Raw genomic sequence first — 144,179 nt, 5'->3', positions numbered from 1 at the left:
AAAACAAACATCCAGAATGTTGTTGTTTAAAGTAGCATTAGTAGGAAAAATTGACAGATCCATTCTGCATGACCTGCAGATTTCATTTGATTTTTCAAGTATCCTGATATTTAACAATGAAATCAAGTTTAAAATTAGTTTTTTGTGAATAGTTAGGGGTAGTTCCTTTAAATTTCTATTACAATAATTCTATAAAAATCTAGTTCACTTACATCAGCTGTCACTATATTTTATACTTGTAACATAAGTATATTTATACTTATATAAATAACTGTTGTAAGGATGGGTAAGACCCGAGCATGTCTGCAATCATTTCTTCCTATTTTAACAAAACCTTACCATCTAAAATTTGAAAATATTTTATTCTTGTGGGCTAAATCCATTTTCCAAGAGCAATTGAGTTTGAAAAAACTGAGAGCCATAGAGCTATTGTTTTTAGCCAAATGACATCTTTCACTATGTATGAGATGGCCATATATAAAATAACTTGTTTATTATCCATGAGAGATTTATTTAAGTGTTATAAATAAGGGTATAGAATTCTAAATGTGGAGTATTAAAATTTGGTTTATGAAACCACCTTCAGACATTTTAGTTAACTAAAAATAGTAAGCAAGAATAAACTGCTAATAAACACCTGAATAATTCTCAAAATCACTTGAACATATACTTCCGTTCAAAAATCTATGTTCTTGTTAAATACTTTTTCAACATTTACTTACCATTAGGCTATGCTTTTAAGCATTACTGAGGCTTCAGCATTGTTTTGCCACATTCCTTCTCCTGGGGCCAGAAGATTTTGCAGTGCCAAAGAACTGCATGGGAAGGATGCCACAACTGGTGTGTCATATCCTCCCCTGTCTTCTCCACACTCACCAGGAAAGCGTGCTTGACTCTATCAGGAGCATTTGCAACCCTAGCCTGGTTGCATGTCAATAGCAATGAAAGCTATTTAAATCAATTATATAAATTATTTAAATAATTAATAATTATTTTCTGATTTTCCATGCAAGGATATCTTGAATGGGAATATCTTGGTATCTTTGAAGAACCTGTTTGCACTTTCTCCACTTCTTTCTGCAGCACTTTGTATTGACAGCAGTATTTCAAAACAGAATCAAGGCCTAACCTTATATTCTGTAGTTTAAATAAGAAAGTAAAGGAAGTGGATTCAATTTGGTCATGATAGTACTCAGAAATATAGGGGAAATACTTTGTTGCTATATTCCTAATTAAATGTTTATGATATGTTTAAACACTGGACCTAGATTGATTATAATCTCTAAGGGGACTTCACAACCATGAAATACACTGGGAAGCTCCATCAACTGCTATTAAATATTTCCAGTGAAACAAAACAGATTCCAACTTTACTTTTCAGGACCACACGTCCAATTGTTACACTTTTTCTTAGTGTATGTTAGGATTCACTTATTCTCCTACACAGCAATGGAGAATATATAGTCAAGGATTTCCTGGGGTAATGCTAGTACAAACTTTCTGTTTGCCACTTGGGAGGGTAAACACCACTAACTAAAACACCCTCTGTCTTCCAGAAAACTGCAGATTTTTATATGTTTTAAACAATGTCTGACCCTGAGCATATTTTTATGAAGCAGTTCAGGGATGAAATCATATCTTATCTGTACTGCGACAAGCTCCTGCCTCTGTTGGTGTGGACACTAATAATAAAATATTTGCTGTTAATAACTGTAATTATTGTACTTATATAAAATGCTACTGCTAGTGTCCATGTCTAAAAAAGGTCACAGTTCAGCTCCCACCAGACAGCAGCCCTGATTAGAAAATCTGTGTCTATAATTTAGTTTAATTGGCTAATGTTTCCTGCTGCTGATACTGCTAACTCATCATTTTTCACAATCACCCAGCTCTTAAGTGTGATCTTAAATCTCATTACAAATCTCTTCAGAAGAGTAAGAAATTCAGGATTGTCACAGATTCCTGGATTATTATTTTTAGCCAAAAAATTGCAAACTGACTTCTCATGTCTAAGATTAGAGCCTTACTGTAAGTTATTGGAATTTTAAGTTACAAGCAACAAAAAGGATAATCACTGCACTTGAGAAATTACTTAAATCCCTTGAAGCCTGTGAAGCTAGGTAGATTAAACATTTTAGTGATTTGGGCCCAGATGCTGAGTTATATTCCTTGAAAATCTTGGTGGTGGTGTTTTGGGTTTTTTTTTTTGGTGTTCGTTTTTGTTTGTTTGTTTGTTTTTGTTTTGTTTTGTTTTGTTCTTTTGTTTTTGTTTTTTACTTAAACAGATCTTCATATTCCTGTCTGTAATAGATTTTATAGGAAAGAGCAGTTGCAAAATATTAAGTTAAAGGGTAAGTTTTTATCTTTTAAAAACAGACATCACTGAGAATTTTCAGAATTAGTATGGACTGTTGGATGCTTCAATAGATATAAGTGACTGGATTCCCCAGAACTAGATATCTATAACAGTTATTCTACAGCACAACAATAAAAACATTTGTGAGAGATTTTTGTGTATGTGTCATTTTCTAAAGAGTAAGTTTTCTATAATTCTCATAGAAATACAGTGTTTTCTGTCTTCTTAACATTTGCAACTCCTTAGTTTCCATCACCGGCAACTCTTTGCTCCCTGCTCTGAGTCATCTGGCTAAAAATACCCCTCTCTCCTATTGCTCTAAAAATACCCCACCTCCTCTTGCTCTTCCTCCTCATCATCTTCCTTCTCCTCCTCTTCACAAGACTTCTGTAACATCTGTCTTGGTGTACTCCATTTCTATCCTGGTTTTGTATTCACACTGAAGTTGAGGTTTACATGTTCTTCCACCTCTCTTAAATTAATTCCTATTCTCAACTGCTGCCCCTATACTTTGCCAATCATCTATTGTTGTCTAAGACAGCCTCAGTGAATCATGACCACATGTCTTCCACCTTCCAGATACTGATTTTTAGGGGTCCCTAAATCACTTGCTCTAACATAGAACACTTTACCAGTGACTCAGAGGAAATTAGCAAGGTAGCTCATTTAGAATTTTCACCATGTCAAAAAAAAAAAACAAAAACAAAAACCAACAACAAAACAAAACAAAAAACTCTGGGATAATATGAAGTAAGAAGCACTGAACTGGAGAAATATGGTAATACTCTATGGGTATTTTGTATGTATGCTTTACTCTTTTCCTGATATATATATAAAAAATACTTGTAATTTTTCCTGCAGGGAGATTATTTTGATGGATTTCCATTATGTTGTAAAGAGACAGTAGTTCGATTCCATGTGCCTTTACAAAATGACTACTCAGGAAACCAACTAACTTATTTCAAAACAAGCTACTTAATTACTGATGCATTTGAAAGTACACTGTATGTATGCATTCCCAATGCACAAATACAAGCATCTGAGCTACTATACGTATTGCACATCACTAAATAGACATAGTAAAATTAAAGAAGTTAACCACAATTTCTTTATTTTACTTTACACTGTAGTTTTGTGAACCTAATTGATTTTTGCAAAGTTGATCATGATATCTTTTCCTATAGTTAATACTTTTATACACACAATAATACTACTTTGAATTATACAGAAGTTGAATTAAATTATAAAATCTGTGCATAATGAAGGGAATATCACTGTTTAGTTATAAAGAAAACATTATCAGATAGATTTACTTTAATAAAAAACAGCTTTTAAACGATTGCAAACTACAGATGTAATTAAACATTAGAAGTATAGACACATCATACAAGATTTAACTGAAAAGTCTGTCTTTAAAAGTAACATTTACTAGACTGCAAACATATCCCAGTATGATGTATCAGTGAAGATCTGGCTGTTTGTAGCAGTGGTATGATATTAAATAATATCCTATTACTGCTATTTTATTTCTAGGCAAGAATAATCTCTAAATAATATTGCAGACAAGATTCTTGACCGTTACATCTTTTGTTTCTACTCATCACATCTCATCACATACGAATTTCTTGTGTAATTATGGTAAAGGTACTGGGTGTGTAAAAAGACAACTCTGATTTAAAAAATACTTTTATAAAATATGTTGGAAATAAAAAAGTGCTATGACAAAAGCAAGGCAAGCATGATGTAACAGTGTAATAAATAAACATCTGCAAAGTATGTTGGTTCTGTAAAGAGGGATTTCAATGTGAATTAATTTTAAGTAGAGACTTTAGACAAGGTATTTCACAAATGTGAAGAGTTCCCAAAAAAAGAGCAGGGAAAAAGAAGGAAAAAAAAAAAGGACCCATCAGAAAAGACAGGAAACACAGTGATTGGAAATTTACCATGCAAAGAACTCCTTTTTTGTTTCTTAAAGTATATAAATAATATTATGGAAATATATCTAAATAAACTTGAAGAGATTAAAATCAAATTTAAATTAATTAATTATCAAAACTGCCTTTTAAATGTACAGAAATTACTACCAAAAAAGCCTGAAAAGTGAACAAATTTTCCAGTTTCCTTTTTTCCCCACGATTTCAAAGAGCAATTTTGCACTTTGACAATTTTACCATGGTGCAATGGAGAGTAGCAGTATCTGATTGAAACTTCTCAGAGCTAGGTTGTTCAGCGAAGCTCTGTATGCCCCATCCTTGGACATGTTCAAAGCCAGGTTGGATGGGGCTTTGAGCAACTTGATCTAGTGGAAGGTGAACCTGCCCATGGCAGGGGGATTGGAACTAGGCAATCTTTTTGGTCTCTTCCAACCAAACCATTCTATGATTCTGTTCTACCAGAACTGAGATTTTAATACAAATAAAGCTTTAACTATCCTGAAGCCTGTGTGCTTCTTACTTCAGAAGTCCTTTAAAACAAATTTAATAGACAACAAATAGTTTTAAAGGAAATAGATGTCAAACTACTTGTAGTTTCTGTGGGAAAATAATTATTTGTACATAGGAACTAATACATTAGAAAAAAGTTTCCAAAAGAGTACATTGGTGCAAACGATGATTGGTGCAGACAGTCAACACAATGTAAGTCAAATTATTTGAGTTAAAAAAAAAAAAAAGTGGACACTTGAGAAAATTTAATTTAAGATAAGCATATATTTAAAATATTGTCATCCATCTACTTTTGATTTTGCTTTATTTCACCTTAGAAAGTATTGACAAGGGTAAGATTGGGGTTTTGCCAATTCATTTGAAGTTAACCACATGGACACAGAAAATGAATATCAAAGAAAATTTATTCAGGTCTGCCTTTGAAATGTTCAGTAATTAAAGTTAAATGGACGTAGGATGTTAGTACCCTCATCAATGTCAAAAATATATTTATCAGTGTCTAGTGACAACAGTCAACTTCCTAAAAAAATATGTAATTTTAAATTATAAGTTGCTATTTGTTCTAAACATGAATCACAGAAAACACCATGGAAATTCACAACTCTTCAAATCTTCTATTCAATCCTCAAACTGATCTCAGCAAAGAATACGTCACACTGTACCTTTTGCAAAACTCCCAGCACACATAAATTTTCTAAAACTCAGTCAAATAAATGGAAATACACTCATGAACTCTGTAGACCCTCAGAAGAGCACTATGAATCATCTTAATGGACATTTCAATAAAGAAAATACATGATGATTTTCAAAGATAACTGATTCATCCTTGATTTTGGTCAGAGTATGGGAGGAAAAGGATGTGAGACCTTATCTTTAAAAATACCTTTCTGATTTTTAGAGAGTTCCCATTTCTCCCTTTTGGAAAGTCAGCTTCTTTCAGCTTTCTCAATTTGATCACCAACAAGTTAAGGCACCAAAATAATTTGTCAGTTGATTGCTAAACTAAAACACTAGTAACTGTATTTACTAGTGATCACAATTCACTAATTTCTGAATTCACTGTTAGTGAATTGTGATCCTTAATCACCAATCAGTTATGTTCTGAAAATATTTTGTAAGAATTCTTGTTTTTACACTGTCCAAATATGACAGGAATGTTTTTGTGCTCAGGCCAATGCATTTTATTTTATTTTGATGAAGTTATATTTCGCTGTGACAGTGGTATAAAAGAGGTTAATACTCTGCAATGACTAAGTCTCCAGGTTGTCTGAGGTGTGTATTCCGGACACTGAGATGACAGTTTTCAGGGAAGATAAAATAGCAGGGGGAGATAGAAATAGATTTCCAGCATGAGGTGGATGTTGCTATGGCTTCAGGCACTCACAGCATGCAAAATGTACAAAGTTACCATCTGTTCTATTGATCTATTGAGGAATAGGATATGATTAGCTTTAATATCTCTTCAATTACCACTCTCCTCACATTTCTAGACTACAGCTTCCCATTATAAATACAAATAATTTTGCTATAGATGATGTTTCACCATGTGCAGCCATGCAATATATGCATAGGCCAATGGAAGTGTACTTCTGGCTCATCAGAAACTGGGGGCTGATGAATACTCAGGATTTTTTTTTTCTCTAAGTTTCTCCAGGGAATATTTTACTTCAGGTTTTTACTTCAGGTGGCTGATTTGTTGAGAGTGAAGTAAGTCACATTGTTGAGAACAGACTTATGAATTACTGTTTCCTTTAAGCAATAAAAAATGTCATGATTTCATTGTACAAATTTAGCAGGATCCCTGAAATAGAATCAGAGACAGTTTATGAAACAGTGTAAGTATGATATAAAGCACTCTGGTTTCTGATTACTAGTTACAGTTCCAGGACAAGGTTTTTTTAACATTACTGAAAACCAGAGTCCAGCACTCTAGAGAGGAACACTTCTGAAAACCAAACAGTTGAGTAACAATTCAGCTTTCTCCAGTGTTTGATAGGTCTATAAGCTGAGGATAACATTCTGCCCTTTAACCTCATGAATTAAGAAGCAACATTACATAACACTGCCACCTGTCATTTGGATGAACATTTCTCCTCGCAGTTCCTGGAGAAAGACGAATCTGGAAAATTTAATTACGGTCTTTTAAACTCTAGCAAAATACAATGACTTTGCAAGCAAGCTTCATCATGAAACAGCCTGGGACTGTACTCTTTATCGCAAGAGAGTGTTACATATCACAGAGTATGCCAGCCAACAGATTTCAGGGCTGAGAAATAATTACAAGGACTAGGCAAACTGAGGGAGAAAAAAGCAGCAAGAGATGTTGAAGGTGAATGCTTTATACCCTTCAGAAAGAGATTTCTTCATCAGACATCCCAATACAGAAACAGCAGTTCTTGTGCCAAGTTCATGAGTCTCGTTGGCATCCTACATGTGGCACAGTACTCATGATAAGCTGAAAACAGGCAGACACATGCAGAGTAGCTAGCTGTATGGAGCAGACAACAAAAATGCTGCCACTACGTATTAGAACAGGTGCTTTTAGGAGACAATTTCCACATGTGTGACCTGAGCGATAATGAGAAAAAGGCATTCCTACATCTCCCAATGATCACAAAGAGCCATTGCATGAAAATACTGGCATTAACACAGAATATTTGTGATTGGAAGGAACATCTGGATGTCATTTGGTCCAATCCTCCTGTTCAAGCAGGGCCACCTAGAGCCTGTTGTTCTGGACCATATTCAGACAGCTTCTGAATATGTCCAAGGTGGGACACTCCACAACACCTTTGGGCAACATGTGTCAGTGTTTGGTGGCCTTCACTGTAAAAAAGTGTTCCCTAATGTTTGGAAGGAAACTCCTGTGTTTCAGTTTGTACCCATTGACTCTTGTCCTGTCCCTAGGCACCTCTGGAAACAGCCTGGATTTGCACCCTCCCTTCAGATAATTATATACATTAATAAGATCCCACTTGAGCCTTCTCTTCCATAAGCCAAATAGTCCCAGCTCGCTCCATCTTTCTTCATAGAGGAGATGCTCCAGTCCATCATCTTTGTGGCTCTTAGTTGGCCAGTTTTCAGTAGCTCTATATCTCCTTTGTGCTGTGAAATGCAGAACTGGACACAGTACTCTAGGTATGGTTTCACCAGTGTTGAATAAAGGGGATCACCTCCCTTGACCTGCTGCCAATACTTTCCCTACAGCATTCCAGGACACCACTGGCCGTCTTCATGGCAAAATCAAATTGCTGGCTCATATTCAACATGATGTCCACCAGGACCCTGAGGGCTTTTTCTCACAAGCTGCTTTTCATCTGGTAACCCCTTGAGGGCTGTCCAACCCAAGGTGCAGGACTTTGCACTTCCCTTTGTTGAGCACCATGAGGTTCCTGACAGTCCATTTCTCCAGCTTGGCAGAGTCCCTTTGAACAGTAGCATGACCATACCAGCCACTCCTCCCAGTTTTGTATCATCAGCAAACTTGCTGAGGGTAGACTGACCTATCACAGAGATCATCTATGAAGATGTTAAATAATATTAAGACCTAGTATTGACTTTTGAGATATACCACTAGTTACTGGCTTCCAACACTTCTCCACTGAACACTACCTTATGGGCCTGGCCATTCAGCCAGTTTTCACCCCACCCCACTGCCTGATTATCCAGCCCATAATCAACAGCTAGTCTGTGAGGATCTTATGGGAGACAGTGTCAAAGGTCTTACTGAAGTCCAGGTATACAACATCCACTGCTCTGCCCTTGTCTACCAGGCCAGTCATTTCATCATAGGTGTTTATCAGGTTGGTCAAGCATGACTTCTCCTTGAATCTATGCTGACTATTCTAGATCACCTTTTCGTGGTTTATGTGCCTGGAAATCATTCCTGTGTTTAGTTGTTCCATCACCTTCCCAGTGACAGAGGTGAAGCTGACTGGCCTGTTATTCCCTGGGTCTTCCTTTCTGCACTTCTGTGGCAGGATGCAACTCCCCCTCTCTCCCCCTCCCTCCTTCAGTATGGAAGGAGTAGGCACATCTCCCTCTCTCTCTGCTGTTTGAGGCTAATGGCTTCTTTTGTTTGGCCCCAAAGCACCCTGGCCAGGGTGGTTAGGAGAAGGGAGTGCCGAGGCTCCAGTGAGCCGCTGGGTGCCTGTGGCCAGTGTGGGGGATGTTTGGAGGCTTCAGGGGCACTCCACAGCCAGTGTGGGGGTGCAGAGAAGCTTCTGGAATGCCTACAGTCAGAGCTGATCAGCCTATAACAAATGGGATTCTCGTCAAGACTCCGCCCATTGTCGCGGGTCTCTCGGAGCACGAGCAAGATGCTGCTGCTGAGAGCCCCCCCAGGATGAAGACTCCACTTGCCGTGCCGCCACGGGTGTGAGTAAAATTCCTCCTCGCAGGATTGCAAGTGTATTTATACTTTATGTGCACATATGCACGTGTAACTTTCCGTGCTCAATATGAGCACGTGCAAAATTAATCCTCGCATAATCGCGGGTGTATTTTCCTCCCGTGCTTCCACATAAGCATGTGTAACTTTCCGTGCACATTTGGACGCCTACTTTCTGTGCTTAATACAAGCACGTGTACTTTCTGTGCACATTTGCACGTGTAACTTTCTGTGCTCAATACGAGCACGTGTATAAATTATTTCCTCGCACAATCGCGAGTGTATTTTCCTCCTGTGCTTCCACATAAGTACATGTAATATTCTGTGCACATTTGCACGTGTATTGACCCTCGCAGAATTGTGAGTGTATTATAAATTTACCCTCGCAGAATCACAAGTGTACACTTCCCATACTCACTACGAGTACGTGTATCTCTTTAAAATAATCCCACACTGTGTACAGGCAAGTGTGTACTTCTCCCGGACTCAGAAATGGCTCTGGCATTGTTTTGAGTGAAGCCACATGCATGCACTCTGTGGACCGCCTGTTGTATTAGTTGCTGCCCCTTAATAATTTTCCTCAACTGATATCCGAACCTGTATTTAAGTCACTTTTGGAGTGCTAAAACCCTGTTTCTCACTGGTTTAATAAAAGTTGTTTTGGACCCTGTTGTCCCTTAAACTAACCTCAGGGTGCCTCCGTGACAACTTCTTGAAGATATGAGTTAGACTTTTTTTCCTCCACTCTTTAGGCACTTCTCCCATTGCCATGACTGATCAAAGATTACCAACAGTGGCCTCTCTATTCCATAAGGCAGCTCCACCAGCACTCATGAGTACATCTCATCATGGACTTACATATGTTCAATTTGCTTAGGTATTCATTGACCTGATCCTTATCCACCAAGGGCATATTTTCCTTTCTGGCAGATTTTCCTTACTCCAGGTTTTCCCTGTGGTCTCTGGGACAGTCTTGCTAGTAAAGACTGACACAAAGAAGACATTCAGTACCTCAGCCTTTCCCATGTCCTGTGTAACTAGGTTCCCCAAATCACTGAGAAATGGGCCCATGTTTTCCCCAGTCTTCCTTTTATTGCCTGTGTACTTGTAGAAGCTCTTCATGTTGCCTTTGATATCCCTGGCCAGATTCAACTCCATTTGGGCCTTAGCTTTCCAGCTTAATCCCTGGTTGCTTGGATAATATTTCTGCATTCCTCCTAGGTTACCCATCTTTGCTTTCACCCCTGAATGCTTCCTTTTTGTGTCTGAGCTTGTCTAAGAGGTCTTTGTTCATCTGTTACATCATCCTGGTATTTTTGCCTGACTTCATCATGTTCATTGAAATGGAACTCTCTTGAGCTTGGAGGAGGTGATCCTTGAACATTAACCAGTTTTGCTGGGCTTCCCTTCCCTCCAGGACCTTACCCCATGGGAGTCTTCTGAGAAGACTTTGACAAAGCCTAAGTCTCCCCTCCTGAAGTTCAAGGTTGTCAGCTTGTTTTTGACCCTCTTTCTTGCCCTAAGGATTCTGAACTCTACCACCTCACAGTCACTGCAGCAAAGGTTGTATTTGGCCTCCACACCGCCAATAAGTTCACTCTTGTTGGTGATCACGGGGTCCAGTGGATGACCTCTCCTCTTGGTCTCCTCTGTCACATGAAAGAGGTTATCCACAACATACTCAAGGAACCTCATGGATTGTTCATGCCTTGCTGTGTTGTCCCTCTAGCAGATACTGGAGTGGTTCAAATCCCTCATGGGGACCAGGGCCTGCAAATGTTCTATCTACCTACAGAAGGCCTCATTCACTAGCTTTTCCTGGTCAGACCGTTTATAGCAGACACCCACTATAATGCCACCTTTATGTGTATGCTCTTTAATACTTACCCACAAACTCTCAGCTTGTTCCTCCCACTGTCTGTATCTTACCCAGACCTGGTATGTGGGGGGTGTGTGTTCGTATTCTCTGACAAACTTCAAGCTAGACTAACTGATGAGCTCGCTAGTCCAAAGACCAGGCCAGGGTATCAAGCAGGTGGAGAGTGAGTGCTGGCAAGCCCAAGCACAGCAGTGAATGTGGTGTGCTTGTGGGATGAATGTGTGAGTGCAATATGTTTGCTAGTGAGCACTGAGCTGGACCAGCCAGCAAACTCCACAAGTAAATGTTTTACCTTTCAGAAATGCACATGTGTATCCTATTGTGGTTTTAATTTGTTGGGATTTTTTGGTGTTTTTTTTGTTTTTTTTTTTTGTTTTTTTGTTTTTTTTTTTAATAGATGCAGACATGCACATATACTGAAATGACGTTTTTCATATATTCACAGAATCTTAGAATTAGAAATTAGACTGTATTTGACTGATGCGGCAGGGTTTTGATAGTAGGGATGGGGGTGTGCTTGCAAGGATGACTTCAGGAGAAGACACCAGATGCTGCCCCCATGCCAGATTGAGCCAGTTCCAGGTGGATTCAGGACAAAACCACTGTTGGGCAAGGCTGCAACAATCAGTAATGTTGGTAGCATCTCTGCGATGAAGTATTTTCAAAAGGGTCTAAAATATGCCACAACAGCAGCTGTTAGAGAGGAGTGACAATATATGAGAGAAACAGCTCTGCAGACACCAAGGTCAGAGAAGAAGGAGTGGGAGAAGGTTTTTCAGGTACTGGAGCAGAGATTCTCCTGCAGGCCATAATGAAGATCACAGTAAGTCAGGTTGTCCTACAGCCCATGTGGGTCTATGGTAGAAAAGATATCCACTTGCAACCCATAGAGGACCCCACAGCAGATCACGTGGACATGACCTGAAGGAAGCTGCAAGCCATGGAGAACCCACGCTGGTGCAAGCTCTTGGCACAAAGTGCAGCCCATGGAGAGGAACACAGACAGGAACAGGTTTTCTCGTAGGATCTATGTCCCCAGGAGGGGCTCATGCTGGAGCAGTCCATTCCTGAATAACACATTATGGAGCAGTCTTGAAGAACCAGGACCTGTGAGAAGGACCCATATTGGAGAAATTTGTGAAAGACCATAGGTGGAACCTCATACTGAAGCAGGGGAAGACTGTGAGGAGGAAAGAGCATCACAGATTAAGTGATATAAACTGTCTGCAATTCCCATTCCCCATCTTCCTGTACCACTTAGGGTGAAGGAGTATCCCGGTTTGAGCTGGGATAGAGTTATTTTTCTTCCTAGTAGCTGGTATACTATTGTGCTTCAGATTTAGAATGAGAATAATATACTGGTGTTTTGGTCATTGCCAAGCCATGTTTATACCAAGTATTTTCCAGGTAGAAGGCTGCAGGTGCACACGAAGTTGGGAGGGGTCAAAACAGAGACTGGCTGAAGGAACATGATATCATGCTCAGTATATATTTTTGGGGAAGGAAAAGGAAATGGGGGACATTTGAAGTGATGGTGTTTGTCTTCCCAAATAACTGTTACGCGTGATGGAGCCTCCCTTTCCTGGAGATGGCTGAACAACTGCCTGATGATGGGAGGCAGTGAATGAAGTCCTTGTTTTGCTTTACTTGCTTGCATGATTTTGCTTTACCTCTTTTAGACTCTCTTTATCCCAACCCATGATTTTTCTCATTTTTCTGACTCTCTCCCAGATCCCACTGCAATGAAGTGAGCAAGAGGTTGTGTGGTACTTAGTTGCCAGCTGGTCATGACAAGAGGTAGTAAGAAAGGCTGAGGCAAGGGTGGTTTTAGATTTTTCTTATTTCTCACAATCCTGTCTATTTAATTTACAATAAATTATTTTTACCAAGTTGTGTCTGGTTTGTCCATGACAGTAATTGCCAAGTTTTCTTCCAGTCTTTGACTTGCCTCGTGATAGTTTAACTGCATTTCATTCTCCTGTCCTGTTGAGGAGGGGGAGTGATAGAGAGACTTAGTGGGTACCTGGTGACCAACCAAGGTCAATCTACCACACCATCATTGCTGAGGCTGGAGGGGACCTCTGGAAATCCCCGGTCCAACCCACCGGTCATTGAAATTGCACCATTCTCTAGATGTGCCAGGTTCTGTGTATCTCCAAGAATGGAGACTCCACAGACTCTCTGGGACATCTTTTCCAGTGCTTGCCCATTGGGGAAAAAAAAAAAAAAAAAAAAAGGCTTTCTTCTGTTTAACTGGAGTTTCCTGTATTTTGGTTCGTGTCCATTGCTTCTTGTCCTGTCACTGCATACCAGTGAGTAGAGTCTGGCTTCTGCTTCTTTCCCTCCTATCACACTTTCTGTTACTTTCCAAGGGAAAAGGAAACAGTCTGTCAAGGAACATGAATATGCTTCCAGGGCTATGTAAATTGAAGAGGTTGCTACTTCTGAGCAGGTGTCTGTCTTTTAAGGATCCATACTTCATGGAGAGTGAGACGTGGCTGAATGAGTTTAGAGAGAAGGGTTGATACGTGGCAAAACTGACTAAGTTGAGATGTAGTTAATGTAATGTTCGACTACATTCTGTTCATCCAGTCAGAAACCTGAAGAAATAAAATGTTCAATGTATTTCTCATCCCTTCTTAGGAACATGCAAGGGGTTCACTGTAGTGGAATGTGAGCACAGAATGAATTTGAGAGCAAAAATATTCCTCTTCTGTTTTTTGCACTGGTTGAAAATACGTGAGAGACACACAAGTACTCTCTTTATTTTTTTGTGTCACTTCCTCTTCACAAACTCCATCACACAGGACATTTCTTTCAGGATATTAATGGCCACAATAACATACCCTTAGCTGATGAGCTTCCATTTCTGGTCTAAATATTTTAGTGACAGGCCACCTGATTCAGAAATGAAACATACTTTCTGTGTCTCTGTATGAATCTCAAATTTTTCAGCTGCTTCCTCACCCATACACAAACTGAAATTAAGCAAAATCTGAACCTCAGTGTTTGTTAGCAGGCAATGGCAGACACCTCAGACTGCACACTGTCTGCAGCACTTCAGCTGTGCAGTGTTTTCCCACTGTTTTCAGTTATCACTTAACAACCTGGTGTGAAAGCCACAGCTCCCAACACAATACTTACTGATGCCAACAGACAAAAAATTCTTTACCGCCCTACTAAAGGAATACATAGTTGCATAAGCATGATACTTCTAGGTGGTACTGCTGCAGCAATGCCCTATGTAAGGTTAATTTTCTCTTCACTTTTTATGAAAATGATAAGAAGAGACACAGTGGTATGAAAAATATTTTAATGAGGTAGTTGTTCTGCCTTCACTGCAACATGAAATTACAAATCTCTGTTTATTATTATTTATCTCAAAAATTCTTACTTTATTGAAAAGCATCGCATAAAACAAGATGAACTATATTAAAGACCAAAAGCTTTAAATTGCACATGAACTATTTAAATCTAGTGCTATGAACTGAAGAGGGAAGCTGAAGAAAGATTTTGAAAGTCTGCCTGAAAATTGTGCCCTTTATACCCACAATCACATAACATAGGAAGAGAAAGAAAACATTAAATGAATAGTACAGGTGCTGAATCTTGAACCTCATGACTACCTGCTTCATAATGGTGTAGCCTGACAGGAGGACCAATAGAGAAAGAGAAAATAACACTGAGTTAGAGGGAGGGGGAAAAAAAAAGTCAAAAAAAAGGAATTAAAATACAAGTGATGAATGCTGATTTTCTAGAGGATTACTATCTTTGAAAACAAACGAGGGCCATTACTACATCAACAGCTTCCAAATCTCTCACTCCATTTCTGATTTAACTCTTGCAGTTCTTTAGCTTCTCTGTTTATTTTCTGGCATACAGCTGGACCTGGACAGAGTTGCACCAGGGCTGCTCTTCTCCTCTCAAAATCTTTTCCATTCCACATCCTTCTGCTTAATAACAGAAAATTCTGCCCAGTTCATGATGGATGACCTGTGCACATTTTCCTCTGAACACTCTGTCACTGTGTCAAGCCTGCTAATAGATCTTGTTTCTTTACATTGGATACTTTAAAGCATATTTGGACTTCTGGTGTCCTATATAAATTGTGTCACCCAACCTGGAAGATAAGGTTTTCTCTTCTGCTTCTGAAGTTCTCCTAAATATTTTTTTTAAAAGTGCTTTGTATTTGTGATTCCTTCACTCACCATACCTTATGTCATTCCCTCTGTTGTTTCTCATTACACACATCAAACTGAACATTTCATCTTGAGGTGAAAGGGCCATCTTTTATACTGCATTGTTCATTTTCATTTGACCTCAATAGAAGTTACTTTGTAAGAGCCTTCAAATCTTTCTCTAATTCATATTTCAACCCCTCTTTTAAAATGACTTCTCACAGTGGAAAGGTCTTCCTCAGTGCTGTAAGACAGTTCATGCTCTTTATAATTATTGTGAATAAACATTCTTCCATTTCTTCTTTTACATCATTTAAATAAAAGCCTAAGGAAAACCATCCTAGAGTATCTACTTTGCTTACACATCTGTATTATCTTTACTACAACAGAGCACAGTCTGGCAGCTACGTCTCACTAAGCAGAAAATTAAATTGGAAGATGACAATGTGGAAATTAAAGGATGATACTAAGAGTTCACCTTTTTTGCTCTGTCCCAGATATTTGACCCTTTGACATTTGGACCTGACACAATCTTACTCTATTGTTCTTTTTGCAGCTTACCAGCACAAGAGTAAATTTATTTTAGCTATAAGTTTCTGACTTTGAATTCTTAATAATTTTCTTTTAAGAATACTTAAGGATTTGGTATCAGGTTATGACAGTCTCAGTTAAAATGCTGAGAGTTATTACTGGACCTTAAATTATGTACAGAAAGCATAACAGAAGTATTTAAAGGGGCTTTAAAAAATGAATAAAGTTTTAAGCTGTCACAACTTCATCCAGTGTCTACTGTACACAGCAGTGAAAGGGAAATTTTTGATACATTTAAATGCCACGTCTAACTCAAGGCGATGGGACAGCCATTGCTTTCTTTCACAAAGAGATGTCCTTCAGTAGCCTGTAACATATTCATTGGAATTTTTCAGCATCTGTTATCAAAACCCTAAAGCTACTGCCAAGCTTAACCCTTAAAGCAAATGCTTTTAGAAAACCCTCTCCTTCACCAAGTCCCCTACACCTCTACGATTTTGGATATTGTTATCTGAAATGCATTTCAACACCTAAACTTTACAATTTAGGGTTTTTTTTCTGAGAACATTCAGTAATATACTGATGAAAATATTCAGATTCTTGAAAAATAATTTTTGTGCTTTGGTTTGATTTGGTTTGGTTTGCACTGCAGATAGTAACTTCAGTTGCTTCAGATATATACCTATATATATATATATTTTGTTTTGGGTTTTTTTTGGCAGGGGGGTGGGACAGGGGTGGTGGGTGTTGTTCCACAGAAGAAACAATTTACTCCCAAAAGATGAAGGTTGGCATGTAGAGCGGATGGCTGTTAGAAAGGAAGCAGCAAATACTGGACTTCAGTGATTCAAATTTAAAGATACTATGGCAACTTATTGCTGTTCTACTAATGAATAGCTTTAATGGCCTTGAGGAAGGTACTGATATTCATGCTTTCCTTTCTACTGAAAAGTGTCAGAAAGAGAAAGCTGAAATGTCAGATGGAAAGAAAGTAGAAAAAGGTAGATAATATAGAAACTGCATGGCAAGTATAAATAATAATAATAATAATAATAATAATAATAATAATAATAATAATAATAATAATAATAATAATAATAAAGACCACAGTAAACAATAAAAAACTTGGTTCCAAACACACTCCTAGAAAATCTGTCAGTGCTACATAGCTGTCAGATTTCTGCTTTGCAAGTTGTTCTATTATTCTGAAAGTATAAGGGAGGAATAGGGAAGAGATGAAGGGGCTTTGTACTGCACTAAGTTTGGGATGGTTTCCCCAGAAAAGATAGATTACTTGACTACCTGCACAAACAAGATATAGAGCTATCATATCTACAAATTTTATGGGTAAATATCCAGGCAACTTAATTTTTTTTCATCATGCATATCAGGGACCCATTCAATACCTACTCAGCTTTTTTTCACCCAGATTTAGAAGAGAAATTGAGTTTCAGTAATTAACACTGTACAGAGAACAAATAAACAGCCCATACAGAAGGCAAAACCTAGACTGTACAAATTAAGGAATTTACATTGTCAGTATATAAAATAGACGTAACATTATATTAAGTCATCCTCAGAGCTGGTATCAGAAGGCAAAACCAATGCCATAGAAATGGAACCACAAAATATGACTGTGCAGTGACATAGCAGTCTCTTCACATATCATACTCATGTACTACAGAAAGAGATTTTCTAAGTCATTTTTTTTTATTTAAAATGTCCTTGATTTATTTTTTGTTGTTTGTTGAGGTTTGTTTTTTTCTTTTGGGAGGGGGCACTTTTCATTTGGTTTTGTTAGTTGATTAGTTGATATAGTTTTGGTGTTTTTTTTGTGTTTTTTTGTTTGTTTGGTGGCTTTTTGTGTGTTTGGTTTTGTTGTTGTTGCTTTCCCAATAATAAATACATTCAGGAAACTGGTCTTCTTTTGCAAATTTTTTGATGTTTGCCTGAAAGGTAGCCTACAAACTGATTTTCATGGCTAAATTGCAATTTGGTTCACTTATTTTTCTTTAAAGAAAGTTTTATCAGATCTCCCATGTTAGTTCCTTATATGCAAAATGTTTATAAGAAAAAGGAATAATAATAAGATCATGAATGTGTGCGATGTGTTCTAAATTTTTAGATCTAAGTTTTTAGACCCTGTCAGAAACAATGGTGTTTTATTGCCTGATATATTAGTTAATTTCTTTACCAACACACAGTGTTACATGAAAATGATGGAAGTGGCAAAAAATCTCTACTTCCTAATTAAGAATCCTAGTCATTTATTTAAATTAAGCCAAAAATAACTAGAGGTTAGTAATGGGATGAATTCTTAACTGCAATTCTTTCCTGCCTCTTGGCACAGACAATATTCATTGTTACACTTTAATTTGCTACTTCAAATTAAATTCTTTGTCTTCAGTCCAGAGCAGTCCTTAAGTTTGCTTAATAATCCTTCTTCTACCCACAGAGATATTTGGCTTACATTAAGAGAAGCCATTATATAATTCACCCTGTGCTCCTTTAGTAACTATTTAGGTGGCTGTCAACATGAACACTCTGTTCTCAACCAGCAAGTAGGTAAAATAAACCATGAGTCAGATTCCCTTTCTGCTTACCATGATGCAAATCAGGAATATATTTGTTGAAATCAGCAAAATTTCTGTAAAAAGAAACACTATAAGAGGAGAATTAGCCTGATATTTATCTAGTAGTATCAATGTAATTTTTACACACAGGACTAATTATAATTTAGAAAAAAAAAGTTCTTCCATGGTTTCAATGGCATGACTTTTCAGAGGAATGTCTTAAATACATCTGTTCAAGACAAAAACTATGCTTTAGCCATTACATGTGTGAATAGTGCATGGTATGATAGAGCTGTGTTCTCATCTGGAACCTCCAGTAGTACATTAGTAGGTTTGCCAACAATAGGCTCAGTCTAATCTATCAAGAATAGAAGAAAAAGTACCTTCCAACCCCTCAGGAGAGCTTTACCATCACAAAAGTCTTGAAACAGCCATTTAATAGGCACTTGGAAAAGTTTTCAAATAGTCAGAAATGCTTTTAAAACTTTGGGGAAAACAAAACAAAACAAAACAAAACAACTTCCACAGTTTTTTTGTGGACTTAATTTCAGGGAACAAAATTAACAGAAGCTAATTTTGTATGTGTTTTCACAGTTCCATTAGAGGATATTAATCAATTGGAATGTTTCCATGTTTTAACTAAGAAACTGTTTATGCCAATATTATTCCACATGTTGGATCAGGGAAAAAAAGAATTGAGAAATCAGTGCATTAGACTGCCTTGCCTTGAAGCAATTGGATTTGATTAATTGTCTCAGCACTACTGATGAAAACAAATGCCTGTTAGGAGCTCAGTAACCTAAACAAGAGTGGTATATGAAGGATTTTGTCAGACTATAGACAGATGCCAGAACTAATGCCATTAGGGAAAAAGGGTTACATTCACTTTTTGTGCTTAATCTAGATTTGATAGCAAATCATTAACATTCAGGACTACCTATCTCTTGACATATAAGACAAATAGTGGAGATGCTTTATTTGTTTGCTCAAGCTTTACTGTATGGTTACTTGGGCACATTTTTTCTACTAAAAGGGGGATGGCCAGGAAGCACAAACTAATGTTTGCCTTACTCCAGCTTAATGCAAAGAAATATCTGGTATTGTAGGAAGGAGAGAAATCCCTTCCCTCTTATCAACTGAACATAAACAGAAAAAAAAAACTCTGGAGAAAAACAGCACTCAGATGTCTCATAGAAGTACATGGTATTCTGGCAGCAAGAATCTGAGGTACTTGTCAAGATATGAGAGAGAAAAAAAAAAAAGGTAAGTTTCCTAGGGACGAGGGACACAGAAGGGACTGGGTAGGTATCAGCCAGGAAAATACAAAAAAAGATGAAAAAATGCATAGCAGAACCAGAGGGAAGGACAAGTCCTGCAAGAATAGAGCAGTGACTTGTTTCAAGCTCCTGTTCAGGTTTTTTCAAGGCAGCACTTAATAGTTTGCTCTCTTTCAAATTTATTCTATTTTGATTCAGTATTAAATCATTCAAATAAAGCAGAGATTTAGAAACCCAGGCCTTTCCTCTGACATATTCACTTCAAAAAGGCAAAAAAAAAAAAAACAAGAGGAAGATCAGCTCCACCATGAAGATCACAGGTTCTCATTACAGAGTAGATCAGCAAGGATTTTATAACAAAACAGAGTCATCAACTTAAAAACTGGTAAAGCATGGCAGAGATGTCTTCATATTTCTGCATCACTACAGACTTCTTTTGTATCTAAGGACAGATCACAACGCTTCTATGTGCTTTAGGCCTACATTTCTCAAAAAACAACATGTAGCAGTTTCTCCATTGCAGAAGTTTGCCTTTGTAAGAGTTTGTGCATATTGCAGTAGTCATGACCACATTTATATCATAAAATGGGCAGGGGAAGAGAGATTCAGCTGAAGCTAAAGAAGATGGGTGGGCCCGAGAAGGACAAACAGGAAAATGTACACTGACTAAAAGGCCATAGACTTTTGAAAGTTATCTTCTCTGTCACTTGATGATTAAGTATTGGCAAATAGCTTCAGGCTGAAAACTTATAAAAGTGTAATTTTTCATAGGAAACAGGTTGATTTTACAAATCACTGAGATAAGCTATTTTAATCAGAAATGGTGTGAACAACACAAATATGACTATTCTCCTGAGTGCTATCACATCCCACTCGTTAGTACAGACTCTGCCAAAATAAGATGTTTTAATGGACTGAAAAATAATAAGTCCACATTAAGTTTTCTATAAGAAATTAAGTCTCTGACTGTCCCTTGGGAGCTTCTTTGTTTCAAGCACTTAGCTGACAGAATTTCCCTCAGTGTTCATTGCCTTTCATGTACAGTCAGCTCTTATTATTATTCACTACTTGTATTATTGCAGAGCCAAGATTTCCAGTCATAGACAAGGACCTCATAAAACTAAGCATTACACAAGCATTACCAAAAAGATGATCTCTTCCCCAAAGAGTTTCCATTCTAAACATAAAACATCAGACTAGAAACAAGGCATCTGTCTAAACAGTTAGTTTGCAGACAATTTTAGCTCATTCTGAGAGGATTCTACCGAGAAGCTGCAGGTAAGTGGTGGACAGAAGAAAAAAAAGGAAGAGCAAGAAGACAGCATTAGTATCCTCTGGGAATTGTTAAAATTCTTCCAGCTCTGCCATTTTGGCAGTCATTAATAAAGATAATTTTAATGTGTACAATTAGAAGGTGAATATTCCAGGTGTTGGAAAATCTTTTGTGTGCTTAAAATGGACCTTTTATAATGGTTATTAAAGAAACATGTCAGGTATAGTAAAATTGAAGACTACTTCAAAAAAAAAAAAAGGCACAGACACTCATTCACATCAACACTGAAAAAAATAACCTGTGCTCCATAGACATTGAACCATAGAGGGGTCATCCCCACAGAGGGATGTGTCACAGAGAGACTGATAGACTCTGCAGCCAGCAGGGTGTAACTGGATTGCAAGAGAATGGAGGGTGCTAATAAGTATCTGTACCGGGGCCAAGGGAAATGTCAAGAGTAAGGAAGGAAATATACACATGGTCTTTTCCTTTAGGTATTTCTGTCTCTGATGCTATTTATTTTTCAGCAAAACAAAATATGTGTTACTGCATGTCATCACCAGCATAATCTCCAAAGGGAAAATCACACAGGTAGGTGGTCCTTCTGGATAAAGACATTAATCAGCCTGATTCTAAGTTGGTTTACAGCTAATCATTCAACCTTCTTTTCAGTCTTTGAATGGAGGGGGATGGGACTACTGGAAGGGCATTTTAAAGCAGCAGCCTATCTTTGGAACTCTTTAGTAAAAATAAATAAATAAGTAAATAAATGCTGATGCGACTCTGCACAGCAATTCTTACAGGCAACTGTAACATATTAGCAGTAAAATTTCATATACTGATACAGACTCCCTAATGAGACACATGTCTGAGGTTCAGGACTGGCACCATAGAGAATATATGCCTACTGAAGCAAAGAAAGATATCACAATATGTCTAAAGTAGGAAGCATATAATTGCCAGCATCCAACTTAGGAAGCCAGAACTTCTGAGTTCTGATTTCTGTAAGCCAAATATTAATTACCTGTATTAAATACTCTCATCACTGTTCATCACCACTTTAACTCATACACTTTGTTTTGTGAAACTGTCTACCAGTTCTTCAGGTACCATATTATGTCCCTCAACCCCATTTCCCTGGAAAAAAAAATGCTACAACAACAACAACAAAATCTATTACTTTGTATAAATTGATGAAAGTCACTGCAAGATTTTGGTACAGTTCCATACTGTGATGGTGATATCATCTGCTTCTTGGATTTCTTTTCCACAGATCTTTGGCACAAAACACAATTTAGACTGTCTTTCTGTAAAGCTAGGAGAATAACTGAACTTAAATTTGAAAAATAAAATCCAAACGTGATGTTCCCAGATGGGTCCATATGGGCTTGGATGAAACACTGATTATTCTGGTTATTGTCAATCTTTTAATAATTAAATTTTCTATTTGAAAAGCAAGGGAAATGTTAACAACCTTCCTTTGGAAAGAACAGTTGAAATAAAAACAGAGAAAATGCAAATTGCAATGTACCTCAACATCACACAAAGAATACACAGGGAGGACAGCATACCTACCGTGCCTACCTACCATTCAGAAACAGTTCTTTCATATTTATTTTCCCTACATATTGTAACGACAAAAAATATTGACAGGAGCATTTGTGTGGGGAACATATTTTAAATAAATCCTAGAAATTCTCAAAGGCAAAAAAAGTCTTTATCTGGGAAAGCGAACACTGCTCCAGAAAACGGAATGTTAGATTTACACCCATATATCTGTGGAGCAAAATAATACTGTGTAATTCATGTAGCATATCAGAAGGACCTAGTAAGACTGAATGCTATACACAAAAAAAATAATTGTTCAATAAATGGCTCACAGCATGCAAACCTAGAATTATTCACAGAGATATTTTTTGCTTACGATTTGCTCATGGGCTTGTTGTTCACTGAAAGACAGAGTTTAATTTGTCAATTATTCACTTAACACTAGTTCCTCAGGTGGCCATTGTTATTTGTGTAATGAGTGTAATGCTATTAGTCAGATATGAGTAAGAGGCTATTGTTTTGAAATCTTCCCAGTGGAAAAGAAAATAACAGGCTATTTCTTTTGAAGGAGATAACTTAGAACTATGTTATTTTCTGGAAAATGTTATTACACAGTACAATTTAAAATCAGCAAAACTATTTGAAAATATAGAACCTTTAAAGCTATACATTGCAAACAAACTTACTGCACTGAACTAAAGAATGTTACATAAATCTACCAATAGATAGTGCAAAACATCTGCTATGCAAATACTCACAAGTCACACATTTTCTCCTTTTGCTTTCCAGAAAACAGAAAAAACAAAATCAAAAAACACATTGTATCATGCTACTTCGATAAACATCTCTTAGCATAGTTACAAAAACATACTATTTGTCCAACAAATGATTTATTGTGTATGATCTGAGCCTTTTATAGGCAATTTACTATGTTGTTTATGTGATTTTAGTACACCATCTAAGATGTAAACAGAGCATCTACATTAGTATTCTGTTTTGAAGTCAATAATCCTCATTACCTGTCTTTGGAATACATCACATAGAGAGACTATAGTTTGCAAATCCAATACCCTTTTTATTAAAGGAAATTGGGAGATACACTGCATCTGCTAATGAAAATTCAGAATACGGTATCAGTCTAGAACCAGTGAGAAGTAAAATCATCAAGACACAAATGCTATAGATGTCATATTCTCAGTGTCAGCCTGCTTTGCACTACAGTTTTACTCATATTTGCAATGTGTTACTTGCTAGTGTAGGCATACCCAGAGACGCTTTCTTTTTTATGAGTCGTAACCTAAAAGAAATTTACATTAAGAAATGACAGCTACATTGTGTTGCATCAAGTTGTTATAATGCCTTATTTCTTTATCTCCAGAAACTAATCTAATTTGGCATAGACGCAGCACTCAAAGATTTAACTCAGTAAAGCAGGGTTGTTGGCACCCAAAGACAGAAGATTAAAGGAACTGATCGGTGTTACTCTCCAGACAGACAAACTACAGATTTTGGGCTGGGAGCATTTTTGGATGTACGGGTTGTGTAGGAATCATCCAGGGGTAATGTGACTGAATGGGAACAAAAATTATACATATTTTATTTCATTTTCATGAGTGTCTGAGTTCATGAACAGAGATATTGTTCTGAAAATGAGACAAGGACTCAGTATTTCTGAATTTGGTGAGCTGCTTACTATTAGGAAACTTTTAGATGTCAAAGATACATTGGGGTCATATGGAAGTAAGAATTTTCTTTATTTTAAAACTCTCTTAACAAATCTGTTACTAAATCTTTGTGTTCTCTCTCCGTCTCTTTTAGTGCATGGATATAAGGAGGTATACGTATTTTCAATCATTTTTATTAAGGTAGTATAGGTAAACACTGCAGTATTTCTGGAAGCAATGGCCAACTCTTCTATTTATCAGTTGTAGCTTTCAATGTGCTAATCACGTTAATGTAATTTCTATGTTGTGATTACTCAATACTTTCTCCTGTAGAGGTAGACACTCCACATACCCAAATATGTTGACAATGTAAAGAGATTGGGCAAAAAGTGTTTGGATGGGTTCCACTACTGTCTTTCGATGTACAGCTTCAAACGAAGTGAAGAAAGGGCTGCAGCTTTCAAGTCAGTAACTATGTGATGTAGGTGAAACGCTACATACAGTTTAATAAGTATTTATAGCACTTCATCAGCTCTGCCTAACTTTTTTTTTACTTCTTTCTCTCTTTCTTTTCAGGTGTTATTTGTTAATTCTGAAACATTTTTCTGTTTTAATAGACCACTTAAATATTCTTCAAAAAAGGATTATTGTGAGCAGATATGCTGTGAGTCAATGATAGCATGCCTGACCTGTAGTACTGTATCATAGGCCTTTACTTTCTAATGCACAAGGAAATTTGGTTACCATGGCTATAATTACCATAATTTTACAGTTATTAATTTTCTCTGTAGCATTCATTTCCATAATCTACAATTTGAAACAAAAACATCATCTTCATTCTGTTGCTGGCAAGAACAAAATTATTATGAATGTCCTAAATGTCACTTTTTTTCCATTTTCACTGAATCCCTCCAAACAATTTCCTTCTTATTAAAATTCAAACAGCTGTGAAATGGCCAGACAGCAAGAAGATAAAAGCAAATATGAAACGACCTTCTTCCATGCTGAACAAATAGAATATTACAAATAGGCTTTCCAGTTGAAATTACACAAAGCAAATTAAGAAATACCTAAGGCTATAATTTACTAAAAAAATGTTTCCTAAATTTCTGACAGTTTCATTTAACTGACTAATTAAATTTGCTTATAGGCATTTCAGTGAAGCAGTCTTATAACTACACTATCATTTGGAAAGAAAATGTACATGACTTTTCTGGGGAAACATGTTTGCTATCATCTACATTTCTCATTGAACGTTTGAGTAGTTTGAAATGGTGATACTTTACTGAATCAAATGAGCTTTAGTTAAAGGTGATTTTAAAAATACACATGCTAACAGTCATACCAGACAAAATAACAAAATGCATGTTGCCAAGGAAAGTGAGTGTTCCGTATTTTAAATTCTCCTGTGGACATATATTTTTTAGGACTAGTAAAAAACAAGGAGCAGATTGTTGGCCTAATGCTCACTGATATGAATCAACGTTTCCACTGAAATCAATACAATATCACGCAACTTAAATTGCTAACATGCATTATAATTAAAATATATAACCACAGTTTATTGTTTCTCTAAATTAAATGCTTAAAAGATTTTAAAGTGTACATCTATTCATATGAAATAATTTGATTTATATGATAAGTAGCTTTCAGGAATTCCGTAAACAAAAAAGCTTTCAACCCAACAGACACAGTTCAGATTAAAAATGCTTTTTTTGTGTGCATTGCCCCACATACATACACACAAGAAGGAAAATAATTACTAGAACAAACAATAAAATTTATTTTTCCCTTCCACATTTGAGAATAAATAAAATAGAACACCTTAATCATTGCACAAAAATTCGTTAAAAAACTTCCAAGCAGTTTTGCAGGCATGTAATCTACAGGTGAATCAGGGAAACTGTACCGTGAAACAGCCTACAATCTTGTATAATTATAACACAGGAGAAATCCTGGATAATGGTCAAAACATTGAATTTTTATTTTTATTTCTCAAGAAAGAGTTTAGTATCTTGCCATATAAAATAGAAACCACCTGACGAAGTCAAATAATTACTTTCTTTCATTATACCTAACTGTGTTTTACCTTTCAGAAAAAGGCACTTAAAGAGACAAAGTCTAGAGCTGCAATTATGTGATTATTTTACAAAATGGTAGTTCCTTATAGACAATGGTTGAATTAGAATTTCTGTGTATAAGCAGTTCACAATAGACTGGAACAAAAAACAAATTACATTATTATATGTGTGATAAAGGTATAACATTTTTTTTTCTCTCTACACCAAAATGAAGTTATAAGAATTAAAATAACATACATTTATATTCCTAGATATGGTGTGCTTTGCAGGAAAAAAAAACAGCAAACATAATTTGTCTGTCAGGTGAGTTAATCAACTGATTCAAGCAAGATTTCTTTGCAGGAAAAGTCTTTTAAATCCATTAACTTGAACTAAGGAAGGTAAAATGGACAAAGTTTATTTAACTCACTAGGTCCGTGACTATGTCGAAATCATTTGGTTTCCATGATTAATGCTCCAAAATGTTATCCAATCTCCCTTCCCCACTCAAAAATTTGCATACACTATTTTAGTAGCCATGACATGAGAATGCCTCAGCTGAAAGGGACTTACAATAGTCAACTAGTAGTACTGACTGTCCACTTCGGACTGATCAAAAGTTAAAGCATGTTACTAAGGGCATTGTCCAAATGCCTCTTAAAAACTGTCAGGCGTGAGGCACCTCTGTAGGAAGCCTGTTCCAGGTTTTACCACCTTCTCAGGAAATAAATGTTTCCTAATACCAAGTCTAAATCTCCCCTGACACAGCTTTGAATCATTCCCATGCATCCTATCACTGGATTACAGGGAGAAGAGCTCAGGAAGAGCTTCCCCTCCTCAGGAAGCTGTAGAGAGCAATGAGGTCACCTCTCAGTCTCTTTGCCTCCAAACTAGACAAACCCAGTTGAATATGTCATGGGAAGATATATCCTCTGAGGTTGCTCTAGTGATCAATCTGTATGCAAGCTCATAATTCTGAAACCAGATTTTATAAACTCAAGTTTCAGTTCAGAAATGTTCTGCATGTTGATATAAGAGGGGTTTTTTTATGGTTGGCTGGGCTTTTTATGAGGGCGGAGAGGATGGTTAGTTGTTTGGTTTGGTTTGGTTTGGTTTGGTTTGGTTTGGTTTGGTTTGGTTTGGTTTGGTTTGGTTTGGTTTGGTTTGGTTTGGTTTGGTTTGGTTTGGTTGGGCTGGCTTGGATTGGGTTTGGTTGGGTGTTTTACTATGAGTCACACACTCATCATGGCATTGCTGTGCCTCTTCCTGTGTTTTGCACCAGCCCTATGATCACTGACCTAATCAAGATTCCTACCTCCTCAAGGAATAATTCATGTGCCTAATCATCAGTATCCACTGCCCTCAGGCGTGTGAGACATCTGTCTGGCGCTAGCAAGTTAGTATGATATGTTGGTTTAAACATAACCTTCCTTTTATAAGTCATTTTTCTGAGAAAATAGATTTGAAATGTGCTATATAAGAGAAAAAGATAAGCACTTCAAGGTGAATATTCCTACAAGAGGTGGGTGCACTCACAGAGTCCGAAAATTTTGCAAAACTGGAAAAAAAGATTACTAGTGTATACATGATGAAAAAAAAATGGTAAGGGAATAATGTGATGACTCTAGTTCATCCTTTTTTCTGGAAGGTTGCAGAAAAAAGCGAATCACTTTCTTGTCACTGCAACTAGTTATAGAGGAAAAAAAAGTAAAATATGAGGTCATGTAGTATATGAATCCACTGATTTAAACAGATTCTATAGCTATCAACTCTTCAAAAAAAAATTATTACTGCTTTTCAGTATAAAATTGCTTCTGTTGTGCCTTGCCAGGCTGTTGGCCTCCTCATCTCTTGACCCTGAACAACTGAAACAACTTTGAAACAACTTCTTTTAAAATGTCCTGGTTAAGAGAGAAAGAGACAACGACTGAATGAAATCACAGCTTCTCTGGTCTTTATGACAATGTTCAGGATGAAAATCTATGCAGACAAGAAGAAGAATTAGCCTTTGGACAATGCCATGGTCTTAAGAGAATTTTGAAATCTCCCAGAACAGCTAATTGCATGAAGCAGTGATATTGTTATTTCTTACTCCTTACTAGGGACCCTAAGAAATTATGATCAGTCTTGAGGCAAAGTTGGTTGCTGGGCTTATGATGCAGAACATATTTTCCAAAAACAACTGGTATTTGGGCCAGATCTTCATACGCTGCGCAGATACTCTGCTGCTTGATCAGATTCTTGGCAGATCTTGATTTAACAAGGTATCTCTTGCTTTATGATGGTTTCAGTTTCCATTCTCAACTTTTATCTGAATGACTGCTACTTTAAGTTTGATACCCTCTATTTAATGCCTTTTAAAAAAGTCTGTAAACAGAAACAGCAGAACTCCTTTTCTGTATAGAGGGATTATAATTCATACACTTATAAGTAAATATATATAAAGTTCCATATTTTATACACATGTATGTACATACATGCATATAAGCATATTCATGCCCATACTTAAATGTACACAAACATTGTATTCCCATGAACACACAAACAATGCATATCTCAGTTAATACCAAAGAATTGCTGTATCAGTTTGTTTGTTTTTGTTTGTTTGTTTGTTTTGTAGAATTATAGGTAAAATGTGTCTCTTGAAACTGTAAAATATGAGTAACTGACAAGAAGAGAGGAGTAGGGTAACTCACCCAACTATGAGCCTACTCAGGATAGATACAGAATATTAGACCATGTGAAGGATCTCAGATTCTGTCAGTCTCTGGTTTAGGTTATTCTGTTCCACTGCTGTGGAGTCTGATAATGAGAACATCACACAGTGAGGGAAACTGCATTATGAACATCTATTTTATCTACATAATAGTAAAGTGATTATTTTGAAGAAAACTGTAATTAAGAGTACTTTATAAAAATATCAAAGTGATAGTAGGAAGGATACATACTGTGTATATCTCAAGTGAGTCTGGAAAATTATGGTCATTTTAACAGTGAGAAGATCCATATGAATGCAGCTTTTAATACAGTTGTCCTGCTGCTTATACTTTTCTAGTTCATTCAAAAAGAATACCAGTCAGTTGCTAAAGCAGTTCAAAAAGACAAGTGAGCTGTAGCTAAATTGGCAACCGAAAAATGACTTTGAGTCACTTCCATAAAGGTCTGAAACTTCCTTTTAAAATTTAGCCACAAATAGAAGGAAGGAACCAACATAAGGCTGCTGACACAAAGCAGATGAACCACAGGGATAAGTCTGCAATATAGACTTTGATCATAAAACTCCACATAAAGCACATAAAAGTTTCTAAAAGTTGATATCTCAGACCTCTGGCAAACACATAGACCAACTAAAAAAGAAAAAAAAAAAAAAAAAAAAAGTAATTGCCTACAAGTAGTCTGAAAAGACCTAGAAAAGAGTGGAAAAGTGCAATCCAGGTCACAAGCCTCCACCCTGGCATTCATCCCTCATCAATACTTCTGGAGTCACCCAGGACACCAGCACTCACACAGATCTTGTCATGGCTCAAAAGCCACTTGTTACTCAGCTGCATAATCCCTGTAGACTTTAAGAAGACACTTTCCTTGTTGAAGTTCTGTTCCTAAAGTTATTTTCTGATGTAGATAAAACCTTTGCCCAAGGAGTTCCTGGGGATGTTCCTGAGGACACAGTCTACAGCCTGAGTCCTGTTTTGAGGCTACATAAATAATGAGTGCATACAGAGGCAAAAGTACCAAAAGGTACCAGTAAGGAGAGCTTTAAACTAGACTTAGTGGGGGAAGAGGACAGAATTTTGAGTAACAGAGAAGAGTCAGGGGCTGCTGATGCATTAGGCACCAAGAGGGGAACACATGTGAAGTACCTCTGTATTTGATTTACATGGTAAGGTTTTGGTAGCAGGACAGGAGTGTGGCTGCAGAGGTGGTTTTTACGAGAAGGCACCAGGAGCTGCCCCCACGTTAGAGAGAGCCAGCTCCAGCTGGCTCTAAGAAGGACCCTCTGCTGGCCAAAGCTGAGCCAACTGGCAATGTGGTGGTAGAGCCACTGTGATAACATATTATTTTAAATGTAAAAAACACTGCGTATCAGCAGCTGTTAGAGAGGAGTGAGAAAATGTGAGAGAAACAACTATGCAGGCATGAAGGTCAGTGAATAAGAAAGTGCAGGAGCTGCTTCAAGTGTCAAAATACAGATTCACTGTACAGCCCATGGAGGACCATGGTGGAGTAGATATCCACCCTGTAGACTAATGAGGACTCCATGTCAGAGCACATGAATATGTCCTGAAGAAAGCTGCAGCCTGTGGAGAGCCCATGTTGGACCAGGCTCCTGGCAGGAGTTGCAACCTGTGGAGAGGAGTCCATGAAGAAGCAGGTTTTCTGGCAGGAGCTGTGGTCCATTGGGGACCCACATTGAAGCAGTCCATTCCTGAAAGACCGTACCCTCTTCCTGAAAAACTGCAGCATGTGGGAAACATCCACGCTGGACTTTGTTAAGGACTGTGTCTTGTGGGAGGGATACAGCACAGGAGTAGGTGGAAAAGAGTGAAAAGGAAGGAGAGGCAGAGACTGTGCGCTATTAACTAACCATGACATCCATTCCTCAATTGCTTTCTCTGTTTATGGAGGGAAGGATGTAGAAGGACCATGGGTGTAGTTGAGTGTGGGAGGAAGAGACGTGAGGGGAACATGGTTTTAGTTTTGGTTTTATTTGTCATTATCCTACTTTGTTATTAAATGGCAATAAATCAATTTTCCCCAAACCCAGACTGTTTTGCCTGTAACAGTAATTGGTAAGTGATTTCCAAGACTTTACCTTGACCCATGAGCTTTTCCATCTTATTTTTTCCCAGTCTGCAGCTGAGGAGGACTAGAGAGAATCACATGGGGGGCACCTTGTGGCCCCCAAGGTCAACTCACTATAGCTTGAAAGGAATTATGGTGTGTTCCTCTAAAAAATTTGATAGCCCAACTGAAGTGCCTCTACACTGAAGCACGTAGCATGGGTAACAAACAGGAGGAGTTGGAAGCCACTGTGCAGCTAGAAAGCTATGACCTAATTGCTGCCACTGAAACCTGGTAGGACAAATCACTTGACCAGAGCACTGTAGTCAATGGCTATTTCAGAAGGGACAGGCAAGGAAGGAGGGGTTGAGTGGCTGTGCTCTATGTAAAAAAATAGATTGACTGTATAGAGCTGTCTTTGGAAAACAGCAATGCCTAGGTTGAGAGATAATGAGTAAAAATTAGAGACCAAGCTAACAAAGGAAATCTCATGACTGGGGTTTACTACAGGCTGCCTGATAAAGGGGAGGATGTTGATGAAGCATTCATACTTCATAAAGAATCATGCTCACAGGCTCTCATCCTGCTGGGGGACTTCAATCACTCTGGCATCTGCTGAAAGGAGCACAGCAAGCTCTAACCAGTCCAGGAGACTCTTGGAGTGCATTGAGGATAATTTCTTAAACCAAGTGCTAGACAGCCCAACCAGAAGACAAGTGTTACTGTACCTACTGTGTACTAGCACAGAAGAACTAATTAGGGATGGCAAGACTGGTGGCAACTTGGGCTGGAGTGATCATGCCCTAGTGGAATTTGCAGACTTAAGGGATTTGAGCCAGTTGATGAAGAAAGTCAGAATACTTAATTTTAGGAGAATGATCTTTCACTTGTTTAAGGAATTAGCAGATGGGCATCCCTGGAAGACTTCTTACAGAGATAAAGGAACAGAACAGAGCTGGCAGCTCTTCAAGGTCATTTTTCTTAGAGCACAGGAGCTCTCAATTCCCATGGGTAAGAAATAAAGCAAGGAAGGCAGGAGACCGGTGTGGCTTGTAAGAACTTCCTGGTCAAACTAAAGTGTAAGAAAGAAATACACAAGGAGTGGAAGCAGGGACACATACCTTGAGAAAAATATAGGAACACTACCCAGATGTGCAGGGAAGGGATTAGGAAAGTTAAGCCATAGCCAGAGATAAATTTGGTGAGGAATGTGGACAATAATAATGACTTGTATTGGTGCACTGATCAGAAAAGAAAGATTAAAGAAAATGTACCTTCCTGATAAACAAGACAGGAAACAGCTGAAATGGAGAAGGCTGAGGAACTCAACAATTTATTTGTCTCAGTTTTCAAGGGCAATTGCTATTCCTATATCTCCAAGGCCCTGAACTTTAAGGTAAGGTAAGAGACGATCATGTTCAACATCGCCTGAGAAACCTGAACATACAGAAGTCAATGGGACCCAATGAGATACTTCCCATGGTCCTGAGGGACGTGGCAGATGTATTCACTAAGCCAAGTCTCCATCATATTTGTAAACACATGGCAGTCACACTAAGTCCCCAGTGACTGGAGAAAAGAGATTATCAGACAAATTTTTAAAAGAAGTAAATAGGAAGACCTTGGGAATTACTGACCAACCAGCCTCACCTCTGAACCCAGTAAGCTCATCGAACAGATCCTCCTGAAACACATATCAAAACATATGGAAGGCAATGAGATTATTAGAGACAACCAACATGGCTTCTCCAGCGGCACATAGTGCCTGACTAACCTGATTGGACATCTATGACAGACTGCATCACTCAACAAGGTAAAAGCAATATATGTTATCTACCTGGAATTCTGTGAGATCTTTGATACAGTTGCCCACAACATTCTTACCTAGAAATTTTACAGATACAGATTTGATGGACAGAGTATTTGATGGATGAGGAACTGGCCGGATGGCCACATCCAAAGAGTTTTAGTCAAGGTCTATCCAAGTGGAAACCAGAAATGAGAGATGCCTATCAAGGGTCCATACTGGAACCAATACTATTTAACATCTTCATTAAGGATACAGATTGAGTGTACCCTCAAAAACTTTGGAAAAGACACCAAGCTGGGTGATGCAGCTGATGCAATCATGGGAAGGGGTGCCATCCAGAATGGACTGTGGCAGGCTTGACATGTAGGGTCATGTAAAGTTCAGCAAGGCCAATTGCAAGTTCCTGTACCTGCTTGGGGCATCCTCAGTATCAGTACAGACTGGGGGAAGAATGGATTAAAACTGTAGTGCACTGCTGGACATGAGTCACCAATGTGCACTCGCAACCAAGAAAGACAATTGTATCCTGGGCTCCATAAACAGAGGCACAGCCAGCAGGTGAAGTAGGCTAATTCTGCCCCTCTGCTCCACTCATGTGTGACACCACCTGGAGTACTACATCCAGCTCTGAGGTCCCCAATACAAGAAAGGCACAGACCTGTGTGCTGGGTTTGTCTGGCACAGAATTAATTTTCTTCGTGGGAGCTTGTACAAGGTGAGATGTTTTAGTTGTTGCTGAGCAGTGCTTACACAGAGTCAAGGACTTTTCTGCTTCTCACACCACCCCACCAGCAAGGAGGCTGGGATTGCACAAGAAGCTGGAAGGGTAAACAGCTGGGACTGTTCCATATCATATGAAGTCATGCTCAGCATATAAAACTGAGGGAAGAGGAAGGAAGGAAGGAAGGAAGGAAGGAAGGAAGGAAGGAAGGAAGGAAGGAAGGAAGGAAGGAAGGAAGGAAGGAAGGAAGGAAGGAAGGAAGGAAGGAAGGAAGGAAGGAAGGAAGGAAGGAAGGAAGGAAGGAAGGAAGGAAGGAAGGAAGGAAGGAAGGAAGGAAGGAAGGAAGGAAGGAAGGAAGGAAGGAAGGAAGGAAGGAAGGAAGGAAGGAAGGAAGGAAGGAAGGAAGGAAGGAAGGAAGGAAGGAAGGAAGGAAGGAAGGAAGGAAGGAAGGAAGGAAGGAAGGAAGGAAGGAAGGAAGGAAGGAAGGAAGGAAGGAAGGAAGGAAGGAAGGAAGGAAGGAAGGAAGGAAGGAAGGAAAGGAAGGAAGGAAGGAAGGAAGGAAGGAAGGAAGGAAGGAAGGAAGGAAGGAAGGAAGGAAGGAAGGAGGACATTTGGGTCTTTTGTCTTCCCAGGTAACTGTTACATGTGATGGAACCTGTCTTTCCTGGAGATGGCTGAATACCTGCCTGCTTATGGGAAGTAGAGAATGAATCCCTTGTTTCACTTTGCTTGTATGCTTGGCTTCTGCTTTGCCTATTAAACTGCCTTTGTCTCAACCCATGAGTTTTCTCACTTTTACTCTTCCAGTTATCTTCCCTATCCCCGTTGAAGCAGGAGTGAGTAAGTAGCTGCATGGTACTTAGTTGTCAGCTTTGTTTAAACCATGACAAAAGCAAAACTTCATCTTCTTGCTAAGACAGCTGTCTGAGGTCACTGCTAGGCTAATTTTGGTTGTGGACATGAGTGGGGAATTTTCTCACTTTCACCCTTGTGATTCTTTCTCCCATCCCACTGTAGGGAAGTCAGCAAGCAGCTGTGGTGTGATTAGCTGTCAGCCAGGGTTAAACCATGACATCCTTAGAGCTGGTCCAGAGGAGGGCAACAAAAATTATCAGAGAGATGGAACAACTCTCCTATGAAGAAAGGTTGAGAGAGTTTGGGTTGTTCAGCCTCAAGAAAAGAAGGCTCCAGGGCTTGAAGGAAAGATGGAGATATTTTTTTTTGTAAAGGCCTATAGTTACAGGACAAGGGGCATGGTTTTAGATAGGTAGAGGGTAGATTTATATTTTATATAAGGGCAAAATTTTTTACTGTGAGGGTGGTGAGACACTGAAACAGGTTGCCCAGAGAGTTGTGGATGTCTATTGTTAGAAAAGTTCAAGTTCAGGTTGCGTGTGGCTTTGAGCAACCTGGTCCAGTGAAAGATGTTTCTGTCCATGACAGGGTGATTGGACTAGATGAACTTTAAAGATCCCTTCCAATCCAAACCATTATACGATTCTATGATTTTAAGGCTGGCAGTCTTCCACTGGCTAGCCTAAGGCCAACAGATTCTCATGGGGCATCAAAATGAATCATAGAAGAGTTATACAGCACTAGAAACTGTGTAATAACACCTTCAGATGTGGTGTTTGCATGACCAAGGGACAAATAATGACATAGATACATCTGCTTCTGAAGTGGCATTACTCACACTGAGACTAGGCAAGCCTGAGTACTATCAGTAGTTATTAATCAGTCAGAAACTCTACAATGAAGACAAATAGAGGACTTTAGACCAAAATATAAATTAAGATAAAACACTCCAGATTAAATGACAGATACTACCAGTATGTTACATCAATAACTTTTAATTGAATTCACTACAGCTATTTGATCTTTGAGCTAAGCACAGTGATAAAGCCATTGTGATTTTTAATTGAATAGTGTTAGGTTATGCTAAACTTACATATAACTCATAGGCACATTTGGAGACCCATGCTTTTTATATTGAGGAATCAGTCCCTGTGAACTGCTGCTTATACAGCAGCACTAGGTCACTGTGTTATGCAGCAAATATAAGGAACTAATCTGTTCAAATTAGAATTGCAGGAGGGAATTAATAATCAGATATTTCATCTATGAAAATCACACAGCTGCCAGGTCCTAAGTCATAAGAAATGATGAACATTTTTAAGGATGGAATCTAGAATATTAGACCAAATTTTGGTAAGGTCTAATGTAGAACGTTTGGTATTTGTACTGGTATAGCACCTACTTCCACTATTTCCTGTTTACTGCAATTTATAAATATTAACTATTCACTTGCAGTCTTACCCAAGACTAAACTCATTTTATTTGCGCAAACCCAAAGTAATTCAAATATGATAGATATGGCTGTGAGGAGAAAATTTGCCCATTCCAATCAAGGATCACGATAACCTTTTTAGTTAATACACTGCTCTAGTTTTCCTGACACTTTTGAATTGGGAGTCCCAGCTAAAGGATAATTCAGTCCTTCTCCAAACTTGCCAACAGATTTCAGACTATTTGTACATGCCTCGTCATTGTTCATTCTTAAGATGAATGCTGCTGCTTACATTCCCACTGAGATGTTTAGAGATTCTTGTAATGGGTCTCTGCACCAGAGCTATAGTCTTCTCTGAAGTAAAAGTGTGTGAATAATGAAAAATAACCTAATATTCTCTAGAAGTAGGTTGTCTCTGTAAGTAGTAGCCTTGTAAAAACAACACATAAATAAATAAGTTAGTAAAGAACAATAGAAGTATTAAATATTTGCAGAAAAAAATACTAGCAAAATTGGATATAATTGTGCTAAAATGATAAAATTTTCTATTTTAATTACAAAATATTCTTAATATTAACAGGATATTAACAGTTATTGCTGTTTCTTGTCACCCTCACAGTGAAAAAGTGTTTCCTGACATACAGACAGAAATTTCTGTTATTCAGTTTGTTCCCCTTGCCTCTGGCCCTGTTGCTGGGGAAACACTGAAAAGAGCCTGGCACCCTCTTCTTTGCACTCTCCCTTCAGGTTTTTTTACACATTGATGATATCCCCCTTAAGCCTTCACTTATTCAGGCTAAACAACTCAGGTCTCTCAGCCTTTGCTCACATGACAGATGCTCCAGTCCTTTCACCACTTTAGTGCTGAGTAGAGAAGAAGGACAACCTCCCTTGGCCACTGGCAACACTTTTCCTAATACAGCCCAGGGTACTGTTAGCCCTCTTTTCCACAAGGGCACATTGCTGGCTCATGTTCAACATGATGTTCACTAGAACCCCCAGTGCATTCTCTGCAAAGCTGCTTTCCAGCCAGTCAGCCACTAGCATGTACTGGTGCATGGAGATATACCTCCGAAGGTGTGAAATAAACTACCACTAATGCAAAATCAGCATATTGCTGCAATACTTGGCTGGCATGTCTTGGAGAGGTAATCTCATAGAACAGACAATCCAGAGGCCTGTTCCATTGCTTAGAAAATGAAGACTTCAAATCGACCTAAACTTGGAGTATCAATGTTTCTTGCCAAGACTGATTTAGAAGAATATTTTGTTTGCTTTATCTACTTTCTAAAGACCTAAACCCAGCTCATTTTTCCACTTTTACTAATACATTAATCCATTTTAAAATACTGCCCTATATATTGTTACTTGTTTCAAGGCTGAACAAAAGACTTGTCACCATTTTCCAATATCTGGATCACAGAAGAATTATATAAAATTGTTTTATTTTTAATTGAATGCACTGATATTTCCTAGGTAATTATTGTTTCCAATATTTTTCTTACACATCTTTGTCTTCAAATCATTTTTCACTAAGTTCATGCACTGTTCTGCTACTTTCTGAATATGCTTTTTTATACATAATATATTATGCTTATATTCACTCATTTTCGCATTTTAGTTTACCAAGCTTACATTATCTCAGCTTTACATTATCTCAGCTTTGAGTTTGAATGCTTCCTTTGATCTCAGATTCATACTAAAACAGCCAAAAATCACTCCTAGCAGCTTTTCAGATACAAACCCTTTTTAGTCATTTATCAATTTTTATTGCAATGAATGTCAGCATGATTGAAATTTGTTATCAGCAACTGCAATATGTACTTGAACACTTCATGATATGTTGTCAGTACTACAATAGTTCCCATAGTTTCCTCTGACCAGTTGTAACCAACCTTTCTTTGATTTCAGTTGAACTGTCCAGGCTTCAGTAGCTACTCCCTAGTGGAATAAGCTGACAGCACAAATCTAAACAGGAGTTCCTATTGGTTTCTGTCTTATTCGTTACACTGTATGACAAAATGACCAGAAAATAAGGTCATGAAAAATGTGATGTAAGTGTCCTACTGAAATGAACTGAAACTTATATTAAGACATTTGTTTATGCATAGTTTCTGTTTCTTTTTTTTCCATGTTTCTTTTTTTTTGTATTCAGTTTGAGATTTCGTTCTTCTCTTCCTCATGACCATTTGTTGTGGTTTAACCTGAGCTAGCAATACAACCACAGTAGCTGTTCACTCACACCTCTCCCCACACCACAAATAGGGGAGAGAATCGAAAGGGAAGGGAGAAAGTTGGATTGAGATGAAAAAAGTTCAATAAAATAACAAAATACTAACATACTACTAGTAAATATACATACAAAATATAAATAAAAGATATTGGAGGCAATTCCTCACAAACTCTATTCACACCAAGCAGACGGTCCCAGGAAGAAACACCTGGTCCCAAACAGCTGATCCCGGAGAGAGAAAAAAGGAAAAAAGGCAGAAAGACCCAGAGGCCTCTGCAAAATGGCAAAAGGCTGAACTAAATGTCCTGAACAGAACCCCTCTGGCTCCAACAAAAAAGAGTGAAGAAGGTGAAGAAGTGAGAGAGAGTCTGGAAGACCCTGACTCTCCTTAAATATGAAGTACGACTGTAATAGGATGAATACTCCTATTGATCAGTCTGGATGTCAGTCAAGGTCTGCCCCATCCATGTCCCCCTTCCTCAATGCCTCGAACCTGTGGGCAGAGTACTCAGTGTCCTTGGCTCTCAGAGCAGAGCAATTAGAAGCATTAACTCTGTGCTGGGGTATTATCTCTTGTTCTCAAACTAAGTCCAAATAATGACTGTGCTACCTATGAAAAAGAAAGGTTTCTAACTGCATGAAGAAAATTAACTCATTTTCAGTCAAACCAGTACACCATTATTTCCCATTAGCTCTTACAGTTATAAATCAAAAAGGCACGGACAAATTGCAGGTACCTTGGAGTTAGGGAGCAGGAGATACCCAGGTAGATAGATTACAAGCAAACCTGCTAACCACTAATTAAAACAAAATAGATTTATTTCTTTGAGGATTTTGCAGTCAGCTATTTAGCAATTCAAGTAAATGAAACTTATTCCAAGATACTGTCATAATAATATGAACAAGGGGTGAAAAACTAGATATAGCAGTCCAGATATGATCTAATGGATGCCAAGGAAATGAAGCAGTTACTTTGATTGACTTACTCGATATGTTTCTGATCAGTTTGCTCTCCAGCGTTATCTCCATTCCTCCGTGTTGTCTGTGGCCCTCATAGGCAGGTTTGTTCTCATGTGTATCAACCACACCCTAGTTTGTTGTCATCCACAAACTTTGTGAGGAGCACATTGAGTGGGATGGGTTTGAGACAGACCCCTGAGAAATTCCCTGCAACTGATCTCCAGGTAGAATGTGACTCACCAACCACTACACTCTCTACTCAAAAAAATCCACCTTTTCACCCATCTATTTATCCAGCTATTCAAATCATGGTGTTCCATACTGAATATAAGTGTCCAGTGACACACATTGTAAAAAGCTTTGCTATAAGCAGTGTAGACAGTCTTCACTGCTCTCCATTATCTGCAAATCTAGTCATTTTACCACAGAAGGTAGCCCTGCCAGTCAGGATTTGTCCCTTATAAATCCATTCTGACTATTCTCAAAAAATGTTTGTTTGTTTGTTTTCCTGCATGTGCTCAGAACTTATGTCTAAGACAATCAATTTGATAGTTTTACCCAAAGATAAAAGTGAGGCTTCAGTTTATTAAACCATGCTTTTTTACATTTCCCCACTCATGTCCACAACCAAAATTAGCCTAGCAGTGACCTCAGACAGCTGTCTTAGCAAGAAGATGAAGTTTTGCTTTTGTCATGGTTTAAACAAAGCTGACAACTAAGTACCATGCAGCTACTTACTCACTCCTGCTTCAATGGGGATAGGGAAGATAACTGGAAGAGTAAAAGTGAGAAAACTCATGGGTTGAGACAAAGACAGTTTAATAGGCAAAGCAGAAGCCAAGCATACAAGCAAAGTGAAACTTCCCATAAGCAGGCAGGTATTCAGCCATCTCCAGGAAAGACAGGTTCCATCACATGTAACAGTTACCTGGGAAGACAAAAGACCCAAATGTCCCCCTTCTTCCTTCCTTCCTTCTTCTCTCAGTTTTATATGCTGAGCATGACATCATATGGTATGGAATGCTCCTTTGGTCAGTTGGGGGCAGCAGTCCCAGCTGTTTACCCTCCCAACTTCTTGTGCAATCCCAGCCTCCTTGCTGGTGGGGTGGTGTGAGAAGCAGAAAAGTCCTTGACTCTGTGTAAGCACTGCTCAGCAATAACTAAAACATCTCACCTCGTAGAAGCTCCTACAAAGAAAATTAATTCTGTGCCAGACAAACCCAGTACCATTTCTGTATAGAATTGCTTAGTTAGCGTGAGATAGTTTTGAGATTATTTTCTTCTCACATAAAAACAGGATCTGCTACCTTAGAGCTATAAGGCTAAGCACATAATTAATGTTAACTATCATCTCAGAAGAGAAATAAAATCTAGGAAAAAAATCAAAAACAAAAACCAATTAATGAGTTCTTGTTTTACCTCCCCCCTGTTTGTTATGGTGTGGAGGAGAAAGATTCCATGCAGAAATGTTCTCTTTTTAAATATATTTCACTAGGATCAGGTTTTACAGTGTTGAAAGAGGAATTGGTACCTATGCAAAGATTTCCAAAAGTATAGATTTAGTTTTTATATAATATTCTTATCTAACCATATTATTTTAAGTCAGATACAACCACATTTCTATCCTCAGGTAAGCCCCTACTGCCAGCTCATTCAGACCAATTAACAGTAGCACTCAGAACATATTATTATATTGGTATTTTTATTTCTTGTCTAGGACACAGATTCCATTTAATTCTCCTAAAAACTAGTTAAATCTAGTGGAAGAAATAAATCATGTTAATATTAAAACCAATACAAAGCTTTTGTATAAACAAATATTCTTTATTTCCTTGAGTATCCTTAACCCATTAACAAACCTGGAATTCAGGATTTAGGATAAATTTTATTTAGCTGCTCAAGTGATTTTGTCTTTTATCTTAAAATATGCTATATCTCCAAAACCATCACAGCTTATACTGATAATAGTTTATAAATAAACATTGTTATCCATTTGCATTTTGCAATGCTGGTAAAAGACGTATTAGCCTTCATTATTCTGTTCATGAAACTGATGATAATTTCTACATTGTCTTTTTTTAATTGCTTTCCAAGTTCACAGCTCCTCTCCTACATAATAATCTTACATTTACATTGAATTCTTTATCCTGAAAGATACCAAAGCCCTTCAAGAACTGTGAGCTGAATTCTGTCCTCAGTTTTATCCAAACACCCACCAGCTGCAAAGAAATGGAAAATCTCTGAGGAGATAATTTGATAACTTGAATAAAAGAAAATTGATCACTTCAGCAGAAACTACAGAACTAGTTCAAACCGGTAAGAAGTGGATTCCTGTAATTTAATTTTTCTTCTGGGATTGCTCATTTTTTCATAAACAGGTTTCCCTAGGCAGCTGGAAGTTTGTATTAAGTGCAAAGACTGTAGTTATTGAGGACTGATTTCTGTTCTACTTTTACCTCAGTTTTTACTAAATTGCTTTGCCTATGTGCTTATGTTGTATTTTGTGGTTTTGTTTTTGTTTTTTTTTTCTCTAGAGTTTTTCTTAAGCTGGTACGTATGCCCAACAACATCAATCTTCCAGGTAATCTTGAATCTACCAGGTTCAAGGTGGATACATCCTATTAGCCATCATATTGCAAGTTTTTGCCTGATCAGAGCGTTCTGGCAGCTTTCAACAAAAATGTTATTGTGCCCTCTAACAGTACTTTGAGAATCATCCACCATGAATGCTCTAAGCTTCTGTTTCCAAACCCCAGTATTTAAATGCTGTGCATCCTAAATTTTGCATTAAAATAAAGATTCTTTTACCATCCAAATTAAAGATTCTGAACACTTTTTTTTAATAATCAAGTGAATCAGGTAAAATAAAATAAAAATACTAAAAAGTTAAACAAATTTTCAATTTATAGATAGTAAGGAGTCTGGCTAGGAAAGTAAATCAAATGTGTATTTTGGGGGATTTTCACTATACAGATTTCTTATGTCTTTTCTGATGTGTTAGTTTGTAAAACTGTTTCATCAAGGGCTACTTCAAAGGCTTCGTTTCTTCCTACATCTTAGAAACAAATAAGAACTTCTTGCATATGTATTTTCATCTTTATAAGCTAGAATATCTAAGTGTTGAAGATGGTCAAATTAAAGCATATTTAAAACAGTGATGCCCCAAAATTAACGTCAAATGATATTTCTAAAAGCAAAACTTATTTTTCAGTGAATATTTTGCACCAAACTTCTGCACTGATTCTAGACTACTGCTTTCCCACACTTGTAATTCTACCATGTAATAAAAGTTTCAAAAAAGCTTTATAATATATTCATGAAATTCACCCTGTTTCTTAAAATGTTGTGGCTACCTCTAGTCTTGATATATTAGGAGGCTTTTTTTAATCAGTCGCAAAGAGTGCAAAGACACACAGCAAATCAAACAACCAAACAAAATATTTAACCTTTATAAAGATATTTATCTGATTTTTAGACATTTTCTTACTTTCTGTCAGCAATAATTCAGTTACAGACTTTCTGAATATTTTTAAAGAATGTGCTTTACAAAATATTCTGAGAGCTCGTTTAGTCTGATAAAAAAAGATCACAGGTCTCAGAAAACAATGCATTGACAGGTGCATAATGTCAAGGCAAAGCCTTTTACCCACCGAAGATCTGTATAAGCAGCACGAGGGGGAGGATCTTTTGTCTTAATGCAAAAGTTCTAAGAGAAGCAGTGTTTTAATTTCTTACTGTATTAATGGTAGTCTTTCTTTGGGCTCCTCTTTGTGTGTGTGAGATTTCTGCATCTCTTTGACCTTATAAGTAATTTATAACAAACTCTTTTTTTTTTGTCTGCATTTTTCCTTATACTGCAGAATTAGGTCCACAAAATAGGAATCAAAAGAAAAACCACAAGACCAGGATGCTCATTCAAGTTTTGTTGTAAAAGTGACTAGAAAAGTTATTAACAAACATGTTGATAAGTGAGTACAATTATGAACAGACCTTCTAGATATTCTCAAGGTGGCTCAGCATATCATCCATCGCAGGATTTGAGTATCTTCTCTGAGATATATTTAATTCTAGAAGTCCATTCACTTCAATTATTTTCTTAGCATGAGGGATACAAAAATCCTAAAGAATTTTGTTGTATAGGTTGTTACCCATGTTTTTTCTTAGATGACTGAACGACAAATTGTCAGTTTCCAAAGATCTTTAATAAGTATGTATACTGTGAAAGTAGGAACAAAATAGGTTTTCAATGGACAAATTGACATTTGTGTTACTAACCAAATGTCTCACTCATTTCTGAATAGTTCTTTTGATTTTTACAGGAAGGATTCTTATACATTTTTGCATGAGAGTTAATTCTGTACTTGAATGTGCAGCTGCTATTCATCTATCTTGTTTCTAATGCTCAGGAGAGAGGTGCCACAGATCCTCAGCTGTGTAAAACCTTGAGGGTCCACACATGCCAAAAAGAGAAAATGTAATTGCAATTCATATGCGACTGTGAAGTGCTAGTATAAAAGGTCACAGCAAATTGTCATCTATTCCTCAGTAGCTGAAGCCTGGAAGGTGAATCCTCTGTAGAAATATAGAGATGGCTATACCCTAGAACAATAAAAGAAGGACAGGAGACATCACAGTCACTAGGGAAAACATCCCAGAGGTACACAATGGAAGAAGCTGGAGGAACTCTATTATTATCTACCATCATTGGAGAGGTCTTCAGAAACCTCTGAGGCAAACAAAAGAAAAGTCAGCTCAGACACAGATGTCCAACATAGTCATTAATTCATTGTGCAGTGACACAGCCAAAATAATTTATCTGTTAGGGCAGTCCACTATGTATATTTGTGCGAGAGCAAATGGCTGATTGAAATTGCCTATAAACAAAGGGAAACTGTGATGATGATAAACTCCTTTAGACATCTTCCTTTGTTCCCATTCACCTTGTCAGCAGCTTCTTCCACTGCTCTCCTGGAGATATTGAAACCAAACAGGCTAGAAAACCATTTACTTGACAGTTTTGAACTCTGAATACTTGTTACTTCCCTGGATGGAAACCCACAACTCTTAAGGGACCTGGAGTGTCATGAGAGTGTCAGATTTCACATAGAGTTCAGCCTGCTTTTCAGGCTAAGGAATTAGTTCACAGATTACATTTCAAGCAACTGAATTACACACAGTTGAAGAAGACTTAGACTACACATTTGCTTTCACCTTTTGTAATGGAAAATTAGCATGATTGTTTTTAATGGATCAGAGGATGTGTAGGGTACTCTGCTGGAAAAAAAAAAAAAAAAAAGATGGCGAGGGTAAGAAAATACATTAGATTAAATACAAATTATCAAATTTATCTTAATTCTCATGTTTTTGTCCAGTTAATTTAAAACTTGCAAAGACGGAGACAACACAAACTCTCTGGTCTTCTCTGTTCTGCTGCTTGGCTGTCATCTTGGTGATATATATTTTTTTTTAGATTCCAGCCTGAGTCTCTCTTGTTTCAGCTCCTGCACTTTGTTTCTCAGCCTTCCACCATATGCTACTGTGAAAAGCCTGGATAATGTCTCCCCAGTTCCCTCCATGTCAGTACCACAGGGCTTCTGTTAGGTTCCCCTAACATCTCTTCCTCAGGCTGAATGATTCCTGGTCCAGCAGCTCTCTTCACAGGGCAAGGACTGTGGGCCCCAACTGTCTTGCTGCCCACCTCTGAATTCAGTCACATTTATTGATGTATTTCTTGCACTGGACAGCCCAAAATTGCATGTAATAATAGTATTTTATATATGGTGCAATGAGTCCTGAGTAAAGAGGTGTGATTCCCTCCCAAAATAAGGGAGGCAATAAGCTCATATAGCACAGAATGTTGTTGGCCTTCTTTGCTGCCAGGACACTGCAGGCTCATACTCTGTTTGCTATCCACTACATCCTACAAGCCTACTACAGAAGAGCTGTCAGTCAGGCAGTTGGTCCTCAGCCTGTGTTGTTACAAAGGGCTTTATTCCTTCCCAGCTGTATGAGTTTGAGTTTATCTTTTTTGAATATCATTCATTACCTGCCAATCCATACCTCCAGCTTGTCCAGTTCACCCTGGACAGCAGCTCTGCCCTCAAGCTGATATCAGCTATTCTCCCTGGCTGGCGCCTACTGAACACCTTACGTGCAGTGCAAGCATTCCATAAACTTCTCCAGGTTACTGATCAAGATGTTAAGCAGGACTGATCTTTCTGTTATCCCATTTGTTACCAGCATTCAGGTAGAGCCACTACCTGCTGAGTCTAGACACCCAACAAGTTTTGTACCCACCTAGTTATTTTCCCATCCAGACTGTATTATCCTAACTTGGATACAAGAATACTGTGAAAGACAGTATCAAAAGCCTTGATAAAGCTGAAGTAAATGTCATCCATTTCTCTCTTGCTGATCAAGAACCTAGTTATTTTATCACAGAAGGCAATCCTTTGGGTCAAGCATGATTTACCCTTGACAAATCTATGGTGATTTTTCCCTGTCACATTCTCCTTCACATGCATGGAAAAGTGTTTCAATAAGACTCACTCTGATTTTTTCCTGGTATTGAAGTTGGTTGACTAGTCTGTACTTATCCATATTGTTATTTTGGTGCTTTTTGATAAACAGTGTAATATTTGTTTCCCTCCAATAACCACAGGTGTCTTCCAGTTTTCAGCTTTGAAGGATGTTAAAGAGCAGCCCTGTGAGAATATTGCCCATGTCTCTCCGCAATCTTGTATGCAGCCTATCTTGTACCATGGATCTATTATGGATCACGTTCTCCCAAGTAACCGCTGACTCAATCTGCATCTGCTTTCTTCTCCTTGGATCCCTTCACTAGTCTTTGTGAGCAAGACTGAAGCTATGAAGGCACTGAGTACCTCTTTCCTATCTGTACCTACTCTCATTAAATCACTTGTCCCAATCAGCAAAAGGTTCATTTTTTGTTTTTAAATTTTTAATTACTAATTACTGGTATATTCTTGCTATTATTGCTTATCTATGCAGATGACTGTCTGGGAAATTCCTCGGTCACTGAACAACTGAATGACTTAAGAGTGCTCTTTGTTCATCAAGGCATAGACCTGATGTCCAGGTTTACCTTACTTATGAGTACAGAAGAGCTTGATTTTCATAGCTAGATTCCACTTACAAATAAATCCTGTAACTTGTGCCACACTGCAGTCATTCAAATACTGCATAAATATATCTATTATTACAGAAAAAAAAATGTAATTCGTTTACTTCCATTGTACTGTATTTGCTGAAAAATGTCATTTTTATGTGGTGAGACAAGCCACACAATGAAGATTCGCCTTCCAAATTCCTTTGCATTTGAACATGTTGACAATCAAATCCTGACTTGTCTTCAAGGCAATAAAGGAGCAACCTATTAGTAAATGCTATTTTACAATGTCCATTATGTTACTGAACCACGAACTTCCTTAAACATGATAAATACACTTATCACCATTCAGAACTGTGTGCTTGTGCACATGAGATTTTAAGTTCTAATTCAGTCATTTGAATTGTTTGTATGTAAATTGAAGTTTCAGCTCTCTCTTCCATCTGTATACTGAAATACTTGGCTATCGTTTTGTTAGATTTTTTAAAATTTTTATGCAAATTTAAATTATATTATATATATATTAGATAAATAAATTATATGTATGCAAATATAGCTTTCTCATTCTCTCACAAATTTTATAGAATACATGTATTTCTAGACACAGACATGTGACAAGTGTGACAAGTGTAGCAATTGCAACACTGGACTCCAAACTATTATCTTTGGGTAGAATAATCCATAACAAATGAAGACAAAGATAAAGTCATAGGAAACTGAAAGAATGAAAAATGTATTCACATTATGTCACATGCCCAGTATTGTTGGCAGTAAGGCAAGCAAAATATTAGGATACATAATGTATATAAATATGTATTTAAGATTTTATACATAGTCATATGCAGTATAATAACTATGATCATGTATCTAATTGCATAAATTAAAAAGGATTGGAAAATCCTCCTTGCAATAGAATTAGCATAACATTTTTTACTTGTGATATGTTAGAAGTTCTAGTTAATTTTTATTTAGATGATATATTACATAATTACATATTTACCCTTTACATGATTTATTTTCCATGGGAAAATAAAATAAGAATTGCATAAAAAACTGTCTCAACCAGAAAATAAATATGAATTGTTGAACCACAAAGTGACAGGTTGAGCTATACCAGCATCCTAGAGTTTACCATTACCCATTTCTAAAGGAAATAAATAAATAGGTAGGTAGGTAGGTAGGTAGGTAGGTAGGTAGGTAGGTAGGTAGATAGATAGATAGATAGATAGATAGATAGATAGATAGATAGATAGATAGATAGATAGATAGATAGATAGATATAAAACATGAAGTGAGAAAATCTAGAAAGATAGTTCATAATTTTTCTTAGTCAAAAGTAGGACTTTGGCCTAAATCATGAAGTCTTGTTTCCATCTGAAGCTTTAAGGCCAGATTTTAAAACATACCAATATGCCTATTTTTACCACTTGAACTACAAACATTTATGTAATGATGGCAATAAAAAAAACAAGAAAAAGCAGCCTTACACCTGTTCTTTTTAGTCCATATTTTTCTGATCCTCACTAAAGGCACTTGTTCTCTTCACAGCTTATGACAGTGAGTAATTAATTCTCATAATATTTTTAGTGAACAGTATTATTATTGCCTGTATAAAGCTTTTATTTAGGAAAGTTTCACAATTACCTGGTTAGTATGTATTGTGCTGTTGCCTTGTAATGGCTAGATTACAAAAAAAAAACCTGTTCAGCTGTATAAGTTAGATCTCAGTTGCTTAAAGGTATTTTTCCCCTTAGCTAAAACAGGTAAATTTATTATGCAAGAGTAAAATGATAGACTCCAACCCCATTGTCGATGTGAAAATCCAAGTGATTATTGTGTGCAGAAGAGTGATATTAGCAGTAAGACCCTAGTGGCCTGCATGATTTTTACAGCATTATTTCTTTGTGTTATGGTTCCAAATGACATCTGTGCTGTCGCAGATGACCCACCTGTTCAGGTTTGTGGGTGATTTCATCTCATCTCAAGCTTCACTTATCTTCAAGATAGCAGAGAGTGAATGAATTTATTCCAAGGGCAGTGGCACATAACTAAACACTTCTCAAACTCTGAGATTGTTGCTAACATGAAGAGCTCTTAGAAGTTACATAATGAGTCTATAAGAATATCTATAGTTTACAGCATAATATCTGTGCTAATTTGGAAAACAACATGTCAGTAGAAAGCAGACATCTATGACTGGTAAATTAATGGATATCAGGAATGGATTTTATGCACATAACTATTTTTAAAAAGCCACTACTCACTGGAGGCAATGAAGAAATTAACTGATTTGATTTATCAGTTTCTCCTCCTCTGATGTTCAGCTATGTCTCCACAAACTACCATTCTACACACAAATCAACCTTCTTGTGTTGAGTTACTGGAGTCACCTGCAAATTTAGTGATTTATTCTACAACCTTTTTCATTGTCACTAAAATCTAGGGCATTAATGCTTGTGTATTCAGCCCATATTCTAAAATAAGAGTGCACATATCTTCAGTGTAAACTGTTGTATCCCTTTCATAATTCTTGTTAGTTTATACGGTATTTACTTATGAGCCATAGGCTTCCTTATTCTAATTTATTAATCATTGGAAGAATTTTTCCAGTACTAGGACTCGGAGATTAGCTCCTATTTTTTAACAAATCTGCCTTATAAGTTATCCCTCCTTGTAGTTCTTACATCACTGCTAGCACTGCTGGTTCTGTGGTTTTCTTTATATATGAAGGCCAACTTCTTATTCCATCAAAACCACTGGCAAAATTCCTGCTGACTTCAGTGGGAATAGATTTCAATTCTTATCTCTCAGCTGTCAAGTATTAGCTAGCACCTGTAGTGATAAACACCTACTCTTTATTTTTTAACCTTGACAATATAAGCAGGTTAAAAATTTCAAAGTAAAAGCTCCTAGCAATTTATGTTGATGACACCACCATATCACTTTGCTCTGTATTGTAATTGGCTGAAGATTTTTCTTCTTCTTTTTTTTTTTTTCTTTTGCCACACGTTAGATATTCCAGAGTTCTGAAATCAACTGATTGAAGATGAATGTTGCACTTCTTTGAAACTCTAGCAGTGTTATGCAGGTGGAAAACATGGCACCAGGAGTTATGTTGCCCTTTGAGAGTAAGAATTATTTCAGTGGAAGCACCTAATACAGTATAGTCTGGCCCCACATAGTCCTAAGTATGTAAGATTTTCAATATACCCATTATCAACTGAAAACAGTGACATATTTTCTAAATTAAGATCAGATTAAAGAAACCTGCTTCACACAAGTATTCGCTGTCAAACCCAAAGCAATTTAGGAGTAACATACTGTCCTCCACACAAAATCTAATTCTATGTCCAAGTTTCATAACATTAGCACTTGATAAGCAAAAAAAAGTGATGAATATCTGTTAAGGCAGTGACTGACTAGGTGGATAGCAGTGGATGTTGTTTATCTTGATTTAGCAAGGCTTTCAACTCTATCTTCTGAAGTATCCTCATTGACAAGCTGATGAAGTACGTGCTAGATAAATGGACAGTGAGGTGGATTAAAAACTGAATTGCCAGGTAAAAATGGTTGTGATCAAAGGCACAAAGTCCAGCTGGAGGCCAGTCATGAGTGCTGTACCCCAGGGGCTGATACTGAGCCCAAAATAACCTGGGGCATGGAGAGAGTGCACCTCTAGAAAGTTTGCATATAATACAAAACTGGGAGGAGTGACTGATAGTCCAAGGCTGTGCTGTCATTTGAAGGGTTCTGAACAGACTGGTGAAATGGGTTGGAAAAAACTTCATGGAGTTCAGCAAAGAGGAATGCAAAGTTCTCCACCTGGACGGAGGATAATCCAATGAACAAGCACAAGCTGGAAGCTGCCTGGCTGGAAAGTAGTTTTGCAGAAAAAGACCTGTGGGGTTCTGGTAGATGTCAAGCTGACTGTGAGCCAACTACGTGCTCCTGTGACTCTGTGCTTCCCAGTACAAGAGAGACATGGACATAATTGAGTGAGTCCAGCAAACAGCCACAAAAAATGATTAAGGGATTGGAGTATCTGTCATATTAGAAGAGGCTGAGAGATCTCACAGTGTATAGCTTGGAGAAAAGAAGACTCAGAAGGATTTTATTCACATCTAGGAACACCTGATTTAGCATGAGTAGACAAGGCAGAGCCAGACTCTTCTCAGCGGTTCCCAGTGACAGGACAAGAGGCAGTGGATATAAACTGAAATACAATAAATCATCCTGTGTGCCATATTGGGTGTGGGTAAGTTTTTCTAGTGCACAGACAGGCATGAATCAGGCCTAGTTGTACAGAATGACATCTGGTGTAAAGGCAGTTCCAATAGAATGGTTTAAGAATTGCATCATTTTCCTTATTCTGAAGGTGAAGTCAGACTACATAATTATGCAGATTTTCTTTCTCTAATACAAACCAAGGAACGCTACTTAGTTTATTTTTATGTAGTGACAGAAATGTGCCTCATGTAGTCACATCATTTGAATGTTCTATGTTAGATATTTTCCTTTCTGGTGACCATGATGCTTTTTTAATTGCAGGACTCAGTGGTCAGTCACAGAATCACACAAAATGTTAGGGATCGGAAGGGACCTCAAAAGATCATCTAGTTCCATTCCCCCCACCAGAGCAGGAACACCTAGGTGAGGTTACACAGGAAGGTGTCCAAGCAGGTTTTGAATGTCTCCAGAGAAGGAGACTCCACAACTGCCTGGGCAGCCTGTTCCAGTGTTCCGTCACCCTCACTGTGAAGTAGTTTCTTCTGATATTTAATGGAACTTCCTGTGTTCCAGTTTGTATCCATTGCCCCATTGGTTGTCATCCAGAAGAGCCTGGCTCCATCCTCATGACACTCACCCTTTATATAGTTGTAAACATAAATGAGGTCACCCCTCAGTCTCCTCCAAGCTAAAGAGACCCAGCTCCCTCAGCCTTTCCTCATAAGGGAGATGCTCCACTCCCTTTATCATCTTGGTGGCTCTGCACTGGACTCTCTCCAGCAGTTCCCTGTCCTTCTTGAACTGAGGGGCCCAGAACTGGACACAATATTCCAGTTGTGGTCTCACCAGGGCAGAGTAGAGGGGAAGGAGAACCTCTCTCGACCTACTAACCACACCCTTTCTAATATACCCCAGGATGCCATTGGCCTTCCTGGCCACAAGGGCACAGTGCTGGCTCATGGTCATCCTGCTGTCCACCAGGACCCCCAGGTCCCTTTCCCCTACACTGCTCTCTAACAGGTCATTCCCCAGCTTATGCTGGAACCTGGGGTTGTTTGTGCCCAGATGCAAGACTCTACACTTGCCCTTGTTATATTTCATTAAATTTTTCCCCGCCCAACTCTCCAGCCTGTCCAGGTCTCGCTGGATGGCAGCACAGCCTTCTGGCATGCCAGCCACTCCTCCCAGTTTGGTGTCATCAGCAAACTTGCTGACAGTGCACTCTACTCCCTCATCCAAGTCATTGATGAATATATTGAATAGTACTGGTCCAGTATGTGGGAGCTTATAACTCTGACTGCTTCAGGTCAGAGAAGTTTTCATTTGTAATTTCTTACTGCCCTTCTAAAACACTAGAATAGTGTTAAATAACTGAACACTAGTCACACATTCTCTCAGTTTCTTCTGAAAAATCGACTACTCCAAACTAGTGATCTCAATTTGTTCTATTTCCATCCCCACTCCCCACTGTAAGACATCGTCACCACTTGTGAAAGGACTTTAATATAGCTTATGAATGATACTTGAATGGTGACGTGGTTTAAGGAGAAATGTTAGACTTCAGGAGTTTAACTTTTACAGTGTCTCCAGAATGTAAATTTGCTATCATCATAAACAATAGAGGCACATATCTAAAGTGCCAGGTAAAATTTTGTTAATTTTCTAAACGTCTATAATACATACAAGATCAAAAGACTTTCTTGGTAATGGAAACACGAAAAATACATACAATCAATCAATCTCTCTGTCAATCAATCCCTCACCTATGCTTTCTCAAAGGAGCAGTTATACTATTGAATTCCACTGTGTTTCAAACCAGCTTTTTTAGTCCTTTTCTGACAGCAACCTGCTCTACAAAATGTAACTTGTTTGTTTGTTTGTTTTTACAGGGGAAAAGGATAACATAACAGTATTAGGCCTTAAACAAAGCTGAATTAACCACAGTGTTGTTTGTCTTATTCAGTACTTTGGCACTGTTAAAAAGACACTCTGTAGGCAGCCATTGTATAAGGTTTTCTGACTCAGGGCATTTTCCATTTTCCCTGTCATTAGGATGTCTTAGGTTATGCCATTTCTCTATTGATAGCCTCTGCTGACAGTTGCAGTCCAGACCAATGTTTCAAGTAGTCAGTGAAATGGTAGCAGCATGGAGCATGCTACATTTGATTTTCTGAAATGACTAAAGAATAGATTTATATTGAAGAGAAATTTTCAATAGAGTGAAGAAGAATATTGACAAAGTAGCCTTAAATTTCTGCATAGCAATTTTAAAAGAAAGTATAACGACTGAAATCTAAATTTTCAAATTCATTTTAGTTGAGATTTTAATGATGGCTTACCTGACACAGTTTCTACTGGAGTGGCCGTTGAACTAAAAGTATTTCCCAGTTTTTAAAAACATAACAAACAAGTTATTTACAAGACATAATGGCAGACTGCAAAAGTGACTAAAAATTTCAGCCTTGAACAGACATGGAAGAAACTTGTTCATTTTTATCAGTTCAAAACCAAAATGCTTTTCCTGAAATCCTGAGTTTTTGAATGCTAGTTTTTACCAATATTTTTATCTATAGTATATAAAGACCATAATTTCAAATCATGGTCTTTCAATAAAACACTTTCTTAAAGGCCCTTCAACTTCACAAACATAGGGTTGAAGTATCTCCAGCGCTGAAAAACATAGCCATGTGGAAATTGCTCAGATTCTCCCCTTCTTTCAATTTTCCCCCATCCTTTCCTGGAAGGATACCTCCTTGAAAGAAGGATCTAGGATCTAGGATCTACTGCTAGCAAACTCTGTGAAGCCTCTTACTACATCCATGGGAGTTCACTGGTTAAGTTAAAACTAAATAAAACAAGACAAAACAGTAATAATAATAAAAACAACAAAAACCCAAACAAACAAATAAAAAGCCAAAACAAAACAATTAAAAAAACCCACAAACTTTTATGCAGTTCTACAACCGAGGATTCCATGTTGCTATGAAGCTTTAGGAAATAAAGCAAATAAAAGGTGATTTTAAAAGGTTAGGAAGTAATTGTAGTATCTCAGTAGTACTTGAACAGGGTGACATTGTATCTGACCACGAGTTGGCTGTATCATACATACAGATTGGGTCATAGGATTCATTAAAAAAATCTCATTTCTGCACTCTGTGAAGGACCATTTCTGCAGGCCCTCCATTCCTGGTTTTGTTTAGACAAGTGATATGTCAGTGACAAATGATGTATATACAACTCATGTAAGGATATAAATAACAGTCACATAGCACCTTCTTTTTCAGGCAGATTTTTATTTATTTATGTATTTATTGGGTTGGAGGAGCGGCTAAGGAGGTGAAAAAACTGTTTTACCAGCCTAGCACTGTCAAACCATGAGACATGAACTGCAGTCAAACTGTTAAGGCAATAAATGCCCTAAATCTTTCTCCTAAAGCTCTGAAAATCTAAAAAGAAAAACAAGAGCATTAGTATGACCCGAAGTTCATTCTTCAGTGTCATAGGCTAGAAGTAAGTTCTTTGAAGACAAAATAAAATAGAAATCTGTATTTAAACAGAAATGTATCTGATTCCACACAAAGAAAATTCTGCTTGCCAACAGTGAATTTTGCTTTCATAGCCTGTGCAATACTGTTTTGTATTTTATTCTTTTTATATTCATTGGACTTTTAGTCACACGACAAAACATTTTAAAACAGCAACTGTGCGAGCAATAGAACCAGAAAGTTCCTAATTCATCTGGCTATGAAAATAAGCAACAGAATGTCTACGAAACAAATTGACAAATGCTTATGAGATAATTTGACACGACTTAGCTGAACAGCACTGGTAGTGCATTAGCGGAGAAGCAACTCCACTCCTTTTAAGTACACTGTAGTAGTTTGCAGTAACAGCCAATATAATTTCAGTATTCTTCTGTAGGTTTCTGGTTTTGACTGGAGTAATCCTAAAAGCTCCTTATACTTCTTGGTACAACAGAATTAAAAAAAAAAAAAAAAAAAAAGACAAAGAAGACAAAGAACGTCTTTATGAGGCATGACTTTGACTTTGTCTTAAGTGATCTAAAACTGCACACTTCACACTATCTTCAGGGAATAGTTGTACCACTGTATTAAGTGTTTCAGTTTTGCAGATATACATTTAGCACAGAATTTTTTATTTAAAATACTCTTGAAGGTTTAATCTTCTACACATGAACCATCGAAGATCAGGTATAAATAGCTTTCCACTAAAAAGAATACTGAGGTCACCTTATACCAAAAGAACATGACTAACACTTCTTAGTAAGCTTGGAAGACTGACGAGTCACTGAAAGTATGAAGAAGATGGATTTTTTAACTAGTGTGGCCATGATAAGAAGCAACAGGCAAACAAACAAAAAAACACCACCACCACCAAAACTTCTCTATGACCTAGTAAGAATAAAAAATTACTGTTTATACATTCAGCCAAGGTGTGATGAAATAAAAACCTAACTTATAATTAGAGATTTTGTTAATAAAGGCGTTTTCCCTTAAATGTCTTAACTATTTTATCAGTAAGAGGTGCATGATCCTACTGCTGTTTCTCCATCATCTTTTCCTTTTCTTGCAGTATGTTCTGATTATGCAATTTCCAGCAGTCATGCACTAGACATGAACAATAAAGTTGTCTTCCGGTTGTTTTCATTTTCTGTGTGTATTTCTGCTGATGAAACTCATACCTTGGAGTCCTCAAGTTTATATTCTTGGTTGTACAACTTGAAGAATGAATACTGCAAATTTCCAATAACCATTAAGCAGCTGAGCTTAATATTTAGTATAAAACACAAAAAATGCCAGTTTGCTACAGTAATTCACAGTTAAAATAGAATAACATAATATAGTATCTGGCACTACAAATTTTATGGCAGGTAAATGGCAATATTACCAAATATTACTAAACTTGAAGTTAAACAAACAAACAAACAAACAATAACAACAAAATTCCAAACAAACAGAAACTAAAAAGAATAAAACCAAAACAAACCAAAACACAAACCTGAAAACCTGCAGCATTCCCAAACACATAATGGGTTATTCTATTTATAGACTTTTCAAAAACATTGTCTGCATAGTTCTTGTGCATGTCACAAATGCTAATGACCATAGTTTTAAAAATGTCTTCCTATCAGAGAACTATTATGATGAGCTTACAGATGTCTACATTTATAAGTAGTACAGCATGAGAGGAATGGGTTTGTAGACCAAACAGGTGGTGAAGAACATCTGACATTGGTACTAAATGAATTCCTGGGACCATTGCTAGGTGAAGAAAATGAGCCAGTCTGATGCTAGTACAACACTGACATTTCAACACATTTTGAATTCTATGGTCTTTGAGGCAAGCCTGGTGAATTGTATTTGTAAGGAGATATTTCCAGCATTTATTTGAATACACTATTTGCTCTAGTTTTCTGTTAGATGGTCCACTAAGTGCAGCCTTTATCTCAGAGTCTTTTCTGCTCCTGCTCCATGTTGAAATATACTTGTGCACTACCCAGGTAGTGGACAGTCATGTATTTCCTCATGGGAATTATGCCTGTGGCTGGTGAAGAGCAGACCAGCAAAAAGATATCTAAGGTGGTCTGGATGACCCAGAGAATTGATGCTGATTAGAAGTTGAACTGCATTCTGTGCAGTTGAAGTCCCTGTCCAACTCCATTTCACCTAATAATTTCAATCAAATTTATCCAAGAAGTACTTATTTTGTGCACTTTTAAGAGCAAACTACTCCACAATGCAAAGCATAGGATACAAATTGCTGTTTCAAGAATACACACTTGATCTTAACCAAAGCCTTACCGTAAACACCTCCAAAGTGTTTGTGTGCCACAAGGCTGCTGCAGTGCAAGAAATTAAACCTTCATTAGACCTTTGGAGTTTCATTCTAAAGCTTTCACAGTGAAAGCATTTATCCTAGACTGATACTCAGATTGCTTTTGAGTAAGAACCTATGCCATATCCTCCTTTATTCTATAATTTGGGAGTGTAGCATTTTCAGGTATTTTGGTTGCTGCACAGCTTTGTATGCTACCTGTCATTCTGGAATACACAATTCTGTTTAAACCATTAATATTTTTTGTAGGACAAAGTGCATCCACAGACAAAATAAACACAATAAATTCAAATATAAAGGAACTTTTACAATGATTTATGAAAACAGATTAAGGGTTAATTAGATGTTCAAAATTATGTTTACTTTTTGGAATATATAGACAGAAGTAGACAAAGAAAGAAAGGGTATTATTGGAGTTTGGATTATTATGGCCTGGGTAATTAGAGTACAGTAGAGGGAAGCAGAAAAAGATTAGAAGAGTAAAGAGATTGTCTGGGACGTTAAAATTTCTGAGAAATCCTCATCTGTCCTTGGAACATAAGACCAGCACTTATTTTCTGAGCTCAACAAACTGAGTTGCATTTTCACACTGTTAAGAAAAAGCATCAGACGTATGGGAGATGCTATTCAGAAGATGTTTTGCTCCCATTCCTCTTACCTACATGCAGCTCTTGCATTTTATTTTTCCTCAGGGTGAGACTCTGTGGAGCTCAAAAGTGAGGTGAGTAGAGGAAAAACAACAGCCAAACAGCCACAATAATTAGTAAATCATAGTAAATTATCCAGTGTGGCATTTCTGGAAGAGTAAAGGGTCCATTTCTAGGACATATTAGCGCAGTGGAAAGCTAGGTGTCCATCAAGCCCCATCCAGATATCACTAGTCCAGCTAATCACCACTTAGGAACTATTAGGCTTGACAGCATGACCCCTGTCAATCACAGTTGGTACAATGTAGCACTGAAAATGGAGCAGTCACTGAAGATGGTACTATTTCTATCTAACCTGTTTCGGCAGAATGTTTGTGTGCATCAACAGACTGAAATGTCAGAGAGCTGAAGATGATGTGGGTGAATGTGAAAAAGCAGAAATGACTGCAGAGAAAAGGGAAGAAGCCAGAAGAAAAAAATGAGCAAGAAACAAATACAAGAAAGAGCAGAAGATTCAAGATATGTGTCAATGTTGCAGAGAATATTCTTGAAACAACAGACAGGAAGTTTTGCAGCAGGAATGTAGTTCAATTGGGTTGCTGTTTCAGGCAGGGTAAGAATGAATGGAAATCAGATTATTAAATTCTTTATGTCACAAATGCCTTTTAATCAACTGTTATACCATCCAGCACTCTTCATACTAACTAGAGTCTAAATAACACTAAGGAAGAAAAGTGATAGAAGCCCCAAGTCTGAAGAATTTTATATCCTGTGATCAGACACACACTCCACTGAAGCTGTTCATTAACCATACCAATAGAGTTCATAATCCTGAAATACATACTCATACCTTTGTACCACTAACTAAAGTTCTAAACAATATTAATATGAATATTATAGATATTTTGCATGCTCAATGGATATTCCTGTTATAAGTCATTATTACCTGTTTTCAATGACTTTTTGTAAATAATTTAGGTTTGAAGAGTTTAATCCTGCATATGTGTTGCTTTTGTTTTTTGTTTTAATTGAGGGTTAACCTTTTTTATTTTACCTGATGTAAGGAGTTTATTCTGGGTACCTCGGTGCTTAATTCTTATGCACTTATATTTAACACCACCAAGCACAGAATGTGCAATAAGCATTAACAGTAGAAAATTGAGGGAGCAGTTATCTCTAGATATCTGCACAAATGTTATGTTTTGATTTTTCTAAAAGAGAATGAAAATAGGTCCCTGCTCTCTCTAAACCAAAAATATTGTCAACAACTTAGTTATTTTAGGACAGTGAAACATGCCAGAACAGCATGTTTACAGCAAGCAGATTAGCCCAGATTAGCAGATTAGCTTTATTTCTGCTGCTTATTCTTCATATATGCTTTGTTTCACTTCTATTTTCTTTACCCTATTATGATGGTATAACATGCTCAAAAATGTATATGGCAGGTTTTTCAATGACGTTGGTTAGGCAATGATCTTGGTTAGGCAGTCCATACAAAGAAGAAAAAAATCTCTTTAAATACAGTAGTTATGGAAATAGTATTTAGTTCCTTCTTGGTAGAGACAGACTATTGGAAAGATTTTGCAGAAGTAAAGGTCTTTGAATAATGTCATGATAATAGTGAGCTACAACCTTCTGTGATAACATTATCTGGCACAGCCAGAAATGTTACCCAGAACTGGTTTTGTACCTTTAACTACCATGACTACTTTTAATAGCTTACATTAGCTGGCAGATACAGTTTCAGAAAATACACATTCCTAGATGCCTTGTGTAAGACAGAGTGGACTCCACTGCTTGTCAGGTTTGTGTCAAGTGGCAGCACAAACATGGAATCATTGAACCATAGAATAGTTTGGTTTGGAAGGAACCTTTAAAGGTCATCTAGCCCTACCCCGCTGCAATGAGCAGGGATATCTTCAACTACATCAGGTTGGTTGGAGCCCCATACAGACTGATCTTGAATGTTTCAAGAGATAAGGCACCTACCACCTCTTCGGGTAACCTGTTTCAGTGTTTTACCACCTTCATTTGTAAAGGGTTCTTCCTTATATCTTGTCTGAATATACTCCTTTTTAGTTTGAAACAATAATACCCTGTCCTTTTGCTATAGGTCCTACTGAAATGTCTGTCCCCGTCTTTCTCAAAAGCCCCCTTTAAGTACTCAAAGGCTGCAATAATGTCTCCCTGGAGCCTTCTCCAGGCTGAATAACCCCAACTCTCTCAGCCTTTCCTGATAGGAGAGGTGCTTCAGCCCTCTGATAATTTTTGTGGCCTCCTCTGGCCCCTCTCCAACAGGTCCATGTCTATACTGTACTGAGGGCTGCATAACTGGACACAGGACTCCAGGTGGGGTCTCACCAGAGCAGAGCAGAGGGGCAGAATCACCTCCCTTAACCTGCCGGCCATGCATTATCAAGCACTCTCCTAGTTCCAAGCTATAGGAGTTAACATGAAATTGTTTTACAGCCTTGTAGCTATTGTGGCTATTTCGATGCAATCACCCCTTTTTATACTCATATTAGCAGCCAGTGTAAGTTTCCACAGCCCTCAACAACCTAATGTATCCATCAGGAGAAAATATCCCAAAGAACTGTGGAGAGCTCATACACAGTGATTATAGACTCAGACTCATAAAAAGTCTGAATCATTAGGAACAGCGGTCCATTTACATTTAAACGGCAGGTAAACCTCAGACCGTACTGGTGCCCCGTACCGGGGGCACCAGGCAGGCAGAGCAGCCGCCTTTCCTGCCGCGTCGGCCGCACGCTGCGGACGCCCGGGGCGTTTCCCCACGGGAGAACGCGGGGCTGGGGCCGCGCCGGGCAGGGGTCGCGCCGGGCGGGAGTCGCGCCCGCCGCGGGAAGGGCGGGGGCCGCCGGGCCCACCCAGGGCTATCGCAGGAGCAGGAGCGCCACTTGGCGGTCTGTGGGTTCAACGCAGGCCGGGCCGCCGCTGCCGCCCACTCCCTGTCCAGTGCAAGCCGGGCTCGCGGCCGTTACGGCCGTTACAGCCAGCCGTTAGGAAGGAGGGTCCTCCCGCCCGTCTCCCCTCGAGGATGACCAGCGCTTCCCGGGCGGGTTTGCTGTTATTGTTTGGGGTTTTTTCCCTTATTTTTAATTTTTCTTTTTGTTTCACAGCAGCATTACGTCATCCTTTTCTCCACAGGGAAGTCACCTGGAAATAGTATTTAAAGACTCGACCTACTTGACTGAAATTCCTCATTTCTATTCGCTGTGTTCTGCTTTATATAACCAGTGTGTTCGGACACTGAAATATGTCAAATGGGAGAGAGATTTCTGCCTTAAAAATACGACCAGTTTCTGTTGCCACACTCAGCAAACAAAATACATACAACATGCTAAAACAGAACAAGACACAGTTTGAGAGGTCCCTTTGTTCTTTTGAATCCTAAAGGAAAGCTTTTGATAGGAAAAAAAAAAAAAAAAAAAAGAGAAAAAAAAAGAGACCTGCTATCACGAATGTCAATTCACCTTAAGAAGAGAACTGTGCTCCAGCAGTCTCTTATTTTAGTTCTCTAATACAAAAGTGCTTCTGGCTGAGTTAAATTTGGTCCAGCGGTTGAATGTCTTTAAGAAGGTTTCCACTATCATCTTCCCTGCAAAACAGCCAGGAAGGAACCATGATGAACAGAGTGTGAATTGTGGGAGAGAGGTGATGGGTAAAGCAAGATCAGCTCTGTGGGTATTTTACAAGGTTACTTTTTATAAGGCACACATATTTCTGGGCATATAAAAACAAAGTACTAAATACTCCCATTGTTTTGAGGATTCAGTGCAAACAACAATTGATACACATGAATCAAAGGAGCAAATGAACGTAATTTTCTTTCCTTGGAACTAATCCCATTACAGCTGGCATTTTGATATGTGCATTTCTGATGACACAACAGCATTTTTTTATTTCTTCAGGGCTGATTTCTTATGATGTTTACGTCACATTCTAACTCTAATCCTTTTCACTCTGAGAGCAAAATTGTGGGGAGAAAAAAAGCAGTTTCATTTATGTGTAAAGCACTTGCTGCACTGCAACCAAGTCAGTACTTTACAAATTCGATGATACAGTGGACATTTAGTGGCTGTTAAATTTTGACACTACAAAATATCTCTGCTTGCTGATACAACTATGACCTCTGGTCAGTAACTTACAACCTAGGAAATAAATCCCTGAGAGAGAGAGACTAGGGCAGAAGTACTAATTTTACTGTACTACACTGAGCTTCTAAATATAGACTGTACCCTTGCTCACATCAGATAACTGTCCAAGATATGGCTCCTACATACAAGATTTACTGATTCCTAATAGCTTGATCTTATCAGCCTATGTTATTTGTGTAACTCCAAACTTTATTTTATCCTGCAATAAGACCAAAATAAAGATATAAACCTATAAATAAGGATAATGGCATTTTTATAGATTGAAATTTCTGTGAGATTCTGAGAGGAAAAATTAAATGTCTCATGTGGATTCATCTTCATTTGAGTTTGAAAAATTGCCAGAATATTTCAAGCCTTTATCAGGGTAACTGATAAGGTGGCATTTAGGCTCTTGGGCTGAATCAAATTCAGAAACCACAACATTTTCATTCCAAATAAACCCTGCTTATGGCACATCCTAGAAGTTTTAATTTTAGCATCACATTCCTTCGCTTTCTCCAGTTCCATCTGGACTATCTTTCTTATGAGTTACCAGTAGCAAGTTATAGCTGAGAGGTGGAAACTATGTATCTATTAAAAAATTCCAGTGAGGTTTGTCAACAATTAAATATCTTTTAGTAAAAAGGAGTTACACTCCATCTGATTTCCAAGCTTCGTTTGTCCATCTTTTCTTCTCTTTACCCTCCTTCTCCATAGTAACAAGATTTATACTTTAACATCTAATCTGAGAAATATGCAGAGAAAACAACCTGTTTGCTTTGAAAATAACCAGACATAATATTACATAATCCATATGGGAGAAGTGAACTATGCTTCTTACTGTAGCAAATCTGATTTAGCTTTTGTGATGATTTGTTTTCTATTGCAGTTGGCTTTTCAAATTCTCTGCTGAGCTTCCGTGTCATTTTTCTTAATCTGCAGTTTCTTATTGGATCCTTTATGTCCATGCAACTTACAGAACAGTTCTCTCCTCAAGAGTTGTCAACCCAGTGGCATTCAGATGCTTAGTGTTCTGTTGCAAATTAACATGGTTCTCCAAAAGAACGCAACAATGGTGCAAGACCATCTGACTTTGCCAAGTGGAAGCCGAACTGCTTGCTGGTGTAGCTATTCAAACACATTCCTCTTCATGCTGATTAACAGATTGGTTATTTCTGCTATGAATGCACTGCACTAATGTGTTGCAATGAAGGCACTGTAGCAAGATGCTACCTATATACAGTACATTTTTCTTCTATCTGAAAATGTGAGAATTGAGCATAACACTTTTTTTAATTGAGTAACTAAATCAGTCCTTATATCTGTATTCTTGCTCTAAAAATTATGGGTTTACTTCTCAGAATCAATGAACACTAGGCATTTCCACTGGTTATTGCTGAAGCATGGCCGAAGACTGTTTAATTTGCCCATTACCTAACAAAATGCTGCTCAGTAGTCAGGAAGGTTTCATAGGGTATATACAAAAGAAGATAAAGTTTCAATTCCAAGTGAGTGAAAAATCTCTGGAAATAAACAAAACCAAAACGAAACAAACAAAACAACAACAACAGCAACAAAACTTGCAAAACAAAACACCAAAAGCAAACACAACTTTTTAATACTTTTTTTTTTTTTAATGTGCAGCTGATATTACTTTTTTCTCAGTCCTTTCCTCCACAAATTCCTTAGACAAACAGAATCAAGTGTGAACCAGAAAAACAAGCCTAGTCAAAACACACAGAAACACAACAGGTTTTCACTTTTTTTTACTTTTTTTTTCTGTTTTTAGGGAAAAAAAAATACAGCCTGCAAAATATAATAGATCATTGTAAAAGCTGAAACAGATTTAGTACAGTAAGCATCCCTAAAGCCTTCTCCCATATGGATTGGCTAATAATATGTCTTGTTATTTTGAAAGCAAACGGGTTGTTTTCCCTTCATATTGCTCAGATTGGCAGTGAATGTACAAATAGTACTACTATGGAGCTCAGCGGGAAGAAGAGAAAAAGACAAGATGGATATCATTACAGAATGCCTAACATCCTCTTATTATATTTAGCCCAGTGGGAATTCAGTTTTTTAAATTACTTTGCTGTTTTTCAGAATTGGACTTACTGAGAAAATAGACTTTTTTCCAGAACTTTCACTAATCTCAGACCTTAATATATCAATCTTCCATTTTCAAGAATCACAGGACCACCTCTGAAGGTATTTGAGTACTTGAAGGCAAAGTATGTTCTGCAAATATAAAATACTCAACAAATTGTTCTGCATCTTGAGTCCTCTCAAGCAATTGTGTCCTATATCTCTGTGACCTACTGACAAATTTGTCTCATTTTCTTAAAGTTTTTCTTGTCTCTGCAAATTATGTCTATTTTTCCCCTTATGGCAATTCCTCATAGATCTGAATGAATGGGGAATTTCTATATAGTTTTAATTTCTACTTAAGGTTGGAAAGAGCCAGTTAGGTCACTGACTTGAGACTTTGACAACCTCTGGTATCTAGGGAACAGATGTACATGAGGGTCTACATGTATACCTATGTACTGAGGCTACAACACTCTGCTAAAAATTGACACTTTTAACACTGAGGAACAAAAGCTCTTTGTCATCGAGGAAAGGAAAGAAAAAAAAAAAAGGAGCTACTGAAATTGTGAGTTGTAAGAGTCATAGCATTTTCTCTGTGATGCTATTTATTACATCTTTCTCCAGTGGAATTATCATTCAAGTTCCATCTTCATTTATGCCACTGCTTTTAATCCACCTGATGACCTGATACAAGAGTTCCATCATTTTTGCAGTATCTGTTTTATATTCAGTTTTACATGCTGCAGAAGGCATTCTAGTTCTTGTGTTTTATTGGTAAGACTCCTTTCACCACCAGCATTTTAGTTGTGTTTTTCTCTTTTGTTCTGCTGCTTTTAGTTTGTTAGGAGCAGATGTGGGTGATAATTCCCAGTTTTCTGATACTAGTAATCACATGAGTCTTTACTAAGCACTATTAATTCTTGAAGGCAAAAAATGCCGTATCCAATATAAAATGCACTGACCTACGCTCTTTGTGTTGCATAAATAATTGAGGAAAACCGGTGATTGAAATATAGCTTTCCTTTTGGCATATGCAAGCTCTTTCAAATACCCAGATCCCCTTCAAGTTGTGTGCAGGTAGGAGGAACATTGATGTAGCTTTAAGCCTTGTTCCACACCATGCTGCAGAAGGGTTTCAAAACAGGAGTTCATCTTTACTTTTAGAGGATGCCATGCAGTGAACACCCTTAACTTGCAAATGCTCTCTTTTACCTTTTTCTGCTCCTTTGTGGCTCCACATTTATCCAAAGTAGAACACTTGAAAAGTCTTGCTGTGAGAACTGGAAGTAGTTAAAATATTAACTTAAAGTTTTTAGGGCTCATCATATCCTTCATCATATCCTTTTCATATTGTTTGTGCATGTTTAAAACAAAACAAAACAAAACAAACTAACAAACAAACAAACCACCCAGTCAACAGTTTTGTAAAATAAATGAAGTTCATATCCACCAATGAAATCCTAAACTGCTGTATTTCCAAAAATTAGGGAAAGAGAGGGAGAGAGAAATGTCATTTATAATAACCATTGTCTGGTCTAAGCTAATATCATTTACTGTTTCAGCAACTTAGCTGCAGACTGGCTGATTTCTAAAAATGTAGTACAAAAGAAGAGAGAGGGAGAAATAAACCCTTGGCTCAGTAAAACACTCTGCACTGCGGGTTTTGACAGAGCTTAAAAATAAAACTGAGATAAAGTAAACCTGGATTTGAACGTCCTACTTTTATTCAGTTTAGTTTGCACACTGACCCTTTAAACTCTGTCCCAAGCACTATAGCCCTAGGCACAGCCACAAGGCATAACCATTCCCTATAGTGTGACTTCGTCATAGGTTCTCACCTGCTTGCTTAGCCAGTCCCAAAATATCTAGTCATTTTTCTTGCCCCACTTTTGGTATGCTTTCACATAACATAACGAAAAGTAGCTGTTGCTGCTAGCTCTTTGTACATGATGAAATCCATTGCAATAGTGAAAATAAAGAAACTGTGTTGCTTTCCCAACTAAAACTCAGACAAAAAAGTTTTTAAATAAGGTTAATTTCTTCCCCCACCCCCCCAAAAAAAGAAGAAAAGGTTCTGTTTTACAGATGAAAATAATTCCTTAAGTTATTTATAATCCATTGTTGAAGATTGACTGGTGGAGTAGCTCCCTGGTGTTCCAACCAGAAAGATCCCAGGGAGATACCCCCAAAAAGGTGATGGATCTCTTGCGCTGTTGGGCAGAGAGGGGAGACCTGAGAGACCACCTGCCCTGTCACTGTTGGGCAGAGCCAGGGGGCCAAAAAGAGGAGGAGGGTTGGAAGCAAGTTCCAGTTTGCCATTGTGGGCAACCCCACTCTCTACCTGCTTTGCTTCCCCAGGTGCCCCTCCATAATAGGTTTGAGGTCCTGGATCTTGAAGGAGAGGTAGGTGAGGTGTGGTGGAAGGTCTGCCTAGGAGGTCACATAGGAAGATGCACTTGGCACCATACCTCAAGTCTGCCTCTGATAAGAAAGAAAGAAGGGTAATTGTAGTAGGTGATGCCCTTCTGAGAGGGACATAGGGCTCGATGTGCAGAGTTGACCCTCATCATAGGGAAGTATGTAGTCTACCTGGAGCCCAGATCAGTTATGTCACCAGGACACTCCCCAACCTGGTGCACCCAATGGACTACTATCCACTGCTGGTCTTCCAGACAGGTGGGGAGGAAGCTGCATCCCATAGTCTGAAGGGAGTGAAGATTTCAAGGCCTTAGGATGGTTGGTGAAAGAGTCCGGGGTGCAAGTGATTTTCTCTTCCCTCCTTCCATTTTCAGGTGACAACGTGGGATAGAATAGAAGAATTCAGTCCATAAATGATTGGCTACAAGACTGGTGCTACAGGCAGGGCTTTGGATTCTTTGATAATGGCCTGTTTTATAAGACACCAGTCTGGATAGTGATACATGGGAAAGGTTTATCTGACAGAGGCAAAAGGATGCAGGGACAGGAATTAGCAGGGCTCATTTGGAGAGCTTTAAACTAGATTTGAAGGGGGATGGAATTGTAGCTGGGCTTGCACCAGTGGGGCAGTGCTCTAGAATTGATGAAGACTGGGAGGCCTCCCATCCACCTAGGGTGAAATCGGTGTGCTCATTTCTCTCCCTGAAATGCCTGGACACCAATGCATACAGCATGGGGAATAAACAGGAGGAGTTAGAAACCTGTGTTCGGTCAGGTGTTTATGATCTGGTGGCAATTACAGAGACATGGTGGGACAGCTCACATGACTGGAATGTGGTCATGGATGGCTATGTCCTTTTCAGGAAAGACAGGCCAGCCAGGCATGGTGATAGAGTTGCTCTGTACATGAGAGAGCAACTACAATGTGTTTAGTACTCTCCAAGGGTAGATAAGGAGCGAGTTGAGAGTCTGTGGGTGAGAATTAAGGGGCAGGATGGCAGGGATGATACTGTTGTGGGTGTCTGTTACAGGCCACTAAATCAGGATGAGGAAGTTGATGAGGCCTTCTACAGGCAGCTGAAAGCAGCCCTGCACCTACAGGCCCTGGTTGTCTTGGAGGATTTTAACTTCCCTGATGTTTGCTGAAAGGACTACTCAGCCATCCAGCCACAGTGCACAAGTTTCTTCCAGTGCATTGATGATAACTTCCTGATGCAAATGGTGGATGAGTCAACTAGGAGAGAAGCACTGTTGGATCTCATCCTCACTAACAAGGAGGGTCTGGCTGAAACAGTAAAGGTTGAGGGCTGCCTTGGCTCCAGTGACCATGAGATGGTGGAGTTCAGGATCTCATGTGGCAGGAACAGAACACCAAGTAGAATCACAACCCTGGACTTCAGTAGCGCCAACTTTGGCCTTTCCAAACAATTGCTAGGGGAAATCCCGTGGGCAAGGGTACTTCAAGGTAAAGGGGCCCAAGATAGTTGGTTAGTATTCAGGGGCTGCTTCTACCAAGCTCAAGATCAGAGTTTTCTGACACGTAGGAAGTCAAGGAAGAGAGCCAGGAGACCTGCTTGGTTAAACAGGGAACTGCTGGGCAAGCTCAAGTGGAAGAGGAGAGTTTATAGATCATGGAAGGAGGGGCTGGCCACTTGGGAAGAATATAAGGCTGTTGTCAGAAGATGCAGGGAGGCAACTAGGAAAGCTAAGGCCTCCTTAGAATTAAACCTGGTGAGAGAGGTCAAGGAGAACAGAAAGAGCTCCTTCAAATACATGGAAGATAAAACTAGCATTAGAGGAAATATAGGGCTGCTGATGAATGAGGTGGGTGCCATGGTGACAGAAGATGCAGAGAAGGCAGAGTTACTGAATGCCTTCTTTGTCTCTGTCTACTCTGCCAGAGGCTGTCCTGAGGAGCCCCATACCCCTGAGGCCCCAGAGGAAGTCAGGTCAGTGGAGGAGTTTGCCTTGGTTGATGAGGACTGGGTTAGGGACCAGTTAAGCAATGTGGATATCCATAAATCCATGGGTCCACATGGGATGCATCTGCGGGTGCTGAGGGAGCTGGCTGAAGTAATTGCTAGGCCACTCTCCACCATCTTTGCCAAGTCTTGGGAAGTGGGAGAGGTGCTTGAGGACTGGAGGAAAGTAAATGTCACTCCAGTCTTCAAAAAGGGCAAGAAGGAGGACCCAGCTAATTATAGACAAGTCAGCCTCACCTCCATCCCTGGAAAAGTGATGGAACAACTTATCCTTGGTGCCATCTCAAGGCATATCAAGGATAAGAGGGTCATTAGGGGCAGTCAGCATGGCTTCACCAAGGGGAAGTCGTGTTTAACTAACCTCGTAGACTTTTATGAGGACATAACGAGGTGGATAGATGATGGCAAAGCAGTGGATGTGGTCTATCTTGATTTCAGAAAAGCATTTGACACCGTCTCCCACAGCATTCTCACTGCTAAATGGAGGAAGTGTGGTCTGAACGATCAGGTAATGAGGTAGACTGTGAAGTGGTTGAAGAAATAAAGCCAGAGTTGTGGTCAATGGGGCAGAGTCTGCTTGGGGGCCTGTATCTAGTGGAGTGCCTCAAGGGTCAGTACTGGGACCAGTGCTATTCAATATATTCACCAACAACTTGGATGAGGGAATAGAGTGCTGCCATCCAGCGAGACCTGGACAGGCTGGAGAGTTGGGCGGGGAAAAATTTAATTAAATTTAACAAGGGCAAGTGTAGAGTCTTGCATCTGGGCACAAACAACCCCAGGTTCCAGCATAAGTTGGGAAATGACCTATTAGAGAGCAGTGTAGGGGAAAGGGACCTGGGGGTCCTGGTGGACAGCAGGGCGACCATGAGCCAGCACTGTGACCTTGTGGCCAGGAAGGCCAATGGCATCCTGGGGTGTATTAGAAGGGTTAGTAGGTCGAGAGAGGTTCTCCTTCCCCTCTACTCTGCCCTGGTGAGACCACACCTGGAATATTGTGTCCAGTTCTGGGCCCCTCAGTTCAAGAAGGACAGGGAACTGCTGGAGAGAGTCCAGCGCAGAGCCACCAAGATGATAAAGGGAGTGGAGCATCTGCCTTATGAGGAAAGGCTGAGGGAGCTGGGTCTCTTTAGCTTGGAGGAGACTGAGGGGTGACCTCATTTATGTTTACAACTATATAAAGGGTGAGTGTCATGAGGATGGAGCCAGGCTCTTCTGGATGACAACCAATGATAGGACAAGGGGCAATTAATACAAACTGGAACATGGGAGGTTCCATTTAAATATGAGAAGAAACTACTTCACAATGAGGGTGACGGAACACTGGAACAGGCTGCCCAGGGAGGTTGTGGAGTTTCCTTCTCTAGAGACATTCAAAACCCACCTGGACACCTTCCTGTGTAACCTCATCTAGGTGTTCCTGCTCTGGTGGGGCGATGGGACTAGATGATCTTTTGAGGTCCCTTACAATCCCTAACATTCTGTGTGATTCTGTGTGAAGATTGATGCTATGGTAGAAAGATAATTTAAGAACAATTTCAGTCAGAATGTGGATCTGAGTGAATCTTAAATTTCAAACTTTTAACAGTCAGTCAGAATATTTAGCCACTAAATATGTTATTTTCAATCTGACACAAGCCTATTCACTATTACATGAAAGAAAATAAAACTAATGTAAGCCATAAAATCATACAAAATTAGTATTATTTCCTTCTTTATATAGGTCTGTACCTTATTTATAAAAGATATAGGTTTTAATTTTTATAAAGGATCTCATGTTTTCAAATGAAACATAGAATTAATTTAAAAACTTATACTGACCTTCTCAGTTCTGTGCTCTATTTGCAGTATAGATTTATGGATTTTTAAGGCAAATATTGATATCAGTTCCATTTCCAAGTGTCTTAATACACACCAAGCAAAATAATGAATATCTGTTCCTAGGACTCTCATTAAACTGCTGCAATTAAACAAGAAGTCTATTCTCTTGGCTGCCCCAAATATAATAAGCAAGGCCTGCTTAAAAATCTCATAGCCACAAGGTCAGATCTTTTTGTAGAATCATGATGACAATCAACAAAATTGTGGAACTGGTGTTCTTTTCTTAAAATGGACAGTGCTTCTCTGATCATGTCAATTTAAAAACAAACACACACACACACAAATAAATGATGCTATCTGAGAAATTGCTGTGGAAAAATAACAATAGTCATAGCACAAACTATAACATGTACCTACCATTAATTAATACTCTGAGATCAACATCTTCATTGTTATTTACTAAAGCATATGTACTCATTCACCAATCTTTATTGCTTGCTGTCTTCTAATTCTGCAACAGTTCTCAGGACTCCTTAAAGCCATCCATTATCATTCTGTTGGAGTCAACCCTGGATTCTCATTGGAGACCATGCTCCTTCAGATAGGAACCTTGTTGTTATTTTCAAAGTAATAACCACCTGAGCTTGTCAAAAAGTGTTATCAGAGAAATCCCGCCAAAGCCTCATTATTCACTGCACAGAGAGAGCTGAATCCCACAGTTCTGTTCTGCAAGGTTTGTCTGACATCAGAACTTCAGTCTTCAGACTGCAGCAACAACGGCTTACATTACTGCTCATAACATTCTAAGTAAGTTCTGCGAGAGTTTATGCTGACACAAATGACTATTTATTTTAAAAGCAGCATCTTTCCATCGATTGCCTTTCATTTTCATTTTCCTTTTGAGACGTTCTTCCTGCCATGACACTCCCGAAGATGATTCATTACCAAAACTACTACCTAACCACAAGGAAAGAGATAAATGGCTTTCTTTTCCCATTATTTATACTTCAGTGCCACTACATCTCAAACTCCTTTGTTTAATATGCAAGGCATTCATTACTTAAGTAACAACACCTAGAAAGGGGTGATCTTTAATTATCTGACAGGTTTGCCTGGAGTAAGTTCACTGAAATTCAGATGTTTCTCAGGCCTGACCAAAATCTACATATAAATATAGAATATTACAACTCAGGTTCTGTAATACTGTGTTTAAAATACTCTAGAAAATCACACTAGCTTGTTAATACTTGTCAAGTCATTCCTGGGACCTTTTACTTGTTCCATTTTCTTTCACAGAGAAAATAATTGATAAACTAAAAGAGTTTTTTTGATGCAATGTGTACAGATATTGTCTACAGTTTAAAATACATACATCCACCCAAGATGTCCATACTGGCCCAACTCATTGAAAATTACTCTCTCAAGCTCATAAAAAATTATTCGTGTCCTATACTAGTTGCTAACTATGCATGCGTTTTGTTGAAAGTAGTGCCATTGTTGCTATAGAGGGGATATTCCTTTAGTTCTTTCACATTCAGACTTGCAGCTGACATATACAAGAGCAATCTTGGACTGACCTGAAGACAAAGCAAGTGCACAAAAGCAATAGGTGTTTTCAGGACACAGCACTGAGTCATTTCCAGAAGTAAACACTGGCTAGGATTACAAACATACATCATGAATTTGCCCTTGAGAGTTGTAACAAGAGCATAATATAGAAAAACCCTAACTCATGATTTAGCAGTGTCTTACATGGCACCATCACTCTTGCAGCCTTTTTCTTCCCACCTACCTCAGATTCTCAGATTCACGGAGTAACGAAAGGAAATGCTAAATAAGCTAAATACATGAACTCATGTGTCTAAATGTGTATGTGATATTCCAGAGAAAATATTATTTAAAAAAGCAAGGCAAGCAGATGTTCTCAATACATTACTGTGTTTCTTCCCACAGCTGTTCCATCCATCCTTTACTTTCCTCTTCCTGCTGAGTTTCATATCCTCAAGCCACAGCATTGCATTGTCTTAATAATGCCATTATAATGCCTAAATTACTCTTCCAATAACCTTTTCCTTCCTCTCATAGCTTCCTCAAAAGACAATGGAGAACTGGTATACCTTTTCCTACTTGAGAATAGTTATCTTTGCAGCTTAACACAACATTACGCTTTTAATTTGACTAGTTCTAACTCCTAACGATTATGTGAAACAGAACCTGAGTATTGCTAATTACCTCAGAACATTACACTGTAGTCCTGTTGGTACCCTTGAATTTACACTCCCATAGCACTCACCAGTTAATGTGATACTCACGACACTTGAAAGACATTTAGCTCTATGTACATTTTATCTCCCTTTCACCATACTCTTTGCTATTCCCACGCCTTCCTCTCATTAGAATATTTTTTTTTTCTATATTGTATTAGGGTGCTTACAGAATAATTATGTGATCCACTATAAACACTAGAAAATAAAACAGGCTGTAAACTCTATATGCAATTCCAGATCTTATTCTTAGCATATCAAAGAGATGCCCCACATTGGTTACTAGTTCCCCCTGCCCTCCCCTGCCTTGGAATTTATACTATAAGGAAAGACCTATCTTTTTACAGTTTCTATGAATAGTTCATCAGTTCCTGAAGGTCAGTTAAGGTTAGGAGAGGGAGGAGGAGGAAAACTTGTCTTTTAGAAGAATCCTAGGAATTAACCTAGTAGACTTGTAGCAATTTGATGTCTTTGTTTTAGTTTAATTCAGGCTTCAGAGTATTGTATAAACTGAGGTGGGGAGTAAAATGCTGGGTACACTATGGTTTAGCTCAAGAGTTCAGAAATCATAAGGTAAAGTTTATAAACCATTATTATTCTAAAAAAATAAAGCATTGAGGGGAGGGTAAATCCCACTAGCCTTTGAAATAGTGTTTTTTTCACTGTATAAGTAACAGCGAAACAGAAACAGTAACAGTAACATTTTGTTTCATTTTAAATGAAAGAAGACTTCTAAATAATCTTAATGCTCATGTAACAGTTTTGGTTGGTTTTGGTTTTGGTTTTGTTTTTTTCCCCTGGAAAATGACAAATATTTCAAGAATTCACAACACTCAAATCACTTCCTCTATAGCTGTACTCCAGTGACTAACATTGAATGTCAACTACTTTCTGGCTTTAGTTTCCAGGCAGTTCAACTGTGGCTAATTTTACATAGTACAGGAGAAGCATTAAACAATCAAAAAGATGTTATATAGCAGCCAGTTATGATAAAGAAGACCCTGTAGCACAGTTTTGTGTGTTGGAATAAGCTTTGAATACTGATTTCTGTTAATAATAATAACAACAAAAACTAGCAAATAAAAATAAGGGCTTCAGTAGGGCTTTTAGTAATGGAATAATGATATATCTTGGATTTGTGAAGCTACACTGCTTTTCTTAATAAATTCTGGTTTAAATATATTTGTATTGCCTTGTGCTCTGGGTCATCAGTCTTACCTGCTCTGTCCCACCAGTGACAGTTGTGTACTAAAGTCCATCTAAAAACAAAGAGTGTCTGTCAGATTATGTGAATCCATAAAGCTGAAAACACAATAGTACAACTGAAGCGATATTAAGAGTAGTTTTAGCTGTAATAATGCACTGTGCCTACAGTCTTCCAGAGATATGTGAGCACATCAGTGTACTTAGGATGGTTTGTGCTCCTTCAACATGCTGCTTAGAGAAAGAGACTTAACCTAACACTAAATATCCACATGAGAGTTCATGCCACATGTTCCTCTTTTTGTGAAGCCAGGTGTGCTGCAGACATCCTGAATGTCTCTTACCCTTAGTGAAAAGGCCAGCTGTGTATAGTTTGTATCTAGCTAAATTTAAATTTATATAGCTATTTTTCTGTGTCTACTAACTGTCATATTTTCATGGAAAATGGGGAGTTTTCAGATTCTTTTAGAAAGAGTTAGGTTTTCCCCTCCATCATAAAAAAAAAAAAAAAAAAAAAAAAAAAATCCAAACATTTTTATTTCAGCTCTCTTCCCATAAAAAGAACTGTGGCATTTACTGTACTTTTGTGGTCCTAGGCAACAAACTTATGGAGTAAATCCATAATATCTTTATACCTTTACCTTTGCTCCTGATTTTTTTCTATAAAGTGAATTTAACTTTTTAAGTAGTTTTGTATATATGTCAACACTTTAACTGTCTCTTTTTTAGCACTTCAACATTATTTTTTTCACTGTATACCTTGAGTTATGTACTAACAAGGTAGTTTAAGTCAAATTTGAACTAATATTTCTATTTCACCTGCAATTCAGGAAATAGCTTCAAAGCTCGAAAGATGGAGAAGACTTGTAGAACTGGACTACCATGAATAATGCTGTACAAATTCTAGTTTTAGAAATATTCTTCCTAAATTATACCATTATTCAAAGGAGTTCTGAGGCCACAGGAAGGAAAAGTATTGTGAAGTGGAGGAAAAAGTGCATCCATGTTTAGTACAACTGCATGAGCAAGCATTTAACATAAATTTATATATCACCTTTATCATGCTTCTCTTTGTGAAAAGCAGTAACACTGGATAATCTTGATCCCCATCATCAGGTTAGAGGAAGATTAGGGCAATACAATCCACCATCTGAAGCTGTTTCATCACTTCTAGAAAGACCATTTGATTCTATCAAGGTTCAATTGCGAGGTGAAAATAAGCTGTGGCAGATGCTCTCTGTTAATCCCCCCCACGCTCTACCCTCTCTGCAGAGAAAAAAAGTCCTCACTAAGGGAATGTGATGCGAAGGAAAAATGGAGAGAGACTTCAAGTTAGAAAGGTTTTAAAATGCTTTACTAATGCTACTAATAACTAGAGAAAATAATATAAAATATACAAAACCAATCTTGAATATCTCGGGGTAGCAGCTTTGTCCCTCCCTCAGTGGAAGATGGAGTTGGCGTGACTCCAGTGGCTGCAGGGCTGGTACCCATAAGTCCTGGGCTGGACTTCACAGCAAACTGGAAACTGGATTCAGGGATACAGGGCCTCAGGTCCTGGATTGCGGGGACGACAGGCAGTGTCCTCTTCAGATGCCAGCTGTGGTCTAAGAGTGTGAGACCCTCGTGATCTCCCTCTTTTATAGGGTGTATGATGTGGATGGGATGGTCAGTTTTAGTCAACTGTTCTGTCCGCCGCTCCTTGCAAATATGTCCCATTATTGGTTAGCTTTGGTTACCATAGTAATAAATCTAAACATGAGCTTCTTACCGTTCCATTGGTCATCTTATCAGTCCAGAGTGAAGAGTGTCTCAAAAATATGTAGCTGAATTCAGAAAGGTGCAGTTACTTAGAAGGCACTTAGAAGAACTTAGCTGAAAGGAAAATTCACTAAAAGAGAGCTGGTCTTCTTTTTAACAAACCAGGACAGATTCCTTCCCATGTAATTATAGGTTCTTATAGGAAAGTATTAGCACAGGAAAACAAAAAAAAAAGTCATATGGTGCAGCAAAAAAATCCATCAGTCATCTTACTCGTTGACTTTTTCATTCTCCAGCCAATATTCTGTCTCCTTTAAATCCCTAATAACTCCTTAAAGCACTACATAAACTTTTTTTCGGAAATAATTGCAGGCCTTACAACATTTTATTTTACAGGGTTTTTTTTGGGTGAAGGTGAAGTTGCATATTGTACAAGACTGACTAAATAGAGATTCCTTCTTGCACTCTATGAGTATAGATGAGCACCCTAGCAAATAGTGACTGTGGACTGGAGACATATTAGCCTTTCACATTTCTTCTTAGGATACCTATTTTATTTTTTTTTTCTAGGAAATGAGGAGAGAGGCAATTGATAAAGCACAGAGAAAAACACTTCTTGAAGGCTACAGTTTATTAATTAATATTTTGGTAGTAATTCAATAACAATTGTTAGTAGTTGCTGGCATTCTGAGTATCAAAAAGCTTTAACAGAAACAGCACATACAGAATATTAGGAAAAGAGGATAAAGTTATTCACAGATAGGTATTGCTCCTTTCACGGATAGCATGGAGATATAGTGGACCTAGGTTCTTTGGGGATAAGTTATCCCACTTAACACCAGCATGTGTAAACATCTCAATCTACTTCAAAATTTGTTAAAAATCACCTTAAAAGAACCAGTCTTTCATCCAATAGGAAAATGCGTACTTGACCTCTCACTGGTGTATGTGTGTATACAACAGTATCCAGTCAGGCAGAAATCTGGGGCAATGGTAGAGTTCGAACACTCTTATCGGTGTACTTATAGGCCTCTAAGAAAAGTAAACATTTAATTTGCTACAGTGGGATCAGTTATGTAGTAACAGCTAACTTTTAAGTGCCTGTAAGAGATTCTTCTGAGTCAAAGTCCATAACTTCTATAAAGAATGGGCTACCTCGCATCTGTTCAGGATATTTACCACTCAAAAACATCAAATCTACTGTCAGGTATTGTACTGTTGACTTTTCACCTCTACACTCAATCCAGTGCTTTTGAAGTTTGTCCAATTCCTTACTCATCATTATCATATAAACTGTGCACAGGATATTTTTTTCCATTTAAGCTGTACACTTAGCCTATGCACATAGTGTGAACATATCTGGATTTCCAAAGGTATAGTATCCTTATCACAGAAACAAAACAGAACAACAACAACAATCCAAACAAAACCAAAACAACAACAACAAAGTATTCCTGCCTGTCTAATTGAAAAACTTAAATAAAATCTGCTTGGTCATTCTTTTCTAGGAGTGATGGCAAGATATCTGGAAATGGTCTAATGTGGATTAAGAAAAAGAAGGTGATAGGCACTCCTCACTGCTGGCAGCTGCTGATGTATTCTGCACTAAAGAAGTCTAAGGAGTTCTCTAGCATTTTGAAAAGGAGGACCTCAGGTGTCAAGAAGTTTTATTAAAAATCTTGGACAAACTTTTAAGGTTTGAACTCTGGGCTTAATTTCTCTTGTAAACTTCATTGTGAAATCAGCCCTTGATGTTATAAATTATTTTTAAGTTTTTGTTTCATAAAAGAGGAAAAGTTTAGGAGCACCACCCCACATATGGAGCATTACTTTAAACATCACCTCACAATAAACTTTATATCATGTTTAAATATAACCTTAATGACAAATGAGACAATATAGATTGCAGGTAATAATAAAAGCAAAAAATTCAAAACAGTAGCTTAATTTTGAATTCCTTTAGATTCCTGCACATAGGCAGAATTGAAAGCAGTTCTGATGCTTAAACAAGTTCTGCAGCACCTATATTAAAGCAGAAATACAGTATTTCCCTTTAAATGTTATCCACTAGCAAAATGCAATTGACCACAACAGCTGAACTTCAAAGGACCTGATTCTGTTCTATTATGCTTGTCTGCTATGAAGTTTCAGAAGTGGCTGGATAATTTTCAGGTATTCCTCAGAGAAATTTCTTTTCAATATCTTTAATACTAATTCATCTGCGCTCCATCATCTCTTTGTGTGTATGCCTGTTCTCACACATGCAAGCACAAAACACACACACAGCTCAAGTTCCAAGTTGAAGTTTGAGATAAAGTTTCCAAGGTTATTTCTGTTTCCATTAAGAATGCTTATACAATTGTGTTAGTGTACGGGGATATAGCAGAAGATTTGGCGAGGAGGTTAGTTAAATGTAAATATGCTCAAGTGACTTGCACCTGTCTGTAGAAAAAGCACGTGCATCACACTAATTATTTTACTGACCTTGCGTGCTTGTGTGCCTCTGTGTTAGATAACATAGGCCTGTGAGAAACTCTAGACACCTTATCACTATGTCTGAGATTCCTGCTTTGTTCTTAGAAAGAGCGGGAGGCTGTGCCTGCCTGAAGCCTTGAAATACAGGTGAGCTCAGTAGGCCCAGTGATCTTCCAGCAGGGCTGAACTGACCAGTGCCTGTGTCTCTGTTTCTGTCACCTCTGCCTGGGAGCTTAGGTGACTGACTTCGGAGATCTTCCAGTAGAGACGTAACTAAAATAAAACTTGCTCTTTACAAATGCATTTGTGGCCTCTGGCTCTTCTTGTGATGTGCCTGTGTATGTGTACACAGTTAGCAAGTTCAAATGAAAATCAGAAAATGTCAAAGCAGAGTTTTCTACCCAAGGAGAAGGCTTGTTTTCTGGTTCTGTTTTTTAAACCTCATCAATAAACTCCCTGTTCCTTTTGAGTTGCCTAGCTTCAACCTGCACAAAAATATTTTGAAATAGATTTGAAGAAATTTCCACTCCTTTGTCTAAAGATCTGAGAGAACAATATGCCAATTGAGACTTTCACACCCAGTAATCTGAACAAATTCTATAGATTAATTCCAAAAATTAGACTCCTTTTGTAGTCTAAGTAATTTAAATTACATTTAATCATCTTTTCTAAACTGTGTTCTGTGTCTCTGTACTGTCAACTACTTCATCTGCTGTTAAGGACAGTTGTATTACAATAGTCACTGTGAATATATCCACATCGATAACTCCCTTGCCATATTCAAAGGCTCTGAGGATGCTTAAGTAATTAAGGGGCAGGGGCTGATAGTAAAAAAATTGCTGTGTCTATGCTTCTCATCAAACTCAGTGGCATCATACTATGACATTGACTCAGTAGTTTGATTCAAAATAAGAAATCCCTAGTAACATGTCCATATAATTTTCAAAAAATTTTTTTTCCCCTTCTATTTTCCTGTTAGATTACCACAACACCTAGTATTTTTTATTAGAACTAATGAGATCAGGGCTAGAGGCCATGCAGCTGCAAGATGTAGTATGTGCCAATCAATTCATACAATTGTTCAAGTTCAACTTTCTGTTAGGGATTTGAGGTCAGTAACAATGGTAGGAACAGAGGCAGGAACAGGGTAAAAGGGCATCAACTTCTGTGCCTTGTTGGCCTAATACATTTCTTTCAGAAGGAATTTTGCTGTAGAGATAAGCAATTCAAGGTCAAGTCAGTCTTGGAATTTTCTGTCTCCAGAAAAGTAATTCTAGGGAGAAAAGCTCCAGGCATCCAGAAGAAAATCACTTCTGGCTGAATGATTTAAAAGCTTTAAAAGGCTAGAATCTAAAATGCAAGCAAATAGATTTTATTGCGTCTCTTGTATGTTAATAAAGGAAATGGTAGCTCTTTGGGAAAAGCACTAGCAGGAAAAGACTATATAAATTTTATACCTTCTTAAATCATTGATAGAGTATGGCTCGGAAGTCTTTTAATTTGTCATGGATGACCTACTCTGCTGCCTAGGCATTGAAAGTGGGTCTCAGTCACTGGGACAAAGGTTTTTCTGGGTTAGAAGGTGTAAATCCATGTAAATTCATAGAGCCTTCCACACTAATGTAAATCAGGAATTGCCATTGAATAAGAGGCCAAATACCACAGACAGATTTAGAACCAAGAACATAATTTGACCCACCGAGAATGTGACATTTTCAAAATAGTAAAGAACAGTGAAACCGTGGCTTATTCCTTTGATTTAAAACACTCTCTGACATTTAATGTGTCATAGGAATGCCATGACTTTGTCCCGATCAAAAGGAAGTGACTGAGCATACTGAGCCACAGCCAACAGGACATTGCAAACAAGAACTGAGCATGGGTGGTACAGACCAGGGATCAATAAGTGCAAAGAGAACAACACCTGAAACTACTGGAAATGTGTGGTGTGATGTCTTAGTGTGCTGATCTAGCTGATGGCCTGAGACAGCATCTGGCTATGAACTCCTCCAGTACTAGGTATTGGAGTAATATGGGCACATATATGTCTGACACGACCTAGAAGAAGAGGAACCAAGGTACAACCATTAACATGTTGATGCCAAGCTTTTATAATTTCAGAGGGACTTTTACCTTTTTCTTTGTTACATGTGCGGTTCAAAGGTCTAGAGACAGTACGAAATAAGAATGAATGGCACTCTCTTTTCTTTATATAAATGATGGAAAGAAATTGAAGATTTCTAGAGTTAGTAAGTTAGATAAATTTTGCTTTCCTCTCACAATTGGTGTGAAATAATCTGTTGTTAATAAGCGTGTCTACTTTTCCCCAGCATACATGCATAACAGTAAAATTTAAATGAGAATCCTCAACCCCCCAAATGTAGAGAACTCTACCCTGCAGTTCATATTTCCTGGTCATATATCACTTTTCTACAATCCTTTTTCTTGTTCCTTTGCTCCTTTGAACACACTCTGCTCTCAAGGCAGACTATTTTGCTCATGCCCTGTGATGAAACAGATCTAGTCTTTAACATAATGGTTACAGTGCAAATTTCCAGGTTACTAATCAACATTACCGTGATGTAAGAAGATATTTTTAATAATTCACCTTAAGACAACCTATGTTAATCAGATAAACTAGAAGATCCTACTTTGTGCTTCTACACTGTATCTTCACCACAGTTTTACTTGAATTTACACTCTGTTTGACCATCCCTTGTCTTGGCAAATCCATAAGTTCTCATTAACTTACTACAGTATAAGGTGTATCCAGATTTGTGGGATCTCACTGCTGAAGTTTTGTAAGTGAGCTTCAATGTTTTTATGGGCACACAAATCCATGCATTAAATGTCATCACATACAGTATACTGCACATAGCAGGTGATGCATTCAAACATTCATTAATCTTAAGTAACCAGAGGAGATTTTTGATCACTGTTTGCTCAGACAAAACTTCTTAGAACTAATGTGACTATTTTATTTTCAGGCTGTTTTGTTATGAAAATGTGACATGCACTTGGGTTTGTGCCTCTCTGTCTTGCCTAATAAGGCTTGAATTGTACTTAGCAACTTTAATCAAATCTGAAAGAAATTTCTCTTATTTCTCTTAGAAATAATTTACATTAATCCAAATTTGGAAAAAGCCTTCAAGAGAGAGTGGAAGGGTCCTTAACAGGAGACAGGTGAGTTCAGATTAAAGGTTCTTCGTGCCAGCAGTGACGTGGCCAGCCAGCAGCCACTTTCTGATCTACTATCCACACCACACGCTGTCCCTGCCTAGTGTCAGAGGGTGAAAAGCCATGTAGATTATGCTGTCTGGGGAGTTTAGAGGGCAAAAAGTGCAAACCCATTGAAAAGCAGACTTGGTTAGTTTTAATGTTCATAGAAAAAAAAATTTCAATAGAAAAATTTGAGTGTAAAGATGATTTTGTCTCCTGTGCACATTAAGTACTTGGCTTCTGTCGTTCTAACTTGACTGGTTTATTCCTTATTCCATGTAGTTGTTCCTACATGATTGAAGGGAAAAGATAATTGAGATACTACATCTCAGCTCTACAGATCCAAAAGGCTGACTGATATGCTCTCCTCGTTGTGTAGACAGACTCAGGAGAAGTAACAGATAAAGACAGCATAGACTTTCCTGACAACAGAGTGAACCTCAAGCATTAGTATCTCTCCCCTTTGCTATCCTCCCACATATTCCCAAAAGGGAAAGGGCAGAATCCATCTTAGTGAATCGAAAGTGTTTAAAATGGGAATATAGATACAAATCTTTACAGGTAACTATATTTCAACAGTTTGCTGGAGGCAAAGCATACTTTCAATGTTAAGACTGTACATTCACTTTTAAGCTCATGCTTTTTAAACAAACTGCTATTAATGAAACAGATATTTACTTTCCAAAGTATGAAATATGGATCTAAATCAGCTTCATGGTTTAAAAGTCATTTGTATAATTCATAAGTCAGTGACAAACCTAATGAATTAGTCACATAACAGGCACATTAGAGACAGAACTTAAAATTCAGGTGCATGTTTTATTTAAAGCTTGATATGCTATATAAATAAATCATGAAAATGTACTTCTGACTCAAACAGTAAATAATAATGTTAAGAACAGCAGCCCCTAGGAAAAAATGGGGGAGGAAGGGTGACTGAATGACCTTATGCTATTTGGCTTGCACAGGCAAGTCAGAATCATCATTGGCACTTTCAGGGCCTTTTTGCTTTCTGATAGGTTACAGAAGTGATACATCCATTGAGGCTCAACTGTTAATAAAAGATTATTTAGATTTAAGTTTACACTAAGCAGCAAATGCAGTCCTCTCTGTATCAGAAACAAGATGGGAACTCTTATTCCTTAATTATTTGAGTCCTCACAAGAGAATTTCTAATATCTTCCATCAAAACTACTCTGTGGTCCTTTTTTACTTGGCTTATAGCAATCAAAACGGACAGCACTGTAAGTGGCACAAAAATAAAACCTTCATGGTAAGCTCACTTGGTAACAAATTAAAATAAATTACTTTGAATGTGAACAACTTTGGTAAAAGCTGACAGATAGGAGGAGTTTTGAAGTGAAATGAAAAAAGAGATGAAACACATACAGGGGTCGTTTTATTGATTTTATTTTTCAAGGAGATATTTGTAATTCTTATACTTTGGCCATATCTAAACCTCTAATATATTCAAATTTAAAGAAGTAATCAAGTCATATACAGGCAGAATCACCCAGTTACAACTATAAAACAGTGACAACAAAAAAAGATGCATAAATCAAGTTGTTTTGGTTTTGTTTGTTTTGTTTTGTTGTGGTTTGTTTTGTTTTGTTTTTTCTCAACACTACTTTAACTTTCATAGATTGAACACAATCTGGTAGCTTAAACAGCTATCATTTATCTTCTAGAACTAACTCCAGACTCACTTAGTGCCACTTAAAAACAACTATACGACTTTCACAGAATCACAGAATGTTAGGGATTGGAAGGAACCTCAAAAGATCATCTAGTCCAATCACCCTGTCAGAGCAGGAACACCCAGGTGAGGTTACACAGGAAGGTGTCCAGGTGGGTTTTGAATGTCTCCAGAGTAGGAGACTCCACAATCTCACTGGGCAGCCTGTTCCAGTGTTCTGTCACCCTCACTGAGAAGAAGTTTCTTCTCATATTTAAGTGGAACCTCCTATGTTCCCATTTGCACCCATTGCCCCTTATCATTTGTTATCACCGAGAAGAGCCTGGCTCCATCTTCGTCACATTCACCCTTCATATATTTATAAACATTAATGAGGTCACCCCTCAGTCTCCTCTTCTCCAAACTAAAGAGCCCCAATTCCCTCAGCCTTTCTTCATAAGGGAGATGCTCCACTCCACCATCTTTATTGCCCTGTGCTAGACTCTCTCCAGCAGTTTCCTGTCCTTCTTGAACTGAGGGGCCCAGAACTGGACACAATATTCCAGATGTTGTCTTACCAGGGCAGAGCAGAGGGGAAGGAGAACCTCTCTCGACCTACTAACCACCCCTTTTCTAATACACCCCAGGATGCCATTGGCCTTCTTGGCCACAAGGCCAAGGTGCTTTTTACTTTGGTAAAAAGGAATGCCCAAGCTCACTGACAATAAGCAACAGCTGAAATGTGCTAAAAAAGTATGTGTCTGTTAGGTACATGTATGCCTATTCTGCATCTGCTCCTAGATGAATCAAAGCCCTATCCAGACCTCCTGGGAACCAAGTGGCTCTTTGTACATGAATATTCCTTGGAAGTAGAGAGTGAATCCATATCTGCAGAGAAATAATTAGTTGGTAGATTCATGAGCTTAGAAAGAATAGCCACAAGTGCTTGTTATGTGCTCTACTAGGTGATATTGACACAATCTAGACAAATTCGTATGAGTTATAATTTCACTTAAAAGAAAAAAAATATCTGATGCACAAGATGTGTTAGTTGGTCATTGGTGGTAGGGCTTTCTGTTGCTTTCAAAAAAGAAACACCATCAAATTCTATGCTCTCTGAAGTCATTAAACATCAGTTCTAACACCTCATGAATTTAATCTGTGATTCTGAATGTCCCTGCTTCACATATGTGATGTCTCAAAAAATTATCTGCACTTCTAATCTGAAATTTTTGCCTCTTTTCCTTCCCTTATCATGGTATAATTTGTTGTTATCCCAATTCAGAAATGCTGGCTCTCAGCTCCTCCTCACAGCCCATAAAACTTGTCCATTAGCAGTTCAGAGGTCCACTTGTATCCTTATCTTTTAATCCTCTTTAGACCACTTTCCTGATTTACAGCACATGCTGGAGATGAACTTTATTTTTAGTTCTCACAAGCCTGTGAAGATCACATGTGAAACAACTTTATATGCACTCAGGTTGAAGATGAAGGGAGGAAGACGGAACACAAAGATCAGGGAGATGTAAAGGCATTAGATAATAGCTGCCTTCTACTTGTAATCCATGTGAAACCCTTTGCCCTCACTTCACCAGGGTTCTTAACCTTTTGCTGAAGGGGAAGCATGATGTCCTTACATTCAGGAGGAGAACAAGTCCCTTGTTACATATAGTAAGAAAGACTGGCAGCCCTCAGTGATTGTGAGGAAGAACAAAAGTGAAGGGCAACCAATCTGAAGGGAAAGGACTAGGTTAGTTTTCAGAACTGCTGCCTTTTTCTTGGAGACACATGAAGAGGTCTGAAAAATGTAGACAAAAAATCTGTAAAGTAAACAGGTCTGAATTTATGCCTGTATTTATAGATGACTTACTGATAGTATCACATGACAGGGCCATAGATGCTTTCCCTTTAAAGTATTTAGTCTCTGCAAATGGTAGATAATTTCTCTGTTCAAAAAAATTCTGTGAGGGTAAACTGAGTCAAACTTTCTGGGTTCATATTTCTGTTACCATGGAGCCCAAATGCTGTGAGAATTAAACATGGATATGAAACAATCAGTACAAATAATAACAATAGTAGTTAGATTTTTGTTGTTATTGTATAATAATTGTAACAGCTTAAGTGCTAATTACACGAAAGTACATAATTCTAACTTAAAATCCTCAAAAGATACAAAATTGAAGGTTTTTGCACTTTTTTTTAATTAATTCATTGGTTCTCATCATAAGAGTACCCCATGTCCCTGAAAGAAGAAAAGGAAACAGTTTTTAAGACTACTACCTATAGAAAAAAAACCTCCAAGGATGGAAATCAGCTTAAAAGTTTCTGCACCTCAAGAAATGTACTTTGCTAAAAATACACTGGTAAGGACAACACATGACCACATGGAAAAAAAAAAAAGTGCTACGGTAGCTGTATAGTTATAATAGTTATAATAAACTCAGCTCAAGAAGCAATATATATTTATACTAATTTCAGAAATTTCTTTTGTGATGCTTCAATTGTATATAAAATATTCTTTAGGGAAACAAATTCTTAAGGGACACCAAAGCTACATGAATAATCTGAAACAAAGACTAGAAGTGAACACATAAAGATCCTTAGCATTGAAACTGAGTAAGAAACATTGGGCTTGGATCACCTCAGGGACAAGCCTTTTTCAGTTAACAAGATGCTTAGGCCCTTAGATCTTCTGGAGGGCTCACCAAGCCACATCTGTGTCTTCATATGTCTTGACAGAACCTGCATGAGCTATACATGATAATGAATAGCTGATTATACATATGTTGCATAAGACCTGTCTGGTAAATCACAAATCATCTACTCAAAATAATGTGTTCATATGTCCGTCTGCTTCACCAGTAGTCTGGCCACTTTATTTTCTAAACTCCTCTTAGAATTCTGATCTCCAAGCAATTAGACCTAAAAGACTGGGGAGGCAAGTCTCAAAATAAAAGTAAATGGGCCCAAACTGAAATGGAATTATGTTTAAACATAGGTTATGTGTAACTGGTAGTTGTTTTGCTAGTGGGTGAGGGGCTGCAGTGGTGACATATGCAGAAAAAGGTCTGAAAATGCCCTGAGCCAGTCAGAGACAGTTACAGATAGCTCTTCTATGGACAACACCAACCCACCACACACCCGACTGTACCTGTTAGAGCAGCGCATGGTGCCACTGTAAAAATATTTTTAAGGAAGGTCAATAATTTCTAGAGAAGGTAATGTGCAATAGAAAACACCGAGGCAGGACTGACGCTTGAGCAGGGGAAACAGGAAATCAACAGAGATGCCAGGGTAGGAAGGACAACATAACAGGGGAGAGGTGCAGAAGGAAAGATGTTAAGGTGAAAAAAGAAAGTAAAGTAAGAGTCTTCTGAGCAAGGCTGGAGGAGCAGCCTGAGCAGTCAGGAGAAAACTTAGGCTCAAGTAGGGACTAGAGTATGGATTCCTGAGAAGGACTAGACCAAAGATACACCTGAAGAGGGACTAGAACAAAGAGATGGCTGAGCAGGGGCTAGAGCACAGAGACACCCAAGCAGGGGCAAAGCAAAGAGACAGACAAGCAGAGCTAGTGCCAGAAGATGACTGAGCAGAGGAATGGCTACAGAAATGTAACTTCATTATTACCTAGAGGCGTAGTAGTGGTACGTGTTATTTGCTTCAGCTTATCAAGCACTACTGGATCTGAATGAAGTTTCTGTGGTAGAAAGAAAAGTTAGAAACTGAAATGGGTTGTTTCTAGTCACTGTTGTCATCTCTAGTGTCCTAGAGATCGTTGGGAGCACAAAAGTTCCATGAGACTTTGAAGACGAAAACAACAGTAACACCCAGGGAGGCTAAGGCAATGAAAGTGTACCATATTAAAACTAACTTGGCAAATGGGCAAGTTCATTGAGAAGAATTGTACTAGTGGAGAGAATCTTAAGGCTGGACCTGACTAAAAGATAGGACTATTGCTGAAAGTAATTATGTTGGATATAGAGCTCACCATCCTGAGTTCTTTTTTAAAGGGGCTACTCTCCTATTTCTTTCCTAGTTGCATTCCATGACTCGACACAGTTCTTAAGTTATCCTAGTAATTTTATTTGTAAGCATAAAGAAATGTTTGCCCAGATTAAGTTTGACTGACTATCTATTTCCCTTTGTTCCACAGCTTGATTGTAAAATGCAAACTAATAAGGAAAAAAATGGGTTTGGGACCATATCTTGTCTTTGACACCTTGCCTCAGACAGTCTAACAAATACCCCTTTCTCCATTCTGCTGTCTAACTGTTCACTCGAAACTCAAGGAAAGAAAATTAACTGATTTAAAAATCTGCTCTGTGGTTTTACAGAGCCAGGCTGCTGGTAAATAATTTACAATAATTTCAGAGAAAAGTTAAGTCTAGTGAGATTAACCACTAGAATCGTAAAACACCATACCCATATCTCACTACTTCTTTGTAACTTTCAATGATTTGCAGCATAAGCCTTGATAATTTTTATCTTCCAATTAATTTAAAATAAAATGTAAGCAATTCTAGGAACAACTTCGCACAATTCTCTAAATAATGGCTGAATAAAACATACATAAAATGTGTGCCGAATCCATAGATTTAGGATTTCAATGACTGTTTCATTAGCTGTTTATTACTATTGAGACAGTATTTACAGTTTTATTCTAGTTTTGACTATATACCAGTGAAAGAGTTCCACACAATTTCTCATGGTGTGTAACAGTCTTAAATTACTCTGTAGTTCTTGTTTATTTTTTTTTATTAACAAGTAATTTATTAGATAACAGAAGTCTCTTGTCACTATCTTAATTTATTTGTATTACTATTTGGTTTACAATAATCAGCTTAGACCAGTATACAATTCATGTTCTGAAACTCAGGAAGCATTTCTAAAGCCTTTAAGCGTAGTACTGCTGAAAAAAACAAGGCACAGCTGAAAATGTCTGCAAAGATTAATCTCTCTATGAGCTTTCAAATCAATAGTATAGATTTCAAGTTAAGGCTTTATTTATCCCTGTTATTTCATTTAGTAAAGATCTACCAATAATCTAGTAGAAAGACATAAACATATAGGGGTAATAATATTAAGAAACTATTTTTTTCTTCCTAATATAAAGTCCTCTCTAGCACCCTAGAGAGGACCTGTCCTTCAAGTCGGGGAATTTTTCAGCAGAAAAGTCATATTTGGTTTAGATGCCTTAAACAGTCACATAGTCAAATGCTTTTTTATGTTGTAGATGTTGTTACTTTTATTAAAGTTATACTTTCAGTTATAATTAGTACAGGAAAATTGTTTTTTCTGTGCAAATGAGCTGTTTTGTTGATATGAACAGCAACCATAGTCCATTACACTGTTAGAATCACAGAATCACAAAATGGTTTGTGTTGGAAGGGACCTTCATCTATTCCAACTCCCCTGTCATGGCAAGGACATCTTTCACTAGACCAGGTTGCTCAAAGTCCCATCCAACCTGGCCTTAAACATCTCCAATAGTGAGGCATCCACAACAACTCTGGGCAATGTGTTCCAGTGTCTCACCACTCTTAACGAAAATAGTCTTCCTTATATCCAACCTAAATCTACCCTCTTTCAGCTAAAAAATATTGTTCTTTGTTCGGTCACTATAGACCTTTGTACAAACCCTCCCTCCATCTTTCTTATAGGCCCCCTTTATATACTGAAAGGCCACAATAAGGTCCCCCCAGGGCCTTCTCCAGGCTGAATGAGTCCAACTTCATAGGTGGGGTGTTCTAGACCTCTGATCATTTTTGTTCCCCTTCTCTGGACCTGTTCTGTGAGGTCCATCTCTTTCCTGTATTGAGGTCTCCAGAACTGGATGAAGTACTCTAGGCAGAACCTCACAAGAGCAGAGCAGAAAGAAAGAACCATATCCTTCAACCTGCCATGTTTCTTTTTATGCAGCCCAGGAAACAATTGGCTTTCTGGCCTCCAAGCACACATTGCCAGATCGTATCAAATTTTTCATCCACAAGCATCCCCGGTTCCTTCTTTGCAGATATTGAGGAATGCCTGATAGGTTGCTCAGTGAAGATATGGATGCCCCAGCCCCTGGAGTGTTCAAAGTCAGGTATGATGAAGCTTTGAGCAATCTAACCTAATGGAAAATGTCCCTGCCAATGGCAGGGGAGTTTGGAACCAATGGTATTTAAATGTCACTTCCAACCCAAACCATTCCATGATTCTATGGTTTCCCTAACACAGGTGCAGGACCTTGGACTTGGCCTTGTTGAACCTCATGAGGTTCCCTTGTGCCACTTCTCAGGCTTGTCCAAGTCCCTGTCAAGCCTGTCAAGGTCCCATGACTCATGTACTGTAGCATACTTTTCTTCCTTTGATGCACAGATAGAAAATATATTGTCAGATACAAAAAGTCCTCTGAAGTAATTAATCAGTTGTACAGATTATAATGTCATAACGCTCTTTTCATCTAGCCTGACCTTTTGTGTAACATGTGGTTTAGGTGCTTTTCACATAAATTCTTATTTGAACTGAAGTTTTGTTTTTATGTGAATGTCTTACTTTAAAAATTACTTATGGACAGTGCGTGTCACGAATCATGCAAGTCATTCTGCTGCTTAACAATGCTGATTAAAATGTGTTTTATGAATGGAGTAATTTGTGTAAATTTAGCTTAAATTAAATTTACTAGGTTAACAAATTCTCTAATATAATATTTCTGTTCATGTTAGTAATTACAGAATTTACTTACTTCCATATTGTCACTTTATGTGATTCTTACTCATTCGGTGGTTCTACTCATATCTGTTTTCTAACTCTTTAATTTTTTATTCTGAGTCCTTATAAATTTTCTTCAATAATTATGGCCATCACACCTGGAACCAATATACCCAAGTACAGTCCCGCCATTTCAAAACAGCAAGATAAGAGAATTAACCTACATGTCCCAACACTTTTTCTTATATAGCAAGTGTTACAGTACTTTTTTTGGCACAGTAGGCATTTCTGGTCAGACTTTACTTACTTACTTCCTAGTCTTTCAGAGTTACAACTTCCCAAGATGAAACTCTCCACTCTAAAACAATCGTCTATGTTCCTCAGTCATAGATGCAAATCTTTCATTTAGCTGTGCTTTATATGTTTGTACATTGACTTGACTTGTTAATTTTCCCCCTTTTTCCTGGCAAACTTGAGCCATTTATAAACACTAATAATGATGATTGAGCATACTCTTGTGTGTCAGTGATAAAAATGTTAAGCAGTGAAAGGCCAGAATAGAGGCATAGGATTCCAGTGGAAATGTGGCTGCCTGATCATGTCTGTCCATTGGACTTCACATGTAAAATCTGTAAAATAACCTGACCTCGTCTGGAATATTTTTCACTGTGCTATTGCATGATAATAATAGGTCATAACATGAACAAATATAGGAAAACTAAGGAAAATAATTCATTTTCTCAGGTGCTGATACAAAATATGGTTAAACTAGTTACTTAGATGACATAATTTACAGCCAGTACAGTTGAGTTGAACTATAATAGTGTAATGGCAAAAGTCTTACAGTTTCCCACTATGCTAACAGAAATAATCTCTTCAAACCAAGCAATGACAATCAAGTTAGTGCTCTAGAAGGTAATAAATATAATCATCACCATGAAGCAGATTAATTCACAAGACTTTTATTTCTTGCATCTTTTTTTGCGTTTAGTTAATATAGATTTTTTAAAGTTTTCTTTGAAACTTATCATACTTGAAAAGTATACCCAAAATAACTTTATAAATGGGATTTTAAGTATTTATTGACTTTTATAATATGACAGAACAAATATGACACTTTAAACAAAAAACCTATGAAGCTCTCAATATTCTATTTGTAGATGCAGTTATTTTCATAATTCAGAGTCACATTAAATTGCATTTTGATATTTGATACATGTTGTAAGTTTTATCTGATTCAGAAAAGATTTTTTTCTCTGTATCTTAAGGTACTAAATTTGCAATCACCATTAATCCCAGTACTTCAGATATAAAATACTTGAAGTATACCTCTTCAATCAATCAGCTTATGGCAGGGTACTGCATATACATGAAACAGATTTCCTGGTGTCCTGTAATCAGGTACAGACATAGTAATGCACAGAATATTTTTGCCTGAGTACGGCAATTATTTTTACCTGTTCAGTTTGAGATCTACATGGATAGGAATGTAAGTGGCTAATAGTATTTATGTGGCTGATTTTCTGTTTTGTCAGAGCAAAAGGTAATTTTTTCATCATTCTTTATGTCACAGGGCATCTTAGTAATGAAGGACCTATTTATAAACTGATAGCATCCAAAATAAGCTTTGAAATTAGTAATGAAAACTTCTTTTTGGCTATGAATAAAATTTTCTATTCTCTTTTTGTGTTAAAAACCAAGACTCCACTTAATTATATAATCTAGTTCACCTCTATATTCCCCTGGCTTTGCATTATGTAAATTACACAAATGTTAATCTTAAGTAATTGAATTATGACTAAGGCTCTATCAGCCAAGAATAACTTAACAGATAATATTTTTGTGCCCAGAGTGCAAGGAAAGATAAAAGGAGATATTTTTCTTCCCTTAAATGAAAAAGGAAAGTATTTAATCCTTTGCTCTCCTTGGCACGATGGCACTTTTTTTCACTTTTACTTTGTAGGATGTTTTCAAGGGCAAAGAAGTTAGACTGTGCTTTCAGGAGGAATATAGCACTCCAAGTACTCCAAATAACATTATTACTGTGTCACACATCCAGACTGCACAAGTACCATTCACTCACCTGAACTATATCAGATTGTATACCAAGACCACCTTCTCAATAGTTCATATGCAGTAATCACATATTTCAAAAATTCATGGAAGTCAGTGAGATCTAGAGATTTGGATAAGCCCCTGTATGGAGATTGGCCACTGAAATTGTGCAGTTCACTTAGCAGTTGTGTTTAGTGTTGTCAAATAGTTAAAGGTAATTAGCATACTGTTTCAAACATAGTATAAAAAACGTAGTATAAGGCTTAAACGAAGAAGAAAGAAACAAACTGGAAGTTATTCTACAATTTCAAGGCACTTGCAATGTTTTTCATTTACATGACCAGTGGCTAAAAGGCAGTTATTGAGGAATTAAATGGTTATTTGCATACTACTGTTAAGTAGTGTAAATTTCCCTAATATTATTTACAGTGGTTTGGGGTTTTGGTTGCAGGGCTTGGGTTTGGTTTGGTTTCATGTGTTTTGGTTTTTTTTTGTACTAAGCTGTGAATAGTGTATTATTCACTGGTGTTACATGCACTTCAAAGGTGTTTGCCCAATATATATAGACACATGAATCCATACATATATGAACTTGAAATTTGCCACTGATTTCAGGTTATAGATTCTCTGTAAGGGAAGCAAGGTCTACATTAAAATAAATCAGCCCACTGAAAAACTAAGAGTATTCTGACATCTAGTTTTTGTGTGTATAACAGCTGATCATCTGTTCTAGTAAGAAAGGCTGGATAGCTAATGGAGTGGGAATCCCAGGACATAACAGGCCAGGAAGAAAACTCTTTAAAAAGTAATGCTCTGAGTATAACTTTATTTCTCACCTCCAGAGATGGTTTGTACCAGAGGGCAGACCTGACATTTTAGTCACAAACAACCTTTCTCAGGAGATTAGATTGTATTCAATAAAGGACACAGCTTAAATTTTTTAAAGACACTTTTACTTCATAGTAAACCCTGATAAAGGTCATCGGTGTTTGAACAGCTACACCCACTTGCACATGAATTACATGGAGATAAAGCAATAGACATTATGAGTCAGGTCTTCTTGTAGTGTCCATAATTCTTAAAAGCAAAGATATGTGGCAGAAGCCTGTAAGCTAGAGGCAGAGTACTAAGTAAATATAAAATCACATGGAATGGCTTAACTAAGTATATTAGCACAGGAATATATAGAATATTGTTTTGAGAGCTGTTCTGATTTTATTTTAGTTTACTTTAGTAATTCCATTTTCTCCATAATACTACTAGAACAATAGCTGATGGCTATCAGACAGTAAAAAAAAAAATCTTTTTCAAACAATTTATGTGTCTAAATTAAATCTCTGAACTGCTAGTACCGGTTTCTGAGCATTGATACTGCAATGTATCTTTTACACAAAATTCATCAACAGAAAAACTTCTGGCATTTTCTCTGTATGCTATTCACATCACACTAAGATTTAATTTTGTGTCCCAGAATAAAGATGAGAGATACCATGCTGGTTATTTATTGTGAACACATATGTCTGTATAATCTCTGATATCTTCCATGCATTAGCTGTTAACTTGATTTCCAATTTTCAATCTAACAGGAAACTACAAATGTATTGTGTATTGTCTGTGCCTTTATTTCTATAACTTCATACATCTTCTACCCTCCCAGCAGACTCCAAAGGTTGAAGTCATCACCAACACTCTGTGATTACTCTTTGGAACACATGTGTATATATACATGATCTATATTTTAAACAAACAAACAAAAAAAACAATACCCCCCCCCCGAAAAAAAAAAAACCAACAACAACAACAACACAAACAAAAAACAACAACAACAAAAACCACAACACAACAGCCAACCAAACAAAAAATACAAAATTCAAGATTTTCTGTGTTCATGAGAGGGAAGTGTATTTAGGACAGAAATTGATTTATCTGTTGGGAATTCTGCCTTGTTATTTTTGAATTTGTTTCTCAGCAAAATCCTAGATGTGCAGTAGTGTATGACAAAAAGTGGACTATCACTTACTGGAATTGCTCAGTTTTGTTTAAAATTAAATTGATGTGTGTATAGTGGATCTTACCATTTGACTTTTTAAAATGTTTGTAAAAGGAAAGTGAAAATTCCCACTTATCTGTCTGTAGCCTTCAACATGATCTCATCATGAAATCTCATTATCTCATTGATATTCTGGAAAGAAAGGCAAAATAAAATGTGTCACAGCTATACTATTGGTATGATCCTAAAGATTAAAAACAATTTTTTACTGACTACTTTCGTAATGACAGAGAATACACATAGGCACTTATACACATCCTGTTTCCAGTAAAGGTATCTCTAACAAGGAACTGTAGATCCCATGAGAATTTAATTTTTCATTTAATTGCTAACGTTTTATGTTAGGTATTTTGATTCATGTGATAAACACATTTTGGAAACTAATTTTTCATTTTAATCTAAAGCTCTGTTTAACAAGAGAGAGAGAATTAAACAGCTGTACATTGCTAACTAATGGAAGAGCATGACATAAACAAAACCAAGCCTTATTTGGAAAGGAATATAGCATTGCCTCTACAACAGTAATTTAAGAACAAAATCAGCTGTTTCACAGACCAGCATTGTATGTAAACAAACATAATATGACTGAAGAAAAATGCCAAATCTAGTCCTCAATACAGAACTAACGTTTCATTAAAAGTCTTCAAACAACAGAATCTATCTTTGAAGAAGTTAATATTTACCCTATACCATCACATACATGTATGTGTCTGGGCATCATACAAATATGAAGAAATGCATCACTTTAGAACCCATATGAAGTGGATATACATTATCACCTGATTCCTTTCTTAAGCAAAGAACTATAAAATTATTTTACCATATGGACTAGACTGACTGTCATAGAAAAAGAAGGTGCTGAATCTCAGTCAACATTCTTAGGCAAAATTTTCTTCTTTCTTCATTAACTTTTTATGTTTTTACAAAAGGCCATCAAAATCCTCCAAAAGAAGGCATAAAATATTTAACTTTGAAATCTATATAATCCATAAACTATTTTGTGGGAGATAAAATAGTATTCTAAAAGAATGAAAAAACTCTATGTACAGTCAGCCTGATGCACAATCTTTTCTATTACTTAGTGACTTAAGTGATGAGAAGACTCCAGTTCTGACCCACTACACATTTAATGCCAAATAAATATTCACATATTTTGATATTTGATTACAGTTTATTAAAGATATACTGATTAATCTTACACCATAGCTCTAACTGTAGATATGACGATAAGGACTCCAGTGACAAAAACAGGACAGCTACTAACACTTCATCAACAGGAGGCATAATCACAATTATTCACCATGCCTTCCACTGTAAAACATCATTTAAAGCACAGGGATTTTTGTTCATGCAGATGGAAGTGGAGAGGATTTTGGAGAAATCAGAAAGCAAAAGAAGTTTAAATACAGCAAAAAGACTCTGAGAAGATGTCAGAAAACATCTTGGCCTGTGAAGAATCTCTGTTATAATGTCAAAATGTAAACGTATATCTGCAGACACACATGCATATATATGCCTGTATGACCTGAAAATTCCAGGCAAGTCTAGTGCTCAAGGATCTTTGTCGTTTGTCTGATTACATAAAGTTTAACTTGGTTTTGAGAACTGGGTTCCTAATTACAAAAATGGAGGAGATGTAAATATTGCTAAGTGGTCCTCCATGCCAGACAAGGTAAGTTACAGTAGTGAAGGTGTTGTTAAAATAGAGTTTGGTCATTTCCCTGAGGCTGCATGGTTCTTTTAACTGAACTTCCAGATTTCTCAAACCCTAAGTACACTGATGGACTTACACAAGGCTGGCAGGTAGAAGAAGAACAAGTGAGTAGCTGATTGATTGGTATTAGAAAATAGTCTGTGGTCCAGTATCTTTATACCAGAAGTTATCATTTGACTGATGGATTTCTGGCCTACACTGAGACACCCCTAAGTAACTTCAAGCCAAAAACATAAGGAAGAAGTACTGGTTGACTTGTCCAAATTCATCCTGGAGAGAAATTACTCCAAAACTTAAGAGGAACAAAGAGAATGACCTGAGCAAGAGAGCAAACTGGAAGATGTTCCATCAAAACCAGCAAGTTTGTAAAGACAGATGGAACAGAGGAAAGTGAATGGCTGATCATCTTCAACATTTAGGTCTTGAAAACATGGTATGATTGCAATGCTTGGCAACATCTTTGAATTGTGAAAAGGCTAGGGCTGTACTGTGCTTTGTTCAAAACTGACAGTTGTGGAAGTGCTCTCCCCTGACTCCAGTTTGAAAGTCTAAGAGAAATGGGACTTCAAAGACAGCTGTAGATCCCAATTAATTAACTAGTTAATTAATTGAAAGGGAAACATGAGTGATACTATCCAAAATAGGATGTTGTCTATCAGGGTTTTTCTTTCAAAGACAGTAGTCATTTGGCAGTACCTTGGTTCTTTAATGTTTTTCTTCAGGTATATTCATATAGTAATTATTTTTTTAAAAAGCATTTTGACACTTCACCTATGAAGTGTCAAATCTCTTATAAGGTGTCACAAGGTGTGCACAGAGAAGGAGAAATATTTCAATTCACTAGTCACTTTTGAAAATTTTAAAATTAATCCCCTCATTTTAACATTATAGTTTTATCTAGCCAAACAACAAGCCATGAACAACAGGCTTGTTTTAGGTTCTCTATTCTTTGGAAAAGAGAGAGGTGTCTTTAGAGGATATTTCAGAATACTGCAGACTGAAACAGAGAGAATGCCAGTTTATTGTCAATAGTGCTACTAAGTCAACAGCATGCCTACTGTCTAGACTGTAGCTGTAGTAGATTTCTGATGGATTTAAGAGTTAGGATGTTAGAGAACGCTGAAAGAACAAATAGGAATTTCTAGGCTACATTTAAGAAAGACCTCCCATTTTATTTCTCTTCTACTTTTAGGCAAGAGATCTAACTTTCACTGCATGCTAAAACAAAAGAAATATCTCTTATTGTAGCCTTTTGGAACAAGAAACTAAATTCAGCCTTTGATCATGTTCTTCCAACTGACATTTAGAAGATGCCTTTGGCATTGTCAGTTAACTTTTCCAGCAGGAAGCATGTAGTGAAATCAAAAGATAGGAATTATCTGATCTGTATTTTACAGATAGGTTTTTCATCTTCAGTGGGAGCAGAGAAAAGATCAAGGAAAATGATAAATCTGGCTGTGCAGGTCACCATTTCTGCATTTGCAGTCCATCTCTATGACCACCCACAGCTTAAGTGTGCCCTTCTTACAGTTCCTTTCAAGTCTACAGCTAGAATCCATTAGCTTTTCTGCTTATTGATGAGCAAAAGAAGTCCTGGCTTCCCATGTTAAGATCGTCAGTGAAAAACAGTTTTCCTAAAGACCTCTGTGTTATTCTTCCTAGCTTCCTTAAAAGACTTGCTCAGCAGTGTTTGCTTCAACCATGGCAGAAAGATCTCAAATGGAGAAGAGAGCATGCAATAATCCCTTCAGGGAGAAGTTCCTCCTCTATAATTTTCCCACTGAGCTCCTGACAGAGGTTTGCCCCTCTGCAGGTCTGATAGGCACAAGACTCCTTAGAGAGCTTATGACCTAATTTCCATCCTTTCCCTCCTTTTAAGGCTATTTTGTCAGTCATTCCATCTCAACTCTCTATATAGTAGCTTGAATGCCTTTCATACTACAACTTTTTTCCAGATATTTGACAAAAAAATCATTTCCCTGTATGGCAATATATCTGGTACAGCTGTCAATCAAATTATTTGTATATAAAGCAGCATAATAAAGGTGTTTTTTTATTTTATTTGACTTTGCTTGTATTTTGGATCGTGTGGCGTGCTTTGTTGATATCATGTATTTTTAAACATCTCGTGTTTCATTACCTATGCTGACAGTCACTAATGCATAGGAATTATAAACCACTTAAATTCAAGTTAATTTTTTGAATCAATTTTGTATCAATGTTCCTAATGTAAGATGATGGCATTAGTAATTTTCTCTGCTCTATTATCTTTCAAAAAACATCTATTAAGTAGTTTGTAGAACATGAATTTATGAAGGTGCATTCAGCACATTAAATCTCAAAATAGCAAATGCGAACAAATCAATAGTAGTCAATATATAAACAGCTGGCACAGCTAATAATTCAGGAGCTGAGAACTGATGCAGAAGATGGGTGGGGTTTTTTGTCTTTCTAGCAAGCACAAGCATGTTCACATTTCTCTTGCAAGTCTTTTTACCAATAAAATCCGTTATGAATACGCTTTTTATCTATGAAGGTTAAATGTAGCACCATGTAGCCTTAGATTTCCTCTGTCTGTGTTTACATCATGAGTGTCAGCATACTAATGCAACCCACCCCCAGAAGCAAAGGCCGTGTGTGTACGTTGCAAAGTTCCTGAGAAGCAGGATAGCCATGATTGCAGAGATCCAGATCAGAGTTAAATGCTGTCCATTTCTCTCCAGATATGCATGCATTTGGATACAAAATGAAATGCCCTGTAAACTTTGGATTTATGAATTCAGACTTGCATTAGGTTAAGCTTCCTGTTCCAGAGATTCTGACACTGCCCACTAATCTGGAAAGGAAAAATACTGGAAAAATAACAAACCAGAAAGCTTGCTGATAATTCTTTATCATTATGAGTTGTGTCATATTAATAGTTTTACACATGTAAATATGTAAATTATCATACTTAATCATGCATCATTTGGAAAAACTCTTCAAACTGGACAACTGATTGCAAATACTATAAAATAAATGTTATCCTTAAGCATATATAAAATGCTCTGTTATTTGATATGCCTCATTGGGATTGTCTAACCTCTTCCAAATATAGTGGTGTGTAAGCAAGTGGTTCCCAGATCAAAATCATTGTCAAAATAAGAAAATAAAAATATGAACAAGGAGGTTTTCTCAAGATCAACCATTTCTGTATCAGAATTTTTAATGCATATGAAGACCAGCCAGTAGCTCTCACCTTGTCCCTTATGCCTTGAATTTCTCAAGATCTATGCCTCACAGAGAATCGGACCTGCAGAGAGACAGTAATAAAATAGTACTGAATACCAAGATAGGTTCACTATGTGGATGCAAGATTATTCTGGTGAACCAAAGAGATGACCAGTCTTCTGCAGAGCTTGACTTGTGGAAGATAGGTTCTGTGGGGACTGTTGTCAGTATGAGAAATATATAGACTTTTGCCTGTATGTGATGTATGTGTTGGCATCTGAAGACATCCTAGGTTTTCTTTATTACTTCTTACTTGACCATTAATTTTATTCAGATTTGTGTATCTCATTATTACCAATATGTTCACAAAGGCCACAATCACTTAGGCCTCTTACTGACTTCACCTAGCACTTTTCCTAATTTTCAGAAAGCTGAGGTTGAGTTGTTTCAGTTTAGGCACACAGAGAAATAACTATACTCAAAATTAAATTAGGTGTTTGAAATTGAAGTTGAAGACATACTTTTTAGGAAGACCTAATAGTAGCTCCTTTGGAAGAGCTTTTATTGTTTTTTCTTGGATGCATTAATGCTCTTCTCATTTTTGTATTGGTTAAATGTACCAAGTAATGGTCACGTAGGGATGAGATCTTCCAACAATTTTTTGACAATACAGGAAATATGATAAACTAATTATTGAAGAACTACTGAGAGAATGAGATTCTTCTTAGCTCTTCTGTAATTCATCACTCCAACATAAATACATTTCTTCCTTCATTTTCTACTCTTGCACTTACTAAGATTTGCTTTTTATTTTGGCAAACCCATGCGGGCATGGCAAACCATACCTTTTACATCTCGTCATTCACAATTTTAAGGCTGTCATCTGTCATCTATGCTATAGTACAAAGGTCAGAGTTTACATATTACAGCTCAGCATGTGGATCTGAAACTGACCTAGATCCATGCTCAAATGTAAATAATGAGGGAACGTTTATTTGCAAACAAATAATGTTTTGGTTTGCTGCTGGACTCTGAGGAATATTCTGAAGACCAATAAAGAGCTGCAATCACTGTCACTGACAGTGAAAGGAAGGAAAACGGAGAGGAGGAAGGAGAAGTAAATTACGTATTTAGCTGAAAGGACTGGAACATTAGGAATTGTAAAGAAAAACCTTTCGATGTTGACAGCTTTTAAGTCCTTTCTTCTTTTCCATGCAAGAGTGTGTGTGTGTGTCTGTGTGTGTCTGTGTGTGTGTGTCTTGGTATTTTATAACAGAAAGGTCTGGTTTAGGAAAAACAAACAAACAAATCCCCACAAACAAAAACAAACAAAACCCAACATCAACACAAAACAAAACAAAAACAAAAAAAGAAAACAAAACAAAAACAAACACCAAATGTGTTTAGATTTATACTGGAATGGTTTATGTAGCAGCACTACTTTATATATTTGTTTCATAAAAACAGTAAAAGAATGTCAGTGCTTGCATATAGCTGGTTTTCTGGGTCAGCCAAGAACTGAAGAAGACCAAGAAGTTTATCAAGGAAGAACATATTCATGTTAGAGTACAGAGGATTCAGCTTGCTGGAAACAGTCAGAAAAGCTGACAAGATTATCTTCTCTGTAATGATAACAACCAGCTGGGGATATGAAAGCATTACGTTAGTGATGGTTTGAAAACATGCCCCATAGAGCCAGTAATCTTATAAAACTGTAGGAGAAGGTCTCTGTACTTGTTTATCTAGTAATTTTATTGGTTACCTTTTTTGTACAGCACAGGGAGTTTCAAAAAGGAACCTTTATTTACTCTGAAACAAAACCAGACACTGCTAATGACAGTGATAAAAAGGGGAGATTCACATTTTACACAAAGTGTACTTGCACATACTATACATAACCTCATGTCTTCAGATCGTGTGTGTTCACAAGGTATGTTATCATTTAGGATTGCTCAATGTTTTCTTTTGAAGACTTTATTTTGTTTCCTAGTTTTAAACTATTTAGTTGGATTTTTTTCACAGGAGTTACTACTGGTTTTGTTTTTCCATAGCATTTTAAATAAAATGTTTCATCCACATCCAATAAGGAAGTTAGAAGAAGCATGCGTTTGCTCACATTGAAACACTCTAATGCTCATTTCATTGAGAAAAGCTGCTATCTTTGCACTGAAAAGCTTTGAACTGACGGAGGAGTCATCAACCAATTGATGTGGTAGGCAGGAAGTGCCATTGGGATATAATGGATAAATCTCTAGAATTTTCCTAAAGATACTAAGTAAACCTAACCAACAAATATGTATCTGTAGAGAAGGTGATTCCTTTTAAGAGACTAGACTCTTTCAAGATTGCATCTCCTGAGCCTGCTTCATTTCATCATGCAGACCATCTGCACACTTGGTGGATGTGACTATTGCACGGCATACTTCCTCTTTCCTGCAAGAATCATTCCCACAGACATCACTGTGGTGGCAGCCAAAAAAGCCTAAACTCCATCTATTCTTAATTTTCCATCCAACTGTCAACATATGTAGAAGAAGAGACAAGACAATGCAAAGATGAAGGTTAAACTTAGGGAAGAGGAAGATATGCAAGGGTATTCATAGAGATGACAAGAAAGAGGGCAGAGAGAGAAGAAGCTAGTATAAAAAGTAAAGAGGCAGAAGAAAGTATGCCACTTCAGGAGTGTACATAGATATTGCGTATTCACAATTTATCATTACTTACTAGCTACCATGAAGCAGTAAAAAAAAAAAATACTAGCCCCTTATTGTTATTTTATTAATAATTTGTGGGGTTTTTTGCTGACTATTTGTCACCTGAGCACAAAATCCAAAATTGCTGTGATCATCTTCTTTTTGTATATTTGCATACATAAAAAGAGTCCTAAATATATTTTAAATAGTTTCTGTGCTCATTCAGGAAGCCAGTCAAGAAGCTGAATGAATCTGAATGAAAAAAAGAAAACTATAATAAAGCAAAAAGCATATACAAAATAAATACAAAATTATTTTTTGTGAAATGTAAATTTAAGCACTTAACAGACCATTTTGTTTAAGCAAAGATGGTGCTGAAAGTGACTATTTGCCACATACACTTCCAGAGATTGTGTCTGCTCTAGGATCTACAAATTGTCAACTTCTATTGTTCTTGAGCTTCTTGGACCTTTTGACATACACTAAGTCCACAGCCCATGTGATTGACAATTTCAAGTGAAACTAAGTGAGCTGGGAGTGTCACCTTATTGCAGCCATTTTAAAAGCAGAAATTTTGCATAATTACTGTCTCAGAGAATCAATACTCTGTAAGTATTGAGCCATTGATATTCTTTAATATAGATAATATTTGGATGACTGGTGGGTGATCAACATTTGGAGAGGTAAGAGGGGGAAACAGACTTATTTCTCTTTGTTTGAAGAACTTTAAAAAAATAGGATTAGAGGTGCTTTTGAATTATACATTTTGCCATGGCTCGATTTTTTTTTTAAACAAAGGAAAATATTGGCAGAAGAATAATACAGCTGCAATTTGAACGTATTTTTTCTTACCAATATTGCTTTGCACAATGTGAGAGAAAAGAAGAGAGCATTCTTTGTATAGCTTGCATTATTGATAGCTTCCTTCAAATAGGTGTTGGATGGATTTTTAATTTTCAAAGCCATTGTTGCATTTCTGCTTGGACAGTATCTATGTGACTAAGTTAAAAAGTTTAATTTGATTGAAAGTGTATGCAACAAAGTTTTTAATTTGTCAACATCTTGATTACTTACATTTAATCTAATCCCATTCATTCATATGGGTGTATTATCTGCATCAACATTTTATGACATCAAGATCTATTTCTTTTCATTGCTCCAGCAATTGCACCATAAATTGTCATTAAAGTCCAACTAGTGCACAGGATAAAATCCTCTTTTAGAAGTATTAATCTGTATTTCATTAACAGCCGTAATTTTGGTGAGATGAATATGTTACATCTATTTTAACTTGTATATCAGATCATTTCCTCTTTTATTGGCATTACCATCACAGTTGGGTTTTCTACTATCTACTATTATCTACTACTGTCTGCTATCTACTATTTCTACTATTTCTACATCAGCACAATAAAACAATGCTTAAATATCTGTAAGGTTATCATCAAATAAACTTTAACAATTTACATCATTTTGAAAATCTAAAATTTCTTTTCAATGGCTGTTTGGGGAATCCTGTTGCTCCAACACAATATTTCTAACAAATGACAATATTTGAAAACCTTCAGGAAGAAAAAAATGATATATCTTAGTCAAGTTTGGGACCCACTGAGTGAAAATGATGCACCTTGTAGATGGTCTTGGACAATCTTGAAGGGACCTTTTCATTGTACAAGTTATTCTGTGGGTTATAGTAGCAAAAATATTTAGCAAATAGTCAGAATAGCAAATCATTGGTAGTGACCTTAAGAATTTAATATGTGGACTCTAATTTAGACAGTAATGCCATGCACACGTTCACCTGTAATCAGGAACATCCAAAGTTAATAAGCTGAGCAAGACACAACATCAGGAAAATAATGCAAGGTGGTATCTTGTCTTTCATGCATGTTTGGACTAAACTCATTAAATTGAGCTACAGTGGAATGTTTATCAGTAGTTTGAAGTTAAAAAAAAAATCTTCAGGTTTTTACTTGGGGGAAAAAAAAAAAAAAAAAGTAGAAGAAGACAATCCTTTCCAAAAAACATTAGTTAATTAAACCATGCAAGCTTCTTCCATTCTCATGGCCAGTGAATACAGGATTTGCCTAAAGAGCCTATATTCAAGCCTTCATTTTGTGTGAGGAGAACTGAATTTCCGTTTGTTTTTATTCACAGACCATTTGAAAACCATGGTATAATATAGGATATTCTGCCCTGGGGCTTTTGAACATATGTCTGCTTACAGTACTACAATGTTTTTGGTACATTTAATACCAGTTGGGCAAGAGAAAGAAAATAAAAGCTTAACTTTATACATTAAACATTAGTGGGTAAGACGTTGATCTTTAAACCAGGTTTTCTAGTATTTTAACAACTTAATTTAAAGTGCTTAAATATTAATTGGATAGGCAGCTGAAGTGTAAGTTTCTCTTGCCCAGGTGTATATCCTAATACGTAGACCTAAAAACTATTTTTCTGTCTCTCAGTTGGAAAATATTTAAATCTATCATATGAGATACAGTAGCATGAACTCCAGGGCTAATGCATAGGACTAAAACCTTCATCAGAATATTTTATCTTCTTTTGGTTCTTTGTTCCTAAATATTGGACTATATCATCTGAGTTCCTCTTGGGATTCCATTTCTGTACATTTTTATGCATATTCTCAGCAAGAAAACCATGAAATAAATGTGCAAGTTAGGCATTCATGCTGAATCAGGCCTGTGGAATAGAGTAGCTAGATGTCAGCATTTAAACCTCTTATTTAATTTTTCAAATGTTCAATATACCAAAAAATCACTGATTTTATAAGCCCTATGTGACATCGGTGGCTCAGTATAGACAAATGAAAAAAGGAATCCAAAGAAAGTAAAAAGTAAGGGTTATTTTCAATCAAATACCACATTGTATCTCTCCACTTTCCGTGGCGGCAACCTATTTTCTGATACTAAAATTTTAATGGTTACTGTGGAATAATTACTGAGAGGGAAAATTATTGAAACTAAATTATTTAGACTTATTTAGAACAAAGGTATATCCACATCTCCAGCATATAAGGCAGCTTCAGAGTGGGGAAGAAATCTGCTCTGTGTGATTTCACCCCACACACACCTAGCCTGCAGTTTTAGTTGGTAGCACCTGAGGAAGCTCAATGTTATATCAATTAAAAGATGCAGGGTGTGGAGTGATATGAAGATCTCATGGCCGGACTCTGTTAATAAGGTGCAGGCACAATAACCAGATGGTATAGCTGCTGCCAGTTGAGAAGACAAAGTATACCTGCTGTCAATTAAAAAGGATAAATGTGCATTTCTGTCCAAAATGTTAGTTACCGAGCCAAAAATTTGTCTGATTGATGAACTTTGCTCATTATAATCTCATTATGATACCAAAACACACCTCCATGTCAAATGGTACCCACCTCTGACCTACCTTCAAGCATGTGTTGTGACGTTTTTACCTTAAAAATCAAAGTGAGGATTTCTAAACCAATCAATAACAAAGGTATCACAGAACCACAGAATCACAGAGTGTTAGAGACTGGAAGGGACCTCAGTAGATCATCTAGTCCAATCCCCCTGCCAGAGCAGGAACACCTAGATGAGGTTACACAGGAATGTGTCCAGATGGGTTTTGAATGTCTCCAGAGCAGGAGACTCCACAAACCCCCTGGGCAGCCTGTTCCAGTGCTCTGTCACCCTCACTGAGAAGAAGTTTCTCCTCATATTTAAGTGGAACCTCCTATGTTCCAGTTTGCACCCATTACCCTTATCATTTGTTGTCACTGAGAAGAGCCTGGCTCCATCTTCATGAAACTCACCCTTTACATATTTATAAACATTAAGGAGGTCACCCCTCAGTCTCCTCTTCTCCAAGCTAAAGAGACTCAGCTCCTTCAGCCTTTCCTCATAAGGGAGATGCTCCACTCCCTTCATCATTTTTGTGGTTCTGTATTGAACTCTTTCAAGCAGTTCCCTGCCCTTCTTGAACTGAGGAGCCCAGAACTGGAGACAATATTCCAGGTGTGGTCTCACCAGGGCAGAGTAGAGGGGAAGGAGAACCTCTCTTGACTTACTAACCACATCCCTTCTACTACATGCCAGCATGCCATTTGGCTTTCTTGGCCATAAGGGCACATTACTGTCTCACGGTCATCCTGATGTCCACCAGGACCCTCAGTATGTATGACTAGAGTCACTCAAGCTCCATCTAAATGTAGAAAATAGTATAAAATACCCTAACAAGAGAGGAAGGGTGAGAGAAAAATACCATCACTGAGAAGTCAGAGGAACAGCATAATAGGACTTTTGGGACCAGTCAGCGGGCTGTGCCTATCTTCTCCGCCCTCAGGAGGACGCACTTGGGTAAAGATTTATGCACTTAGTTATATCAAGTTTTCCCCAGAACACTTAAACTTTAAGCTTGTATTTTGTAATCGTATTAATAGCACTATGTGGTCCACTTTGGTACCCATACCTATTTAGTGCAACTAACATCTTATCTCAACGAAAGTGTGTTTTTTCAGTGTATTTATCAACAGCATCTAAAAGAATTTTTACATGTTGCTTTAATAAACTTCATTAGTTGTAGATGTAGTAGTAAGAATTTCCCACTGTATGCACCCAGGACTATAGTATAACGCGCCCAGAACTGTAGTATATATTATGCTATTCATGCATCTGTGCAGCGCGAAGATTCAGTGCTCATGACTGGCCTTCACTGTTTGTGAATCTAACTGTGTGAATTCAATGATAATGTGCCCAGACCTATAGGATTTATTATACCATTCATGCATCTGTGCGCCATAACGGCTGTTGAGCACATGAGACTTACAGTGCTGACTTGAGGATATTTACATCACTCAGGAGTTCAACCTAGCCACCTTTCATGGGGCTTGACATATGCTAAATTAGTTTTCTTTCCATCTTATCTTTTTTTTTTTTACAGTAATATTCTACTAGATTGCCAGATACGCTACTCATACTAGCCAATTCCATAGGTAATTTAGAAGTCTTTTATTACATCTTTGTTCACCCTTTTTTTTTCCTTTCCTCTGAACATATCTCTTTCCACCACAATCTATAAAGATTACAAAGTATATTTACTAACTTTTCCTGCATAGGTTCCGTCATTGTTTTGATTCTGACTCTTTGTTTTATCTGGTTTTCACCCACTAGCATATTGTAAATATATTTTCATGGGAAGCAAGGAACATTTTTTTTCTACTCTCAGTTTCTGCACTATCTCTGCAAGTAGTTGCAGAAGGCAGTGACAATCCTCCTACTAGCTTGGTGTGTGAGCTTGCCCTGGTGATGCTTTATCTGATCTACTTGGAGTCAAACCATGTCACATTATTAGGTCTCTGTGTACTTACTCCCCGCCAGCAAGATAAATAAATACTGTCCTCTGCCAGCTTCCATGCTTCAGAGTTCTTAGGATGGTTCTCTTGGAAAAACAGGAAACAACAAATTGTATTTTATTTTGGAGCTGTGGAAGAGAGGGATATAGCTGGTATTTACTTTAAAACAACAAATATTTGCTACCTTGATTCCTAGTAAAACACTTTCTCATTTTTACTTTTTCTTGTTGCACTGATGAAACAAAGCTCAGTATCAGCTAGTTCTGCAGTGTTAAATGATGGCCATTAAAAGAAAAATTCTGAGATCAGGTGGGACAGAAGCAAACTAAATGCTCTGTCATTTCCAGATAAGGTTTTTCACAGGCACTACTGTGCTCCCCTGAGATGATGTCTAAAGCCAGCCATCTAGGATCCTCGACTGTTATAGTGAGAAATAACAAACTGGCTTGATAAAGATAAGATTATAGTGTCTCAGATGTGAAACCTAAAATAGAAAAACAAAATTAAATAAAGCAGAATCTTACACAGAGGATATTGAGGTTTATTTAATGGCATGGTATCACTTTCACTGTATTTAATACTCTTACGAGCTTACTCAGTTGCACACACATTGTCAATCTTATCCAAAGCAACCTTTATCACAATGCACCAGTTAATTTTTCTCTTAAGTGTACAGTAATTATGCTGACATACTGAAATAAAATTATTCAGCATGCTCATCTGATAATACCACATTACATACATTTAAATTCAGTCCTTTCATTGGTATGATCTCAAGATACTCATTTGAAGATGGTAGCTGAACTACAAATTGTAATATTATTTTCATGTCTCAGGTAATACAGCCTGCAATTTTGCACTCTGCCATCTACCACTGCTCAGAAAATTGGAAGATAATATGTTCTCATTGAATGTGGTTTGTGCTGCATTTGGACAGGTGCTATGGATACACCATTAAAGACCAAAATTTAATTAATTTTTGCTAAAGAAAATGTGGACTATTAAGTGTTGTCTGTCTATGCTGGTACGAGCCTGAACTTCTCTTTGTTGTTACAGCAGCCAACAAGGGTAAAGGTTAGAAAATGAAACAATCAGAGTTAGATGAGACAATCATAAAACTCGTTTGTTTAAATTTTTTATAAACTGTTTATAGGAACACATGGTTTAAAAGATATATTATTTATTCTAGAAAAAATAGCTATGTATTTAAATTGTTTAAAAATACTGTTTCAAATGTGTAAAATGAGGAAAAAATATTTTGTAATAGTATTAACTATTTATATGAAAAAAAAGGAATTAAATGTGTTTTCAGTGATAAATACCTGAAATAGAAAACAAAGCTGTGGGAAATTTCCAAAATACATGTTTTACCTTGATGTCATTGCCTAATCTAAGTCCTAGATATTTTATCACCTCAGGAACACTGATATACAAAATTTACTTCTATCTCAAAGATAATATCCTGAACTTTTTGATTCTAAATCTCTACCAAGCAAAGAAATTCCTAAAATAATTTTCTTTTCCTATTGTATTCTTGGTCTTATTCAATCTTCATCTTGCACATCCTAAAAGAATTGGAAAGCAAAAAATAAAGAGATATGTCATAATAAACAAACAAAGAAAACTCCTGTCGAGAAAAAGCAGCTTCTCTAAATCTTTGGATTTCCATTCCTTTCTGTGCAGCTGAACTCTTTTGTTTTTTCTTTAGGAAAGAAGCAGCAGTTTTCTGTGATTTTCATTCCTTAATAGTCCTAATTGTGTGAATTCTTTCTGTTTCCCAACCACATTATACAGCTGCCTGGTTTTACCTAGCTTTAAATAAAAGCAGATGTGAGAAATGGTAGGAAGATTTCCCTCATTTCTGCAACCCAAATTTCCACATATTCCCATTTTCCTCTTAGTGTGTAACTCCAATTTAGGCTCTTAGCATAAGAGGCTTCTTCAACAGCCAAGGTCAGACTCCAGTGCTGCCACAGTTCAGAAGGGGACAGGGCTGACCACTCTCTCTAATTCTTGCATTAAAGTTTATAATCTCTGCTAACCACAGCAATACAGCCTTCCTTCCCTATGGGTGCTGTAAAGAGGTTTGTTAATTATTCTTCAATATCTGTCAAATTGTTAAACAAACAACAAACACCCAAAGGTAACAATACTGAGCTAAGGAATTGCTGATGAGCCTCTGATTTCAGTAACTTGTTATTTGAAATTTAGAGCGTGTTTTTCTCTGCTGATTTCCTGTGGCAGAGTTTCTGTTCCCTGACTATATAATCAGGTGATTAGTGGTGGAGAAGTCCTGACTATAGCATTCTTCAGCGAACATTCAGCTGTGCTAAAAGCCAGAAAATGTTTGCATTTCACCACAAACCCAAGGTCATCAGGCTTTCTTTGGTAGCACAAATCACTGTATGGATGCAGCAAATGACTTGGCTTTAAAATCTGTCGGGAAGAGAAGGGCAGAGACCTTTGCCCAACATTTTTTTTCAAGCCACTTCAGAAATGAAAAAGGAAGATACCTATTACTTATTGATGCTGGGGGAAAAGAACAAGACGGCCAAATGGCAGACTGATGATACATACTTCTGGCAATCTTTTGCCCCTTTTGAAAGTATGTTTCCAAGTAAAATCCATTATATGAACTGCAGCAGGCAGATGAAGATGAACTTTTACAAGTGGGGAGCCTGGGCGCTTCCTCAGACACCCTCATGTATTAATACAAATACATCACACTATACAAGTGTGAATTTATTATTAACTCTTCTGGTAAAATGTTTAGTGATAATTGCAAAAAGGATGGTATGTCATGCTACGTTGTGTTACAGTTGAGTTCAAAGGCCATTGAAAGCATTTTCTTTCTATTCAAACAGTGTAAAAAAATCACAGTGTTCAATAACCATCTATTGTCTTACTCCTGGTGGCAAGATTTACTGTTGTGTTCTTGAGACTGAGTTTTCCTGGTAAGGCCTGAGAGTTCCACAAAGGACACACCATCCAGATGAATAATTTGATGTTTGAGTGAATCAGTTTTGTTAAACACAATAGGCTTGGAGACATCTGGGCCTTAATTTGAAAGCCACTGGGGTCAGTGGGAATCATTCCAGTAACTGCAGCAGGATTTGTGTCAGCTGCTTGATGAAATCTTGATTTGAAATATATCTGTCTGTGTTTTTTTTTTTTAATTTGGTGGTTTTGATGGAAGGTGAAATATTAATAGCTTGCCTTGCTCTTGTGATGAGAGACTGTGCTAAAAATGTCTTCTCTCACAGCCATTTCATATAAATTCCATAGAGATGAGACCTGCAATTATTTTCTGGCGGAGTATTATGTGGCTGACCAGTTTTATAGACTTCAGCTAGACTAAAGCAAGCTAAGAGGCCCAGAAAAGCATAGCTACTTTTCTACACATATTTTGAGCATAATGTAGTTCATGACATCTGGGATTTTCCTGTCAGCATCTCAGACCCTAGCACAAAAATATTGTTAATAATTGCAAAAAGAAATATCCTCTCTGCCTGCAGACTGGACACATTAAACAAAAAAAAAAAAGGGGGGGGTGTGCAAATTATATCTTTATAACAGTTATCTATAAACATTGTGACAAATTAGAAAGACATTGAGGTGATTATTTACCAAGTGATTTTTTGAATGCTACATATGAGCAGAGGAGAACACAGGAAAAGAAAAAAAAAAAGAGTACATACACATTTTTACAACAGTGTGTTCCTGAAATGATGACAGAGAGAATAATATCTTAACTTCAGATTTTGAATATATCAGATTGGAATCAACTACCTCTCACTTGTGCTGGAGAGCATCCCATTCTTTAAGTTGTCTCTATGATTTTGATAAGTTGTCAGAAAGCCTGAGCACACAGGAATACCATCTTAACTGCTATGGGAGTGAATAGTGTCAACACTGAAAAATACATCATTTTCACATTGACATATTTAGAAATGGGAGCTTTAAATGAGAAGGGGAAGAGGGAAATATTCCTAATGGACAATGGAATATGTAAAGAAGTACATAAAGCAAAACACAAAGTTAATTTCTCCACAGAGACTCTTGCAAAGAGTGAGTGAAGCTTAGCAGTTCTAAATATGTGATCAGTTTAAAGACTTGTTTGTGACATTCAGGCGCATGCTAATGCAGGAGGAGGTTGTGTTATTCTAGGTCAAGTTTAATGGATATAGTTGATGGTTATTTTTTCTCATGTTTGCATTACCTATAAAAAAATCCTTCATATTTCTGTCAAAATGAAATCTTCTAGAATCTTAGTGATGACATTACTAATGTTCTTCTGTGAAAATATATCACATATAAATCTTTCTCCGTTCTATTAGTGCCTAAAAGTGTCATTCCCATGCACAAATTCGTAACACATAATGCCCTTCCCTCCTTCACCTTCCAAACACTTCCCTGCCAATTAATTATCCCCAGTAGCATACTATCACAGGCCATCCAGTTGCTTCTGTCTTCAGGTAAGACACATGACATTAAGATTCCTTTCTTTTCATATCTGTCTCCATCTACCTATCATACCTGTTATTAGGTAATCTACGCATGTTTGTGAGGAAGGAATGCCTTCACTATTTCTATAGATTTTGATGGATATCTAAGGTAATAGTCACGTTGGAAAATGGGCAACTTTTGCATTAGATTATATTTCTCGGCTACAGTCACTAGAAACAGCTGTTTTGTTCCTGTGTCAAGTTTACACCTGCAGAAGAGTTCACAATAAACTGATGTACTTCTTGGTTGAGTAAAGTGAAAGTAAAGACCTGGATCTGCTTTCTCAATCAAGGAAAGGGAGGAATATGATTTGAGACCTGGCTTAACAATATGTAGACAAAACCACTAATAACTTTAGTAGGCAAATATTTAATTTGTCTAAAGAAGCACTGCATATGTAGCCATTTTTAAGGCTGCTTATTTTTTTGCTAAGAATCAGAAAGTAGCCCTGTAAAGAATATAAAAGTGAGGCCAACAAAATAATAATGCTTATTTCAGCTGCCTGCAGAGAAGTGACTATGTCTTTCTACTCTGCACTGAAAGGAGTGTAGAAAGTCCCCTGAGCCAGAAGACAGCAGTGGAAAGCAGAATAAAGCCCAAATAATCCAAGGGGAAATGGTTAGTGACCTGCTACACCACTTGGACACCCACAAGTCTATGGGACCAGATGGGATCCACCCAAGGATGCTGAGAGAGCTGGCAGAGGTGATCACTGAACCACTTTCCATTATCTACCAGATATCTTGGCTAACTGGGGAGGTCCCAGTTGACTAGAAGTTGGCTAATGTGACACACATGTACAAGAAGGGCCAGAAGAAGGATCTGGGGAACTACAGACCTGTCAGTCTAACTTCAATGTTGGGGAAGATCATGGAGCAGATGATCTTGAGTAACATCACAACACATATACAAGAAAATCATGCGACCAGACCCAGTCAACATGGGTTTATGAAAGGCAAGTCCTGTTTGACCAACCTGATCTCATTCTATAACAAAGTGACCCACCTAGTAGACAAGCAAAAGGCTATGGATGTTGCCTACTGAGAATTCAGTAAAGCATTTGGCACTGTATCCCACAGCATTCTCTTGGAAAAGCTGCAGCTCATGGCCTGAATAGGTGCACTCTTCTATGGATAAAGAACGGGTTGGATGGCTGGGCCCAAAGAGTTGTGGTGAATGGAGCCAAATCCAGTTGGTGGCTGGTTACAAGTAGAGTTCCCCAGGGCTCAGTATTGGGGCCAGTTCAATTTAATCTCTTTATCAATGATCCGGATGAGGGGATTGAGTGCACCTTTAGTAAGTTTGCAGATGACACCAAATCGGGTGGGAGTGTTGGTCTGCTGGAGGGTAGGAAGGTCATACAGAGGGATCTGGACCAGCTAGATTGTTGGGCTGAGGCCATTTTTATGCCGTTTAACAAGGCCAAGTTCTAGGTACTGCACCTGAGTCATAACAACCCCAGGCAGTCCTACAAGCTTAGGGAAGAGTGGCGGAAAGCTGTCCAGCAGAGAGGCATCTGGGGTGTCGATTGACAACTAGCTGAATATGAGCCAGCAGTGTACCCAGGTGGCCAAAAAGACCAACAGCATCCTGGCTTGTATCAGGAATAGTGTGGCCAGCCAGACTAGAGAAGTGATTGTGCCACTGTACTCAGCACTGGTGAGGCCCCACCTTGAATCCTGTGTTCAGTTTTGGGCTCCTTATCATAAGAAAGACATTGAGGTTCTAGAGAGAGTGTAGAGGAGGGTGACAAAGTTGCTGAGGGTCTGGAGCACAAATCTTATGAGGAACAGCTGAGGGAGATGGGGCTGTTTAGCATTTAGAAAACGAGGCTGAAGGGAGACCTTATTGCTGTCTACAACTACCTGAGAGGAGGTTGTAGTATGGAGGGTGTTGCTCTCTTCTCCTAAGTAGCAAGTGACAGGACAAGAGGAAGTGGCCTCAAGTTGAGCCAGGGGAGGCTTAGATTGGATATTAGGAAAAGCTTCTTCATGGAAAGCGTTGTCCAGCATTGAAAATCAGGGAAGTGGTGGAGTCATCATCGCTGGAGGTGCTTAAAAGGCATTTAAAGGAGGTTCTTAGGGACATGGTTTAGTGCTAGACTTTAGTTATGGTTGGACTCAATGTTCCTGAGGATCTCTTCCAACCGAAATGATTCTGTATTTCTATGAATTTCATCCATTATGATTATTTCTTCAGATGAATGAAGATTCTCTACACTAAACAAAAGAAATGGGAGAACAAGTTTATTAAAAATATCTAATTGACATGTCCCATGGATTTGATCTCACAGAGTCTGTTAATATAAGTTATAAACTAACCTAAGCAGGCTTTGATTTGAACTATAAAATATATATTATGTGGTAAATTACATGCAATTTTTACAGTGTCTATTAGTACTATTTGAGGAATAAAGGAAAGTATGTCCTGCAGATGATAAAGCATTTACTAATCCCCTAGCAGTTTTTTTAATATTTATTTTGCATATATTTATAAATGCAATATATTTGCGATGATGGTAATGTAAATACTGTAGCATGACATACAAAGCAAGAAAGAGGTAAGTAAAACACATTGGAGCACAGTGTGTGTCATGATATTTATGTTTTCTACAGGAATTTATACAAGACGATGATTTTTTAAAGGATAGCTTTCACAGAGGAGTTCTCAGATACCCCGGTCTTGATCATATTTTTCTTAAGCTTCTTCCAGTCAGAGTGAATCTGGAGTAAGCATGCTATCAAAAGTTAGCCATTGTGATTCAAAAAAGAGTCTGTAGAAGTAAAGGATGCCAAACACTAACGTATCTCTACACACTCAATTAAAATACAACCCAAAATTAAAATTTGTTTTGAAGCATCAGCAAATGTCTGGCAAGAACTTATGCCAATCCACATCAGCTTTGTCCCTGTAATATTTACTACAGAGAGGGAAAACACATTTGACCATGAATGGTGTCTTGTGGGACTGCTTTCTACAGCTGTTCTGTAAGGATTTAGATAAAATATGTCCTTCAGCTACTACTAGTTTTCAAGAATGCCCATGACTGTGGTTCAGAATATCATAATACCTCTTTGCTACTATCTTTGATTGCATATTGGCATTCTGCAAAACACAGAAATTGAAAAATGGGCACCATACAGCCTAAGAACCAACTTTTCAAAGAACCAATGTTTCTAATCTCTGTTACTCTGTAATTAAACTCATTTGTGTTGTTCTCATTTGAGATATGTGTATAATAATTGTTCTTATTTTAAAGCCTTAGAGAAATTCACTTTGCTTGTTTTTGCTGTATTTTTAAGCTGAAACTTAATTTTAATATGTATGATATTATGTAATAATAGCCATTTCATGTGATAAACATTTTGTGAATCTGAAGGAATAGCAGTACTGTCCAAAAGCCAAATATTAACAGTACCTTTCAGAAGACCTTTGTTAAAAGGAAAGGTCACACAAAGATTTCCTAAGACTTACTCTACATGCTTAATCACAAATCTAATCTGCATGATTAATCACAAAAAGCAAAGGGCTATAACCAGTGCATTGCCTATATGCCGGCATGGGTGGATGGGGAGAGTAAAGCAGAAAGGAATGCCAAATGATGTGAGGACAGAAAATTGCCAATTCACGGCACAGATCCCAGTTTTCTTCTCCTCTTCCCATCTCCCCAATATAGGTCAAAATTGAGTCATTTTTGTTTACAATATGTAATAACATTATTGATCAAGTTATTTGAATATCATAACTGGATATGATGGATAAAGAAAAGCACTAATGAAAGCGTCTCTACCTTAAGTGCCAGATTTGTATGCTATGGATCCTGCTATTGTTTTTCTGGCTTGGACTTTACACAGGGAGAAAATTCATGTATCTCATCTTGGCAGTAGAGACCACAGTATGGAGATTAGGACACTTAGAATTTCAAGCTGCAGGAGAGAGAAAAATTAACATTTTCCTTGCTATTTCAGAAAATTCTCTAAGCACTAGGAGACTATGTGAGGTGAATCCTGATGCTGTCTTTTAAGGAATGTAACTGATGCTATACTTTTGGTACTGACCACTGTAGCTGGGATTCAAAGTCTATTAGTCATCTTCTGAGAACTATACCAGAAGTGATTATTTGAGAGTATCAGCATACTTAATCCTTTCAAAATTCAGAGGTTTCTGCACAATACAAGGCCCAAATAACAAAATGTTTAGCTTGTGATATTTCTAGGCATCATCCACTTAATCACATGTAATGAATAAATGTTTAGTCACAGACCCTTAGGCAAAAGCCCAAGTCCAACTTAGGTACTTTAGTTCATAACTGGTCGTTGGTTTTACTGATTCCATGGAATCTTTTTCCTGTGAAATACTGTAACTTGTTCTTCCTGAGTATTAATTACTTTTGAGCTTCAGTGAATCTCCCAGATATAAGAGTTACTAATTTGAGACACTTCTCAATGTTGTTGTTTCCCTTCTAGGAAGAAAAAGGTGACTTTTGGCTTTATACAGGAAAGACACCTCTTTCTTTCTTGGTGAAGATGGTATAGTAGTAGCTTTCAGAAAGGAAGACATTTTATTACCTGCAAGCAAAAATATTGTTTGAGGAAGGAGAGAAACAATCTTCTAATAGGGAGAGAACAAATAGACTCAGTATTTTCAGACTTTCTTTCAAAAATAATATTTCTTCTTTGAAAAGCAGTTTGCCAATATGAAGAGCAAACATAACCAGCAGTTTCTGCTACTCATGGATGAAATTATGGGACTGCTACAAGACAGCACTGAGCCTGCTGGTGAACGTAATTCTGAAAATGAGGGTAGATCTTGCTAGGCAGGTTAAATACATAAAGTGCTTACTTTAGAAAAAAAAAATAATATTTCTATGTGTAACAACATGCATATAGCTTCTGAAACCACACAAACAACTAGAAATACAGTAAAATTATCTTCACAATTCCAAATACTCTAAACTGCTATTCAGAAGGAAATATAATAATATTAGCTTTTTATGGACAGAAGAGAATGGAGACTTCTGAAGGAAATCAGTGCTTAGGCTGTTTTCTCTTCAGAAACAGAATTTGAAAAGTTACCTTTTTTCTGTGCTTGGAGGTAATTTAGTATCAGCTGCAAAATCGGTGGTGTGCATTTATAAAGAAATAGAGGGTATTTTTAACATGTTATTGGGGAGTCTAGTGGTACATAGTTTACAGAAAAACACCTAGCTCTAGTGAAATATCATACACCTTTGATGTACAGAAGGTATACATCTTTGGGTTTTAGTGAAACTGAAACTTTCTGTGTAAAAGGAGAATAATGCATTTCTTGTCCTAAAGAAGACCATGGTAATACAAGTGTCTTAAAATGTCCCTCACTAAGCTTAATAAGATTGTAAATGTCTTTTAAAGATAAAATGATTTTGTTGTCTTCGATATAAATGCCTCTTCTCCCACAAGGATATTCGGAAAAGGTTTTAGTTATTATTTCAGATTTGTCAGGAAGTTTTTTTTTCATTAACACAGTAGTCTTGAAGTAGTCTTGAAGTATTTTCATATGTCTCTGTACACTGAAGATCAAATAAACAAACTAAAAATGCATTTTCTTATCCCTAAAATAAGCAAGAGGTGTTTCTTCTATAGATTTCATATTCTCTAATTGCACACTGTTATGCAAATACTGTGAGGGTAAACTAGAGCACATATCAGATACTGAGGAGAAATAATCTAAGGAGCATCCTTTAAGACCTGGGCCAGACAAACAATGTGGAAGAACTAATAAGGTTAATGTAGATTATTGTCCTCTGAATTTAAAGGTCTTCAGAAGTGGAGTCAGTTGAAACCACTCCCAGATATGAGGCTAATCAATGATGGACAAAGCCTCACTTTGAGGGTTGTTGTGCCACAGAGTTTTAAGTCAGACAGGCATCCTCTGCAGGCATCCAATCAGCCTAGGAGATTTCTTGAAAAGGGAGGCTCATTTTGAGCAGAAAGCAAGTAAGATTTATATGGCAGGGACATAGTGCATGTAGAACACTACCACCTTGAGCAGCTAAAAGATGTTGCTAATGCTATATCCTTAAATGACAAGGTTACCCACCTAGTGGTTTGTTTCGTTTTGTATTTTTGCAAAGCTTTTGATACTGTCTCTCACAGTCTCCTTCTGGATAAAATGTCTAGCATACAGTTAGGTGTGTTCACAATAAAATGGCTGAACAATTGGATGAAGAGTCAGATTCAAAGGGTCGTAGTAAACTGGGAAACATCTGGTTGGTGGCCAGTCACCAGTGGTGTTCCCCAGGGCTCTATTTTATGCCAAGTTTTCTTAAATATGTTCATCAATGAACTGGATACTGGTCTTATGTCCATTAAGTGTGCCAACAATGCTAAATGAGGAGAAGCTGTTGATTCTCTTGAGGATAGAGAGGCCTTACAGAGAGACTCTCATAGACTGCTCTGTGCACTCACCAACTGTAGGAATTTAACACGGACAAATGTCAGATTCTGTACCTGGGAAGGTGCATTCCTGGATGAGCATATTCCTTGTTGATAGTAAGACCAATATGAGTGAAAAATATGCCCTGGCAGCCAAAAGGGCTAACTGTATACTGAACTGTATTAAGCACAGTATAGCTAACTGTTGGAAAGAAGTGACTGTTCCACTATACTCAGCACTGATGCAGCCTCACCCTCAATGTTAGGTGCAGTTTTGTGCTTTATGATATAAGGGTAAAAAAAATTACAATGTGTTCAAAGAAGGGCATCAAAGATGGTGAAAGGACTAGAGGGCATGGCTTATGAGGTGAGCAACTGAAGGTAATAGTTTTGCTCAGCTTAAAGAAGAGGAGAATAACACGTATTAATACAATCTACACTGTTAAGCACACAAAGAATTTAAGCAAAATTTTCAGCAGGACTCATCCAGATTTTATTAAATAGTTTTCAATAATAAAATGTCTTTTAGTAAAACATTGCATTTCAAATTTAATTCAGAAGATTTCTTTAGCTTATAATATATTAAATACTTTTTCTCAGCTTTCAAAAACAATTTTTTAATGTTTTTTCATAGTTCCATTTTTAAGTATTTCACTTTTTTCTTTATTTCCTCTAATAAATACAGCAGTGTGCAAGGACTCTTATTCTTCTTTCTTTTGCATCTGCTTTGTTTTACCATTCATCTCCAGAAGACAACAGGAGACCTGGTTATTGAGCATATGGAGAAGATGAGGTACTCAAAAAATTTTTTGCTCAGTCTTCACTTGCAAGTGCTGTAGCCACATGACCAAGTTGCACAAGGCAAAGGCAGGGACTGGGAGAATGAAGAACTGCCCACTGTAGGAGAAGATCAGCTTCAGACCATCTAAGGAACCTGAAGATGCACAAGTCTATGGGACCTGATCAGTTGCATCTGTGGGTCCTGAGGAAACTGGCAGATGAATTTGATAAGCCACTAGGCTTTACATTTGAGAAGGGTTGGCATTCTGGTGAAGTTCCCACTGACTGGAAAAGTGGAAAAGCCATTTCTAAAAAGAGAGAAAGGGAAGACCCAGAGAACTACAGGCCAGTGAGTCTCACATCCGTGCCCAACAACATCATGCTGCAGATCCCTCTGGAAACAAAGGAAAGGTCCACGGAAAATAAGGAGGTGATTGGTGATAGCCAACATGGCTTCACTAGGGGCAAATCGTGCCTGACAAATTTGGTGACCTTCTATAACAGAGTTACAGCACTGGTGGATAAGGGAAGAGCAAATGACATCATCTACCTGGATTTGTGCAAAGCATTTGACACTGTCCCACACAACATCCTTATCTCTAAATTGGAGAGACATGGATTTGACGAATGGACCACTTAGTAGATAAAGAATTGACTGGATGGCCGCATTCAAAGAGTTGTGGTCAATGCCTCAATGTCCAAGTGGAGACTGGTGATAAGTGGAGTTCCTCAGGGGTCAATACAGGGACTAGTGCTGTTTAACATCTTTGTCAGTGACCTGGACAGCGGGATGGACTGCACCCTCAACAAGTTTGACAATGACACCAAGCTGTATGGTGCGGCTGATATGCTGGATGGAAGGGATACCATCCAGAGGGACATCAACAGGCTTGAGAGGTGGGCCTATATGAACCCTCTGAAGTTCGACAAGGCCAAGTGCAAGCTCCTACACATGGATCAGGGAAGTCCCAAGCATAAATACAAGCTAGGTGGAAAATGTATTGAGAGCAGCCCTGAGGAGAAGGACTCGGAGGTATTGGTTGACAGGAAACTCAACATGACCTGGCAATGTGTGCTTGCAGCCCAGAAAGTCAACTGTATCTTGGGCTGCATCAAAAGAAGTGTGACCAACAGGTTGATGGAGGTGATTCCCCCCATCTACTCTCCTCTGGTGAGAACCCGCTTGGAGTACTGTGACCAGCTCTGGGTCTCCCAGCATAAGAGGGACGTGGACTTGTTGGAGCAAGTCTAGAGGAGAGCTATGTAGATGATCAGAGGGCTGGAGCACCTCTGCTATGAAGACTGCCTGAGAGATTTGGGATTGTTCAGTATAAAGAAGAGAAGGCTTCAGGAAGACCTTATAGCAGCCTTCCATCATCTAAAGAGGACCTATAAGAAAACTGGAGAGGGACTGTTTCTAAGGGCATGTAGTGACAGGACAAGGGGTAATGACTTTAAACTGAAAGAAGGCAGATTTAGATTGGATACAAGGAAGAATTTTTTTCTCCATGAAGATGAGGCACTGGAACAGGCTGCCCAAATAAGTTGTCAATGGCCCATCTCTGGAAGGATTCAAGGCCAGGTTGGATGTGACTTTGAGCAACCTGGTCTAGTGGCAGGCAACACTGCCCATGGCAGGGGGCATGGAACTAGATGAACTCTAAGGTCCCTTTCAAGTCAAACCATTCTATCATTCTATGATTCTATGGTTCTATGATTCTGTGATTCATACGCATATTCAGAAATTTTACAAAATAGCAAATAAATATTAAAAGGTAACTTCACACTGTTGTAACTTTTTCACAGATAAACATATTATAAGTTGTTGCATTTTTAGAAAAGGAATATTAGAAAGATGATTAATAGGACAATTACATCTTAATCTGTGACCAAAGAAGTTGGGGGGGGCTGGAGGAGGCAGGGGGGTGGGGGGAAGATAATCAGATTTTCTTTTCCTTACTTGCAAAAATTATATTGAAACATAAACTTTAAGATATTTGTCTGAAATTTCGTTTTGACTGTGTTTCTAAATAATGAAGTAACATTCATAAAATCATGAAAGCCATTCTTAAAGTGTGTATAATAATTTGCAGGAAGTAGGCAAATTATCTTGCACTTATGATCAGAACTAGAAATGTACTATTCATTGACAGCACATACTTAGTGTCCAGCTGAGCATTGCAAGCCCTGTGGAAAAATAAATAACAAGTCTGAGGTACTTAAACTGTGCCTGCAGCTTTTCTCACAGGTACTACTTCAGTTCATGAATTCACTTAGTGTTTCAGGAGTTATTGTGACTTATTAATGAAAAACTTTGTCAATTATTTTAATATTATTCATGTGTGATATTCCTAGTTGGCTTCTGGCCATCTGGTGAAATAGTGCTGAATCTGGTGCATCTTTCTTAGCCTAATTTCTGTTCTAAACTACAATCAGCAGCAGCTATCATTTCTAGTAAAACTTCGTCTAATCCAACCTTAAAAAAAATGGAGTATCCACAACATCATTTTCCAGTTTATCCCTGTCCTTCAGTAACATTACCATGAAGAAGTTTTTACCAATGAAAAACATGTATCTCTTTAATGCCTTGTAAGCCCATTATGCTCACTATGGTAATGGAAAAAAATATTTTCTTCTTTCCTGTACCAGTCTGTATTTACCCTCTTCATTTTTTCTTCTTAGTAAAGCTAAATAGGTCCTGCAATAATTTCTCACAAATCATGATTTTCACAGCCTTGACTTTTCATACTTTACTGTCCTTCTCTATAGTTTTCATGCACATGATTTTTGAAGCACAATGCTTGAAATGGGACCCTCTACTTTGGTTGAGACTTTAAATTTTATTAAGGAAACTACCCTATTTTTTAATACTATGTATATTAAATATTTAGCAAGTCAGAGCCTTGTCTCCCATGACTCTAAGAGAGTGATCAGACTAGTAAAGAACAATCCCTCTCTTATTTAATTGCTTCTTGTAAACAATTTTACTGTTGCATTTGTCACTGCTGATTTCTGTAAAAAAAGGTCTGGTATGGAAATACCGGACTTACATCATTTGTCTTAGAATCTATGCTTCCTTAATAAATTCTAAAATTATTTCTGTATTTGTTCACAATATTATATTGTTTTATGTTTGTGACTCAATAACCTTAAACTTTGCTCTGAAACTTCTGTTTAGCCAGTTGTTCCCTAATGTATGTTTGTGGAGCTGATTAATCAAACAAAACAAGTGAGAAAATATTAATTGTAAGGATGACTTATAAGGAAAGCTCAAAGAGTTTAACCCTGTCAAAGGAAAAGAAGTAGAAGTACACATATTGATCTCCAAGTATGTTCAGGGCTGCTGTCATGATGAAGGCACTAATCTGTTCTCCTGTGGTACCAGATCTTGAAGGATTCTCCTAGAATCCTTTTTTTTATACTTGTTTCACTAGACATTTTGTTATACTTATTTGCACCCTGCTTTGTTTAGTTGGTTGGTTTGTTTGTGGGGTTTTGGGGTTTTTTTTTTTTTAGGATTTAATTGCTACAATTTCTATCAACAACATGACATCTGGAAAGTCATGCTCATGTATCTCCCGCCAAAAAAGCAGGAGCTAAAGTTCCATACGTTGAATGAAAGCAAGTTATAATTGGAGGAAAAATAAGAACAGTAATAATGGAATATGAGTCAACCTTGCAAAAATGGAAGCTTTTGTTCTGATGTATATACAAGTTACTACAGACGGATATAAACTTAGCTTTTTTCTAGGCTTTATGTCAAGTTATTTGATGTTATGGGACAGCTGAAGGTGTCATCAACAAAAGAATCCACTTCTTGAAAAAAATGTGTTAAGGTAATACGAATTGCAGGATAGAATCTGCAATATATAGTATCTGGGACAGAAGAACTAATAAGTGACATATTTTAGTATTCAAAATAAAGTACTGAGTGCTCCATTTAAAATAAAATGTAAACTAGCAAAACGAGTAAGAAATATGAAATATTAGTTTACATAAGTAATTGTGACCCTCATATATATCCAACAGTATCCTGACTCTGTACCTCAAGGGTACGAGAAAAAAAATTGTTTCATGAAGTTAATGCTTTTATTTTGCATTTTTAAGGACCCCGTTGTTGAGTCTGGGTTTCACAGACTCAGGAAGGGATTAGAATTGATCAGTACTGTAAGAGCATAAGAAAGATTGGTTCAGTGATTAATTTCATGTTAGACGCATGGGAACAAAACAGCTGTGTATATTTATCTCTGTAATCCCTTTTCCCAAATGTAATTACAAATGGAATTGATCAACTCATGTGTTTCTTCTGAGCCAGTAGGAGATGCATTAGAATTGCTAGGCTGTATAATAACTTAGTACAGATCATCAGTCCTCAACACTATAGGGAATTAGTTACTAGAATTGTGTTTTAAAAGAAATTATAAAATGCAGAAATTTTTCATTTACTGTTTTCCAAGAAAAATGTCAGTTCCATTAGAATGATGGCTTCTATAATTTGTAGCATATCCTGTGTATGCCAAGTATCTCCAGTACTTCTTAGGGAACTGTTTTTAAACTATATATTAAATACTTACTGGTCAGAACATTATCTTCCATGACCTCAGGGGCTGACCACACTCTCAGACAATAATCACTCTCTTTTGTAATTAACTGCTACAAAGTGAACTTATACTGTCACCTTTTTTATTGTTGGTTTCTGTGAAAAGGGTACAAAATAGGTATGGAGGACCAGAGCCATTAATATTACATGAAAGAAAATGTCATTTTGAATCTTATAGCTGGTTGCGTAAGTTTCTGAGGGAAACAGAGCTGGGCATATTTCTGTTTTCTTCAGGGCTTCCCATTGGCTACAGTCAGATCAATGTATTTGCTTTTACAAAATCTTCTCTATGACCTTGTGACCCTCATGGATTGTTCGGGAAGAATCAATCATTCACTCCAAGACTTTTTCATGTAACAAAAAGTAATGCTAAGCAACACTCCGCTCTGTAAATGTTAAAGGATTTTTGTTGACCTAGCTCCTACCTACTTCAGATACTGTGTTTCCTCCTACAATTCTGTGAATTAGCAGTGCTTCACCAGAACTTGAATAACATTGCAAAAAAAGATGAGAATATGTCTAAGGCTGTATGACTTTTAGACCTAAATCCAGAACATACTTTTTCAGAATTTAATTATCCATGTAAGAGAAGGCTTGGATAACAATAAAGTGATCCATAACTTTGGAACAGAGAGAATTAAAACAGTTTTTTTCAGTCTCCTGATTGTTGGTTTTGTTTTTTTTTTTTTTCCCTGTAAATAGATTATGTGATGATATGTGCCACAAAAATACTCAGCATAGATAGATTAAGATCAAGAAAAACCCAGCAAAGTAAAGCCTGTGTTAATCAAATTTCCTAGAAAGGTATTTTGTTTTAATGATTGTTTCACAGTCATAGTAGGAATGCACAAAGAATGAAAATTTATTCAAAACATGAGATACTTTTTAAAAAAATGCAGAATACGTGAAATCAATAACCTCTTGACTGTTTTTTAAAAAAAATATAGCCATTAAAAGTCAGCATAAAAATGCTGTCTTAAAGATACTCGATTGTGCTGGTTTTACTGAAAATTTTCTTCATGCAGTTAGAAATTTTAGTTTTCATAGTTGCTTGGATTTAATTCTCATAAGAATGTGACACCCCAGGACAGAGTCAAAGTTTTTCGGTTGTTGTTGTCTAGGAGCCAAGGTCTTTTGGAGCTCTCTGCCCACCCCCACCCCAATGTGAGGCAGCCGGAAAGGGGGAATAGATGTGGCAGACTTTGACTGACATCCAGACTGATCAATAAGAATTTTCCATGTGATTAGCATCGCGCTTCATATTTAAAGGAAGTCAGGTTTTTCTGGCAAGGAAAGTGGAGACAGAGATGGAGACCCATTCCAGTTCTGCTCCATTTTGGTGGAGTTCCATTACTGAGTTCTTTTTATTTCAGCCTTTTGCCATCTGCCGTTTTGCAGAGGTCTCTGGGAATTTATGCCTTTTTCTTTTTTCTCTCCCTGGGACTGGCTGTTTGGGACCAGTTGCTGCTGCCTGGAACTGACAGCTCAGTGAGGACAGAGTTTGTGAGGAATTGGATTATCTTTTCTTTTATATTCTATTTTTAATTTTATATATATTAGTAGGAGTCATGGTATAATAGTATTATTTAGTTATTTTATTAAACTATGTTTATCTCAGTCTATGAGTTTCTCTCTTCCTTTTCGATTCTCTCACCTATTTGGAGGCAGGGTTGTGGTGAGGAGGGGTAGTGACCAAGCAGGTATCCTGGTTGTGACTGCGAGCTCCAGTTAAATGGCAACATCTATCTATTGGCAAACCTAGGAAAAGTTGGACTTCATGATGATATAAACCAGTTTCAATGAAAATCAACTCAGAGGGTGTGTAGGTGAATTTTTGTTCTCTGTGCAAACAGACTGTCATACTCTGTATTAAACTGAGTTTCTAAATGTGCTTAATGGTGTGGTCTAACTGCTCTCAGTTTAAGGTTTCATTTTTAAAAACAATTACAAGATGAAATAGAATTTAGAGTGTTTAGATTTAGGTTAATGATAGAAGAATCTGTGTTATTCTGACACAGTAATGGCTCTACCAATTCCTTCTATGGTCACCTTTTACATCTGATAGAGCTTTAAGGCATCTTTCTATAGAAATCTAACTTGCACAGCTACAATTTTCTGATAATTAAATGGATCACAACAAAAATAAAATCTTAAGAAAACTTTAACATTAAACCTAATTAGCATGGTATCAACTACAGTCTTCCACATTTTATTAAACATGCCTCTGATCAATCTGATACATTTTCTGTAAAATAAATTCAATTAAAAAAAAAAAAAGGAGCTCCAGTTACAAAGACGCATTTGTTCTCTTTACTTCTTTTTTCTTTGTAACAACCACAGTATAATTCTTATGATTATTCTAGGATTTAAACTGTGATAAAAGAACAAGAATCTTTTTGTTCTTAGACACATTTGTTACTCTGAAAAATCCAGGTTTTCTGCTAAGATGAATTGTTTGCAATATATATATATAAATTACATTTTCACTGGCACCTTGAAGGAGAAAGAAATGTTTCCAGTATCTGTAGAAAACACACCCATTGATATGCTGTGAATGAAGGGCAAATTGTCTGGTTTTGGTGTTCTGCTGCATCAGCACAGCAGAATTATATTAAGAGCAAAGCTGTCTGTGTGACTGTTGTCAGTATCAGGAAGAACTCAAAAGGCATGAAGCTCAGTCTAGATTCGTAAAAGCTGTTCAGGCTTTCCCTGGACATCCAAATGATTTGACTCTGAGATTTCCTCATCAGAGCAGTCTCATCCTCTAGAAAAAATAGTGATTAAACCAATATATCTAGTCTTACTCAAGGGCCATACAGACTTACCCCTGCTGTGGTTCCTTTGGAGAGAATAAGGGCAGAGACCTGTCACCCTCATTGTGCTTTGGAAACAATACCAGACAATGCACATCTGTTAAATTAGTAAAAAGATATTTGTCCCTTTGGGGACTAAACTGTGTCAGATGAAAGACAACCTCTACAGAAGTAGCGTGTGATCATATAATTAAAAATTATCATATTTAAATAAAACATACACATCAGGAGCCCAAAACATTTCTGGAAACATTCGTTTTTGGACCTCTGAACTTCTGCATGCTTTACTGCAATGTTAAAATTTTCATGTTCTTACGGACAAGGAGGAGAAGGTGGAAAGGTGAAGGAAAGAAATAGTATGCAATGTATCTTTACTGTAACACCAAATAGAATGATAAAGCTCTTGGCAGGTTTGTACAGTGTGGGTTTGGAGTTGTTTTTTTTCTTCCTTTTTGTTGGGAAGAATCCTCCGTTCGTAAGCAAGCTGATGTGTACCATATACACATTTTTGCCTTATCTCTGATGAGGCAGTAAAGACTTTTGAAATAACTTTTGTTTTAATTAGCTCTTCCTCTCTTTCATGTTCTTTCAGTGAGTCCTTTCATGTGGCATGAATAGTTTAATACTTTTTTTTATTTCTACTCATTCAGCCTTAAATAAACCATTATCAATTTGCAATGTAACATGAAGAAAAAATCAGCATTTCAACTCTGCTAACTTTGCTAACAGGGTTTGCAACACATCAGAGTGAAAATATTCAGGTCAAAACACTTCTCACCCACAAAAACAAATTGTTTCATCTATTTTTTAATTTTTTTTCTTCTTCAATTATTATGGTCAGATGTCTTACTCCAGCTTACAGTCACACTCTGTTTTGACAAGCTGCCTAATAGATTTTCAGTTTCAGGGACAGTTATTACATCTGGGCTTTCATTGTAGCTCAAATAAGGCAGAGTTTCTCCTTCACCTTCTTTTGGCCAAGTGTGAGCATACTCTCTTGTATGTGCCTGCATTCCACAGTGCAAAAGAACACTGCTTTGGAGAAGCTTCTTTTCATTGGCAAAAAGTAATATTACAGTACGTGAGCCAAACAGAAAGCAGAGTTGAAGAGAGGAAAAAGCGCTTAGTTCAAAATAATTGCAAATATTAGCTTCAAACACCAGCATACATTTTTCACTATGAGAAGTGAAAGGTATTTTTGTCACACTAGAGATCTACAAAGCTGTAGCCATCGTAACAGTTTCATTAAGATCTTTTTATCCCCCATTTGTATCTCTTACCACTTTCTGCAGTGTGTGTGAGTGCATACAGTCTGGACTAGCCAGACTGAATGTTGAACTAATGAGTGTTTATCCAGCAGGACAGATCAAACCAATCTACTGTACAGAACTGGAGGACACGGCCGCATTAGTCTTTCCAAATAGTGAAATGCAGAAAAATCTCCCTTAGGAAAAAGAGTTAACAGTGAAATGACACAAATCAACATTTCAGTCACTGGGAAATATTTGGACCTTCAGGTAAATTTTAGCCATGACCTGTAAAGGGCAGAGGTCCGTAGAGCTGCTGCTGCAATGACATCTCATGACTAGAAGGTCTTCTGCCATAATGGTGTAGATGAATTACCATCGCCGTATTCACTAACTCAGTGTCTGTCACCCAAGTAGACAGATGGAACCCTGGGACATGTACAGGTGACTGTACGTGGCATAAAGCACTCTCTCTACGAGCGCTCTAAGCTATGGTGTAGGTAGAGTTTCAAGGCAACTGAGAATGGGAGTGCTGGAGTGTGCTCCCTTCTTGCACTGCTGCATGGTCCAGCTTGGGGAGCTGAAAGCTCATGTATCCCTATTATAGCCACCAGAATAAGAAGCAAGCATCTCACCCACATGCTGATCTTTTGCAGCTCTGCAGGCAGCTTGTTAGCAATTACAGTGATACAACTTTTGATTTCTACACAGCCAGTGACAAAGCATCATGGGATCCCTATTCAGACCTATAGTGTGTATGTTTGACTAGAAAAAGTGTGTACAGAATCTATACAAGCGTTTAACTGGCAGGAAATACATTTGCGGTGCTAATTCCTGTGAACCAAAAAGAAAAAAACAACCTACTTATATACAGATATGTGAATTCAGTGCAAGAGGCTGAGAAATTTTTCAGGTACTCAACTGAGTCACAATCTGTCACTGAAGCCTCAGCTGAGTTGCAAAAGGGCCATGTTGCTGTTTCTATACCTAATTTCAGGTCGGGCAAGTCTGTTTCTTTTCTGGATTGAGCAAAATTGGAACTAAATCTGCCTTCTACGAACTCTGCTTAGGCTACACATCATCTACTAAGCCACTGTGTAAATTATTTTTGAATCCATGAATGAAAATAAAAAAGTATGGAGCATATTTCTTTGCTTTCTAGATCTGTTTATAAACTGTCTGTTTAGGAGCTCCAGTTTTGTACATTTAATTCCCCTGCAATTAGCTGAGATAAATAAAAAATGAATTCATTTGAGGGGATAGTTCTATTTTCTGAGGGATTTTTCTAGTAGAAAAATAAGTTGGAAATAGTGCTTTTAAAGTGCCATGCATACATCAAGGATACATGACCTCTTTCAGCGCACATAATGATAATAAGTTAAGACTTCAGCCTTCCAGCTAAAAAAGTCAAACATACCGAATTTTGGTTACCACCTAATGAAGTAATCTCGTTCCATTAAACCAGAAGCAATCTTGAAAATAAATCATTGATCTTATTCTACAAAAATAACTTATCATGTTATTACTTCTCATGTTACTTACATAATTTACTGTAAAAATAGTGTATTTACCTCATAAGGGACTGACCCAATTGCTCTCTGTTCTAGGAAATAGTACACTGACTTAATTAGAGTTGGAGACTGTAAGAAATGGATCTTGACACATTTTTTCAGCTTGCACATCTGTATCAGATGACAGGTTTTCCCACATGGTGTACAGGCATATAGAAAATATGTGCATGTAGTATTGTATGCACTGTTCAGAAATATGCTCATCACCTCTAGCTAGTAGCATAACATGCATCTGTATAATCATCCTCAATTGCAAGTTTAACAGAGCAAACCAGTACACTGAAGTACATACTATTCCAGTTGGTGCTTCACTCCCAAATGCAGAATCAATATACATAGTAAATGCATTCATAAACCTATATTTTGTATATATATCTACACACACACTTATTGATATATACATGTGTGTATCCACAAACAGTAATGCTGTATATTCCTTGATGGAAGTCTCACCTAATAGGAATCTAACCTTTATTTTATAATCTTTATTATGTGACACTTTATGTAATAGTTTCAGGAAGAGATGTGTGAGATTTTTAAATTGTACACGCAAACTCATTGTGTCATGGCCTAGTACACTCCTCCAAAGAAAAGTGAAGTGCAAAGAAATGTAGTTCAGCAGAAACTGTTATACTCATGTAGTCATTTTTGTCACTCAACTTGTTTACACAAACTTGAACTGGATATAAGTCAAAATCATAAATCAGGCTTCGCTATTTGGTATACTTAAATTATATTCCTCTCTTGTTTTTAAGAGACAAGTATATCTTAATTTAGAGTTCTCTTTCTGCTGTTAAGCAATTCTTCTTTCCAGAAATATTCACAAACACTTGCTCAAGACAAATCCTGGGAACATAAGTAAATGTAAGTTTCAACTGGTATTCAATGACTATTCAGTCACTGGATGACATCCTCAGTCAGAGTGACAACAAAAGACTGAGCTGTTGCTTACAAACCAAGAAAAATTCTCAGTCACCTTCAACTGGAATATAAACCAGAGATTGTTTTTATTATTGTTGCTCTGGAACTATTTGAGATTTTTCTTCTACACAGGAAAAAAAGTAAACTTCAGAGGGAGAAGCAATTTTAAGAGTCTTTCTTCATTTATTATCTGTCATATAACTTGCTTTGACATAAAGTAAAACTATAGTTGACCACAAACCAAAAGGTTTGTAAAAATCTATCATTTACCATAGAAGTAGATAAAAAACATTAAAGTATATCTGTAGTCCAGGAAGATAAAATTTTAGAAGATTAAATATTGATCAAGACAGCAAAAAACTTCCACCTGTTTTTTTGTTTGTTTTTTTTTTTTTTTAAGAAGTTTTCGACTTATTTTTAATTCTTGAGGGGAAAGTTTGCAGCCAAACTTTACATTTAAGAAAAGTTACCATGCATTTAAGTTCCATCCTAAGACAATAGGAGTCCAGAAAAATTGGCTAAGATCCTGAATATTAAGATAAAGTATATTTTGATTAATGAGAGATTTTACCTGAACTGTAGTTTTCTTCTTCATTTGTAAGCTTCTGCTTACTCAGTAGAAACAATGACAAGGTTTCACTCCACTAATATATATATATATATATATATATATATATATATATATTTTAATATTTGGCTGATGTTATATGTGAATGCTGTCTTGATCTTTGAACCCACACTTTTGCTAAACTGGGCTATTCTCCTTAAAATGAACACGTGTTGATATTCTGTGGGGGGTATTCTTGTGGTACCAAAGAAACCTCCATGATACCCATCCAACTACAGCTTTACCCATTTTGTTTCTCTAGACCTTTTAACCTTCTTTTTTTTTTTTGTTACATTTATTCATAGTTGACCCAGTATTTTTGATGCTGTACAAGAGTCAGTATCCTAGACATCCCAGGGATTTGAATGACTAGTATAATGCCTGCATGAGATGAGAAGCAGAAGGATATTGTTGAACTTTAAAAGAAAGGTTGACATTTTCCTGGCCCTGAGCAGCTCTCTTCAATATTGAAGCTTTTGCAGCTTTCAACCCTTTGATTTATGAGCAAAGTGTAACACATCTTGGCCATTATGAAATCATAAAAGTTCTCTGTATCTTCCCATTCCATTTTTACTTAAAGAAAAAAGTTAACTCCTTTTCTGTTCTGTGTCTTCGTGCTTTTTGGATATTCTTCTGTTTTCTGAGTAGAAAATTATTCAGGAAATATTTTATTTTTGTCAAAATATTATTAAGACTTTTAGATGGTAGCCCTCATTTCAAAACGTTAAAAAAAAATACTCCTGGACGAGGTTTCAAATTATGAAGTTGGAAACATACATGCAAATTTAAGTGCCTACATGGCTATATTCATAGCAATTTTGCTGAGAAGATACGCCTATGATGAACAATTTTGAAAATCACAAAATGTTACGGAAAGTATGACAAACACTAAAAATATACTGAGATCTCTACTGTCTTTGCAGGATTAACATCTCTCAGAATTTCAATCCACCTAAGAACAAAAAGCATAATTAGAATTAAGCTTACTTAAGCTTACTCATTTAGTGTGTTTCTGCTACAAGTAGTCTACAGGACCCTTTTTAGTGTAAACATCCATTGTTGGTAATAGTGATATCTGCATTATTGCACTGCAGCAATAACAAAATATATTTGGAGTTTTTAATAGGGGAAGCATTTCTTATATTTTCTTAAGGTTTATAGTTGTTTTTGATTCTAAATGATGTCTACATACTCTTGGAATTTATCCCAGGTGTGATCTTATTGCAGTCGCAGTAAAGGACAAAATGAGATAAATCCTAGGAAAGCATCTCTATGGTCAGAGTGGACACTTATCAACAATTACATTAATTACATTAATTACATTACTTGGACCTGTTCCCAGTGAAAAACAAGCTGGTCTTGTCCTCGAAATTTAGTTCCTAATTGAGCTTACGCTAGTAAGTCCTGCCTTTCAATTGGATTCATGATTTTTCGTCCAACCTCACTCAAACTAGATTGAAAAATAGGCTGACTTGCACAAGCGCATACAGGCCCTGGTTGGAAATAATTTTTATTCCTTTTTCATGTGTGTTTTGTCAATAAAAATTGACAAAAATAACCCTTCTAGCTGAAGCTTATTCCATTTGCCTTTGCTTATTTTTCAGAAGCTACCCCTTCCAAATCACATCTTCATTCAGTCTTGCAAAGTCTAGCAACATAAAAGGATTTGAAAAACAGCTTTCCAACATGCCACGCCTCTTTTAATATTCTAGCAAATATTTGAGCTGGACAGTAAAAATTTCCATGAAGCCCCATAGAAGCAAGAGATGAGACTTATGTGTCTCTCATAGAACTGCATAACTGGTTTTTGAAAGACTCAAGAGGAGACATACTTCTGACTGCACCACTAAACAAAACAACAACAACAACAACAACAACAAAGTATATGTTTAAAATCTCCTCACTTGACACAGAATGAATAAAGTTTTGAAAGACATAAAAATAATAAAAAATCATACAATCATTTTAAAAGTCACAAGAATCATAAGCATAGTTTTTAGGCATCTCACTACGTCTTGTGCTTTGACATTTGGCAGCAACTCTTGAAAACACTGGCAGCAGTTCAGTTGCACATGTGTGAATACCTATTGTCATTTGAGGCATCTTATGGAAACTCACTTGTCTTCCAGCTGCTGCTCCCAAAGGGTATGGGATCTTCATATTTCAGGAAGAACTCACAGCTGTCTAAGATTCTCCTCAGTATTTTAGGTGGCATTTCTGTTTAAGAAAATAAAAGCCTTATATGATGCTTAGATGCACTAGTCCTAGAGAGGAAGCACAAACAAGAAGTAGTTACTCAAATTTGTAAATAAGATCTGAGATACATGACGGAACACTTGTCTTCTGAACACGTTAGCTATCTCAAATCAATTCAAATATTGCTTTATACCTCAAGTAACAAGACTGAAAAAGATAGCTGTGGAAAAGACTCTATGTCAATGACACATACTGTGCCATTAAATGTAGGATTGTTTTCTAATATGCTGTTAATCTGGATGCTTTCCCAGATGTCCAGAGAGAAAATCAGATAGATAAATTCAATGAAGAACAGTTTGAAAAGTTATTTGTTTTAAATTCCTCAAGATTTTTATATTTCCTTCCAAAGTCTGCCTACTGCTACCAATAATCCATCCATACTATAAGGTAAACTTTTCAGCAAATATAACAAGGCAATGAATGAGTTTGAGTAATTTGGGAGTTAACCGAAGTTCATAGAAGTCAAAGGAAAGAACTTGTTGACATAAATTTACAGGTAGCATATATGAAACAAAACAAAAAATATTGCACTGCTGTAATTCATCCAGTCTACAGAACATCTTAATATCATGAAAGTGAGCTTCGTACAAAAAGGTGGCAATCAGAATAATTTAAAAATGAAAAACAGAGATTACAATAAAAAACTATGTCATAGAACTCATCATATTTCAACTGAAATTCTGAGAGAAAATTCTTAAGACCATATCCCAAACCAGAAATATTTATTTGTGTTTAATGTTGTGCAGCTGACTTTCTCATAGGCAATATAAATACTTGAATTTCCCATGTTCTTTTCCTTCTAATGATCCATTTTATCTTATCCACTTTTTTAGATCTTTTTCAGACAGATTCACTGCCTTGTATTGACAATTTCTTGTCATTCCCAAGTGAGTTAACATGCCCTTTCTCTTTTTCATTTTGCTTCTGACTCCTCTGAGTGAAAACAATGCCTCCTTTTCACACTGAAATGTCAAGAAATTTTACTAATAAATTAAATAAATTAAATCGGGATTTCTAAATATAAAACACTATAATCATAGCAGTTTATTTCATACACCTCTATAACAAAATGAGACCTTGGGGAAAAAGAAAAAAAAAAAAGAAAAAAGAAAAAAAAAAAAGAAAGAAGAAAAAAAACACAAAAAAACATGAAACATGAAGGGTTATCTTTAGCAGAAGGGAGGGAAGGGAAAGGCAGCTCTATTCAAAAGTTTGTTCTCCTTACCTACTGACATGAGGAAAGTTTGTTTACAGAAATACATAATATTAAACGAACATCAAGGAAAACTTTACCCAATTCAATGTTTCTGAAAGAAAAATTGAATGAATATTTATATGACTACATAGATTACGTGATTCAGGTAATTTATAAGATAAATTATTTTTTGAAGATCTGATCATAAAATAATTACTGTCTCAGATATGCAATGTGCAAATAAGATTATGGTCAAAAGACTTGATGGCTGAGTAGGAGTTCCTGTAAAAGGTAAACCATGGAGTTGTACGTTTTTGCCCCTGATTTTAATGCTATACTCTTAGTTAGACATTTGTGCTGCAAGGAATCAAATCATGAAGACAGAGAGAGGGGCCACCACTTTAACATCTTTCTAGTCCATTATCTTCTCTAACTATGACACTCTGGAAAAACATAAGAACAGGACTATTTGTTCACAATCTTCCCCCTCTGGGAAGCCTCTTTTCAGGTGCTTCCCGATCCAGATAAATTATGTTGTTTTATATAACAGTACTTGATGTACATACATCACTATGAATGTACATACATTCACTATGAATTTCCCTCAGCACACTTTCTATATCCATGTTAATTTTTAGCATCTGAAATGTCTGTTAGCAAACAAATCCACCACTTAGATCTAATAACAGTGCGGAGAAGTACCTCCTCCTGTTTACTCTGAACCTGCTATTCTCTAGTTCTAGCTGATGTCCACACTTCATCATATCTGAAGACAATATGGCCACTCCTTCACTTTCCAATGCAACACACAACTTTGTCATCACCCTGCTTCTCCCTTTTTATCTTTTCTAGACTGGAAAATACTAATCCATGCACTGTCTTCCTTTATCATTTCCCCTGCAGAAGACATTTTGATTCTGTGATTTTCTTAACAGTATTTCTACATGATTTTTTCTGTTCTACTACATCCTTTTTCAGACAGGATGAAAAAGGAATGGGTAGAGAGGTGTGCATTGCACTGACCACATGATTGCACCATGGACTAAGTCATGTCTAGTGCTGCTTTCCATTTTGTTCCTTGTTCTCTTCCAGCAATTCCCCACACTGGTTTTGTTTTCTGGGTGGTGACGAACTCTGAAGAGCACATGGGCACAGAGAGATGTAAAGTCAAGTCCTCTTGGGAATTAGACCTTCCAATTATTTTGGTAGTGTGTGTTGGCACCAGTGCTCCGGCATCTTCACTGATACAATCCCAAAATACAGATCCTGTTCTAACTCAATCTGTGCTACATTGACTGCTTTGCTGAGGTCTTTCTTTCCGCCATTCCTCAGGCTCTCTTTTTGATAAATTTAAGTGACTGTACTCTTAAAATATCTCAGTATTCTGAGTCAATAGTCTCTTATGAAAAAGACATTTTCCCCTTGATATTTTGTGATAACTTTCCTGCATCCTCTCCAAAATCTTTTTGAAAGGTGAAACTCCATTGTGAGCAAAATTCTGACTATAAAACCCCTATGCAGTAATGATGCTTATTAATGGACTGGTTTAAGATGCTTGTCAATTAATTACATGGTTAATCAACTTCAAATTTCTGTTGTTATTTTTATTCATACAGCCCAGCACAATTTGTTTACATCTTGTAGTAAGTCAACATAATATAAATTTTCTTCTACTAGTTATCTTTACTCATTAAACCTACTTTCTTGAAACTGTAATGAGATTGTCAAACCAAATATGTTCTACATAAAATAATGTTGACTGACATTAAGCATATCTCTATAAGAACTCATGCAGAAAGCAAGATGGAGGGGAAAAAAGGGACAGCAGAATGAAGGGAGGAAGAGAGATACCTGGGACCTTGTAGCTCTTTAGTTGAATACGTTGCATAGATTTAAATTAGGGAAAGTTGTTTGAATACTGAATTTGTAGTTTGTATTAATAACTCATTTCAGCAGAATTTTACTGCTTTAGCTCAATTGATTATTTAGCTTTAAATAGTTAGACTTTAGACTTGTTCCTGTTGGGTCAGTTTCTTGTATTAAGTCACAATATTTGTGAAAACAGTTATCTGGTTGAAAATGACAACCAGAGGATAACAAGTGGACTCTGCAAACTGAAAGCATAGTCTGAGAATTCAGAAAAAAAACCCTAAACTACTAAGGTCTAATTCTAATTTCAGGCACAAATTTTACTAATTACAAACATGTTAAGCATGCATATGTACATAATTTATCATTTTTAGTAAAAAATTAGAATTTTTGTTTGATAAATAACAATGAGCAGAAATGAAAACTAGTCCAACCATTTAGGTATTAGAGTTCTTTTATTAGAGTCTTTGAGTGGAAAACTATTTCTGACTGAGATGTTGTGAATTTTTGCAACAACAGTTTTACACCTAAGGTGTCATTTTCTTCATGTAGAGACAGCAATGAAATGGAAAACAGAGACAACAGAAACTTATAAATTTGAAGAAAAATCAGCCTTAAGCTAATTTACCACAAAATGATTAATGTCTTAAACAGGATTCAGAGGTTTCAGAATTAATCACTTTATCACCAGTTTATAGAATACTTAATGGGAGATGTAATTGTAAAGAATAAAATGATTAAAGTTAAAAAGTTTGAATGAATATAAACTACATCTGAGATAATAGTTACTCTGTATATTCAAATCCTGTCATTTAGGAGATTCTCATATGTAATTCTTCAAACCTTGTGTTTGATCAAGATAATACAGTTTTGATTTACTTTTTCTCTTATTACATACAGCATTCTTAGATTGAAGATTAGGTTTGTAGATAGGATCTGTACACAAACACAAATAATAGAAACCAAACAGATAATCACACACCTGGGGCTAAACCAGAAAATTCTATTATTTCAGATACTAGAGTTTGTATGACAGTGTTTCTGGTCTGTTTGTGCAGCAACTCTTCTCAGACCACTCCCACTACTGTATTAACTTGTTTACTCTTCCACATGAAGTGCATTGTTCCTCAACCTTCCTGCCATTTGGCTTTAATGCTCTTTTAAAATTTACTTAGTACTGTTGTTTTCATATATTCCAACTGACATGTCCTTCCCATAGCTTCCAACAGTTATGTTTGTCTTACTGTCAACAGAAATTATAAAGAATTCCCGTTATTCATTTCCAATGGTATTTTTTTACAACATGAAATCATACATAAGAAGTTTTCTTTTTTTGATGATTACATGTAAGCTCATATCTGTGGATATTTCCTATTTCCAATAATTATTTCCCTTTTAATTTGTCTCTTTAACTTAAAAAAAAAAAAAAAAAAAAAAAAAGAAACACACTTCTGTTTGCAGTCTTGCTGCTCTTGCTGCTGGCTCTCCATTGAAGTGATATACATTAGCATGATGCCTCCCTAGGTAATACACCTAGTTAAATGCTTATGAACATTAGCTTGTTTAACTAATGTTACCAAACAGTTTCTGTGTTAAACTGCATTTTATCGTACTTGTGTAAATATATTCTCCAACCAGGGTAGACATCCCAGGCGTCAAGTCTTGAAAGACTCTTTTTTAACCAATATAAAATAGACTTCATGTATTTTGCATTTTGAAGGAACTATGGTTATATTAAAGAGTAAATGACCACATTTGTATATTTTAAAGGAAAATAAATGGCTTTGAATGTATCTACAGCTAAACTAGACCACCTCATAATGTCTGAACCTCATAAATTAAGTGTCTGATTGTTTTCCTTTTGGTAAGGCTGAGAAATGACAGACCTATGCCATTTAAAGCAGATGCGATTTTTTGCTCTTCCCAACAAAACAAAACAAAACAAAATAAGAAAAAAAAAAAAAGGGTAAAAAAATGGGATTTTTTTCCAAATAAAAACAGCTAGTAAGTATGTAAATCCATTATTTGCATAGTTCTGCATGCAAGAGTTCTTTATTTTTCACCAAGACACATTTGTGAAGATTTGCAAATAAATGTTTTTTCAGCTACACAATAACAGTTTCAGATTAACAGTAAAAACATATTAGTGCAGAGATTAATACCACCCCCTCTAATAGGAGAAGACATGCTTATGTGGGATGCCACTGCCTTTAATGTCAAGTAGGATAATGTGAGAGAAAACCCATGACAAAAGCTTTCTGGATTGTGTTCTCTTTCCCACTGGAATCACTGGCTTACAATATCTGACACTTTACAAAAGCTTCCAGAAGGGTATCCCCTCTTCACATAATTGGTCTGCAGCACAGACTATGTAGTCCCTGTTTAACCTATGGCATTTTTCTGCTCCGTTTCCACAGGAAATAAAGTGAGCTTTTCAGCAAGAAGGTTAAATATATTTTAAATTTTATACAAACTAAAAATATGCAAAATTTTGGGGTAGTGGTTTGTTTGTTTGTTTGTTTTTCCAAAGGGAATTAATAAAGTTTATCTCCCTTTTCCTTCTCTGAGATTCAAAATTGCTTCTTGAAGCTTAAAAAGAACTAACAATAAAAATCAGAATTTCAGAAAGGACACCAGAAAGCAAGCAGAAATAGTGAGACAGAATTTATAAAATCTGCATTTGAGACACTGTTGCCAGTGAGTTGGCAGAAACATCTTTGATTCTCAGAAAAATAATTTTTTTGACAGCAGAGGATAGTCACAGTGAGTGTCATACAGAAAAATTGGAGTTAATGGTCCACAATGAAATTTTTGTTTCAAAGGAAAATTAATACTGGCAGCTCAAGTGAAGACAGGGACTTGCATACCAGGTATCTCAAAAAAAAACATCCTCCTAGCTGTGTATGAAAAACTGAAATCACTTGAATCCACATGTTTTATTGCATAAATGACCAAATGTTTAAAATATCAACAAATAGGACAAAGTTTTGAAATGCTGAGGATATAAACAGATAGCAGAAAACATATTGGTCTGTATTTACTCCAGAGACAAGTAAAAATATAGCCACTTTTTTACCCGGAGGGTTTCACTCCAGGTCATATTCTAACATAAAATACAATTATCTGATCATTTTTTTTAGCAGACAAAGGCCCACTGCCTTGGAGGTGACATGTATCCCCACCATTGCTAAATGAGAAAAAGCATGATATAAATAGTAAAAAAGACTAAAAAGAAGAACTGAATAAAGGTTAACTGGAAACTTAATAAGTGAATTTCTGTTGGTGAAGTGAGGTAAAGATGTTTGGAGACTGACTTAATACACAAACTGGATTGTCATGTCTTTTATTACTCCCAAGTAAATGTGGGCCCTAAAAATCACCACAGTTCTCTGAAATGCTGCGATGTTAAATGGGAATATAAATTGGTATCTTTGCTGCCATTTATTTCCACCAGGCTATAAAAAAAATATTTAGCTTTGAATACCCAAAATTCCAGTGGGAATCATTCCTGAAATGAACTCATACCTAGAGACTAAGAACTAGAGATATAGTCAGTAGATTTGGAAACTGCATTGATTTCAGACTTGTGGATGTAGGAGAATAATAAATAACAATGTTTTCCAAAGCGTACGAACCAGAAAATGGTCATGAATTTAACACTGTATTTGGTCACTGTTTTCTGGACAGATCACAATACCAGCCATTCGCGGGTTTATATTTATGTTTCTGCATTCAATCTCCTTGATATATTTTCCTGCCAAACACTTATACACACAACAGTACAGGGTTCTTCTGTGCACCACCTGCAAAACAAGCGTGCATTGAAACACAGGCATTCCTTCACTTATTTTATAAGTTATTCTTGACTAAGTAGAAAAGAGCTATATTGCCTAATGACTGAAAAGCATTGGTTAAATTAATTTTTAAAACTGTCAAGAATTAAACAATGCTTAATCCTTCGCAAGATCTGATCCAAATGATGACTGCTAAAGCTGTAAAGGAATTTTTGAGCTCTGAGTTCCCTAAACTGTATATTTTGGGTGGCTGTATTTTAAGTTTGCTTTGAGCAAGTACTCTGTTCAGTGAGAATAATCTGAGTATATGCAAAGCATACAGAGTGCAAGATTTCTTTTCTGATAAGTTTAACTTTTTGCACTGGTAAAGCCTTTGTCTCATTAAAAGAACATTGACAAGTGCAGTTGGTTATCTGCCTAAGTTCAGTGAGATACGAAATACAGGATCATTTTTCATTTTCTTTTTTTTCAAAGTGAAATAAGTTGCTCACTATCTACAATCAAAGCCCAACCTAAATATTCAAAAGTCCTTCCCAGTAACATTTCCTAAAAAGGAAGACTTCTCTTTAGGTGGGTATTGGGCTGAACACACACACCGTCTCAAAGTTTATTCCTGAACAGAAACCAAGAGTCCAGATTTCACGTATTACCATATGGAAAAGCCCTGTTGGTCTTTCTGGTGGGAAAGGCCTAAAAGAAAGAAAAATCATAAATTGATCATATGTATTGCATTGAAGGCAAGGACAGCAATTAGAAACCTTGTTTCATAGAAGGTAAGTACTACCCAGAGTCTTTCTGCCCCATTAAATCCAAAAACAAGCTTTGTATTGGCATTTTGTACTAGGATGATTTTCATCTAAACAAGCATGTGCAGAGAAGCAGAATAAAGGCATGAAAATAGTTTCTCAATGGCATAATCTCTTCTTTCCTAGTAAGTGTAGGTTCCTGCAACCTTACAGCCCCTCAATAAATAGTTTTTTTACAAAAGAATCTCAGGTAGTTTTAAAGTGATGAACATTTCCAGAGCTATGAATTCATTTAAATTGTGATGAACATTTTAAAAGCTATAAATTCATTTAAATTGGATGTGCATCTTTTATCAAGGCCAGAATCTTTCACTTCCAGTTTTCACTGTGGCTTATATTTCCTGTACTTAAAAATGAGCTCTGTTCTGAAGTTTATATAGTACATTATGCACTTGATGGATCAAGTTCACACTAAAGTCAATGAATTTCACTCAAGAGAAAGTGATAAACATAATTTCAATAGAAACTATGATGAACATTGTTGTGATGACATAGTTCAAATTCTCTGAGAGGTATTATAAGGATAACCCATATCTCAGACAACCTGAACTTTGAAACTAACAATACTTAAAAAATAAGTCCTTAGTAAAACAGTATGATAGGTGATCAACATAAAAGAGGAAACCTTCAGCAGTTTTGACAGATGACTGGGGCAGAAGAAGCAAGGTCTGAAGGAGAACAACAAGAAGTGGAAGTTACTGAAGGGGAGGAATGAAGCAGTGGTAGGACCCCATAGGGGAGAAAGTGAGCTTTTGATTCAACTTCTGCTTTGATTACCCTCATACTTATTTAATCTTCACAGGTTCTGAATGACAGATGACTTTTTACCTATAAGCACAAGCTATAAATGCAAAACTAAAGTCCATGAATGAAGGCTATTTTCCATATTCTGCAGTTTAGGAGAAAAATTACTTACAAACTAATACATTTGCATTATTGAATTCACTAAGTATTGTGAGGAAACATCATTGCCGTATGCACTGTATTGACTATATACTTAGTGAGGGAGATGTTAGAAAGGAGCTAAATCCACTAAGTCCCAGAAGAATAAACATTTTAAATTTCTGTCACTCAAAAACCAGCATTCTTTTCTTATTGCCTTGGGTGGGAATGATTCTGGATGATTCACTTTACCTCTTTGTGCTTCAGTCTCCCTATCTATGACATCATTTCCAAAGCTCTTCAGGATGTGGTGATAGGAAGAGCTAGCTAGTATTGCTACCAAGCCCTGAGTGCTGCTTGAGGAACTGTATAGAGGAAAAGAAACATTATTAATACAGAAGAATTGTCAAGAGGATTTATTTTTGTGGTGTTGTGAAATGTAGACTTCTCTGCATCACTTTGTAATGTAAGGCTTAATTCACTCTCCCTCCTTTCAAACAGTGAATTTTCTGTAAGTCAGTTTGTAATGGGGGGGTGGGAGGAGGTGTGTGGTGTGGTGTGGTTTAGTTTGGTTTGGTTTTATTATTGCCATTTCCTCTATTTTTACTCTATTGTAGTAGCTTAATATATCTAGGAGCTCAGGAAGTTTTATGGGTGTGAAGAGTGTCTTTTTTTTTTTTTTTTTAGTCTTTTTAATCCTGAACCTCAGGCATTGACAACTGAATAGTCAATATTGAAATGGTGAGGTGTTGTAGTATGCAGCACTGGAGATGCAATACAGTTTAGTTAGGCTGAAAGCCCAGGACAGACTACAAAGAAAAACAAACATTTAAGTATACAACAAGGATACAATTTCCTATTACAGTACTGTAAATCTAAAAATGCAGTATAGAAGAATAATCATGATTCTTCCCTTCCTCAAGTCTGAAAAGAAAGAAAGTTGACAGTACTTCCCCTGCCAAGTTTTAGAATAGCCGATCCAGAAGACAAAATGCAGTTTAATGCTGCAAGTCTGGACTACTGTCCACACTCAGTCCTAGGAGAAAGCAGAAAAATCTTGCACACTCTCTGTGGTATAGCAAAACTCAAGCTTGTCTGCATCAATATGGTCTTGGTGTATGAAATTAACAGAATCTTCATTTTGAAAGCCTTAAGAAAAACCACTGACTTGCCTTGGAGCTCTATACATCTTCTACTCACTCCTCACACCCTCACAAGGCCTTTTCTATTTCTAATTTAACTTTAAGGGTTGAAATGCCTTTTTCCACTTGCTTCACTCTCTTAAACTTTACTATAGCGAGGTGCAGGCCCTCAAATAGACATCCATTAATTTTCACATAATTTCTCACTCTCTTGCCTTTTAGGGAATAATTTTTTTGTTGTTTTTTTTCATTCCTCCTAAGCTTTCTGTTTATCCATAATACCTTTCTTGAACTGCTTATTCACTCAGTTGGGTTTACACTCTTCTTGTGATCTTTTCCTTTTCTTGAGATACACAGCTCCTGAGTGTTTAAACAGTTTGGAAGAAATTCCCATCCTCTTTCACATTCAGGTCCCTGAGCTTTTCAGTCCAATTGACTTTACTAATGATTCCTTCAGTTCATCAAAGTTTGCCCTCTTTTAAAATACAGAACCTTAGTTTGTTCCTTTCTTCCCCTGTAATCCAATATGACCTCACAGTTGAATGTGCCCTATTCTCTTTTCTCTGTTTCTTATGCTTTTTACCAACTTTTTGCTTTATATCCTTGAGTTTCTTCAAGTATTATTTTTTTCATGACTGATAGTAAAGTGAGAACAAAAAGAGGTCAGTTGTCCTCTGGAAAAGTTTTCAAGGAGACCACAGGGGAGTTCTATTTTAAGGGTTCTTTTTTCAGGTATCTATAAAGACAAAAATCCTTTGACTGAAGTTATAGGAGAAGTCAGAAGTCTTTTTCTGTTGTAATATTCTGGACTTTTTTCTGGTCACACATCTTTCCAAAGCTTAGTTTGAATGCCAGCCCTTTTGATATGGCATATCATGTGCGGTACTAAGTGTTCACCAGTGGGAAAAACTGTAATGTGAAGGTGCCCTACCACATAGCCTGATCCTGCAAACATGTGCTTCTCCTCTGTGGAACTGGAAATTTTGTTGTAGTTTTCATGGGCAAATATTTCAGGACTTAAACACACACTATTGTTCCTCGGGTTTGCATCTTTAAAGAAACAATTTGTCTTGCTGAGACAAAAATGAACTATTGTCTGTTAACTTAACAAAATACCTTTATGCATGACCTCTTTATGATCTCCAAGTGCCTAATACTGAGCTCCTTTGGAAAGCCAGGCTCCTCCAAAGCAAATTTTATTGCTTCTCTGGGTAATTGTTTTTCTTTGGTATATTTATCCAAGTAATTTGCTTTACTTTCTTGAGCATTGTCTTTTTCCAGATGTCATTGTAGCCTGAAAAAATTACTCTTAACAAAAACAAAACAAAACCCAATCAGCCAAAACCACACATACAAATCCACCAAGTTACATTGTCTGAAAAAATTAGAAGCCAAACCAAGAACTAGACTAAAGTTTGTGATTTCTAGGTATAGACAGAATGTGTATGCTGTTGCCCTGGTGGATTCTGAAGGCACTGTGACGTCTTAGATGAAAATGTAGTTCTTTTGTCTCTAAATTTCTATATAGTAAATTGAGTAACTTCTGAAGAAACAGTCGTTTTCTCACTAGTAGCCTTTGTATTTAGACAAAAGCTAAACAGTGCTTAATTTACTGCTCCAGAGTTTAAAAGTCCTTCTTATTCCATTACTATATTACTGAATAAGTAATTTAAAACTGTCAGATAGTTTCTACCTTGAATCTCAGAACACACAGTGAGAGTCTAGTTATGCTCAAAGCCATTTACAGCTCTTTTTCAAAATGGTCTAAAACTGCCACCTTCTGGTTGTTTTCATTGCTTTCTATACTAGTCAAAAGTGGAGCTACATTTATTTTGTGGTCATAGCTTGGTCTCCTTGCTGTCATTTCAAATAGTGTAGAGAGAAACACATAAGAATAAAGCATGCCTACTGTTTTTCCTGTTAGAGAGAGTAAATAGAAATAATATCAGTCTATCATATGACCATTCAGAAGCAAGAATCCTCTTGGTCTTCAGAATCACAGGATATAGCCTAGTGTCACAGTCTTTTAATCTATTTTTCTTTTACTACACATACTCTTCCTCTCTTTACATATATTACTAGTATCCATTTATTTCTGTCTGCTTTCAGTGTGATGTTCCTTCTATCATTTTAGACCATCCATTTTTTCATTCCATTCCTTGGTTATGCTAGGCTCTGTACTTTTAGGCCCTTGTCTTCAGTTTACACAGGTAGTGAATTGTAGAACACATTGTACTTTCTGCAATGATATCAGAGCAGTTGAGTGAAGAAAAGAAAACATACATTCTTTCAAAGATGTTAAGAATTGTCAGAACTGTTTCTAATGATCAGCCAGAAAGGGTTTGGGTAATTATTTTCATTTGTGGTGGGTTTTTTTCTCATCTATGGACAGGTGAAATTGGACCCCTAACAACAGTGGAATTTTCTGACTTAGAGTTGGGATGAAAACATGGAAGATTTATGTGATTAATCATTGTCTTTTGTCCATACGACAAGAAGCAATGCCATATGAATCTGATTAATGAAGTTACTCCACTGTGTAAAACAGAAGTTCAGTCCCCACTGACAAGTAAGTACTAAACACTTGGTCTAGTCAGAGATGCTTCTGTTCAAAGATTTCCCTAGATTAATATATCTGACTAATTTAAGTGGTTTTTATTAAGTTTTTGGAAAGGCTACTGTTGTAGCATTTTGATTTTCCCACATCAACTTGTAATTACTAGAATATTAATATCTGGAGTTGCCTAAAAAACATATAGTACCATTGAGCTCAACAAATGAGCGCAAACTACATGAAGTTAACTGATTTTTTTTCAATATACCAATATCGTGTTAAATCTCACAAAGAAATTCCTCCTCGAGATGAAAGAGCAGAGAAAAACCTATATAGTATATTACCCATAGAGCTCATCTCTAATACATTATAAAAATTCCAAATGAAAAATTATTATATATTATATTTTTCAGAAAGCTTCAAGGTTTTTCCAGAAAACTTTGAGATTTTCTCTAAGATACATATATTGTGGGTAAGAAAGTAAGATATGTAATATTCTTCCACTCAAATATTCTACTCTCTTCTTCTGGGCAAGGTCTCCAGCCTCACTGCCTCCATGGCTTCCCCTGAATTCTTGAC

This window comes from Streptopelia decaocto (genome assembly GCF_964273445.1).
Source record: "Streptopelia decaocto genome assembly, chromosome: Z".
NCBI lineage: Eukaryota > Metazoa > Chordata > Aves > Columbiformes > Columbidae > Streptopelia > Streptopelia decaocto.
This window is presented reverse-complemented; position numbering follows the sequence as displayed.